The 144,179-nt window shown below is 36.5% G+C and overlaps 1 long non-coding RNA gene across 2 annotated transcripts; it reads right to left on the bottom strand.

Annotated features, from left to right (window-relative positions):
- Positions 1-58,326: 58,326 nt before the first annotated feature.
- On the bottom strand, positions 58,327-143,749 carry LOC128858463 (uncharacterized). 2 transcript variants are annotated; one of them, XR_008454007.1, is made up of 3 exons: positions 140,130-143,749; positions 127,626-128,193; positions 58,327-62,189 (listed from the first exon to the last, which is right to left on the bottom strand). It is a non-coding gene; the product is annotated as an uncharacterized LOC128858463 (long non-coding RNA). The 2 variants fall into 2 exon arrangements; XR_008454008.1 differs by having other exon boundaries at positions 140,218-143,748.
- Between the last annotated feature and the right edge of the window lie 430 nt (positions 143,750-144,179).

Below are 144,179 nucleotides of genomic sequence, written 5' to 3'. Positions count from 1 at the left end.
TAAAAACTAGCTGTAGTTCGGAGGAGAAACTCATCAACGCACCTAACAAAGAAAGCCAAAGCTGATTATTTATGCATATTTCACTCTCATTTCCTTCAATAGTGTCATAATTTAATGTTTGTTTGTTTGCAGAAATGGCAAGCTCTTCTTCTATATGGGGTACAAAATTCATGGCGATATCTATTAACTCTCTCATTATATCTCATTCCACGCAAATAATTGAAAATTTCGAAGTCATTTTTTTCGACATTTAGGTTTATTTAGGGGTTTAGGATAATCTTGCAACAAATGAGTGATATATAGAACAGATAGCTCTAACAGTGTGATTTTCGTTCGACAGAATTCCTGTAATCGATAGCGTACGTTTGTAAATTCCCGTCCCGCACAGTGGCTCCTTTCAGATTAATGAATCTGCCGACTTTCGAGTTACCCGACTTATCGCTAACACACAAGCACATACGCACCTTCCCATCCTTTCAACAAATATTTTCCATTCCCATTGTCAACTCATAACACAAAGGTACTTAAGGGGGTCCTCTAGTTTCTCGTCTGTTTTTTTTTTCGGGTTTTTCAATAATTTTTAACGGGCAAACGATCAAAATAATAAATCTCATTGTGTTCACATAATCTTTAGTAACATTTAAATGAGCTTTACAAATTTTTTGAAGACAAAATATATAATAGAATAAAAGTTATAGTGGCCGACAAGAAGACATAAAGTAAAAGAGGTGCTTGACGGTGACCAAGATTGCGGCTGTTTGGCTTATCTGAAATCGAAAAACCAAACGACATTTTAATCTTCATATTTAAGACTAGCGATTGAACTAGAATGAATTCTTAATTACAAAAATTAATTTTTGTATACACTTTTGAAAATTAAATTCTATTTTTTACTTATTTTTTCTTAATTTTTTCGCTCATAGGAAAAAAACTATCGAAGCAATCATGATAATCCTAGTTCAATCGCTGGCTTATAATATATTAAAGATGAGGTATATATTTGAACAAGATCGGTTCAGTAGTTTTTGAAATATCGTGGTCACTAGTGATTTATAGTAAAAATTTCATCTTACCGTCAATCTGCTATGCCTGGACCATACAATAGGCCTTCCTCTTCTTCTTTTAACACATGTTGTAAATGTGATTTATGAAAAAAAAGAAAAATTCGATATTTTCGACCCAAGAAACTAGAGGACCCCCTTAAGAAAACGTCTGCTGTTTACTAACCCACCGTGTGACAGTTGTTGTACGCTTTAAAAGCGTTTAACAGCAGACTTGTCAGATCTAACATTAAATGATGCAAAAAATAGGAAACACAGAATGGAATAAAACAAGTGGCCTACAACAAAAACCAATTCAATAAAAGTTAACATACAAGTAGATTCATACATATGTATATATAATATATTCGTTTGTATGTATGTCGCTGCGTGTTTGTCCAACTCAATTCTCTAAGCGGTAATTTCAGACAGTTAGACGTACTTTTTCAGCTCCGCAACTCCGATTCCAGCGGGTGCTATTGACACCGACATTGATATTGCACTATGCGTCGCTATGTGGCAAATCTCTGTGCTACAATACTCAAGCACATGTGTAACATACACACATATGCATTTGCGGCTGTTGCCATTGATATTTAGTTGGGCATTTCCGCGAATAAATCTTCCAGGCAGTTGATATGCCATAACAGGGTTAAGATTAATTAGTTACCAGCGAATAGAAGGAAAGACACAGTTTGTTGGAAATATACACATAAATAGTTGAGTTCCGAAATTGGAGCACGTATATGTATGTTTGCTCTACAAGGGAGTTGTAAGAATTTAAAATTAGTACTCACTGTTTTCTTTTTGCATAAATAAATTAATCAGCAGGAAAATTACAATACATATAAGCCGCATCGATGAATTTGTCATTAAATATATAATATAATACGGCAGGGTGGGGCTATTTTTTTTGCGTATAATGCCTGATTGTTTTAAAGTGGAACGGTTTTTACCAGAAAGCGAAAAAATTACTGTGTCAATAGATTTTCAGGCAGTATTTTAAGTAAAGTTGTAAGTTATAATTTGTAGTTAGTTGACAAAATTAGCATGGAAGAGGGCAAATATCATTTTAAAAGTCAACAGGTATGCGCAAGCACGCTCGACTGATAAAAAGAAGAAGACTCCACCATGGTTCACAATTTCGCGGGATACCGGAATGAGGCATCATTACACCGCGTTACACACATTCTGTCCTATGAACCAAATATACTTTTTCGGAAAGGGGATAAAAAATAAAAATACACGTGTATCGGCGATTTTCATGTACACGTCACAATTTTTTTTTAGGAATTTTATAACTTTAAACGAGCAATTCTTGTATGCATATCTGTATAGCCACACCATCTCAGGATTAGCTTAACGGATTTGAATGAAATTGGGCACACAGATAGTGTATCACATTTCTAGAGTTTTCACCTAGGTGTTGCCACTGACAATGTTTCACAGGGTTGCCACCTGTTCGAAATTAAAAAAACAAAAATGCATGAGATATGCCGATGTGGGTATCAAAAGAAAGGTTTTTCACTCCGCATTACAATAGATATATATTATAAAACCCCGAATTTTTTATATTAAAATTAAAAATTGTTACATTAAAAATTTTAATACTTTTAAAGAAACTTAGGCCTTTTATTTTTGCGTTTGTAAGCATTTGTGTCAGTATTGCGACAAATAGACCAACAGTATTCGCCAAGCATATGCGTAATGTCTTGTCCTTTAAAGCGCTTTCAATAGCCGCAATGTCCTGAAGGAACCTTTCGCCATGTTCATCGCTACAAGCTCCTAAATCACCAGAGAAACAATCTAAATGATTGTGAAGGAAATGGATCTTTAGCGACATTAATATGCCCATTTCGCCATATGCCGAAATCATTTCTGCAACAATATTTTTATAATTGTCAGCTCGTTTGTTGCCAAGAGGCACAGAGTGTGTTGTATGAAACAATAAATTAAAGGTTAATAAATAATAATAATAAATTAAAGGTTGGAGTTCCTTCAGGTTATGCCGAAAATTTAGAAAAAAAATTTTTTTTTTTTTTAGAAAAAAAAATTCAAGAAAATCTGAGAATTGATAAAATTTTTTTTTTTTAATTTTACATAATAAAAACATTTCCACGAGTCTGCCTGCAGAAATTCAGCGCGATTGGATCACGGAAAAAGGGTTAAAAATTGATCCAAAGTTTTTCACACAGACGGACTACGAGCTCTATATTTTATACATAAAAAAAAATTCTGACGTGTACATGAAAATCGCCGATAGACGTGTAGTTTTATTTTTTCTCCCCTTTCCGAAAAAGTATATTTGCTTCATAGGACAGAAAAAAAGTTCGTTTTTGTAACGCAGTGTTATTATTAGGGGATTTAGCACTGCGACCTGAAAGATCTATATACGGGTCGTTTCCACGACAGTCGGTTCTACGTTACCGAAACGACCCGGATTTATATCCGGCCAAGGACTGTCACTCCAGCAGCATTCTCCGTATGTAAGTATGGGGAATGTTTATGCTGTTACAACAACAACATCTATATACGAGTTGAGATTAATTCTCTGAGCCCAACTTCCTCAGTTTTGGTCTGCTCCCTACAGAATCTGCAAGTTCCATTGGAGTAATATACATTCACAGGTAAGTAAGATAATAATGCAATCTCCTATAGCCCTGTTAGAATTTCAGTGATGATTTTCAAATTATTCCATGCAATATTTCAATCGGTTTAGCTTAAATAGGTAGCATGATAGGTAGCATTGATTCTGATTGCGATGAACTCGATGGATTGTCCCAGTATGACCCGCCTTGTATTTCATCTACTTCCCGAATAAGTTCCCTTTTCCCAAACCTGGCTAATTTATTTCGCATTTAAGCCCATAGAATGACCTGATTGTTCTGGCCTAAGGTCCCGCTTACCAATACATTCTACTACCAAATTTGATCTAACCTGGAAAGAGTTGAGAGACTTGATTGCCCATCAGTAGGGATAGCTATGCTTATATTGTTTTTTGTTTTTATTGACAATTGTATTTATAATATAGTTAACTATAAAATACAAAAAGCTTATAGCTATGGCTACTGTGGGCTTAAGCTAAAATACTGGGTGTGTATAGATGTGCATGTAGGGTGTTAGCTAAATTTCATTTAAGATATTACAATATTTTAAATAGTTTACAAGTTTAATAATGTTCTCTGTAGAATTGTTTAAAAGTAGATCAGTAGGTTTTGTGTTGTTTAGTGATTTTTTGTGGTTTGTAAAATGTGTACACTCGTCTAGGATGTGTTTGATGTTTGGAGCTGAGGTACTGCAGTATTTGCAGATACTTAGGTCTTTTTTTATTAAATATTCGTGTGTTAGTCGTGTGTGCCCAAGTCGTATTCTAATTATTTTTGTTATTTCCCTTCTAGTTATGTTAGTATTATGTGTAAATGTGTGTTCATTGATTGCTTGCTTCTTTGGGTTAACAAATTTGTACCAGTTTGCTGTTTGTTCGAATGTGGAGTGTTGTTTATTTTTGAATATTTTTGTTATATGTTTTTTGATATCTTTGTGTAAGAGGTACAGAGACATAGTTAGGGGGCGGTTTTGTGCTTCTTTTGCTGCTAAATCTGCTAGTTCGTTGCCCTTGATTTTCGCGTGTCCTGGTATCCATATGAGTTCGATTTTATTTTTGAATTTTAGTAAGCAGTTTCTTATGTAGTCTGTATAATAATTATTATTGTTTATATTTTTTACCATTTCTAATGAGGCTAAGAAATCGGACCAAATTGCAAATTTTCCAGGTGTTTGGCTAGCATATTGTACTGCTTCAAATATGGCTATCGTTTCTGCAGCAAAATTTGTGCTGTAATAAGATAAGACCTTGCTAATTAATATTTTGTCATTGTATATAACGCTGAAGCTTATTTGGTTTGCGCTTTTTGAACCGTCTGTGAAGATTAGTTTGCATTTTTTTTTTATAAGTTTGTTGGTTAATTCTGAGAAGAGTTTTTGAAATATTGTTGAAGGTGTATTGTCTTTTTTCCAATGGTGGAGCGATGTATCTATGGCATTGAAAGGTAGTTGCCATCCAGGAAATCGGGTGATGGTCTTAGGTTTATAATTGATGGGAATATCTAATTCCAGAGATTTTTCTATTATGTGTTTGAGTGTTGATTGAATTTTGTATTTTCGTTTAGAAATTATTATTTTGGAAAGTGTTGACTGGTCATTAACGATTAGGTTTTTGCAAAGTTTTGTTGTGGCAAACTCCCTCATTTGTGTTAACGGAGGTATGCCTGTTTCGAACGTCATGTTGCGAATCGGTGTAGTACGGTATGCGCCTGCTTATATTGTTATAGTTGCGTTCAAGGTTAAATTGAGTGCATCTTTCTATTACGTAAACTTCCGCAAATATACTTGCATTCTTGCCTCGTACTTCCGGGTAACTTTTCCCCGAATCGAGTCATTTTGTTGTACCACGGCACACAATGAAGGTAAGGCCATGCCACGTAAATAAGTTCGTAATGTGCTCTCTGCGTTCTTTTACAAAACTATTTGTTATTTTTACAGACGCAAACGCTAAAGGTCTATATGTAATAAAAACCAATGGGGGGAAAACTGCACCCAGGTATTACATCCAAAACCTGATTTTGCAACTACATTTATTTGCCTTGAATATGAATGAAAGGTCTTTTGATTTTAGTTAGTAATTAAGCACGTTTTGCAAATTGAAGAACGCGACATTTGATTGTGTTAACAAGTTTAACACTCCCCATAAGCCAATAAATGCCAATTAAAAACAAAAGCGACTCACAGTCACACAAACATATCTAGTGTATGAAAGTGCATGCAAAACATAAACAAAATACAATGTAACTATCTATTTAGTAAGTACATATGTATGTAAATTGTGACACATTGGAAAAAAGTCTTGTCACCTAAGCAGCAGCCAAACAAAATACATTTACAATCTCAAGCTGAACAATAACTAAACAAATAATTAAATATTGTTAAGAAATACAAATACAAAACAAAAATAAAGAAATGCTGAAAATTATCTGAGATGTCGTGAAAAGCAATTAACGCGCGCTCAAGTGGCTGCTGGCAGTTATTGTACAAAAACAAACAAAAAATAAAATAATTAAAAATATACTATTGTAAAATGTTTAATCAAGTAGGTAACGAGATTTAAACCGCTAAATATGTGCATATGTATGTAAGTGTACTCGTATGTAAAGTAGTCTGTCGATCGCACAACGTCTACATACAAACGACGCTGACACAAATTCAATACGAGTTATTCATTGCGGTTGACTATGTAAAACACTTGAGACCACAGGGTGCTATCAATAAATGCTCAAGCAGCCATATTTAGTCACACGAGTATAAAGAAAATGCGAAAATGCGGCACGTCCCACCAAACAAAATTGCCGACTTTATCGAAACTATGATGGCATTGCGCACGATTTTGCATTTTTTTTCCACATTAAATGGCGTTCTCCGTTTTGTCAGATTGACTTTAGTTTGCCAGATATCGGTTTTTGAAAATGAGCCTTGGGTCGCTGAACGCTAACTTAGCGAGTCGAACTTGCTCAATTTCACTTGGGAGAATAAGGTTTAATATTCCACAAAGTAGTCCTCGAAAAGTGTACCCTTTTTTTGGGTGGGGAAAGCATCAAAACTAAATTCGCTGCAGCCCAATTTCTGAAACACTTCCGGCTGCAGCGCCTGACTGATTTGAAGTCATAAATTGAGCGACGCTGCTACGGCACTATGGTCTTAGCACAGTTCAGTTTATCTCAGTTAGTTAGTTTATAAATGTTTTTAAATTACTTGTAAAATATTTACCTATTTTGGCCGAAATCGTCTCGAGTTGCTGGTTCGCGCTCGAGTGCAAAAGTTTAATTCGAATTGTATGGATCTTAATCTCATACAGGCAATGGCAAACCTCCGAACGTATTTCTGCCATGAAAAAGATCCTCAAAAACCTATCTACCATTCGGAATAGGCTTAAAATTGTAGATCCCACCACATAAATACGCACGACACAAATAGAAGGAGGAGTACAAAATGGTGTAAGAGTATTATGTTATATGGCCTAATTGAGGGCGTATACACTTCTCTATAAAACTAACTGGGGAATATCTGGGGATATCATAAGATTACTTGTTGTAGTGTTAAATGCGATAAATTGGCAGGCCTCTAGTTTTAGTCAATTACTCCAATAGCCCGCAAAAACGCCCAGTCCTGATGCCCGTGGCTAGAGAAGGTTGAACTTAACCGTCATGCCAATAAATGGCCCCAGCCAGAAGATACCCTACCTAGGTTTATCAGCCATGGAGTCGAGTGCTTGCTTTACACTTTTTTCTTTATAAAATATTTATTTATAATTCATGTGGTATCTATAAAGGTGTTTACATTTCGCATGACTTTGCACCACGATTCCTAGTAGAGATGGACGTTCATGGTCGCGCTCACCTCTATAGGAAAGCAAAACTTTTATGCTCATTCGACGGTCGTTGCAAAAGTTTCAATTTGGGTAATTTTTATCTATTGGGTTATTAAATACTAAATAATATAGTAGGTAAAGTACAAAATAAGTAAGGTACAGAAAAAAAATGTTTATGCATACACACGAATGTCAATCTATGCGTAATTGCTGTTGCAGTTAGTTTGCTAAGCAATCTTGGCAAACACTTATACGAGTATTAATTACCGATTCGCAAATAATAAATACAATAAATGCCAATAGCCAATCGCTATTAACAAATAGCAAATTAAATAGAAGTGGTTATTGTGAACGTATAGTAATTAGAAAAAAAATGAAAAAATGCTGTGACAAGAAAATAGGCGCTAATGACAACAGACCTCAATTGGAATTGATTGCAAACGCAGGCACAGACAGACAGGCATACGTAAATACATACATATATGTATGTGTATTTGAATATGGAAGCAACTGCTTTTATAGCAACAAACTTGCATTTGAACAAAATATTGCATTTATTTATATATACACTAGCAAACCCGGCCCCCTTCGCTGGGCACACTAAAATAGAATAGATATGGTTTAGAACAGAAAATATATGGTTTTCATATTATTTATTTCTTTATTCTTTATTCAAGCGCTTTGGCATAAACAATATTTTTTGTTTTTCTATTTGTTTTTGAGTAAATATAAAATATAAATTGAAAATCAGGAAAAAAGAAGATTGTTTTTAAATTTCAAATCAACGCATATGAATAAACAATCGTCTTTTTTCCTGATCATCCATGAATTTTTCGTTTCAATTTATATGTTTTATTAAGCATTGGAGCTTTTTTAACCATTATCCATTTATATTTTTCAAAAAAAAAACAACGAAAAAAAATTTTTTTCCACGAACACATAATTTCATTCGGATTTCACATTAAATTCTCAAATTTCGTAAGAAACTATTCACTGTTCCAAAATCCACTCCAAAAAAATTCACAAACAATTTGTATGTTCACATGTTGCACTTACGTTTTTTCCTTATGGCATCCAAATCAGAAAGAAATATTGACACATTGTAACTCACACTGTCAATTTGACAGTTCAGTTCCGCCCCAAGCGTTAAAAAAGTAAGCGACATTATTTCTGGCTCAAAAGAACGCTGTACCCGTTGCCACTGCTCCGAATTACAACCAAACTTTACGAAACCCATTTTCAATACTTACTTAACAATGTGCATAAGTTTGGTTTAATTCGGTGCAAAGACACGGCGGGTCCACGTTTTGGCATATATTTCCGGACCCTAGTCATCAATAGGTATGAAAATTACCCCGTATTAAAGCACTTTTCAACAGCTTTCATTTGATACCCATATTATACATACACAACTAAAGGTTACCCGGGTCCACGTTTTGACCTATATCTCGAGACCCTAGTCACGGAGCGCCATGAAAAATACTCTGAACTAAAACATTCACCAACAGCTTCCATTTGATACCCGTATTGTACATACACATCCGAAGGTTACCCGGGTCCACGTTTTGACCTATATCTCGAGCCCTATCCACCAATAGGTATCCAAACTATACGGAAACCATCTTCAATACCTTCTTAACAATGTGTGTAAGTTTGGTTTAATTCGGTGCAGACACGGCCGGTTAGCGAACACACACAAAAAGTTTACTTTATTTTATATATAAGATTTTTTTCAGTTTGTGTCCGAAAAATCCAAATATCTTACGGAACCCTATTTTTTTCCAAAATAAAATGTAATCCATGTTACTCTTGGATAATGTAGTTTTCGAATGGTGAAAGAATTTTTAAAATCGGTCCAGTAGTTTTTGAGCCTATTCGTTACAAACAAACAAACAAAGTTTTCCTCTTTATAATATTAGTATAGATATATGTAAGTAATATAGGTAGACAAATTAGGTAGGGCTGTTTATTTGGTTGCTAAATCATGACATTTATTCGTACACAAGGAACTGCTAAAGAATAAGAGAATTATTTGGGGGTGTAGAATCTTATATCCAGTGGAATTTTAGATTTCAGATATATGAGCTTTATAATCCAAAATTGGTTTACCCATAAGTGCATTGCGGAGAATGATCTAGAGAATTTTTATATTATCTATTACAGACTTATAACATTTTCTCCCCTATAAATTGACCACCCTTAATGTACATATGTATGTCTTTATTTATAAAATTGCTTATACAATAATACTCGTATTAATAAGTAAGCAAATGCTGAATGCGGTCGAACATATCAAATTTAATTAACGGCTCCACTTGAAAAGACTTAAAAGTGGCAAGCAAGATGAAGCAGCGAGCATGGGCAAGCAGAGCAAGCGACACTAATAAGACGAATTTTAAACAAAGTGAAGAAGAAGAAAATGGCTACCATAATAATAGCTTTTCAAGTCTCCAATTTAAACTTAAAAATTTTTGCACGCGAGTATACAGAAATAAAAAGAGTTTTGCTAATTTTTGAAGTAATTTTATAAAACCACCAATACTCAAATACTAAATACTAATACAATACTTTCAGAAACCTCAAGAGACTTCATAAAAGCGTTAAGATATAAAAAAAATTTGAGTGCTCACTGCGATGAAGTATAAATTAGAGTTGGTTCTAATTTGATAAAGTTTTACTTAAAACCTAAAATACTGTCAAGCAATGAGAATCCTAATTAGCTTCAGTTGCATTCAAAGTATTTGTTTACAAAATTATTCACATTGCCCTGGCTCCTGTGTCCCGGACATTCACATAAATAGTGGAACGGACTTTCCTTCGCCCCTTCCGCTTGACAGCTTCTACAGATATGATTGAAGGGTAGATTGAGTCTAGCTGCATGATCCCCTACTTTCCAATGTCCTGTAAGGGTTGCAGTGATACGGGAAATGTTTGGCCGAGAACATCCTAGCAGGTCATTCGTCCTTTGGATTTTGTATGACGGCCATGTGTTTTTTGTTGTAATACATGTAGGTATTTGCTTCCATCTTCTTTCGGCCAAAGCATGATAGTGTGAAGCAATGGATGCTTTTAGTGTGTTCAGTGGGGTGGAGACTGCCACCGCCTCTGCTATGTCTAGTGTCGAGCCCTTTCTTGCTAGCTCATCCGCTATCTCATTGCCCCGTATGTTCCTATGACCGAGAACCCATATTAGGGTAATTTCAATCCAATGGCTGAGCAGTTTCAGCTCCTTTCTACACTGTAGGACCAGTTTGGATGAAATGTAGTTGGAGTCTAAGGCCTTAATAGCTGCTTGACTGTCTGACTCTTGCATCAACTTCCTTGTAGAGTTCTAGGGATTTGCATGCTTCTCTGATCGATAAAAGTTCTGCCTGGAACACGGTGGCGTAATCAGGAAGACGAATTGATTGAGATAGGTTGAGTGGCTCCAAATGGAAGCCACCTCCCACACCACAGTTCATCTTAGAACCATCGGTATAAATTTCGATATCGTGTCTTCCAATCACCTCTCCTTTGCTCCACTCGGATCTCGATGGAAAACGTACCGTAAAGCCTTTCTTGAAGTTGAGGTCGGGGACTGTGTAGTCTGATACGTTTTTGAGCAGCGGGGGTCCCTGTAGGAGGATCTTACTGTGACCGTACGACCTTGTTGTCCAGCTTCCTATGTCTCTGAGTCTCACCGCGCTGCAAGTAGCTATTGTTTTGATGTGTAAATCTAATGGCAATAGTTTTGTTGTATTTCCTTTCTGTTGCAGGCCACCAAACTAGTGCCGCATATGTTAGTATTGGCCTTACAATGGCTGTGTAGGACCAGTTGGATAATTTTGGTTGGAGATCCCATTTTTTCCCTGTACTCTACGTTGGACTTCCAGCTGAGTTTGGGGTCCAGGATAACCCCTAGGTATTTTGCCTGTTTGGTTAGCGTGAGGCTGACGCCGTTTAGTTTTGGGAGTAGTTAGGATTACTTTTTATTTTAATACACTTTCAACTGTGTAGAGCTGAAGCGATGGCTGCACCAATTTCGTTCTTGTTAGCGCCAATCGTAGCTGAATGATTCGCCCAACATTAATCTTTAATGGCTCCTCATAAATATTAATCTAACAGAGTCAAATCACAGCTGAGAAAAGAATTTAAAGACAAACTTGATCTGATTGTTGACCAACCGAAACCTGGTTCGGCAAGCAGCAATCACTAAAGTTGGCAAACATTTAATTAAAAAGCTGCAGTCACAATACTTTTAGTTGTTTCTAGTGGCCACGATGTTAAGGTAGAAAAGTTTCGCGACTGCGCTTTGAAAACAGCAAAATATTTTGTTGACTGTCATCTTTGGTATAATATGCCTCCAACACCTCGCAAATATTTCATCCATGGATCAGAGATCTCACGCTTTGTTACCAATTGGACAATTTCTCAAGTAGCTCAGGAAGCTCGAAACAACGATTTTAAGAACTTCAGAGAGCAACAGACTTTTAATTACTCAGACCCCTTTACCTATATCAAACAGAAGAAAATTGCCACAAAAAAGCATAGCATTTACCGGAAGAAGCATTAGAGTTGATCGTGAAAGGAATTATTTCTACAATGATGAATTATGTGTTGATGATGACGAAGGCGATGATAATAATTCTAGTGACTGTAATTCTGATCATGAACGTGATCCTAATGAAGGAAAAATTGCTTTTAAAAGTAATTTAGATCAACTTGAGATCAAATAGAACTTTAATACACTCAAAATTGTGTATTGTGATGTTAACAGCAAACCCGCAGTTGGTGCAATATTCTATAGCTCCTCCTTTTGATTTGAAAATTTACTTTGCTTTTTCAAAATGAGGTTAGGTTATTTAACCTACTAAATGCACTGTAATTTTCTCTTCTTCGTACAATTCATTTCATTTCGCGGAAACGTGTTTAGCGATTTAATGAGCAAATGTAACTGTAGCACTACGAGATAAATTGCAGTATAAAATAAATGTTGGTCAAACACTTAGGGCAATAAATTAAAAACAAATAGGCATACATAGTACGAAGAAAATGCTACGGAAAAATATAATTAAATAAAACTTTTTGTACGTAGTTTGTATGTATATGTCTATGCACACATATGTATGTACGTATGTGGATATCTCTTTCGAGTATATATTTTGCACTAATTAGTGTGTTTTTCAAGTGAGAGGATGTCGGCTTGATTTGATATGAATGCAGAGCAAAATAAAAATGGTCTGCCAGTTCTGATGCTGGCGGACATAGCAAACGTCTAATCGCCGCTACTGACCAACCGGTTGCATGTCGCTTGCATTTCGGTATTGCTGCTGCCAATCACCATTGCCACACATTGCCGTTCACTACTAACTTGACCGTAAGCACACAATTAATTAAGCCTCTACTGCTATCTTTCAATTAAAAACCAAATAGAATCACCACTATTAGTACTGCTGGCGATTGTGGCCGATACCGAGTTGGTCATAATGTGGCCAACGCCGCAATGCTACCAATTTGTGAGCGTGGAGCCGTTAATGTGCATAGCGATAAGCAGTTGCAAAAGAAAGCGGCAACAACTGAAATGGTCATGCTCGATCATCAGTGAGTTAGGTCCGTCAGTCTTTCAACCAACCAACCAACCAACCAACCAGCCAGCTGAGCCACGCCTAGTGCAATTTGCACCGGTCACTTCCATATTTCCCTACACGTTGATTGACAGCTAACCATAACTAGTAGCATTCGAATGCAACGAATAGGTTTTCATCATGCTCCCCATATACATTCCAGCGATGCGCACTTTAATTAGTAACTAGTGCATATCCTGCACCCACCCATCTGCACTGCTGGTGAGTTCAAGGCAAATCATAGCTATGCGCCAAGCCGCCGTCAAGTGCCTGCAATCGACATTTGTTGCTGGTGCTAATAATGATTGTATTTACATGCCACTTGAGGCACAATTCAGCTTCATATGTGCAGTCACCCCTTCAACCGATCCCTCTCCAATGTACAAGTAAGAAAATTTGTAAATCTGAATTGCTGCTCAAAGCCTGTTATCAACCACGCAAACTTGCCGTCAATTAGATCGATCAGCTTAGTGCACTGCTTTTAATTATTATTATAGTTGTTGCTGCTGCTGTTACGAGCATAAGCGTTGTAATTGGGTGCGTATCGGTATGCATTGATTGTCTAGTGCCACATGCCATATCCTTATAGAAACTAAATCAACACTTATTTATACAAAAGTTAGAGGTGCAGCCTGCCCATTTTGGTGTTCGAGCGAAGAAATTAGCTGTAATCGCCACCAATTAGTGCGTCTGGTTTTCATTCAATACTCCATTTTAGAAACATAAAATTCTTCAACAAATGTTTCACCTCCACGACAACAGCGAATAAAACGTAAAATCACTTAATTATATTTATACAGATTTTTCATAAATATAAATGGCTATCGGATTCATAAGCGACCAAACAAGCGGAAAATGAGTATATTTCCATATATTTATAACATTTATTGAATGAAAGTTGATTGGCTTGAACATTAATGCATTAGGCAGGCAAAGTGAGCTCATTGAGCGAAATATTTTTACTAATCCAACAACTCAAATGCACTGCAGATAATATTGTATAGGGCAACGGACGAATCTTTGAAAGCTGTTTAGACCAAGATTTGCCTAACAGTAGTGAGGTGTATTTTGAAGTTTTGCGGCTTTCAAACAACAGATGGTTTCTTTAATGCTTTCCACAAGTAATGGCAAATCGGAAAATCAGTTGGAAGTGAGCGCCAAGAGGCTACCGCTGGGAATTTCTTAAATCTTATAAAATCTTATAGAAATGTAGTTCAATTCATGATCCGATCCGTTCGTGTGGTTTCTCGTCGTTAGTTTGGCAGCACAGCCTTGATAATTGGTAGCAATGACAAGTGAAATACATTCACATAAACACGAAGTTATATGATTTAAATTTCATGTCGAATGAGGTATTTTGCACAAATTTTTAATGTTGTGCCATTCGGCATAAACTATTACGGCAAACTTTCACCCCATTTACACACGGAGACATCTGGAATGGAGACACTGGAAATTCTCTTTTCATGTCTCATTCGCGGACACACGGGCAAAATTGTTTTCGGCGACATTTTGACATTTAATACTTTAGCATCGTCTGGTTCGGATGTATTCTAGCACGCGCTTACATGTAAAGCAGAGAGCGTTCGACAACAGTTTCTTAAATATATGAATGAAAAATGCAAACTGGTTAAATAATAAATAATTTGTTGTTTTTTTTATTGAAATATATTTATAAATTCTTATACTTGAATAAAAAAAATTAAATAAAAAATACTTCATATGTAAATAATTAACTTAAAATTAAACTGAGTATCTAGAAATGCAGGGAAAAATTAGAAATCAACATAAACATGTCCCATAACTATTTTAAATTATACTTTGAATTTGAATTTGAAAAGGTCGAGCCAAGGAGCACCAGGAGATTTGGTGGCTCCTAAAACACTCAGGCTAAAAAAGCCCATTGTATTTAAAGCTCTGGAAAGGGGGTAGATAGTCAAGGAGGGAGGGAGAAAAGTATCATAGAAAGAGATAGGAAAGAATAGAGACAGAGATAGAGATAGTTAGTCCTGTGAGAATTTTCCAGATTCTTTGACAAATTTGTAAATATCCTCCAGTTTTAGAGAACGAATAATACTCATTCTCATGACATCGGAACCCAATACTCGTAGTCGCGCTCTAGCAAAGGCAGGACACTCACAGAGAAAGTGCTCAGTGCTATCCGCCTCCTCCAAGCACGACAGGCATACCGGGTCCTCGATGATTCCAATGGTGGCCATATGCTGACCCCATGGGTTGTGTCCTGTAATGATGCCGACCATCAACCGAATGTCTTTCCTTCTAAGTTTTAGTAGAAAGTTTGACAGTTTTCTGTTCGGACTCATCACAAAACACTTTGCAGTTCTGCAGCGTTCTAGACCGGACCATCGCTCTTTATGTAGATTGCCTACATAATCGTTGATCCAGTTCTTGATTCCTGCGGGACTGATTCCGATTATTGGCTCTGGCCCCTGTGGAGGCACCGCTGATCCACGGTTGGCCAATTCGTCGTTAATTTCGTTTCCTTGAACACCGGAGTGTCCTGGAACCCATATAAGTACAAGCCTGTTCTGTTTTGCGACAGAATTAAGCTTCTTCTTACATTCTTGAACAATCTTTGAGGTTTGCTTCGCGTTCTCCAGGGCCTTCAATGCAGCCTGACTGTCACTGAAGACTCCAATCTGTTTCCCGCTCCATCTCCTCTCGATTATCCATTCGGCTACTTTTAGGATGGCAAAAACTTCTGTTTGGAAGACAGTTGCCATTCCCCCCATAGCGTAGTGATACTTATTACTATCGTTTAAGTACCATCCGGCTCCAGACCCTATTTCAGTCTTGGACCCATCGGTAAAGAAAATATCCGTCAAACCTCCCTGCATGCCTCCTGGATTGCTCCATTGCTCACGCAATGGAAATCTGACATCAAATTTCCTTCCGAATGAAACTGTGGGTATCAGGTCATCTTTAGGTGCCAAAAACAGTGGATACTGCTCCGACAGCAACTTAAAGATTTCTCTGTGTCCCGAAGCTCCATCTTCGTGCCAGAAACCATATTTATGGAGTCTACACATAGCTTTTATTGCTTCCTGTTGTATCTTAAGATCCAGGGGGAGCAAATCAAGCATAGCATTTAGGGCATCTCCAGAGGTTGTACTCATGGCACCCGTGATGCATAAACATACACTTCTTTGCCGCCTATATAGTTCCCGGATTGTGGACTTAACCATGCTCCGTCGCCACCAGACCACAGAAGCGTAAGTGATGATTGGTCTGATAAGTGCCGTGTATATCCATAGGACCACAGCAGGTTTCAGACCCCAAGTTTTGCCAAAGGCTCTACGGCATTGCTGAAAAATCTTCAATGCACGATTCACCTTCAGTGAAACGTGTGTCTCCCAAGTCAGCTTCTTATCCAAGATTACTCCTAGATATTTAACTTCGTTGGAAAGACCAAGTGTCACACCTTTCAGTGTTGGAAGACTGAGTCCATCCAATTTCCGTTTTCTCGTAAACAAGACTATAGTTGTTTTGTTCGGATTAACGGAAAGACCTTGTCTCATGCACCAATCATCGATTTTGTCAAGAATCCTCTGCACTTTCGTGCAAAGCCTCCTTAAGGATTTATCCGATGTTAGCGCACAGACGTCGTCCGCATATGCTTGGACGTGAAAGCCGAGTTCCTGCATCTCCACTAATAGGGAGTCTACGACGAAGCACCACAGCAGCGGAGAAAGAACACCCCCTTGGGGACATCCTTGCTTGGCCCTGACTGTGATTTGCTCGTCATCGCTCCCACCAGCGGTTAACAGCCTCTCAGAGAGCATGGAGTATATCCATTTTATAATGGCTTGATTAACTCCGTGTCGTTCGGCAGAAGAACATATCGAGTCGAAAGTGGCATTATCAAAAGCCCCCTCAATGTCCACGAACACGCCCATTGTGTATTCGTCAGCTTCCAGCCCAGCTTCAATCTTGCTAACAAGATCGTGTAAGGCTGATTCACATGATTTTCCACTCTGGTAAGCGTGTTGATTTCTACTAAGTGGACTTCTCGGCAATACCCCCACTCGAATATGTTTCTCCACCACTCGTTCCAGACTTTTCAACATGAACGATGTCAAACTGATTGGTCTGAAACTTTTTGCTAGGGAATAGTCATCTTTTCCTGGTTTCGGAATAAATACTACTCTTACGCGTCGCCATTGGGATGGTATATAACCAAATGCAAGACAGGCTGTGAAGATCCTTTTCAGGGCCTCAATCAGCCTGTCTCCTCCTTTTTTAAGCATTGCTGGATATATTCCGTCAGGTCCAGGGGACTTAAAGTTCTCAAAGGAAGATAAGGAAAACCTTATCGATTCCCTTGTCACTACCGACTAGCAATATACCAGCTGTACCTAGAGGTTCCACCGTTGCCACCGTTGTTGTTCATGCCACTCTCAACTTCAGAGATAGTTCTACTACCCGGAAAGTGAGTTTCGAGTAGAGCATTAAACGTTTCCGATTTGGAAATGGTGTATGAACCATCAGGTTTTCGAATGGAATCCAGCCTTACTGAGCGGTCTAAATGAAGGACCTTACAAAGTCTCGCTGTTAAATTATACTACTTTACTAGCAAAAATAATTGTGCATTTCCCAAGCAGCGTTCGTATGTTTGTCATCGTTGTTATCTTCCGTTTGCTTGAAAACCAACACATAACTTAGAACTTTCTTCCACGAAAGAAGAAAACGAATGAAGCAACTGTCAAAAATTGCTTTAAGATTGGAAATACGAATAAGAAGCACAAAGCGTGTCGCCAGTACAGGAGACAAATTCCCTTCTCTCTTCCGCGGCCGTCCTTCACCACCGAACAAAATGTTTCCCTTCCAGAGGAGACATCGTGTAAATGGGCACTTTGATGAACTCTTCAAAAATGCGCTTTTCTGCTACTTGAAGAGTACCAGACCGGCATTTCAACCATTTCACTTTGATGAATTCTTGAAAAATTATGTGTAGGTATTACACCGATTTGCAGTTCAAATGTTATTCTCTTCTGCTACATATTAATATTTCATCTTCAATGCTATCATATTCCAAACAGCAAATGTTGTAAAGAATACATCCTCATATAATTACATTTATTATTACTACCAAACGAGAAGTTTTACATCAGTACTGCCAAAGCCTATGTATTTAAATGATTCAGATCGTTCCCAGTAGAAATTGATCGGAATACTGATCTTGATAACCCAACACGCTAATAGAGTACTTAGCATACTCCTTAGTGCCAAATTCGTTGTTACATTTCAAAAATTTCTTTGGTATCAAACCGAATGTTAATTGTGACCCGAGCATTGATTTCTTTCGCTGTACTCTGGGTTAAGACACATCTCTTAAAATCCATTTCCAACGTTAAGTATAACCAAGTATAAAATGAGGTTACAAATGATAACATCTGGGGCAAAGTGGACAAAAACTATAGCTTAGAGAAGTTAATACCGCCTAACGGAATAAATCAAAACAATAGTTAGACCTTCATGGCTCAATCATAGAAAGGGCAACCAAAAGGATATGCTGGCTAATACGTAATCGCGAGCTGATCGACTATGCGGAATTAGAAATATATTTATTAAGAGAAGTATTTTCCGAATGAAATATTAAAAATACCTTCAATGAGAAGTGCTTCAGATGGTGGCTTAATTTCTAATTTTAAAAGTACACAGCTTAAACGATTTTGGGCGAGTTCAACAAGGCACGCCTATCGTTAAACAGCGCGCTAAAAAGCGCCAATTGGACAAGCCAAGTGCAGACGAGTCCTTCTCCATCTAATCTTTCCGAAGTGAAGGGGGTATTCGTTTTCCTCTGCTACCACCAGCTGGTACCGCAGTGAATACCATTTTCTGAGCCAGAGCGTTTGCATCCATTCGGTCGGCATGACTTAGGCAACGAGGCGCCTGCGATAATCCAAAAAATCTGCCGCAGTATTGCACTTAAATGGTAGAAGGATGTTTTGTCTACCCTGCCGAAAGCTTGATTAGCTATAAGATGTAAGTAACTTTTATAGCTTAAGAATTGACGGACACGTGCGCTATGCAAATGAAATAAAATGGGTTAAGCAGTCAATTCAGAGAAAGACGTATGCTCTTTGGGTAATTTTGTTCACAGACTTTTCAAAAATACACATTTTTAATTCGCTTGCTCATAGCTGTTTATCTTCCAGATTTACAATTACTGCAGTAATAAACTCAAAGCGAAGTAAATATTGGAGCTATTTGGTTGCCATTTAGGTTAGGTACTGCTAGCATTAAGTTACTTACTGGTTACTTAACCGCTAACAATACACTGCTGCAATTCACATGCAGCTCACTCTATGGTAGGACTCACTAAAGAACTTTTAGGTTTATTTATTTCGATTTTAGTCTGACAGACATTGAAGGGCTTTAGCAGAGTAGCCCTGCAGATTAACCCACTATCGCTTACCTAACCCCTCTAAACATTAAAGGAAAGCCGAATATCTCTTGGGCAACGATCGTTAAGATTGGATGCAGTTGTCACAGACTCTCTTCGTTCTTTTGCGCCCAACATTTTATCGATATACATAGCTATCTACCGAAATTACTTTCTCTTCCAGTAGATCAAACTTAACAAATTATGCACACTGTGACTTTAAACACGCTTCCGACAAGTTTTACATTCTCACACTTGTCGAAATTGGGGTAAATGTGAGTATCAGAATTATTGACTTTGCGGTTTCGTTTGTGCAACGCAATGAAAATGCAGTTAAATGCAAAAATACTGTAGTTCACATTATGCATACATGCATGTAAGTGTATACACTTGTGTTCACAATAATAGCAGCGCAAGATATTGAAAAGTGTTGACTATTTTTATTTTTTATTTTATTTTTTTAATTTTTCCATGCCACAAAATAAAACTATATGACTGAAAGTTTCTAACTTTGTATACAATCTAAAAAAATAGTCTGAGTATGTAGTTTCGCAGCCCATTAAATTTGGTAAAAGGTGGCGCAAAATTAGTCATCGAATTTTATGTTTTAATATTTTGTTTACTAAATAAAAAAAAATATTTTGAGTGATGCAAATCTTTATTTTAGCTTTTACGCACTCCAGTGCTTGTCTGTTTCGGGTCGATTTTTGAAAATTGTTTTTTGTTTTTGTTTTTTGTCAAAAATCAACGCAATTTTTGCGACACTTCAAACTTACTATTTATTATACCAAAGTTTCATGGGCTATAAAACGAATACGAGAATTTTTTTAAAAGTGATTGAGAAGTTTCAAATTTTGATGAAAAGTTTCAAATTTTTATGAAAATTTGTTACATTTTTTTTTTTTTTTTTAATTTTGTGCAAAGCTTAGGGTTTTTGTTGTAATATAAACTGTATTTTTATAAAAAAAATTCAAAATAAAACGCAAAAAAAGAAAAATAAATAATCAACACTTTGCAGTACATATGTCACGCTGCTATTATTGTGAACGCAGGTGTACGTGTGTATGTGGACACGGAGAATTTCATACTTTTGCAGCTATACTCATTGCAGCTATTTGAATATTAAATAATGAGAATTAAGTGAAATCAGACCAAAGGGTTCGAGTACCGAATATCCTTTGCTTGCTTGAAGAATTGGAAAGTGGCGCCGCCAACTGTCACTATGAACTTTTTCATAGCACTTTTCTTATGTGCCGCGCAAATATTGCAGCAATGCGCAGGCAATCCACAACGAAGAACGGTTTCAAATCATAACTGTCCAAGCACATACATATGTACCTACACGTACGTACACATACTCATATGCAGAGGAAGCACGGCACAGATTGCAGTCTATTGGATTGCAATGCATGCATCGGTATGGATCAGATGCTGTCGGAGCGCTGCAACCGCTGTTTGCATGGAATTCATTTAACGAACATTTATTATCAGCACTTTACACTGTATTTACTTCATTTTAATAAAATTGCATGTGATTTTCCCGGACATGGATGTGAATGTTGAGATGGTTCGCCAACGGCCAGCCAACGAGTAGAGTGAATTCGAGCGCGAATGCTACAAAAAGTGCATTCAACAATGTTGCAACATGAACGAGTCGCCGGCCTGGCCAACTGGACAACCCGCGTACGGAGCGTTTGCATGCAGTCGCCAGTGAGTCCAAAGCGGGAAAGTGCGTTTGTGTGGAGGGGGCGTTAATGGGGTCCTTCGAAATGCACAATTGCTCATTCGAATGGAAATTATTTACCTACAGTCGTGTTGCATGTTGATTTACAGTGTATCCGACACTTGCTCACCGCCACAGACACACAGCCACACAAACATGCAAGCCAGTTTAGTAGCTGCAATAAGGTTACAAATTTATATTTGTATTTACATATATTTGCGTGTGCGTGCATGCGGTTTATGCCAGTTTATTAATATCCTTTCGGAATACAAACACTCAGATGTACACACATACATATTCAGGTGCGCTCAAGTGTACACTGACTGGCGCGCTTGTATTTTGTTGTTGCTGTTTGTGTTCTTTTTTTATAATTCAAGCCACCATTGTCATATGTCGTGTGCTGTGTTGACTTTGTTTATATTTTTTTTTTAATTTTTCGCAAATTTTTTCTTATTAACTTATTTATAATTTTTGCAAATTTAATTTTACAGTTGTTTATTTGGTAATTTTTTCGTTCACCTTTTTGCGTTGATCGAATTTTTTCTCGTCACTCTATGTAAATGAGTTACCTGCTTGTGGGCTAATATACGAGATTTCGCTTGACGCGTGTGCGTATGTGTGCGTGTATTTGTACTATATTTGCATGACCACAAGTGCTTAATAATTTCCACTTAAGTAAGCATAAAATCTGTTGTTTGCAAATGAAGCAAAACAAAAAGTTAATTTCACTCCGAATTCGCCGGACAATGATTAAATAGCAAACAAAGAACAGCGACATAACACATGGGCTGAAAAGTCCCGGGGCTAACACATAGACACTAGTGTTATTGGATTCACCTCTTTTTCAGTTAGTACTAACTTTAAAAAGACAGCTGATATTCCATCCATTAGTTCGTGAGTTATTGTGCTAAGAGTGACGCTACTTTTGTTATTCTCAAAGCAATGGATGAAAACAAAATTTCGTGTTTGTGTTTTAATTTTACACTGATTCTTGATGGGGATAAACGCCGTTCAAGCAAAGCAATGGCTTGAAAAGTGTCATGGGGACTCTGTTCCATCATAAACCACAACAAAATTATGGTTTCCTAATTTCAAATGTGCTCGTAGAGGCACCGATGATGCACAATGCAGTGGACGGCAACACCAGAAAAGATAAAAAATCCACAAAGTCATTTTGAATGTTCGAGAAATGAAGTTGCGTGAGTTAGCTGTCATCGTAAAGATATCAAAAGAGCGTGTCGACTTTATATTGCACGAGCTTTTGACTATGAGAAGCTTCTGTTTAAAGTGGGTGCTGCTTTTGCTCACGTTTTTTTTTGTTTTTTCATCAAGACAACGCACCGTGTCACAAGTCATTCAAAACAATGGCAAAACTATATGAATTGAACTTCGAATGGCTCCCACATCCATCGTATTCGCCAGGTTTGGCTCCCAGCGACTACTGTCTGTAAAAAAAATGCTCGCCGGTAAGAAATTTCCCTCGAATGAAGAGGTTATCGCTGAGACTGAGAACTATTTTGAGCCAAAAGATAAATCGTGGTATTGTAAAGTTAGAGCTGCACTGGAATGATTGTGTTGTTCTTGATGGAAATTACGCTGATGAATAGCTAAGTTTGAACAAAAAACACGTATATTCTTTGTTAGGTCCGAGACTTTTCAACGCATGTGTTACAAAAGTATTCATACATTTGCGAATACGATACATCTTCGAAAATTCATTTGGGATGTCAATTCAGAAGAACTAACAAAACAATAAAGTTATTTATCTTTAATGTTAGATATTTTAATGTAATAAATATCAAAAACGCATTCGTAATTACTTTAGTAATATTTGAAGAATATACATACATACATGCAATTTACAATTTACTTTGAAAAAAAAAAATCTGTTCGCGAAGTTCTTAGAGTCAACAAGGTGACACAACTTGGAGAATGCATTGAACTACTTCAAGCAAAAGAGCCGAACTACGCCGTTCGCAGATCAAAGTCACCTTGTAAAACAATAAAATAAGCGCATGCGAATATGAAAACTGCCCATTGCATAACTTCGACTGATATTAATCGATTAAAATATTGAATGAGAGCGCAGTTTCCAATATCCAATCGAACAATCCGGCCACTTCAATCCAAGTGCAATTTTTTGGAACCGCGAAATAGCCCCCTTTTACTTCAGCCTAAAGAAAAAAGTGAGTTGACCTTATTCCTCACGAACTCAAATCAGCTCAAAACCAGTTCATCGAAATTTGAGCTAAGGATCAATGAAACCAAGATTAACAGGATAGCAAATTCATGGGTTCTTTTTAGTTGCTCACACCTGTATACGAATGTATTGCATATACTTCTACCTACGTATTATATTTACTTATATATGGAGTAGAGCTCCAGATACCCGTGTATCGAGCGAGTATCGAACTCATTCATTGCTCAACTGCTCAAATGTTTGTTCGAATAATTTTGTACAATTTGATCAACTAAACAAATTATGCCAATTCTATTTGTCCACATTTCTTTCGTTTCCTAACGACGTCAGCACTGTGTATAAAAAAGTACTAAGAAAACACACAAAACATTCAAAACTATTGCACGAATTACTTGAAAAATCTCAATACAGGGTTTGATTGAAAAGTAATGGGCCTTATTTTTTTTAAGCAATTTTATTAAACCTTTTGGCTTATACAATTAATATTCTTCAAAATAGGACCCTTGAGCGTCAATACAATGCTGGTAGCGGTCCTTCCACTGCAGGAAACATTTTTTAAACTCATCTGCCGGAATCGCGTTCAATTCGGCTGTCACAGTTTTTTGAATAGCCTCGATGGAGTCGAAACGCCTCCCCTTCAGCTTTCTTTTCAGGCGCGGAAACAAGAAGAAGTCCGGAGGGGACAGGTCTGGGCTGTAGGGAGGGTGAGGAAGCACCAACCCCCATCTTGGCCAATGCAGAGGTGCAGAGGAAGGCGGTGTGCGCCGGCGCATTGTCGTGATGAAGGGCCCAATTTGGCACACACATTGCGCGTTTAAAGTTTTCCGGTCACGATTTCCCGCACATTGTAATAAGTTAAATTTAACTCTTCACTGATCTCACGTAGACTAGCACGACGGTCAATGTTCAAAAATTCACGAACCCGGTTCATATCTTCGTCTGTTTGCGTCGTCGAAGGCCTTCCAGATCGCTGTTCGTCTTCGACGTCCTCCCGGCCTTCCTTGAACGACTTGTGCCACCGTTTTACCTGGGCACTGGACAGAGATTGGTCCCCGTAAGCCTCCTTGAGTAGCCCAATGGTTTCGGTACTCGTTTTGTTTAGCTTTACGCAAAATTTGATCGAGTAACGTTGCTCCAACGATCGCTGCATTTTCGCCACTGCAAAATCCTAACACACTTTTAAAATAGCTTTCACGCGCGGAGCTATGTTGACTGCACCGCTGTTGCCAGCGAAGAGGAAGATCCAACGATCATTTTCGCCCCACCAGCCGATTCGGTTGATCGCTTGGCAGACGCTCCGCGCGGGAAGGCTCATTACTTTTCAATCAAACCCTGTATAATCGAGTGTAGGCTCGAAAATTTGCGGGCAATGAGCATCGGAAACGGGGTTCGAACGGACTATTCGAAAATATGCGAGCAAAATCAAGAGCCTATTAAAAACAAATTTGAAAATATTGATATCTCATCATTGTTTCGAAGTTTTACGACATTCAGTTTCTTTCCTTCATTTACTTAACCCATAACGACTGAAGATAGGCAATGCTTACCTGCAAAGAGAAAAATACATACAAATGTGTTAGAAATAAAAAATAAGAGTATTTAACAGCTTTAGAATAATATGGAATTAAATTTACACAGATGTTTGCAAATGAAAAAAGTATTTGTTTCTTTTAAATATTTGCTTAAAAAGTTTGTTTTGTTGCATTCCCTGCATTCCTCTTAAAATTGAATACAATTTGTTAATAAGCCGTAACCGTGAATTTCAAAAAGTGATGCTAGGCATTATTTTAATGTAAACAAAAAATTTAGTTATTAAGAAAACACGAAGGTGCGAGTCACTATTCAGAGTTACCCGGAAAGGTGTCCTAGATACTTAAAGTCATTATTATCATATCTAATGAGTTTGGCAAACTGGCATTATTTCTGAAAGTTTACCGTTTCCGAGATATTCGATTTTATATATGTATTATTTAAAAAATATATTTTTTTTTTGCTTGTGCGTTCACTTTTTTACAAATGTTAGTTAAGGGTATGTTTTTGTTGAAGGTTATGTATGTTAATTAATAAAAATCATCAATCATATTTTACCTATTACAGGGTGGGCCATATAGCGTTTGCTTTTTGAACCACCTATTTTTTCGAGGATGCTAACACAAATGACATGTCAAATGTGTTCATAATTTACTTAAAGGTTTGACATTTACGAAATGGGACGCTATACGCTTGAACAAAATTGGGAAATATTGAAAACCTATTTCCAAAGTGGTGAGTCTTCTTCTTCTTTTCTGATTTTCACATGGGTGGCTACGTCAATAAGCAAAATTGTCGGATTTGGAGCTCAGAAAATCCACACGGTACTGTAGAGAAGCAAATGCATCCACAACGAGTCACTGTTTGGTGCGGTTTTTGGTCTGGCGGCATGATCGGGCCATTTTTTTTCGAAAATGAGCGAGGAGCCGCGGTTACAGTGTCACACTGTCGAAGTTACACTCGAACTTTTGGCTACCAATTTTTAAAAACCGAATAATCAGCCGATATTCCGATATCAATTGGCCGCCTCGGAGCTATGATTTAAGCCCTTTGGACTATTTTTTGTGGGGAGCCGGTAAGGACAAATGCTATGCGAACCATCCAGAGACGATTGATGCTTTAAACACGAAATCGAAGGTGCCATTCATGAAATTGGAGCCCAAACAATCGAAAATGGGCTTAAAAATTGGGTTGATGATATTATTTTTCATTCATAAATGACAATGTTCAATCTTCAAAATAAAATAAAAAGTTTGAAAAAATATTGATTACTTTTTTTTTTATAGCCGATTCAAAAAGCAAATTTTACATGACCCACCCTGTAGAAGTGTGAAATGGACACACTAGCCACCTTGGTGAGGCTCGAGGCCTATCTAAACCTCTGCCGTGCTTTAGATCCGGCGCACGGTTGCAATGCAACTCCACATCTAACCAAAGAGACTCTACCCGCATTTAGATATAAAACTACAACCACCAGGATCCTCTCCGAGGGGTCGTCCTTACGAACTGGTCGCAGAAGTCCAGCGGTTCCTGTTCCCGGTGGTACAGCGTTTAAATCTTCAGTGAAACCCCGTACCCGAAGACTATTAACAGTTGCGCTTCCACACAGCTACGGACAAGTGGCACCTGTTTGGATTTTAGTCGCCTCTTAAAACTAACCCGCTGGGGGATTCAATTAATTACAATAAAAACTATATTTTTAACAGCATAAACGATCCCGATGCTAAAACCCACTATCCAGGTAATTGGATATGTTCACGAATGGGCAGGGGTGCACACTTATAGTATACTAGTTTTTTTCACGGCAAGAAGGAAAACTTTGTATTTTGTATTAATATAGTTTTTTGCTTATATTTTATTCTAAGCTGTTCCGGGATTTTCGGTACTTAGAAAGCACTGAATACCGGAATTCCGGGATTTACATCGCTTGCAACTTCTGTATTTTCAGACCCTGAATGCTTTTTTATGTACCTGCAGCCAACCCGCTCGATTATAACCTTCGCATTCAAACAAAGAGCTCAAACAAATATTTTCAGAAAACTCAGTACCATAAACCAAACAAAATTGAATATCGGTGTATTATATCTAAAATATAAAAGATGATAACGTCTCTGAAAATATTTTCAAAGGGGATACTAAGCCACAATGGCTCATCAAACCAACATATCATAAAATAAAGTGAATAATTTATTTTTTACAAAAGGAAATGCAAATTTTTACAAAGTTTATTTAATGGACTTTTATACATTTTGTTAAAACCTTACAATTACAAAAGCATTAAAAATGATCGACAATTGCGGCTACAATGATAATTGGTCATTAAACAAAGTGGCTGCTGGAATTCAATAAGCAAATAATCAATACATTAAATTACTAGAAGTGGTAATTAAAATTATAATACTTTTTATTCATAAAGTTTACGTACTCGTAAATAAAAGTAAGTATTTAGGAACACACAGACCTACAGACTCACTTGTACGTATTATAAAATGCTTTGAAATAAAAATTTGTGCTGGCTACACCATCAATTACTTGAGAAATTACATCAGACTTTTTAATTGAAAATATGGAAATTATGGTACGTACGTGGTTTATTACTCTGCCACACACAGCGCACGCCTATTATATAGTTTATGACATACATATGTATGTATTATTTACACATATATCACATAAACTACTAATATGCAAATACTGTTCTATGTGCAGTAGAAGCCAAAAAAATTAAAAGTTGATTAAACATTTCAAATCCGCCGAAAGCAGAGCTACATAAAAAACACAGCACTAGAATGTAAGAATGGGCGATGCAAAGATAATCGAATAAACTAGAAATATCATACTACCAAAATCATTTAAATCAAATTAAGGGGTTTCTTACATCTTCTAAAAGTTAGGTTAGCTTAACTTGGATGATTAGCAGCGACCTCACTGAAGCCAGATGCATAGGTACATTTTAGTTAATTGCTGATGCTGGCACCAGCAATATCCCCCCAAAAATCATGATTTGCAAAATGCTGGGCAGTTCATTACATACTAGTATGCCTAACTTTGTACCACTTTAGTGTAAAATCTTAATTAGAGAAATCTACCCTCGCTAAACTGTGGGGACTGGTACTTGAGACTTAATGTATCTCAAATGGTCCGCTGAAATCAAGTAGTGAATTCCAAGACTTGAGTGTCTATTTCGATTTCAAGCCTAGTTTTACTACTAGCATCAATTTTATTATTTTTGAATTTTTTGCGATGATGGCATTTATGTGTTGAAATTTCTTTTGTTTTACGATCCTTGTACTTTCAAACTTTTGTACTCGACTCTTGTTGAGTTCTGACTGGAATACGCTGGAAGTTGGAGAGCCTTTTCTGCAACTTGTGCTAATGCTTTTGTATACTATAGTATAGAATATATAGAAGGTCTTTTTCCCCCTTTGCTTTTAGCTCACTGAAATTTGCAGACTCTGTCCCATCCTACCATTGCCGCTGCCCATTCAGCAACCTTGTCATTAGATGCTGGACGTAACCTTTGACGAATTAAAATTTTTTTTACACAATACTCTTTGAGTGTACGAATATTTTGGTCTTATTAGCTTGCAAATGTATGTTTATTCCCGCACCTCCCATCCAATGGGTCCAATTTTATATCACTTTTTCTTAAATCGGTAATGGGTTGCCGAATTTCGGCTTTGTAGCTGGTTTCTCAACGTACACTACATAAGACTACTTGGCGTACCCGCACTATTTAAGCGAGTTCCACTTCATTTCCTGCTGTTAAAACTAACTTTCTAGTTAGTGGGGCTGAACATAAATCCAGCAAAAACGATAATCGTAACATTCTCAAGGAAATATAAGCTCAAACATCTTAACCAATTTGATGGTATTAGATTGGACGGATTTAAGTAAAAATGCAAAGAGAAGTAAAATTATTCGAGACAACATTTTACCAAAAATCAATATTAAAGATACATCTAGAAACGATGCACGAATTGTACGGCGAGACAATCACTAATACCAGAAACGGTAAAGCGCCATGGAGAGGGTAACTTCTCCTCTCTTATTCAGAAAGTACAGGAAAGACAAGAAGAACACAACCAAAATCAGGTATACGTAGCTTTAACCTAAACGCTTTTAAATATTGATCACTACTGCAACTCTCAAATAGCTTATGAAATGGTAAATTAAAATTAGCGTGCATACTACAGCTATGATTTAGTGCTCCGTAATCGAGCTCACTCAGAAGCGCAGATAATACTCTCCCTTCTCTCTATCTAAGCTATTCACTCGCAAAACGAAGTTCAAAGTCACCAAAGCCCATAACCTAAGCGATTAGTTGACAGACCTCAATGGCCTTGATGGTGGTAACTAAAAAGTTGCAGTGTATTTCCATGTAGCGCTTATCATTGAGGGTAAAATTAACTTCATCTTCAGTTTTGTAAAAGTATAGACCCATGATATCTCCATGCAAACCACACTATGCGCTGACTTTTTGGAAATATAACATGATCTTGAGAATATAGAGATCACATTTCAAAGACAAAAATTATTTATATTCACATACCCATTCAACCGCTTATACTGAATGCACGTTGTTTATAAGAAAAAACGAAACTTAAACATGAACCGATTAATTATATTTTACATAAGAGGACACGGTGATAGCATTTTGTTCGTTTGTGGTCAATAGTAGACCAAAATTTCTATATTTTTGAATAGTTGCACAACGTTATTTACTTTTGACCGCAATACAATTACACCGCGTTCCGACTGAGCAAAGTTTGTTACTTCAACTTTGCTAATATTCTTTTTGTGTTGCCCGTAGTGTTCATATACCTTGCAGTTGTTAGTTTTTGGTGTACAGTCCATAACTATATTGAGAAGTACGAGAACACAAAAAGTGCTTGCAGAACATGAGCATCAGAAGTAACGAGTCGAAGCAACAAAGGTTTCCCTGTATGGATATGGACTTACTAATACTCATTAAGAGCTTTCAATGAAATGCAAATTCTGTTTTCCAGCGCTACCACCTTATATTTGTTTATACCAGCTGCCTCATCTAGTTGCCCCTTGAGAGCGCTGGACGGTTTGAAGGCGCCTAACATAGTCGGTGAACTTAGTAAAGAAAAGATCAGCCAAGACGAAAGAAGTTCTTCGTCTTATATACTTTATGAAGCATCGAATCTGACAACACTAGCCAGCAGCTTAGTAGTGCTACAAATAGATTCATGGCCAAACCACATTTGAATAAAGCAACATAGCAGAAATCAAAGGTAAGCCACCCAAATTACCAAATTACTGTAACATCAATAATAGATTTTCTCATATTTCTTTTGTAATGTATAATGTAATTTTTCACTTTGTTCTCAACGCCACTGTTAAGGCAAGTTTGCGCGAATATGTGTTATGTTATGAATCAAGAATTCACGAAGAATGACCGTCGGAATGTACTTCTGAGTTATATAAATAAGCTGTGTATTATACTAGCAAAACAATGAAAGAACTGTAATTTATTAAGATTATGATATTGCCTTCTGTTTAATACACAGTTATATAAAGATATATAAAGTGCTGCTTCTCGAAAGCAAGATTATCAACTTAGGCGGTTATTCATTGTGGTCATAGAATTATTACTTTTATCATTATAATTTTTTTTTTTTTTTTTTTTTTTTTTCAATTTATGAGAAAACCAATTTATTGAAGTGAGTAGCAGCAAGTGAAAAGTTATTGGTTGCCATAAGACACTTACATCCAATTAATAAAAATAATATTCACAGCTTCACAACAAACTGCCAACAAAGTAAAACTCACAACAAAAGCAAGGTTCGAGGAGGTTAGTAAAACACACAATTATGGTGCGCAGACTCAATCAAGTTTCAATTAAGAACGCATGCTGTGTTTTTGATCTTAACAACCACTGCCTTTCAATGTTGTACTTATTTTTTAGATTTATTATATATCATTATTTTTACTGTTATATGAGTCAATAGCACATTTTGAGGCATAGCCATGACGAGAAATCATATAAACGAGATTTTTATACTCGAATCGGTTTTATTCTTAATTTGCATAGCAATAAATGTCAATTATTCGAATGACAAATGAGTTGACCAATGACAAGGAATCAGTGCAACAGCCCACAAGAAAAAATAAAATAAAAACAAGATAAAATAGGCTGAATAGTAACGAAAGCATAATTTATATACCCGGCACACAATGTAACTTCTAATATTCATATTTACTCTCAAAGTAGCCCATTTTTCTAAAATTGTTATGGAGTTGTATTTCCACGATAATCCGCGTCAGTCCACGTGCAAGAGCGCGACTGGCCTGAGACTTCCAAACATGGTGAAAACATTCAGAGAAGATCGACCGTTAAACGGCCCTCAGCAAATTTGAAGGAATCAGCTGATAGGCTGACGTAACCGGAGTCATGACAACAGTTTGTTTGCGAAAAAATATACGCAAAACAATCAACAAAGCCACCACTCAGGTTAGTTCGTTGCCGTCTGCGCAACGACGAGTGTGTGAATACATGTGAAATGAGCGGGTACAAATCTTCTGTAAAGTTCCCGTTGAAAGCAAAAATTGTACGCACAATTTTGTTTTTCACTATAGCGCATGGCTAAATCTGGCAATCCCGGGGAAGGACCGTAGACTTCACCCGTTCAAAATTGAAATCATGCAAGCGCTCAAGACTAACAATTATAATTTGCGAAAAAAATTATGCGAGACAATGCTAGAGCGATTTCGGTAAACATTATCTTATCTGTCAGTGATGACACCCATTTCCATTTAAATGGAAATGTAAATAACCAACATTGCCATTACCAAAGTGATAGTTGGTATGCATTGTCAGGCGGTGGAATAATTGGACTATATTTTTTTTTAAACCGTCGCGGGCAAGCAATTTCTGTGGGCGATGCCATTTATCGGCGATTATTGAACTATTATGAACTGTGTCAACAATGAGATAAACTTTCTTTTCTCAGTATACACAAATGATTTCAGCAAGATGGCGCAACGCCGCGTACGACCAATAAGGCCATGATGAAACTGCATGACAAACTGATAGGCCGGTTCGGTGACACATCGTGGCTACCCAGGTTCCCCCCAGGTCTTACCCCTAAGGAACTTTCTGTGGGGGTAGCTCAAAAGTAAAGTCTGTGAAAAAACCCAGTGACCATCTCAACACTAACAGAAGATAACGTTCGCGAGGTTAATCGCATCCCGACAGAGTGTATGTACCGGGTTGCGATACCTATATACCGGGTATAGATACTATGTAGCTCAATTGCTTAAACAACCGTTATATGAACAAGGAATAATATCATAATGTTATTGTGACCTCGTGCGCTCGGGTATGAAAAATCAGTTCAATTGTTTTCAGAATAAAAATGTATCCGACTGAGAGAAGGAACCAATCAATGAAAGGGCAGCAAACGTGAAAAATACGAAGGCTGGCCCTCAACGATTTTGCCTTATGGTTCTTTTATTATGGCTATGAGTAAAACCTGTAGTACACATTTGTTTTTAGTGATTTCTTCATTGATTTCTGAATTCAATTTCTTATGTGCCTTAAAAGTGTTAACTTTTGACGTGATAACGTCTTATAATTCGATTTCACAGGCTGCACGCACGAAAAAATGTGTCGTTACCTTGCTCATTAGTGTTACCTTGCTCATATGTCGTTACCTTGCTCATTGCCGTTACCTTGAATGAACTGCAAGCGAAAGCGCGGAACGAACGACAAAGCAAACAAAGCAAACGAACGGCAACGTTCCACATCTTGCTCTCTCCTACTTAAGTGAGCGTATATGTGTATGTATATGCGCATATGTACATATATAAATTCACTTATTTGTATTTGCATATGCCTTCTTATTGATTATTATTAATTTGATTTACTTGAAGAATTTAAAATAAAACCAAGTTTGTTAATAATACCTGTTGTTTTAATGTTATTATTATTTTTTGACGTGATAACGTCTTATAATTCTAGGTAGCCAGCTGCACGCACCAAAAAATGCGTCGTTATCTTGCTCATGCGTCGTTACTTTGCTTGAACAGCATGTTATGTTATGTTATGTTATGTTATGTTATGTTATGTTATGTTATGTTATGTTATGTTATGCTATGTTATGTTATGCTATGTTATGTTATGTGATGTTATGTTATGTTATGTTATGTTATGTTATGTTAAAGTAATATATATTATGTTATGTTAATGTTAACTCATTCTCTATATCCATACAAAATATCTATCAAACAAATAAAATTAAAATTTTCTTTTGAAAAATGCAACCATTCAATTAGTATTTTCTTATGACGTTATCACGTTAAACTGTCGTCAGTAAACCGACTTTACAGACAACCTCTTTTTTTTCTTAATTTTTTTGTGTCTTTAATAATTTTTGATAATTGTTTACCCCATGCCCCAAACGACCTAAGTAGAAAATTATGTTTTAACATCATCGGCAGGAATAACATCCATAAAAAATACCCAAAGAGTCGCAAGAAATCTTACAAATGTGCGAATGATGAAAAGCAAATCAGACAAACACGAAAATGATGAAAAAATTTGAACAGCACACAAGGGCGCTATAATATAAGAAAATCAGAGCAAAATGTAAAACAGAACAAAAACCAAACATAACAAAATAATTGTAAAGAAATCTGTGGGCAACGCAACATGACTCAATTTATTTTTAAATGCCAATTAAGCGCACTTTAACTCGAAATGACAAACAGTTGGGGGGCTCACAATGTGAAGGCATACAAAAACTATCACATACACACACACACATATTATACATAATGTGCATATGTATGTAAATAAACAGCAGCAAATCAGTGGCCACTTAAAGCGACCGACCGACCAGCCGACCGGCTGCCCAACCGAGAAGACAGCGCTTTAGAAAAAGTCAATCAGTTGCCTTCAGCTGAGCCTTAAAACACTTTTCTCGCCGAAAGATGGAGGGATACCAAAGCCAAGCATACACTGTCAGACACACACATATGCACCCATATATTCACATATGACGAATGACGGGAAGTTAGTGGATAGTGAAGTGATTGCCTTAATTCAAATTTGCCCAACAGTCGGACAAATGTCAAGTCAACAAAGCAACAGCATACAAAAAATATAGAGTAAAATATAAGTAAAAAAATATAACATAAAAATTAAATCTGAAATAGTAAACGATAATTAAAAGGACATTTTTAATTGCACGACTCTTATGTGACTTGACAGTTTAATTAGACTGACAGTGCCAATCAGCAACGAACATGAGTAGGCAGTCTGGTCTTGGAAGGCGTAACGCGGTAATGATCTGAAGAAAAAAGGTGGTACTATTTATAGAAGAAATTGAAATTTTAATCTATTTGGTGTGAGCTACATGCATATGTATGTACAAATGTATGTAAAGTGATAATGAGGTTATGAGTGGGGCGGTTGATATTGTGAAGGCCTGATAAAATAGGTTAAAAATAAACTGGTTTATTAATGGTTGGAAATCGAAGTGAATTTAACAAAAACGGGAATGAAATGTGTAAAATAAAATAAAATAAACTGAAATGGTATACAGTACATTAAAAGGTTGAGGTGAGAAAAGATAAAATGGAATCGGATGAGCTGAAATGAGATGATATGAGGTAACATTTGATGAAATACACATTAAGAGGAATGGGATTAGATAGTATTAAATGAGATAAAATAAAATAATATATCATGAAATCAGATGAGGAAAGAATGAAATGTGATAATGAGAATGGATTAGATCAAATAAGTTGGATGATATGCTATGAGAAGTGAAATAAATGGGAGTAAATAAAATAGGTAAGGATGGGGTGAGATGAAATGATGTAAGATAAGAAAACATGAAAAGTTATTAGATTTGATGAAATGCCAGGAGATTAAGAGAAATAGGATGAGTTAATATTAGATGAGAGAACATTTAATTAGTGAAATGAGATGGGATACAATAAAATATGATGAGATGAGCTGAAGGGAATCGAAATGAACTTCGATGAGATATGATGAGATGAAAATAGATTACATAAAATAGGATAATATTAGACCAGATAAAAAAGATGAGAGGAGGTAAAGTGAAGAACATGAAAATGTGTGAGCTTTGACGAGATGTGAAAGTAATAAGTGAAATGGAACGAGATAAAATGCAATTAGCAAAGCAAATGAAACAGATCAAATAAGATGAAACGAGAGAAGATGAGGATAGGAATTAGCAGATCAAATTAAACAGATCAAACAAGGTGGAACAAAAGAAGATGAGCTTAAGAGAATTGAGAAACGATAAAACGAATTTCAAAAGGTAAGATGAGGGAAAACTTCACGAAATGGGAAGAGATGAAATTTAAACGAATTCAAATGGTTTCAATTTGTTAAAAATTCAGCAACTGTTGCACACAAAATCTTTAAATCGGCATTAAAAAAATGTCGATTGCACCATTGCCTGATACGTAATAAATTACCGTGAATATTGAAATTATCAAGGAAATTTTTTATAGAAAACTCGGTTATTGTTATTTACATATTCACCTTCACCTATCTATGCAAACTAATTGCCGAACGTCAGAAAAGTATCAGCTTAGCATATAGGTACAACAGGGTTGCAAATGCTTTTACTACGTGCTTCGAACAAGCCCATTTTCTCTGTTATAGAAGTTCTCTGAGAGACACGATATGATTCTAATGAAATCGGCTTTAGCAGACCAAATAAAATAGCAAGGGATGGGGTGAAATTAAATTAAATGAGAAAAGAAAGGTGTTCATCAACAAAGGAAATGGATGAAATGGGATCAGATTAAATTACATTAAATATAATATATCTGAAAGACAAGATTACGTGAGTGTGAGAAAGAAGTAGATTGTAACTGTAATGAAAAGAACTATTAAACCAGTAAATAAGCGAATAATAAGCAAGAATGATAGATTACAAGATTGCGACATCCGTGAGAGTATTTATGGCTGTGAAGTCACAGTCGCATAAACAAGAAAAAAGAAGGACGTTACACCGGAAATTCGCTCATGAATAACAATAAAAATAGAAAGCAGCAATACAATGAATGCAAATATTCAATTATTACGTTAGCAAATCAACTAATTCTGTTAAATTTATGAAGAGCTGCTTAGCGGCTCACGGATGTCGCCACCTTTTGTATCCCTCCGCTGTGAATAATAAGAATATTATACCAATGTAAGGAGCTGTGAGATGCAAATTCAAAATCTGATTTAGATATGGTATAGGAAAACACTAAGCGAAAAATAAATGAATTAAAAAAATTTAAATGGAAAACGTATTTATCACGCAAGGAATATCCTTCAAATACTGCTTGCTTGAGCAAAAAAATCTGGAATATTTCAATTAAATCATGAATAAGAAAAAGCACCTAAGCGAGTGCAATGGATCAAAACTGTCAAAGGTAATAGACAATCAGTTTAAAATATGACTCAGTGAGTTGAGATGCAAAGGTTTACAATATAATGGAACGGTAGAAAAACATTTTTTTTTTCAGTAGCGCTTAGACACTCAGACAAACTACGCAAGGAATAGAACTGAGTTGTTTGAATAGAATAGCAAAGGATTAAATAACAAATAATAAAAGCTGCAATCCTCGGTCGGATACTGTAATAAAATCCATAACATTCACCCTTGGGTCGATTCCAGAAGTCTCGAATGGTTCACATATAGTTCAAAAATAATTGCACGCATAAGTCAGCGGTCGCCATAATTGCCATCACAAAACAGCGTGCTGACCGAACTGAAGCTTTGTACGAAAGTTTGTTATCACCTGTAAATTAACTTCTCCCCAGTTAAATTTGAGAAATTAAAGAACTAAAAGTATTTATAGCAAACACTTAGCAGCCGATTACTGTAGATAAGATTATCTTAGTAAAAAGCGTAAATTAAAAATAAGTTCCAAGTAATATTAGCCACTCAATTTGTCGTCGAAAGTTATAAACTATTTATGAAAGCAATGAGAACGCCATTCAACTATCTTGTAATACATGAGTGGCGCTTATCAAAGTCATTACTTGTGCGCAAGAGTTTCAACCAACAAATACCAGCTAACAAATCAATTATTACCTAGAAAAAAATGTATATACTTATATATATTGATCTAATTTTATGACATCATTAAGCGCCTAATGATCCACTTCCCACAACATTTACGCTACCTGTGGCTACTTTTTTCGTGTCCCCTTACCTCTTTCTCACCAGCGTAAAAGAGTGTAAGCTGTATTTTGCTGTTGTTGCTGTTCTGCAATAATAAAGCAGGCTTAATTGTTACACTCTGCCTAAAAGCCGGCAGTCCATGTAAGGGTATGTGGCAACAAAATACGTTTAGAAATAACAATCAAACATAATTGGCAACTATTCACGAAGCTCTATGGGCGCTCAGTCTAAGCAATATAGCTTAACTCAACCACAGAGCTCCACTCAACCTCAGCTCTGGTCTCACCAATAAACCAACTCAGCCACAATCACAGCAAACAAGGCTCATTCTCAACTTCAACACAGCTTTGCCACAAAACTGTATGTTGCACCTACATGCATACATACATACATATGTATGTAGTATTTCCTGCCTATGCCATTTACTCTATTTATTAGCGAAGTACTTCTTCCTGCTATATTATTATTGTTTTTTTTTCAGTGGATGCTTCTGCGGTTGCCCACTGTTGTTAACAACATTCTTTTCCACCATTCAATTGATGCGCTTTTGCTGCTACTGTGTTACTTAATTGTTGTCGTATACTTGTATAAGGGGTCCCTTGCAGTATTTTTTGCTTGTTTGTTTATTTAGTTACTTTCCTCATTTGTCTGTAATTGCAACTTGCAACATATATGTAGTAAGAAATTGACTTTGAAAATGGCAACAAGCTGGGAACGCTTGAACTCGAAAGGCAATACAAAGCCAGTGAATTGAGAATTTTCTAAGTAAATCAGAGGGGGATCAAGAAATATACTATGTAATGTCAAATAAAAGAAATAACACCAAATTATGTGAAAAATTAATTAGCTTACATCATTGTGCTGAAATAATTGTAACACCTTTATTTTTAAAATAAAATTTTATACTGACGAAAACTTATAAAAACAAGATTTAAATAATTTATGTTGGTATGGCTCAGGTTATAGAATCATCAAATGTTACTTTGAAATTAAAAAAAAAAAAAAATATTAAAAAATGTACTAAAATGGAGTACTAAAAAGTGTACTATAACAATTTCTAAACATATTTAACACAAAAATTGTTTAGTTATATTACAAAAATTCAAAAATTATTTTTACTTGAAGCTTTACGGTTTTTTTTTTTCATTTCCAAAGTATTCCTTTTCATTTCCAAAATATTTCGTCTGCTTTCTTTCGAACGAGTATTCGAGGTGTACCTATTAAATACAAGATAGACTAAAGCTGCTACAGAAGTAAGCAGGCTTTAATCGCCGGTGTCCATCAACTGTTAAACGCTAAACTTTGCCTTCCGAAAACAGTATCTCTCGCTTCTGTAAACAAATTAGTATAACCTTCTTTTGTATTAGAGTTGTTTGTGTTTAGTTTCGTCGAAAAAATTCCATGTGCACCAATAGAGCGAGACAATGCGCCTTCTTAATTCGCTTGTCGGTCAGTAGACTTCTCGTCAAGCACAGGTGTTCGACAACTTGTATCGAGCATCAGCTATGTGTTTTCTAAGATGAAATCTGCTTTAAAAGGACTAAGATTTGCTTCCGTTCAAGCTTCGCAAGAGCAAGCTGCAGGCGTCCAGAAGAAGCTGGCCGAAAAGGACTTCCAAGACTGTTTCGAATCTTTTTTGTTTCTTTTGAAAGAACTAAGATCATATTCTCTGCTATGATGACATTTTAGCGAACTCGTTCCCAGGCTCTGTGAAGGCGATCAATGGGGATTTCTTTGAGAAAGCCCAGCCTCAATCTCTCTTATCTCAAATAACGTTATGGAGCTACTCAACACAAGAATATTCGAAAGCATACCATGGATCTTTCAGCAAGACTCCTCTCCGCTAGTACTAGGTATACCTATCAAAATCTGCATAAAAACATTATACAAAACAAAAGTTTAAAGCTTATTTGGAGGTTAAGAAAAGATGCGATATGAAACATGCCAAATAGTGTACCAAGAAATTAAACTACTGTATTTAAGAAACAAAAAAAAAAATAATTACAGCTCAAGTACATAGAAATCTAATTTTGCTGGCAGACTATTACTTTTCGACCCCCCTACAATAGCTACAAAAGATCACCTTACTTCTTTATAAACTCTCTTGTACTGTGTATGGTTGTTGCTATTGTTTTTGTCATTCGCTTGTTGTCAATAATTAGCTTAAATGGCTTTTCGTAATTGTTTTTTCCCCCTCATTTTTGTTTTTTTTTTCTTCATTTGCCCTCAGTTGGGTGATTTTTTAATGACGTTGCCCGCCCGTCGCAAATACTCTTGTGTTTTTTCGCGATCTTTCTCAGCGACTTCGTTGGATTTCATCAACATTTTTCGAAGTTGTTAATTAAGTAAAATTATGTTGCATGGGCAGCACGTAGGGAAATAACAAGGAATTACATGAATTACGTACATAAGTTAAAAAATTGCAACAACTAAAGTGGGGAAGAAACAATTAAAAAAAAAAAGTAATAAATAAAGTATATAAAGGGTTCTCCAATAAGCGGTGTTATTTTGATATGCAAAGAAAAATGCAATTTTTTAATATAAATGATCGGATGTTTATTTCATTATAAAGAGGAAGGTATGCCGTTAATAGTGGAAAAATAACATCAGACAAATTACCGCCACCACCACGCTTAAAGGACAATATGCTTTTCATGAAATTTTCCATAACCGAATTGCAAAGTGGCTTGCCTATGTTCTCGATAGCCTCACGAATTCCTTCTTTGAGATCTTGAATCGACACTGGGCTGTTGGCGTAGACCTTCTCTTTCACTTGGCCCCAAAGAAAGAAGTCACAAGATGTTAGATCACAATTGTGATCACCTCTTCGAGAGATAACACGGTCCGGAAAACTTTTCCCGTAAAAGATTTCGTTGCTTGTGTGGCACGTAACGCCGTCTTGTTGAAAATAAACGTTGTCCAGATCAATACCATCCAATTCCGGCCATAAAAAATTGTTAATCATCTCTCGATAGCGCAATCCTATTCAAAATAACACCTGTTATAGGAAAACCCTTTACTACAATAAAAAAAAAATAAAAATTGTCGGCAAAGTTGAAAAATTTGCCCATCAAAGCCAGCATACCTATAAAACGACTAAATAAGCTCCTTTTGCTCTTTTACGTTTTCATCTCTTTCACTCTCTTTCTCTATATCACGCTGCCTTAATGCCATTCCGTTCATCAGCTTGTAACACAAAATCTTTCATTACCACATATTTTCCCTTTATGACGAATCTTAAGTGGATGTTATTGTAATGTCGACTTTCAGTGGTTTTGGTTGCTTTGTCGTTATTCTAGTATGCGGTGTTGTTATTGCTGTTGTCCACCTTGTCATCGGACATCATTAAAATAACTTAACTGGCATTCTTTCTTTACGTCGTACGAATATTTGCCAGAATTCAATGTTTGCTATGCTGTTTTACTCTTAATTAATTCGACTTGATTATTGTTTTTTTTTTTCCTTTGTAAATTTTTTGAAAGATAAAAATAAAAATCTCGCAAATATTGCATACACTAATTGCACAACAATTATGCTTATCGGCCAAGTGTACTTAATGGGGCGAGAGCACAAGAGGCTGTGAAATTAATATTTATGAAAATATATATGTGTATGCCTATAAATAATTCACAGAGAGGTCGTTGGTTCGAATCTCGGTGAAAGCAAAATTAATAAAAACATTTTCTAATAGCGGTCGCCCCTCGGCAGGCAATGGCAAACCTCCGAGTGTATTTCTGCCATGAAAAAAATCTCCTCATAAAAATATCTGCCGTTCGGAGTCGGCTTGAAACTGTAGGTCCCTCCATTTGTGGAACAACATCAAGACGCACACCACAAATAGGAGGAGGAGCTCGGCCAAACACCTAACAGAAGTGTACGCGCCAATTATTTATTTTTTTTATGCCTATAAATATGTATAAGTATATACCACTTTGATTAAAAAGTTCTGGGAATATACTCAGAAAATTCAAAATACCATTTTACTCCTCAAAGGTGGTAGCATCGCCTTCGAAGTACTCCCCAGCACTATGCAACTGCAGCAGCACTATACCAGCGGTCATAAGCGGTATCAGGTGAATTCGACGACTGTTGCATGGTATTCGTTTCGAGCTTGGTCAAAATTCACGGGTAATGATGGCACTTTGCGGCAGCGCGTTATCATGGTGCAAAATCCACAAGTTGCTTTTAAACAAACTGTTTTTTTTCCGAATTTCTTCACGCACACGACTCATAGCACCGAAAATGTTGTCCTATCTGAAATTCTAACGCAAAATTTAATACAAACTCGTTGTTGAAAATTCAAATCCATTTTTAAAACCATAGAAAATCGAAAACACGTGCAGAGGTAGATTTACTCAAGACGGTGTAACTTTTACAAATGTCAAGCAATGGCGATCAAATTTTGGTAGGAATGTTATTCACAGATGTAGCATCCGAATAAAATAAATATTATGTTCGTCATTTCACTACTATCTAAATCGCAACCAAGTTAATACCCTTCCACTTTGTTCGACTATCTTCTTGCAAGTTATTGGAACAAGGGAAGTTGAAGCCATCATAGGCACGCCAACAATCTTCAGGCCTTTTTCGGACTGCGTAATTATTTGTAGAAGAATAATCGGAAAAGCATTCGGACAGTGCGAAATGGGCCAAATCTTTCATGGCATGTTATTTTGAAGGCTTATTTGAAATATGTGTTTATTATTCAGTCATTAATGCTAAATCACCATGGTAAGTTTCGTGATTGAGCAGCTCGTGCAAATAATAAGATTTTAATTTGAACGTTTTGAAGGTTATTTGTTGTTTACCTTCCGTGCAGATCACGTGAAAGATTCTGCGATTTGATCCTACTAGACTGTTTTCTTTTGTCAATGTTTGGCAATCGATCGGTGTCCGCAAAATCAACATAACATGTGTCATAACCCAAATTCAGTCGGTTTTACATAACAGTCATTGAAAATTGGACCTCGGATCAGGATCACTGTCACCATGCAAAGCCGCAATTGATATTTGAACGAAGTCGTATTTCATACATTATGGCACACATCGGACAAAAACAAAAATATAAAAAACACAAATTTCTCTAATAGTCCTGCAGCGAAAACCAATGAAAACTAGTGAAAATGAACAACTTGAATTGAATTTTTTATGGGTTTTTGTTTTAATATTTTTAGAATTTACTTATAGTTTAGGTTAGGTTAGGTTAGACTGGTTGGCAATAAGCGACTCATAGACCTTTTGGTCCCTAGCGATACCAGATGGAGACCGACCTCTATGAATACCTAAAGTAGACATCATGTAGGATGTCAGCGCTTTTGGCGAATCTAAGTAGAGCTGGGAGCTCCGCTTTTGAGACGTCCTTCAGACCCTCAAACAGTGGGGCTCCCAGGCATCTTAGTCGCGATAATGCCGGACAAACGCACAGAAGATGTTCTAAAGTTTCCTCAACATCCTCTCTGCATTTCCTGCATTATAGTTTAAGTTTGAACCAATTTCTATATGTTTAACCAATTACTGCGCCTGAAAGAGGTTTCATTCTAAGAAAAATCACACGCTTTTAATATGAAATATTAAATTTATGAAAATTTAAATTATTATGAAATAAAATGTATACGCTTTTAATAGGAAATAGAACAGAAATACATAGAATAGAAATATATGTTTTTATTAAGACTAGTATAAAAATGGTTATTTTAATGGTCAAACATTTTTTTGGTTAGTATGAACTGGATTTTGCTGATTTATGGCCAGACAATTACGATTTGGTAAGGCATCGTCGTGTTAAAAATACCTCTTGCTACCATGGAAAAAAGGTAGAAATCGAGAGGTTGAGCTGGTAGTATTCTAGTTTTTTTCTCATTTCAAATCAGTCCTTAACTTTAGATGAAATGATGACAAAAGCACATTTCCTTTCTAACCTCATTTCTCAAATATGGATACGGAATATTTTTTTATCTTCTGTTTATTTCATTTTATAATTAAACTATTTAATAAAAGCTATGTCGAGATGAACATAAAATAATCTATCAGTTTCTGGCTCATACTAGGACAGAAATCGCTTTACTTCAAAACAATTAACACAACTGGCGATCGACAAAGGATCAAGATCGCAGTGATTGCCAATTTCTATCATAGAAGTTTACATATGCAACGATGATATTTCTCTTAATGTAAGAACAAGCATGTTATGGGTTTCCTGTTTCTGCTTTACAATTCAAAGCCATTTCAGGTTTCAACTGCTCAATTTTTTGTGGCTTCAATTTCCTACTTGTTTGCACCTTTTCTTCTGAAGTATTTACTTTGTAGATTTTTTCATGAAGGTTTTTTTCATAACATGTTAATTAACTCAATTGCTGTTCTTTAACGATTTCCGTTCAACCATTTAAATGCTTGTACCTACACCAGCTCAACTTACAAACACTTAATTGATACTTGTATGCATACATTTTTATTTATTATTTTTTGTTATTTTTAACGTTGCTGCTGATGTTTTGCGTAATTAACTGCAAGTTTTTTAAATAAACTGAACGGCCGAGTCGAAAATGGTACACTACCGTCGATAAGTATCATATTTGAGCTTCTCCTCACTTTCACTTCTAATACCCTTTGTAGATAAAAACACATACAATTTATGAATTAGTTTACGTTAGCATCAAAATAAACAAAACCAATTTCTTATTATATGAAAAGAATTTTGCGTTATGCTAAATGTTTTATGAAAGTGACCATCGCTTTTTTTTATAATTTGCACTGGCAGCCTTTCGAGAAAGTTTCTTACAGCATCTGAATTGAGAGCTTCTCCTACCTCATAAAATTCGGTTCGTTGGCCTTCCTTCGAAGCTGAACATATAATTCTACTTTTCCTATCCAGCTCAATCCTGAGCGCATCTATGGGACTCAGATCGGGTAGTGGAGGTAGCCAATCTATAGCTTGATATATTAGATTGTATGCTCTAATGGTATGTATATAAACATCAGACAGGTTTTTTTTTGTCAACATTTGGATGGATATTGGAGGCGAGAGATTTCTAGGCTCTCTTGTTTTACCAAACCGATTAACAGGCGCTGTTTACTTAAACTTTCTTTCATCACATTACACAATAGATGATCTTTCGGACGGCATTACAAAGGCAATAAATGTCGTTCGAACATGACAGCGGTCTAGCTCATTTTCCGATTAGCTCTAGAGAGCATTTAGACGAAACATTTCCACATAGCTGGGTAAAAAATAGCTATATGGCTGGATTAGACCCTCCAGATTTTTTTATTTTTTTTTTTTTTTTTTTTTTGATGTTTGAAAACATTTATCTTTGGTATTTCTGTAAATAATAAAACTCTTTAACTGCAGTTACGAAATAATCAAAAATGCCACCAAGTCTGAGCCACTGAGGCGGTTTTAGAAATAGAATATACGAATATACGTCAGACAAAGATGTCGTGACTGCTTGGAAATGGAATGAAGGCAGTTGGAACATCCTATGTATCTAGTTTTGGTTTTTGCTTTGCTTTGTTTGTTTGTACTTAATAAATAAACAGGTGATCGGAAATAAAGGTTTCTGAAGAGAATAACTTTACATATCTCCAAAACCATTAGGTTGCGAACCCATTTTTATTAAGTTTCAAATCTCTTTTTAGCACCATTTATATGTATATTGTATTTCAGGACAAGACATAAAGAAGCAAGGCAGATAGGTAGGTAGAAGTGGCTGTCGATCCCTAAACCAACTCACTTAGACCGTTGCCGATTCATTGGCACACCAGAGTAGGAGTTTATCTGCTACTGCTCGTTAAGCAATTTTGTTCTATGTGCAAACCCAATGATCTGGCTGGCACTTATATCTCTAAGGTCATCATTATCATTCAAGAACGATGAGCCAAAAAAGCAAAGAAATAAAAAAAAAAATTCTCAAAATAGATGGAAAGGCAATGGGTAAACAAAGTGATTATAATTCGTACCGGAACGATACTCAGGAAATATTGACAAAAGTAAATCCAAATTAAAATTTTCGAATTCTTCATACCTTCATCATAATAAATATAAGTACATACATACACATGCACTCAAGTTACAGTTATGAAAATCTAAATTGTGTGGCGCGAGAATTTAATGTTTTATAAATTATGCTCAGAAGGAAAATTTATAATCCGGCTTTGAAATAATGCTTGAAAAAGGAAAAGGCGTAAACAAATGCTAATGGGCGAGTGCTTGCATTATTTATGAATCTATGGATGTGTGTCAAAAATTGTCTATGTTTTCGTAAATCGTGTTAGCCAGCTGTGGCACGAACAACCACCAGATATCGTTGTACGCACATAATTTTGGAATTTTCGTAATGACTAAAACCAGCCACGAGGCGTATTCAGAAAGGCATGAAATACAAATTTTAAATGAAACAAAAGCAATCCGTGATACGCAGCCACACATTTAAATTTGGGGTAATATTTTTCACAAAGGCCACCACACATGGAAATCCAAAAGTAACAAAGTACGCGCATAGTTTGGGAAAAGCCAGCGAGTGCGGGAGCGATTATAGCACAACACGAAGCTATTTAAAACTAACAATAATAAGAATTAAGGAAAAAGATAAATCGGAAAAGCGATAACAACAAACAGATGAGCTGTGCGCCGTGAAAAGACAAGAGGTTTGGGTCTCCATATTTTGAAAAATATGTCCTTTGCACAAGCGAATGTCAAATTACAAGTCACTCTTCTTTTCAACCCTTCACTCGTTATTTGGTTAAGATTTCCTGCAGCCATAACACTGAGATTATATACTTACAGTATCTGACACTTGCTCTGTACTGTCATACACAGAGGAGAATACAAAATGTTAGATTTTCCTTAATTCAAAGTCAGTAAGCGTTTTTTATATTTACTTCCATTTTGTTTTTGTAGCTTTCATTGATATTGCATTGTGGGTGTAAGAATTTTCCGTGGCATTTCAAAACTGTCAACATTAAAGCAATTGTCAAATTCACCATTGTAAATTTTCCAGCATACATTCACATAATCACACACATGGCACAAAGTGCCTGTCACTTTTAGTCAAAATCGTCAGATAATTTGAGTTTTAATTGAATTATTCTACTACTAATGCAAGTGAAGTTGCTTTTCGTACTCGTATGAGTTTTATTTAATCTGATTTTCTTTGCTTATTGTTTTCGAATGCTGCACTATCCGCGCAGGCGAGTTAAGAGTTTATGTGACTGCTGATAAGAGACATTTAAAATGCTTTATTCTAAAGTTTACCCAAAGTATTTAAATAAAATAAATAAGGTTTATAAATAACTACATAAATATTTCATTTAATAACAACTTAGAGTTATATTTTGTTAAAGAAAAATCAATTTCACAAGAATTTGAGGCCAATAATTAGAATTGGAGAGTTAGAAACATTTGCTGTTACTCGCTCCAGGAAAAAAGTATTGTGATTCCGAAGGCCCCAAATGGGGATGAATGCTCTCAAGTAAATAAGAATTAATCCAACCTCTTATGAGGTCAAACAAAAATGTGAACGCAAGAATAGTTGTCCTACTACAAGGTGAATAACCTTTGAATAACATAGAAACAATTATTTTGAGTGATGGAAATCTTTACGAGTAAATTGACCTTGAATATACGGTGCCATTTGCACAAATTATACATCTTCCGATAGGGTGATTAATTTTGCGCCACCTTGCATTTAGCGATTTTAAGTTTATCAGTAGGTGCACAAACAGTCGACGCACTCGCGTATCGGTACTCACGTCGTTGTTCACAATTATGATTTTGAGGTTGTAAGAGACTATCTACATAGGAACCAGCACTAACACCGATAACAATGTTAACCTTGAAATCCAACAGAGAGCTGTTTTGCCAACAAGAGCTATTTTGAACTAAGTAGTAGTTAAGCCCTCTCTCGCTCTCATCATGTTCGTCCTAACATATGGCGCGGAAACTTGGACGATGACAACTTCCGATCAGGCGTCCCTTAGAGTGCTTGAGAGAAATATTAGCAAGATTTTTGGACATTTGCAGGTTGGCGACGGCGATTATCGCAGACAATGCAACAGTAAGTTGAATGAGCTTTACGACAACATAGAGATAGTGCAGTGAATAAAGATCCAGCGGCTACGCTGGCGGGGTCAAGTAGTCCAAATGGATAAAAATGATCCGGCTCTAAAAGTAGTCGATGCGGTATCAGCTGGTGGTAGCAGAGGAAGAGGAAGGCTTGCTCTACGTTGGAAAGAACAGGTGGAGAAGGTCTTGGATTCACTTGGTGAGTCCAACTGGGGCTAGTTAGCACGAGAAAGAAACGACTGGCGCGCTTTTTTAAACTCGACCAAAATCGCGTGAGCGGCTAACGCGCCAATCAAGAAAAAGACGAAGCTTATCAGTAGATACCCAGAACTATAGGGTGGAATTAGATCTGGCTCTTCCACTCTTTATTGGGTGTTTGGCCGAGCTTCTCCTGCTATTTGTGGTGTGCGTCTTAATGTTGTTCCACAAATGACGGGGCCTACAGTTTTAAGTTGACTCCGGAGGGCAAGTGGTTTTTTATGAGGAGTTTTATCATGGCAAAAATACCCTCGGAGGTTTGCCATTGCCTGTTGCGGGGCGAGCGCTAATAGAAAAATCCGTTTTTATCATTTAGTGTTCTATCATTTAGTACAGAGATTCGAACCTGCGCACTTCCGAATGGTGGACACACACCAATCCATTCGGCTACGGCGGCCGCGTTTCAAGTACCACAGGGATATTTGTAACGAGTCGGCATTTACTTTATCTATAGCAATTACAAACATGGAAAAGTTAGATTCCTCACTTCATGGGCGAAAAATGAGACATAACTGCGTCCATTTGTGGTATTAATAGTTTAAAAATCAATTCATTGTGGGAGGCGTGAATTCCTTAAAGATCATCCATCGCAGGAAGATAATCGCATTTCGACTTAACATTTATACTACCGAAAAGTGTGACATGAGTTAGCTGACGACAATAAGGAAAAATGTACCAAATTTTACCAACTTATTCCGAATTTACCCAAATATGTTCAACATAGGTATGTCCAGCATATGCAGGTACCTCGCACGACACTAACCACCTCTTCACATGATCACTTAAACGCTCTCATCTAGCACCACTTTTCCTCTGGTTCCTCACAGTGGAAACAGCTTATTTTCTGGGCCTACCGTTCGATGATATAACGACGGCGACCGATGGCTTCACTGCCCAGGACAGGGTTTTGTGACACACACACAAATAAACATAACAAGAACAATAACTAAATGTTCGCCTATAGCATAATTTTTGATGATGAAACATGGTGATTTATGGTCCAACACCCGAATATGTAAAAAGTCAAGTCTAGGTTGTTTTAATTTTACGCTTCCACGTACATTACATACAAAGAGTTACTTTCAACGGAAAAAACGCCATCGTGTCCAGAAAAACTATTAAATACCCCACCATTCGCCAAGTGACTTTTACTCTTTGCGAGAAACATGGAATCCTCTCCCGGTATCTAAAACTCTCATTCGGCAGCCTTTTAGACCGTCCAAATCGCTACCTTTAGCTGGTCACGCACTCCTCAACTTCAAAACAGCAAAGCAACCAATGTATGGAGTGGTAATTTAGAAGCGTAATCTGCGTGCAAGATCAATTAAAAGAGCACGTAGAGCCGTAAAGAAGTTCACCCAAAAGTCCGGTTCCCCATCTATCCAAGCTATTCAGTATACATTTCTTTAATTTTGAGAGGGCCTAGCTACTCAAATTTAGTCTGACTGCCATCATGGGCCTTCCGCAATCAGCTATGAAAGCTCCTGTCATACAAAGAATGAAAGCTTCCATTTGCCAAACTCTACACCAACTTGGAAACTCAAAGACGGTAGTCACTACTTCAGCAACTCTTACTCCAATTTTATTAGTTTTATTATTATGTGTTTTTTTTTTCCTCAGTAAATTGAAGTCAAGTTAAAATATTATACTTTAATAGTTCTGCATATTAGTTTTGTAATTAAATTACTGTCGAAAAAATCTTATCGAAAATACAAGTCGATACAATACACGTAGATGTGGAAGAATAGAAATATAACATAAAATCGTCTCGGATATAGTTTCAAAAGATCAGGTATTATCTGTTATGTCTTTTACTCCGATCACCTGGTTTCGACAAAACAATTTTTGGATGATTATTTCTTTAGAAAAATACGTAGGCCTTTTTTTTTGTTTGTTCTTGTTTTTCAAGCTATTGAAACACACTTTGTAAGCTTGTCCTCACTCTCAGCATAACTATTATAGTATAAACGATATGAAGTGTTACCAACTTCACACTACTTGTATCTGTAAAACAGCTCATGACATCAACGTCAAAATTGTTCTAATGACAGTTCAATATATTATTTATAAGCCATCAAAAGCATTTGCGTCTCAGTTTTGTTGAATTTTTTTTTTTCTGTGATGGCATTCAAACGTAATAGTGTGATTGCGTTATATTTGGCTGGAAAATCACAACCAGCCATTGTTCGTGAGCTCAGTCACCTCAAAGTGAATAAAATGTTTGTGTATCGCACTATAAAACGTTACAATTCAAACGTTGGTAGCATTGCAAAACGCTATGGAAGTGAACCAAAACGAACCGCAACAACGCCAGAAATGGTTCGGAAAGTGAAAGCTCGACTTGAACGAAATCCACGTCGAAGTGGAAGAAAAATGGCCAAAGAACTGAAAATATCGCAAGACAGCATTTGACGCATATTGAGAAATGAGCTCAAGGTCAAGGCTTACAAGTTCCAAAAAGCACAAGATCTTTCACCCCAGCAAAAAAAAAGTTCGGTGCGAAAGAGCAAAGGAGTTGTTGTGCTTGCACGAAAGTGGCGAATTTCCTAACATTGTGTTTTCTGATGAAAAAAATTTCCCAATTGAGCAGTTCATAAACACTCAAAACGATCGTGTTTACTTGACCGAACGCTCATACGAGAATTTGAGCCTAGGTATGGCCAATTTCCCATCGCAAGTAATGGTTAGGGCCGCAGTGACCGCTGATGGCCGCTCTCCTATCGTTTTTATCGTGCCTGGTGTCAAAGTGAATGCGACTTATTAGCGGGAAAATGTTTTAGAAACTGCTTTAGAGCCGTGGGCACGCATACATTTCGGTGGTAGACCATGGACATTCCAGCAGGACTCGGCACCGTCTCATAAAGTTCGTGTGAACCAAGAATGGTTAAAAAATTATGTTCCACACTGCATTTCGTCCACACAATGGTTTTCGAATTCGCCAGACGTAAATCCGATGGACTATTCCATCTGATCCATTTTGGAGAGCAAGGTGAGGACTAAAAAATATGCCAGTATGGCTGCGCTGAAAAAAGCGATTATACGAGAATGGGCCAAAATACCTCAAGATCACCTTCGTGCAGCATGCAACTCATTTTTTGACCTTTTGAAGGCTATAGTCAAGGTAAAAGGTGGTAATATCGAGCTAAAGTGAATATATGTTAAAATTGTAATATTTTTGAACAATTTAAAAACTAATTTCACACAAAAAAGTTATGGTGTTTTGAATAGGTAACACTTCATATCGTTCACCCTGTATAGTCACTTACAACTTCTTTAGCTTCTAAGTTATATTACAGAAAACATCTGCAAGTCTATATCAACTAATTATCTTGAAACATTATCCCTTTCATATTAAGGGCTGCTAAGGATTTCCGAAGCATCTTACACAAATTCCTTGTTAAGCTGATACCTCTTCATCAGCATCCCAGTATTCAAGCCATGAACATTTTGTTTCCCTCGAGATGCTGTAAATTATTTGAGATGCTGCATTTCAAGTTTAACGGCAGTGCAGTCTGAAGTGCCACCAGGTCAAATTATTGCAAGGTTGACACAAAACTAGTTGTTTCAACAGAACAGAATATACCTGTCGATACTAAAGTGTAATTTTTTGGGGGATGGTGAAATAGTCCGCATAAACAAGTACAAATATGTATGTGAGTATATACTGGCACGTGCATTAGCAGTGAATTATTATGCCACAGCAAATGCAAATCAAATCAATTAAAAGAAACTCATTTCGATTCGGTTACGCCAACTCGATCTGATTTTGTGAAATTTTGTTTTTTTGTTTCCTGTTTTTGTTTGCTTCGAGTACCTCCACTTGGCGAGTATAAATTGCCACTTTGCATTTGGCAGTCGCACAAACAAAACTGTCAAATTCAATTAATGACAGACAGAGTGTGGCAAAGGGGCGTGGCATAGTGCAACAAAGAACAAGAAAAACAGGCATTAACAAATAATGTTGCAAAGGAGCGGATGGTAGACTCACTTTGCGCAGTGTAACGAATTAATTTCGTAAAGCAAAATTTCTCAATCAGTTCTATACGAGAAAGCGGGCTGCAGTCAAGGAAGACGAGGATGATCGGTGAAAAAGCAAAGAAAGAGAAGGCCAGAAAATTTGTAGCAACGCATTTTGAAAAGATCTAAAAATATGCGAAATCGAAAAGAGAGCAAGCGCAAGAAACTAAGTGAGGAAGCAGGCGTGCGTTGAAGCGCACAAAGTGTCAGCAGCACAACAGACGTCAGAAACAACAGCCAGAAACAGAGTAATAGGAGCAGTATACGCGTACTTTCCTGACAACAGCATAGCGTTATTGGCCTACACCAACAAATAGCAGAACAGTAGAAGCCACCAACTCACGCGTTCCTTGGCTCACTGGCTCACTGACTCACACTATATACTCGCACAGCACGGATACGTCGAGCGCGCTTTGTCGCTTGTCTGCTTGGTTGGTTGCACTATTAAATTATGCTGATGCAGCTAATCACTTTGACAGCAACGGCATTTGGAATAAGAAAATAAAAAAAAAACGAAAAAAACAACGAGAGAAAAATAAGGAGGAGCCGCGAAGCGCGACACAAAGCACACAAACACTCAAACAAATAAGCACTAGTAAATCGAGATATGTCCACAAATTGCTGTGAAAAAAAGTGTGAGTGAATGAGTGCTGATGGTTGCTTGCTTGCTTTCATTGCTTACTGGTGTTGCTGCGCATTTTCTATGTATTTATTCATAAAATTATGTCTAAGCCATGTCACAGGACAATTTAGCAAACAAACTGTCAGAAACATGACAACTCAACATGTGCTACCGTACACAGTGGACAGATTTACAAACAAACATATACAGAGAGACGGATAAGAGAGGGACGGATAAGAGATGCGTCGAGTGTGGCATACACACAGGCGCACAACAGCGTCCATGCATAGCTGATTGACGTTAGGTGGAGGGGCTTGTTTTATAAAAGAGTGAAATTGTGTAGAAAAATTTAGCAGAAGATGGCAACAATTAGTATTTGCAGAGAGTGCGGCAGAGGCACTTAAGAATTTGAATATTTTGAACAGAAACGGATATGGTTGCTTTCTCAAATTAAACGTAATCTGGACTTTTTCCATTCATTTTTTTTAATGGAAATTTGCAAAATTTTCAATAATTTTTGAAAAACTATTTATTTGGTTTTTGTTGTAAACGATTAAAGGACAAGGAATAAAAAAATTGACTTATTTTATTGTCTACGCACACCTATTTTACTGTCCATGAGTGTAGTTTCGTTGTGACAACCATTTGAATCAGACAGAGCAGTGAATTCTATCTATACGCGCATTAAAGGCGCGAAAAAATCAGCGCTTAAGTGGTAAAAGTAGGAGGATTATGGGGACGTCTTTCTGTCAATCCACTACTAGTTTACTCAATTGCTGTGGTTCGAAGTGTTTTGGTCCTAAAATTTATTTTCATTGGAAGATCAGAGAGAGAAAATCCGCGAACTTAAAGTGGCTTGACGGGTGAAATAAGTTGTGCATAAATATTTGGATATGACAAACGTATCTCTAGACCAATGCCGATGGATTTGCTACAACAATTTGCAATAAATGTAATGGATATCAAGTAATGTCGTCCCATAAGATGATGCTAATAATTTTTCTCATAGTAGGTTCCTTCTTCTCATCATGCCCGGCCTAACGTATGGCGCAGAAACTTAGACGACGACAACTTCCGATCAGGCATCCCTTGGAGTATTTGAGATGGAATAATGAGCTCTATGAGCTTTACAACGACATAGACATAAAAGACGGCAGCGAATAAAGATCCATCCACTACGTCGGCTGGGTCATGCCGTCCGAATGGACACAAACGCTACGGTTCTGAAAGTATTCGATGTGGTACCATCTGGTGGTGGCAGAGGAAGGCCTCCCCTTCTTATTTGCAAAAACATACAACCAGTTTTCGCAAGCCTCTTTTGAGGCCAACTTGGTATCACCAAGGGCGTTCTGCATGGACCGGAAGAGATGATAGTCACTTGGTGCCAGGTCCAGACTATATGGTGGGTGCGATATGACATCTCATCCAAGCTTCCGTAGCTTCTGGCGAGTCATCAAAGATGTGTGAGGACGAGCGTTGTCGTGGTGGAGCACAACATCATTCCTATTGACCAATTCTGGCCGCTTCTGGTCAATCGCCTGCTTCAAACGGTCAAGTTGCTCACAGTAGATGACCGAATTAAGGGTCTGGCCATACTTGAGCAGCTCATAGTTGATAATTCCCTTCCTATCCCACCAAACACTCAGCAAAACCTTCCTGGCGGTCGATCCGGGGTTGGCGATGATTTGGGCCGGCTCGCCGCTTCTCGACCACGATCTTTTTCGCTTGGCGTTGTCGTACGTGATCCACTTTTCATCGCCAGTCACCATCCGCTTCAAAAATGGGTCAAGTTCGTTTCGTTTTAGCAGAGAATCGCAAGCGTTGATTCGGTCCAAGAGATTTTTTTGCGTCAACACGTGTGGCACCCAAACATCCAGCTTTTTTTGGAATCTAATATTCTGCAAAGGGTTCCAAACGGTTTTGTGGTCTACACCTAGTTCCTGACTAATCGATCGAATGCTCACATGCCGGTCTCTTTCGATAATTTCAACGATTTTATCAGTCTCTACGACGATTGGCCTACCAGTACGAGGTGCATCTTCGACATCTACTACACCAGAACGAAATCGATCGAACCAACGCTGTGCTGTGCGAATCGTTACAGTATCAGGCCCGTAAACTTCACAAATTTTGCCGCCGCCTTCGTTGCATTTTTACCTCTAAGGTAGTAAAAACATAAAATATGACGCATTTCTTGCTTGGTGGGCTCCATCTTTGACGCGCTATAACTTAAGACTGAAACGTACGATCACAACACTGTCAAAGTGGCACTTGTAGTACAGATTGTCATCTTCAAACCGCCCGATGTGTGACCCGATGCAATAATTACAACGCATGATATGTTTAAATGTCGCGCTCAATTGAAAAAATACGACATTACTTTTTCCCCAACCCAATATATACTGTTTTCAATTGATCAATAAATGGCTCAACGGTAATTGTTTTAATAGTAACGCAAAAAACCTGTTTCGAAATCAAAAAATTATGAATTTTTCGCATTTGATGTTTCATGGCCGGCTTCTACCGAATGGTAGTTACAAACAAATAAACCCTTTCAATATCTAATGTGCTTGCTGCAAAAATAGATAGGTTCATGTAATATTTCAGGAAGTTCTTGGAATTAAAGAACAAACATTCGAAAACAAGGAATTCGCTTTTGCTGGTGCGAAAGTCGGATTCAACAGTATTAACTCACAATGCAACCATTTCACTATTGTTTTTGAAAACATATTCTCTAGATCGATGACATATTGAGCAGGAGAAAACCTTCGCTATAAATCGCAGTACCTCGCGTTAAAGTTGATGAGCACGCAAATAAACTAGTTAACGGAAGGAATGACCTGGAAATTAATCCGCCAAAACGAACTCAACACACTTTCCTTCTCCAAAAATATAATTGATAAAACCTGACGACTATGAGCATAGATAATTCATTGGATCTACAAGATAACAAAATTTCCAGATGCCAAACAACTCTCGCTGAGAGACACATTTGGCAAAATCGACAAGCACGATGGACATTTCGTATAGCGCCGTGTCATTTTGATTAATGACACTTCGAACCTCCGTTTTTTCTTTTCTTTCAAAAATTTCATTTCAAAAATACCGAGAGAACCAACCATCGTCGTCTGATCGCATGACATTGGTGGCCAAATCCAAGAATAAATTATTCGAATCCTCTCTTCAAATCTCTTCCCATTTCGCTAGTGGATCTTCACAATTAAAACGGCATAATTTTCGACAGATGGGCCATACCGAAGTCTCCATTATAATTCTCCGAATCACTGTCTCTAACCACTACTACCAAACAAACAAACATTATTTGTCACCTTAAGATCGACCACAGCAAGCGTTACTTCAGCAAATCCCAAATCTAATTCATTACTAAATTTCATAACAACTCTGGCTCAAATGGCTTAGTTTCAATAAGCAAATGAACAAAAAAATTGAATGCACACATTTTTTGTCAACATTCAAGTGTCGATTATTTAGTAGGAATGGCTTAGCTTATCTGTGATGTAGTGGCATTCTTGGTAATAAAAATTGTACTAGATTTGACATTTATAAATGCAATAAAAAGCATTTAATTTCGTAATTCATAACTGCCTTACAAGAAAGGAGGTAAATAAACTGATTATTTTCAATTGAATGAGTTTGCCACTTTTCATAAAAACAAAAAATTCAAAAGCTAACAAACAACAACATGTGTCATTTCAAAAGTGAGTTGTTTGTGTTAATGAAATGGCTAAATATACATGAGTGCATGTGTTTTATTGAGATTATTTAGCTGTCGTGTTGTCGTTCCTTATCAGCGATATAGTGTGGGTTTGTCTAGTATTTTGAAATTCTTAAACAATTTTCAGGGCAATAAATTTTAGTGACATTTTTAAATAGTTGAGTGGAAAACGTAATTAAAAATATCATTTATAATGAAACACATAAGAGATAGGAACTAGAAAACTGAAAGCCAGTGTACAAATAAACGAAAACAAAAATAAACAAATTATATGAAATTTAAAAACTTGAAACTTATTAAAAATATTAAAAGTGACAGCAGGTAGTTAGTAACTATTAGCATTAAATTCGAAAAATCAACAAAAAATTAAAAACAAACTAAGTAATCGGATTTTATTTCCATAAATCAAAAGGCTTAAGAATGCGCTGAGTGATCAACAATGTGCATACTTTTCTAAAATGGAAGCCTTTGAAGAAATAAAATATTTACTTTGTATATAAACTACAGATACAAATAGTGGCGATTTCTTACGTAATTTCGGGATTATGGATTTGTTATCGGGATTAAAATTGTCTTTCTTCGTGTGATCGACGAAGCACCCTACTGAACTGATTGAGAGCAGTCTAGTTTTCTCTTTTTTGCGAGGCTACAAATTAAGTACTACTTCCAAGAACGTTTATGGACTTGAACTGCTATCTTGCCCAATAGATGAAATTAACTCGTGAAAACTTTCGTGCAATGATTTATTACGATTGACGATGACGGGAAGCACCTTACTTAGATTTTTGGTGTTCAAGCATTACACTGTTAACCGCTGGTACAACGAGTTTCAGTTCTGACGTAGCGATCAATCCTTGTATGATGAATTTCGTGAAGGCCGACCAAAACCTGTTTTTGTGCCAGAAACAATCGGTGCTTTGCGTCAAGTAATAACGCATCATCGTCATGTGACATATAACGAAATAGAAGCATCCGTAGGCATTAAATGGCATATAAATTTGGTCATCTAAAATATATTTTCTTGTTAGGCACCGCAGAACTTGACAATTGCCAAAAAGGAACTCATCTCAATTGGTGTAAAAAAATGTAGAAGAAATGCAGCCGCGGTAGTTCAAAGCACATCTATGACATCGTAACAGGTGAAGAATCTTCGATCTATGCATATGAGCCTGAAACAAAGCAGCCAAACAAATTCACAGTATGGGTGTTCCAAGACGAGCTAATCCAACAAAAGTTGTTAACGCAAGGAGCATTTCAAAGCAAGTGGTTGAATGATCGCCCGTTCTTTCGAAAATCTGATCATGTTCAATTTTGAGTGGTACATAACCACTTCTTTGCCAGACGAGTTTTCGGAGAATTGAAGAAAACCAAACACCGAAGGTGAATCATTCTTCCCCTAGACAATCCGAGCTCTCACATATCGGCTCACACAAGAGAGTTTTTGAGCATTCAAAAGATCGAATTAATGAGACATCCGCATTACAACCCTGAAGAACAGGAGTCAATCTGACAAAACGGGGTATGCCATTGAAAAAAAAAATAAATAAATAATAAAATAAGTGAAAATCCTAGCACAATGATTATATTATATATATTTCCGTGCTTTATATTTTCGTGTTTTTTGACCACAGTTCTGGGCTAACAAATCATAGTAGAACACTGTTTTTTTTTTTTGTTTTCATTTAAATCTAAAAATAATGGGAAATGATCACAAAATAATGAAATTATTTTTTGTTATTTATTTATAAGTTTCGATTATTTCTGGTTATTTGTTTAAATAACAAACAGTTCTGATTATTTTTCGATTACTTCTTTAGATTTTACAAACAAATTATTATAATTTACGAAAACACCAAATCGCTTCGATTACTAAACGCAATTAACTGTATTTACGACGAAATAGGCGCCACATGGCTTTTCGCTAAAAGGTAGAGATGGTGCGGCAGGTGGGTGTGGCACAGATAAGGCATAAGGCCAGTCTAAATGTGTGAGAAAGCTCTAATCAGCCAATGACGCCACTTTAAGCAATCTAGAAAAGAAACAACAACGACAGCTTTACAAGTCAGCCTACAAGCCACTCAATTAAGCAGCCAATGGGACTGGAGGAGCAACAACAACAAAGATCGAATTGAGCTGTATGACGATCGAATTATTTTTGTTAAACAAAGTTACTAATTACACTAGTTTACAACTGAAGAAACCCCAAAAATCAGATTATTCAATTCCTAAGCAAAATAGGTCGCTGATTGAGGAAATCCATGTGACATGTCGTGTTCGAGATGTAGCCAAATGCTGCCTTTGGATTAAAGAAGAAGCGGTAAATTACAAAATTTCGATAAAAACGAATCGTATACCAAATTAAACGTATGTAATTGCATTTTCTATCTTTCGCTTACGCTTTATTTCGTGAAAGTATTTCGGAAAGCTTTTATTTATAATAATTCAAATCTATTACACTAAGTAAATTATTATTAAAATCAAAAACAACTAATTATCAACTAATTATATCACAAAAATCCATGCTTTGTTGACCACTATAAGGAGTTTTTTAAGAGCTTGAGACCATAAATTGATAATGTAAGAAAGAAATATTGTTGGAATGATTTTTTTTATTATAATCTCGTAGATAAATTCATGGCATTTTTTTTTTTAATATAATATTCGGCATATCTATGTCCGCCACGACGACGAATTAACACAGTTTGCCATTTCAGCTGTCAAAGCATAGTTATCGCTATCGATAATTCTTATGTAACTAAGAATACACCCATTTCCTCACTTAAATATGGATAATGCAAAAGATAATATTTTTATACTCATTCGAAAAACTTTTATCATACTCGTACAAGTATATCTATTGGTTTGTTTTCACCTATATCCTGAATTTTGTGTAGATGTAACTCTTAAAAAATGAGTAACAAGCAAATTTCGAAAATCGTTTTCTTAAATATTTCTTACAATATAAACCGAAAACTTTCATATCTTCCAAGACAAAAAATTTCTTTAGAAAATGTAATTTCATTTAATTTGCTATATCACCTGTTTTGATCGGTTAATGGATAGATAGGATAGGATAGATATTAGGAATTTGATATACATTTTTCCTTTAAACCAGAACCGTAATTTGGCGATATCGCGAAAATTGCATACCAAAACAAAAGAATTATGTGGATTTTCGAACTCAGCGACCGACTTTGCAGTACAATGGGTTAATCTGGTTCTAATGTGTAAACCAGTGTTATTTTTCTGTTTGAATTAAATAGATCGTGTTCCGAAACTTACAATTTATTCCACTTTTTGTTATCTCTTTAGTTTTTACTCTCATCTCATGTATGTACAAATGTTTTGACGCGTTTCAATTTGTTTATAAATTATGCTCGTTATTAAATTATTTTTATATACGGCCAGCTTTTTTGCTTAATTACTTGCACGAATGCTCAGGCGTTATTCGAAAATAAATAGATTGTTGTGATTATTAGTGTGATTACTAGTTGATTATCTTTTGGTAGTTTTATTTTTATTTTTTATTTTTGTCGTCGTCTATTTCATTGATTGCCTTTTTATTTTACGATCATAAAATTAGTGACTTTATCCGTAATTATTTTTGTTATTTTATTAATAGCGAATATATCATAATTGCCTTACCCTGCCCCATTAACGAAGCGACAAACTCGTTCTGAAACTCTCTGCTCGCTGGCGCATTCCGCAATTGATCGATTATGGCCAATCATTAGTTTACAGGATTCTTAATTAGTCGATAATTATATTTTATACTGATAAACAAGTATATGCACCTACATACATATATGTACCTATATATGTACATCTATGTTATATGTATAGAGTTCTGAGCTAATTTTTTGCACGGCAACACTCTTAACAACTAGATAATTGATATTAATTTTGATGGTGCAACTGGGTACAGTGGATCCAAGTGGATTGAAATGGCTTTTTATATAAACGCAAATGCAATAACTAATTATTTTTTTATTTTTTAAATATTTTCTTTATTTTTTATATATTTTTTATACATATATTTTTTTAATTTTTAAAAAAATTTTTTTTTTATATTTTTTTTTTTTAATTTTTTTTATATTTATTTTTTACATATGTTTTTATGTAGCTTTTTTATTATTTATTTATTTATTTTTTTTTTATATTATTATTATTATTATTTTATTATTTCATTCTTGTATTATTTTATTTTTTAATATTTAGACTAATTGTTAACATTTTATTTATATTTTTAGCTTAACCATTCCCGTGGACTTTTCACATACATATATGCATATTCACATCTGCAAGTGCCTAGTTACCGAGTTCTTTATAACTTATATTATATTTCATAATACTTTTGTTGGAAAGTTTTAATTTAGTAATTTCGATATGATATTTTTAGGTTTTAAAGAGATGGCTATCCTAAATCTAAAAGCTCGTAGTTTGACAAACACTTGGGATAACCAAAACCATACGTTTCACAAACCTTTTGGCAATCTATAACTTAAGGCCGGCGGGCCAATTAAAAGGTCAAAAAAATCAATTTTTTTTTCCTGAAATCAATAGCTTAGATATTCAAGAACATGAGACACAAATTTTCAGAGTTAAATTCCAAGTATTTGCAGAGCTACAGAGCCGAGCGTAGTGCGGCGTCGAGCAACCGTGCGCTTTTTGTTGTAGTTTGAAGCGCGTTTTCTCGGCTTTTCATTTTCACGATTTTACCTAATTTATGTACACTAAACGAGCTATGCATTTCATTCAAAATGCGTTATCTTCAGTATTGTTTTCTCTTCTATGTGAACTAAAAAAACATCCAAAAACTTTTTTTAAGCGACTTTTTTACCCAGTTGAAGAGTTTTTTTTTTCCTTGAAAAACCACTTTTGTTTTCCACCTTCCCCAAAAATTCGAATTTTACGTGTTTCTCCCAATTTTCTTAGTTCACATCGAAGATAATTACATCAAAATTAATAATCTTTTTTTTTTGTTTTCAGATGAAAATTGCAAGTTGTATCTTGTACAGAAGTTGGATACTTCAGTGGCAAGGCGCTCTGGGAATCTATTGATAACTCGGTTTACAATATATTGTTGGAGATTGTACAAATTTTTTTTTAGTTCAAATATATATTAAACTATCCCCAAAACTTCATTTGGCTAATTGTTTTTTTTCTCATCCATGTCCATGTACGAATTTTGAATGAATGTTATAGATGGGCCTTTCAACTTTTTAATCTGCCCCTCAGAAAGTATGTGACTGACGTTGGATTTGAATTTATCCAGTTTCACAAGTGGCTCCTTAAGGTGTGCTAATTCCTTTTCCAGATGCAACACACGACAATCAGTATATGATCTAAATCAAAATTCGTTTAAATAAAACTACGCTTTTTAAATAAAAAAAGGGTTTAAAATATATCGCCCTCTTCCAATCAGGCGCGGTCTCGAAATCCGTTTCCGAAAAGCGATACATGCAAACTTTTTTCCTGGTTTCAACGGAGTACCACAAGATTTTACCCAATATTTTCTCTTCTTTTCGTGTTTTGAGGCTTGAACAAACTTAGCGAAGGCCTTTTGCCCACGTTTTGTGGCACAAGTAAAACAGTATTACCTGTGAACTTTTTTGGCAAATGTTTTTATTTCTATGCCTTTGAGGATATTTTCTTTAAAATTTGCCTTAAAATAAAAAGTAGCTTTAGAAAATATCACGGATTTATTAAGTAGTTCAAGATCGCCGACAGATCAAGATCGCTTTCACACTTTAGGAGCTGAGATGGCGAATATTTAAATTGTTTTCCTATGCATTTTAGTATTCATACCAACAACTCAACTTATTAAACACAGATCGAAGATTGAGTGATTTACGATAAATGGACGAAACTTAAATTCTTCAGCTAGGGCAAGGTTTCGAAATTACTAAATATAAATATTATGCGTTAAAACCGATTAGAACAGTGGATTAAAAGATAGGGGAATCTTCAAGTGACTTCGATGTGTAGAAACGTCTGTCGTGATATCGATAATAGCTAAAAGTTATTTCCTTTCTTGCCATTTACGAGTTCAAAATCATTTTTTCCTAACTATTTTCTAACATTGCAGGTCAATTTACCATATCGATAAATACAATTGTGTTTCGCAAAACCTTGTTGAACGGTCGAACAAATTTAAGGGATACTTTAAAGCTACGAATAGTTTATTGGTGAGGTATAAAACCAGTCCTAACAATTGTATAAATCATTGAAGGATTGCAGACAAAGAAAATTCGTAAGGCTTTTATAGACTCACATGGCATAGGAACTTTACATTTATTATTTTTACACACGATTCCTGCTGAATTCCATAAAGCTTTCACGTACTTTACAGTTTAAATATTCAAGAGACCATATAAGTTTTTCTTACCTGTAAAGAAAAGAAAGAGAAGAATTATAAAGTTTTTATTAAAAATTATAAAAAAATGTATTTTTTAAATTTAAAAGTCCTAGAATTGGTACACAATTTTCCTACTTTTTGCTTATTTATTCATTAACAACTTACACTTATTGGTTTATTTACACAACAAAATATAATGCAAAAACTTTCACTGTGCGCCCACATGCACACTAACTCACGCTCTCGCTCACACCCTGTCGCACCACATCTCCGTCGCGTTTCGTAGCATTTTTAATTAATAACTTTTTGCAAAGATACCTACGCCTTTAGTGATTTCATTAGCACTACCATAACGTATGTCGTTTTTGTTGTTCCATTACTGGATATGCACCACTCTGCCATTTAATTAATAAATCAATTTCATTAGCTGCAGCAAATCGCAATAAATATTTAAATTAAACTTATAATAAAACTAAATGGGAAAAAATTATAAATATATAAAAATAAATAAAGCTTGCGAATAACTTCAATTGTAAATCACAGGTTATATGATACAACAAAGCATATGCTTAGGCGCAGAGCAAGCGGTAGGCGGCAGGCGGAGCAACATGTGTAATGAGCAGCACCAGCAGTGACGAGCAGCGCCGAACAACATCGAACAGCGGTTCACGACGGCGACGAGCAGCAACACTAATTAGTTTGTTATTCCATTTAAATTAGACAAACGGCTCGAGTTGCCTCGGCTAAGCTAGATAGTAACAATAAAACCAACAGCAGCAGCAGCTAGCTATTCAGCCGCAGTCGTAATAACCAGCGTACGCGAATTGCTGCTGTCAGTGCCACTAAGGCATTTTTATTTATGATCATTAGCGCAAAAAATATACAAAATATACAATACAAAAATAAATAAATATTTTAATTGTTTTTCTGAAATCCTTAGCTTCCACTGCTTCAGCTTTACTGTAGCTACTGCTGCTGCCGCTGTTGTTATTGTTGTTGCTATTGTTGTATGCGCATGTGTTGCTATACGAATATGTGATTTTTCGTTAATTGCATAAAATGTAGAAAAACTCATAAATTTTAATGAGGTCTCTTTAATTAAACTGCAAATTGTTGTTATTTTCCCGTAGCAGTGAAACGTTGTGACTGTGGCGTTGAATGACGTGGCTGCCCACTCGTCGCCGCGATCAAGTGGTGTAGTGAGCAAGTTAATGGAGTGGCGCAAAGTGACTGCTTGGACAAATATGTCCAATGCTGCCAGGAATCACGAATCACAAAACTCCGGTTCAGTTCTAAGCTATTTTAATGAGATGATTTTAAGTGCGGCTCAACAGAAGGGTAAAATGTACTGAGAGAAACAGGGTGTAGAAATTGGTACTTAATGGAGGGAAAGGTGGATCATGCAGTATTTGCAGTCGCTTCACAGTTCAGTTGTAAATCCACCATTCCAATGCGTGCATAGCTAAGCAGATGATTCGACTGTTATTCTGTAACTTTAAAACAGAGGTAGCATGTGAACATTGCGGTTTTTTGTTGTAATTTTATAATCAAACACGGAAACTTTTCAGTTCGGAATAAAGGCAAATACCAGAAAAATGTGTGTATTCCACTAATTCTAGCCAGGTGGAACTATCATTCGTTTTTCCCCGGATTCGATAACAGCGAATACGAAACAACACTCAATAGAAAAAACGTTTACTAACAACGATCACTGTCGTACTTTGAAAGACGTATCATAAGGAAAATATATGGTCCGGTTGCAACAATAGCTGGCAGCTACCGCATTCGATACAACAATGAAATCGAAGAAATCGTACATTAGATGGATTGGGCACGTACTGCGCATGCCGAAAGAGCGAAATGCTAGGAAAGCTTTTATTTTAACACCCACTAGAGGAAGAAAAAGAGGACGCTCACGAAAGCGATGGTTAGATGACGTCGAATCAGATCTTAAGCAAATGAACGTACACAATTGGAGAGATGTAGCCATGGATAGAATAAAGTGGAGAAAAATTGTTGATGAAGCTATGGTCCACCACGGATTGTGAAGCTAAGAGGAAGAAGATCACTGTCGTCAGGTCTTCCAGTATATTTGCGCTTCTCATAAAAACCATATGCCATTCATAGGCATCCAACTTTAATTTCCTATAGTTATTTCCTGTAGTTCTAAAGACACTTAATTATTGCATGAATCTGCTTACATGCGAATTCAACGAGTTAAACCGCCCTTATTTCTAAAATTATTAACTGTCGGTCATCAATCTTGCCAATGTAACGAATTCAATTTCTGCCCCTTCTTTCATTAGACCGCGAAACGTATTTTTTGAATCTGAGTAGCAAAAGCTTAAGTAAAACATGGGCATAATGGTGATAGAACTAGTTGAGCACTGATAGATAATGTCCCAATGAGACTCAGAGACAAGAAATGATTGTTGCCACATCGTGCGAATTCTTTAAATGAATGCCAACCAAACGCAAGTTCCTTCATCGATAGAGCATAATTCTTAAGCCCGTCTGTCACCTGCAGAAAATTAGAATTCAAAATAGCTGTTCTTCTCTTCTCTTCCAGCACGTCTTTACCACGAAATATTGCTTTTAACATTTCGAAATTACCAGCAATGGATCGTCACCCTATGGGCTACCCATTGATACCATGTACGTTTAAATAATTATTCGATCTATTTGGTGTGATAATCAAAGGTCCAAAATCTGATCAAATGAAGGTCTGAACAATCGTCGCGTGCCCATTAAACATAGGATAACATAAGTTGTGAAATGGAAATGCTTTTAATCGAATTTCAATCAGAATTTCGTTGACTCTATCGTGAAAAACGAATTCCAAGACCAATGTCTACCTGCTGTGAAAAAACTGCCTTCAGACGATTCCTCAATTTATGTAGTAAAATATTTTGAATACACTGGAAACGAACTGGAAATTAGCCAAGAAATGGGCCCATTTATAGACTCGAAACTATTTTGTGGACCCTTTCCTTTCCCTTTTCTTTCTTACTCAGGAAGTAGAGGAACGACAAAGAAGATCATACTGGAGCAATCTATCAATGATATATGGCATTAATTTATACAGATTACAAAATTGTATGGAATTAAATAATTTTAGAATCATCACAGCAATTCTAACAGGACATCGCATATTGAGTTCTCATCTCACTAATATGGGAATCGAACCTGCAGATAAAGTTTTAAAAGAAAAAAAGATAAAGATAAACAAGATAAAACTGCCAAACCTGTGTGGCATCGTGCCCAGCACTTATGCATAAGTAAACATATTTCAGCAAAAGAGGAAATAAAACTCAATAGAATAAAACAAATACTAAAGGAAGTTGGGTTCAGAGAAATACTCTGCTGCTAAATCCTCCTCATGGTTGGTTGGTTGGTTGGTTTAAGGGTGACCCCGCATCGGAGTGCCACATAGACCGCAAGTTGGGTCCGTTGAGTTGCCCTAGACCTCATTATGTTATATGATTTCCCCACCCAACCGCGATTTTTTTGTAGATTTTGGTCAAAGATATTAATTCGTTTCGAGAATTTGATGAGAGATTCGATTTTCAGGTTCGAGAGTACTGAAAGATTGTCAATTATTGGAGGACCTAGAAGAGCGAGTCGACTTCTGGCTAGACCGGGACAACTGCACAGCAAATGCCTGCTCGATACTTCCTCATCTTCGTCAACGCAGTATCTGCACAGATCGTTTTGAGAAACCCCGAGCCGACGTGCGTGAGTGCCCAAAAGGTAGTGGCCGGTGATAAGAGATATTATATGCCTTAGTTCGTGTTTCGAAAGACTTATAAGGGTTTTTGTCTGTTTCAGATTGTAGGATGGCCAGATTTGTCTGGTCGTAACGCAAGTAGTTTCCACTCGCCACCTCCGATCAGCAATGCTGTGAAATTCTCGATCAATGAGCATTTTACATGTTGAGTGCGGAATGTGGATTGTGGGTAAGTTACTAACATTTGATTGCGCAGCTCCAGCTCTTGCGAGCTCATCAGCTTTGCAGTTACCTTCGAATCCACTGTGACCCGGTATCCAGATAACTTGGACAGAATTCTGAACACTTATCTCGTTAAGAGATAAGAGACAGGATCGAACCACATCTGAGTGGGTATAAGAGGAGCTGAGTGCTCGAACGGCCGCTTGACTGTCGGTGAAAAAGCGGATATCCTCTAGTGATATTCTATTTTCTAAGAGAGTTTTCGCAGCATACCAGAAAGCACCATACAGAATCCCCCTCATAATAATAATAATATTAAGAAAAGATATGTTTACCTTGATCAATCAACAATGATTTCACGCATACATAAACATAAACGGCAGATTGCAGACCGCAAAAAGAAGCTATTACGCACACCTAAAACTACTTAAAAACAAACTCTTGCCAAGGGGGTGTAAACTACAGCTCTATAGGACCCAAATAAGGCCAATAGTAACGTCTTCGATGCAATTCGAATGCATGACAACAGAGTTACAAAACATACTTTTAATCTCGCATCTGGGCAGCAGAAAGCGTAGACGGCAACCAAGAAAGTAGGCGGATAATGTGGAAGATGACCTGCGAACCTGCGTAGCATGAACGTACGACGAAGCCAAGCAATGAACCGAAAATGAGAAATATCCAGCTTCCTCTTTATTATATGGGTGACTGTTATAACCACAGAGACTTAATTTTATCTTCCTTAAATTAAGAGCTTGTGAATTTCGTCAGAATAGGGTTCATGGAAAAGTTCTGTACGGATTTTATTACGGTGCGACCGAGCCAGAATCGAGCCTTCAAACAATATTTGCTTAACTATTACCTACTAACGGCTTAGCGTAGTACTCCCTTACCGCACCTATTAACTCATCCCAACAACAATGCACATTAGTTTGCGCACCTTAGAAAAGCACCGTGACAAAAGCAAACACTTAATTGCCACCAGGTCACCAAAAAAGGACAACAAGCCGACAACAAAGCCAACAACCGTTTAGCAGCTGGTGTTAGTTAGTGTTGCCGCCACTCCTTCATGCCAAAAAGCGTCGAATGTCATTATGAAGCGCTTAAATTTTTTCCCGCAGTGCACTCATTATTCTATGCTCACGGAATTCCACCTCTCACATACCAAAAACATACAAACACAAAAAAAACCTAAAAATAAATAAAAATCAATAATCAAGAAAGTGTATAAGCGTTACAGAAAAGGCAAACAGCGGCCAGTGGCACGCTGATTCATACGCATACTAGTACTAAATATGTGACGGTTGATGATGGCGATTGGCATAGCGTTTATTTTATAAGATCAACTAATAAGTGCATCAATTGTAATATACCCCGCCCCGCACTGCCCAACTATGCACCTTATGCTCAATGTTAGTTGGCCCACAGCCATGGTCGCGCAAAAATCACAGTTGCCGCCAACATTGGCTGGTTGCTTAACGTTGGTTGTTGCCATGGCCAAGTTCGTGGTTGTCATTCGCCACCTTAGGCAATGGCTGCGCGAAATGCGTGCGCGCATGTGCGTAGTTGTTGGCCTGTGTACAAGTGCAATTTAATGAAAATAATGAATTGCGCTGTTGATCGAAAGGAACGTTTATGAGACATGTCAGAGCGATTCCCAATTCTGTAGCTAATGTAACGAAAAATAAAACCAAACAAATATAAGTAAATGCGCGTACAGACGGCCACGGGCGAACGTGAAAAAGTGCAGCGAAGCACAAACGAGTTAGTTTGTGCATTGCCCCTTTTGATATCGAATTCCTCCACTGCAATTTATGATGAGCGAGGAGGAAGCCACAAACACGCAGCAAGCTGCTCTGTTCAAAGTTGAGCGGGAACGCCGAGGAACGCTAGTTCTGTGGCATGCCAAACTATGTGTTTGCTCGTTTGGTGACACTGATTAATCCGCATTCCGGATTTCGGTACTTTTTTGCCTTTTGCCATAAGTTCAACGTGGATGGACGATGAATAGAAAGAAGAATTGGGCCGGCGGTAAAACTCACTCGATGAAACGATTGGAATGGTTGCAGCTTAGGCGGATTTCTTTATTTTTCTGGTGTTTCATGTGTTCGCTCTGTGCGAGTGCCGATAAGCGAAGAGAAATACGAGTAATAATTGTGTGTTAAGATAAAACATAAATCAACGTGTATTTGGGGCAATGGTAAGCGTGATTTGTGTTGTTGACATTTTGGGACTTCAATTTGTTTCAAGTTTTGTTACTCTTTCAGACACCTTACAGTTCGGATTGCAGAGAGCATTTGCATATAAAGAAGAGATTAATAAGAAAAATAAGAAAACAAGTTTTTTCTTGCAACTCTTATACGAATGCTCGAGAATCCGATTTACAATAATATATAAGTACATACAGTAGTGTGCAAAACCTGCGCAACTTGCTCTGCAGACACTGATAATACTTTTTTCCAAACTACAGATGTAGCAAAAAACCCCGTTACTCATTATGCTATATATGCTTTAGTGATCTATATCCCACGTTGTTACGCCATTGGGTTACGCTAGACGGCGTTAGAAACATAAGATTAGGCACTCAACATCTTCTGTGACATTTTTGTGATTGTTTGATTCAGTGTTGTTTGAGAGCGCGGAAACGCAAAAATACGCCATACTCTCTACTTTCTCTTCGACAAAGAAGAAAAAACAAGTGTGACGGCTGAGAATGGGAACGGCTGAGATGGGAACGAAAAAGCCATGCATGCGCAACAGTGGTTTAGTCGATTCGCAAATAGTGCGCACATAGTGCCCAAACCAGCGCTGACAGACAGAAAAGTTTTTTAGCGGGTGTTTTTTTAAGAGCTTGAGGACTTAAAATGATAATGCAAAACAGAAATATTGTTTGAATGATTTTTTTTTTTGTTATAATCTGGTAGATAATTTCATGGTCCATTCGATCAGTCTAATAAATCGATTGTTAAGCGCGCTGCATGGCAAGTTGCGCCGTCTTGTTGGAACCAAATGTTGTCGGTGTTTAAGTAAAGACCGATGATGATGCCAGTGCTCTAAGAACTTCGCGAACTTATTATTATTATTATTATTATTTTTTTTTTTTTTTTTTCAAAGTAAATTGCCACAATTCGGAAGCGTTGCTCCGGCGTTGAACGATTCGTGAGGGCTTCCAAAACCTTAATGAACAGAAATATCAACACTGTTTGCCATTCTCAGCTGTCGTACCATAGTTATCGATAATGATAGTTCTCATGCAGCTAAAAAACACGCCCGATAAATAGAGATAATGCATAAGACCTTCAGAAAAAAATGTGTCGAAAATCAATGCGATATTTGAGACTCTTCAAATTGCACTTTATTATATTGTACAAAAATTCAATGGGCATATGGGCACATGGGCAGGCTACATATTCAATTGTTTCCTGAAAATGCTCATTAATGAATGAACTTGTTTGCTTTAAGTGTTTAATGTAGATAGCTTACTCAATTCCCTTTGAGCGCTGACAGTGTCAAATGAAAAAAAAAAAAATCTTTTTAGAAGTAGGATTGAAAGAGAATTTATAAACCGTTTTCGTTTGATGACAGATAGAGTGGAAACGGGGTTCGGAACAACAAACTATCGAAACACGGCCTGAAATTAAAAAGCAGGAAATAACGTCGGAGATAACAGGAATTAACAGCCATCTCATCTACCACTTTTCAGTAATTTTGCTATTGCTTTCTGTCTCATAACCGGCAATACTCAATGATGATGCGGAGCTTGAGAATATTTAGGGGCGTTCAAGAAATTCATAGTTTTAATCACATTGATTTTTGGAAAAAAATTTCTTGAGTAAGTTTTCATAAAAATACATAAAATGCTATTAAAAACGGAAATTTTTACATTCAGTTTTCAATTGCAGTGAAAAATGCATTTTTAAATGCAGCTCCTCAGCGTCCACTAAGTTCCAAATTTTCATTGAAATTTGTATTTAATTTTATTTTTGCCCACATTTCATATGGAAGAGAAGCGCTACACAACATTGTCTTTATTATGCCTTTTTATTAAGGAAGTAGTCTGGTCAAATGCTAACAAACAAAATGGCGGACTTTTGAAAAAAGGTATGTGTCAAAAGTCCGCCAGATTTTTTTTTTTTTTTTTTTTTCAAAAAAATTGTCCCATTGTAACACCTGCCCGAATGACAAGCCTGCAGAATAATAATCAGTTTAACTTTGTCGTTTCAGATGTCCTGAAGAGCCAAAATCCTGTTGACAAGCCAACTATCTTTTTTTTAAGACGCTTACTTTGGTGCCACCCTACTACAAAAAAATATCAAACAAAAAAAATTGTTTTTATATAAATACTATTTGATGTCAATAATAACATACTATAAAATCAAAACGATCGCATTTTATTTTCTTCACGACGGCGATAGCAATGCTATAAATGAGATCCCTCCGGCTTCACAAGACGAAATAATAGAAGAAATTTCATATCTAAAGATAAAATAATCGTCAGGCTACGACCTCATTACTGCTGAAATATTGAAACAGCTCCCGAACAATATTATTGCTGTATTGACGAATATCGTCAACACCACATTTAAGCTAAAATATTTTCCAATATATTGGAAAACAGCGGAAGTCGTTATGTTCAATAAGCCAGGTAAAGATACTCACGATGTAACATCATACAGGCCTATCTCCCTTCTTCCAATACTATCGAAAATGGTGGAAAAATTGTTAATCAAAAGGATGAACATAATAATAGAAAACAAAAAAATTATACCGACGTACCAATTTGGATTCCGCACGAAGCATTCGACTATCGATCGAGTACATAGGATAGTGCGAATAATAGAAAATGCTTTTGAAGAAAGAAAAACCTGCTCTGCGGTATTCCTTGATATATCCAAGGCGTTCGACAAAGTATGCCACTATGGGCCACAGAAGAAAATAAATGCGTTGCTACCCAAGCAGTACTCCACCATCCTACATTCGTATTTATCCGACCGTTACTTCAGAGTAAAACAAGATGATTCATATTCATGTATCAAACCAATCAAAGCAGGGGTTCCCCAGGGAAGCGTACTTGGCCCTTTATTGTATTTGCTCTTTACATGCGATCTGCCATGCAATTCAAACTGCGTAACAGCTACTTTTGCCGACGATACAGCTATTCTTTCGATAGGAAACACGGAAAACACATCGACCTCACAATTACAATTAGACATAAATGAAATATATGACTGAACCAATAAATGGCATATTAAATTAAATGAAAGCAAGTCTGTGCATATAAATTTCACCCAAAACAAAATCAAATATGTTCCAATATATTTAAATGGTAGACAGGTTCCATACTCAAATACTGCAAAGTATCCGGGCATGACTCTAGACGCCAAGCTAAGATGGAAAGCCCATGTAAAGAAAAAGAAAGAAGTCCGTAGCTCCGATCTTGAACGCGGCCTAAAATATTGACTCGGTGGCAGACACAATAAAAAAGATGGCAAAAGCCCACGTCAATACGGAGGCCACTATTCTCGCTAATCCAGCTAATTGGAGAAGAAGACTGAAACGCAGAAAGCCCAAAGACTTAATGTACTAACCACACCTTAGCGTTAATTGTTGTATATACCTTATTTTCTAAATTCTAAAGAAATTGCTCGTTAGTTAATAAAATTTTTCTTTGTAACTAGTCGCAATGTAAAATAATAAAAAAAAAAATGTTTATTTTCTTAAAAAAAAATTCCTAAAAAATATAACAGGTGGCGCAAAATTAATCAGTTATGGAAAGATTTATAATATTTGCAAATATCGTCCTACGGCAATCATATTTGACACTTGTGAGCTAGACAGCTGCAGCATACAAACAGACAAGCAATGGAGCACGTAAGGGTCAAAATAAAGATGTCCGTCATTCAAAATAATTTTTTTTTTAGTAAAAAGTTGAATGGTTAACTTTGCGCCACCCTTTATATCTATAAAACATGAGTATTTGACCAGACTACTACTTAAAAAAAAAAAAACTATCATGCTGCTATTGAGAACCCGCATATTTGTAAAGACTTGCTGGAGAGACCATAAATGCCACAAAAGGTGACTTCCGCCAATTTGTATCCGCATTGGCATGGCATATTCAAAATCAATAGGTCGGCTGTGTTGCAGGGTGTCATTGGGTTACTATAGATTTTGCATGCTTGTTTACACTCTGACCTGATTCTTTTATATGAAACCAAAAATATGTATGTACATGTATCTCAGATTAGTGTTTCATTACTCATAACTCAACGCCATACAAAATTGTCTAAACTGTGACAAAATTGTTCATTTTTCTTCCACATACAAGACACCTAATGGCTAAAAGTAGTCATCATTAAAATTCCAGCAAATGACATTCACGCATTCGTACTAACACATTGGCACGCAAACATAAATATATAATATAAATATGTACATATGTAGGTTTGTATGTATACGAGAACGGCAACGAGCTGCGGACAGACGTGCAAGCAGTGGAATTCCGTGATCGCACACAAAAACAAAAGTCACAGCATATTGAAAGGCGCTGCCGAAGAAAGAGAACAGAACAATGTATCTACGTTAATTATGTTTAAAATGCTCATTATAAGATTGAGCTTTGTAGCAAATTGGATGCGTATTTTTTGTTTGTACTCTACATACATATATTGGCGTGTTTGTGTGATTTTTATTTGTTTTTGCAATTCATAGCGTTGCAACCGTACGAAAGAAGCAAGCAAAGTAAGACAGAAGCTGTGATCGTGCGAGAAAACTGAAAAAGTGGAGAGAAACGGTGGCGCACAGATCGGTTGCCAGTATGAGCGGAGGCAGTAACTGCAATTGAATTTCTTATGCACATGTGTATATGACCGCAATCCAGCTGCGCATTCGAGACTCCACCGCCCCAGCGGTGAAGGGAAACGCGGAAGAGATCGTAGAAGCAAAGGAAAAATAAAAGCAAAGAGAAATAAAAAGAAATAGGGAAGTGATTTCAAACGCAAAATCGAGACCTAAAATTTATTTGCGAACAACTTTAATTAACTTAATAGGGTCCAGTCGCAATGTGTGTTCAGTCACACGTCAGACATGCAAAGACGAAAGGAGGGGAAAATAGTAGATAACACACCGTACTAGAGATTTAGGCACAACTAAAGAAACAACAGCAATAGAAAGCAAATAAAATAATAAAATGCGGTATGTTGCAAGTTGCAAATTGCTGAACAAACAACAAAAAGGAAAACAATAGCGCACTTGGGAATGGTAAAAAAGGAGGTGTGATTTTTTGCTTTCAATCCAGTACAATAATTCTGGATCCAGAGAGTTCTGGTAAGAGACTCGCAAGGGCTACCATACTTAATGAAGACATGTAATCGATTATATTGTAAAGGGTTTTTCAATAAGGGCGGGTAGATGTTGAAATGGAATAAAATGGCGTTTGCTGTGTGGCACGTAGCGCCGTCCTGCTGGAACCACATGTCGTCTAGGTCCATATGGTTCAATATGGGTCATAAGAAATTGGAAGGGCCACCACGTCTACCGAAAAATGGGCGCAATCTGCAACACTCATTTTGATAATAAAGTTTTATCATTTGAACGGGCTGTTCAATCGTGTAACTTGCGATGATGATTTGGCAAAAACAACTGAATAATAAACAAAAGATTGGACAGATGTCACTAAAACAAAATGGCTGCCACAGGGCGCCAAAATCGGCCCGCGCCAATTGAAAACCCCTTTAGATGCCTGAGTGACTTGCGCCCTCCTCTGAGTCTAATTTACTCTAAGGTTAGTGATTTTAATGTTGATAAGTATTTCATGCAAGTATTTAATAATACTTTGAGAAAAACGATAATTGTTAGCAACAAATCACTATGCGCCAAACCTTAAATCTATTTAGTCCGATGCCGGCCGAGGACGACCGATGTTAGGAAAATATTTTCAAAAACGTTGGTATATTTCGTGCCAAAAACCTCCTCTAAACAAAAGACTGTATACGGCCTATATTTCAATATCGTTAAAGCCGAATCGCGCAAATAACAAGCAAAGCCAATTTGGTTATGAAGAGAGACAGAGGCAGATAAGATCAAGTGACCTTAAGGCACATCATTAGGAGTTTGGTTGTATTTTTTATTCCCTTGCTTTTTACTCTCTTCTTGTTGTTGTTACTTATTTTACCGCTCAACCCAGAGCTAAACTAATCGCGTAGCGCAAATGAACAGCAGCCAACACAGTGGCAATGCGTGACAGATTTATGGCAACACTGACAAATGTCAACATTGCAGCGGCAAACGGGGCAACAACAACAGCGATTACATACAGTAATAATGACAACAGCAGAGCACACTTTAGTGACAATTGTTGCATGCGTGGGCTTTTTCGGTTTTTGCCGCAAACATGCAAGATCTTTAGCGGAGCCCCGCACGTCTAGAGACTGTGGTCGCGATGATGGAAGAGGTAGAGAGAGAAGTGAGCGAAGAAGAGGTCGATGGCTTGTTGTTGCGCGGCATTCTAATTAGCAAATATTTAGTTAAAGAGCAGCAACGACAACGACAACAACAATAGCAGCGCAGCTGTAGTAAATCTTTTGAAACGCATGGCGAGCACGATTAAATATTGTAAATGGCAAAAATGTGGGCGCAGCAAGCGAAGTTGCAAAGCGCTCAAGCTCATTAAAAATAGCGTTGGCCGTCGGTTGATGGCGGAAAGGTGTTGCGCGCACAGGCACGTAGTTAATATATATTTGAAAAATGTAAATATAGGCTGCAAAAAAATAAAAATAAAATAAAACTAAACAAGCGTTAATGCCGTTGAATTGTGGAAATTGTTGTTAGTACAAAAAAAAAAATTTTTTACTGCTCATTGACGCTAATTGCGCAGCGAATACGATTTTTAATAAATTAACAACTTGCAAATGTGTCATTGCCTCCTATCATGCCCCCAACCAGCTAGCGCCCACTTTCGCCCATTCACTCGCCTTTTACGATTTGTTTGTTTAATTTTTGATTTTAAAATGCATTTATCTTTCCATTAGAAATAAGTTGCAATAACGACAAGAACAGAGGGTGCACTAACGGTGCTAATGACAGCAACAGTTGCTTGGTGCAGCGCTGCTGCTGCTGTTTCTGCTTAATAAGGGCGCAACAAGCTTGTTAACAACGAACACAACTAATGATCGATCGCGCTCGCAGCCGCCTTGCACCGCAACAAGCAGTCGGCATCACCTTCCATACTCATACACTCACATAAAAACATTAGCGTGCGTGTATGTGTTGGGTTGTTTGATTTTTAATTAAATGTGATTAATATTAAAAGGCAAGCAAACCAACGAGTACAGCGCGCAAAGCAAATAGCAAGCGCTCAAGCGAACGATCGTGGTGTGAGGTGCGAGGTAAGACGCGAGACGCGAGACGACGTCAGCAACGTCAGCTATCGCATAGACAAGCAAGCATTCGTAAGTGGCAATTAAGAAATGCTTTTGCTACTTTTCTGCGTTAGTCGCTTAATTAAGTTGGAAAAATCGCATTACAATGCAACACATATACACATACACATATACATATGTCTACCACAAGGCATGCAAACATGCCGTTCACTTGGCACTACACACTCATACACATTCTGCATTTATATCACCCCACTACACCCAGTTCGACCCACCCGAGATCTCCTTGCGCCTTTTCGACCACTTGCTTGCCAGCTAGTCCGAGCCGAGTCTATGTAGTGCTCCCCTTCACTGCTCCACTTAATTGATGCATTTTGGCGATAAGTTAAAATGTTGCAGTTGTTACAACAAAAACGCATACACCAGCATTCACCGATCGTTAGTCGGCATTTGGCGCGAATAATTGCAATATTTGCACGTTCTAATCATAAATTTTGTGATACAATAATCAGCGCGATTGGAGTAGGAAAACAAGCGCGAAGCAAATGCCCAGCAACAACTAATTAGAAAAAAAACCATAACTAATTAATAAATGTACACAATAAAATTAACAATACATACATACATTAGCGATAAAAATAATAGTAAAAACCAAATAGAGCCAAACTAAAAATTTAATCAATTAAAACCGCTTAAAAGATTCACGCAAGCAACTCAGCGCACCTAAAACGTAATGGCGCATACATCCTTTAAGAGGATGTATTGGTGGTATTGTTGTTGTGCCACAAATATTGTATACTGCCTACCAAAAAAAAGAAGATTTCCATGGTATGCAAAATTGCCATATATGTAACTCGAAAGTTTAGGCATTGCTTTTCACCATTTAATGATTCTGACCGCTGCAGCAAATGGACGCAGAACCGAAGGGTAGTCTCGCAGAAACCTACTCGTTAGCAGCAGCCGATATATGGCCATTATTATTTTTGTGCAGAACCATTCATGATATTATTTTTTTAAAGATAGTCCCTTTCATTTGTTGGCCGCAACTGCGCCAGAATTTGCCCACCCGTAAACACGAATTTTAAATGACCCACTAGAGGACTACGGTTGGTATCTCGTCAATAATTTTGGTAATGTATGCTTACAATGTGTCATGGAAGCTGGTTTATCAACAAAGCTTTTAGACTTTACATACCCCACAAATAAAAGTCCGAAGCTGTAATAGCACACGACTTTGGTGGCCAATCCACTGGTCTGAGACGAGCGAAAAATTGCTCACCGAAACGACAACGCAGTAAATCTATTATTTCACGGGATGTATAGCAAGTAGCGCCGTCTTGTTGAAACTAAATGTTGTGGAGATCACGAGCTTCAATTTGTGGCATCAAAAAGTCGTTTCTCGTGGCGCCTCGTTTATCATGGTCTCGTATTTGAAGAATTGTGATTCCTCCATCACTTTTCACACAGCGTCGATTTTCGTGAGACAATTGTACGATTTGTAAGCATTGTTGAGGCGTCAGTCTTTCCATGATGAAATGTCAATGAATACTGTCAAAAATTATGTATTTAGTTTGACAGTAGTCACGCGCGATCTATCAAAAAAAAGGCTTTTGGAAAAAGAACTTCCAAATTGATCACCCTTTGTATAGCTCTTGCTATTATAAGAATCAATAGAAATATGGACTATAAAGCCAGAGGAAGTACACAATCCAAATAATGAAAATGTGTTTGGTCGCATTTTATGTATTTGGTCGATAATATTTTCAATGGTGTTCACTGAAGGTCCAAAGCACATCATTTGCTACCCCAAGCATCTTATTTCGACTTTTCGTGAAATAACCATACAGTGATACCTCGATATCAGCGATTCATTTCCCGATTACTTTAAATTTTGGCAAAAGAAGCAATTTGTCTATTAACATCATGTTTCTTTCTCATCGAGGAGACATTACTGTTTATTTCTTCATTGATGATATGCCATGATAGTCGTGGAAAGATACATTACCAAATGCTAGCTGGTACAAAGCTCCTCTTACAACCCGTTCGAGTTTTTCGTCTTCGGTAACCGCCTGTAAAATAGTCTGCTTAAAATTTCGCTGGAACAATTTAAACTTTTCTAATGAAATTTCATTATACATATTTTGAGAATGGGTTCAAAATACCTACTTATATATATATATATATAACTGGCGCGTACACCCTTTTTGGGTGTTTGGCCGAGCTCCTCCTCCTATTTGTGGTGTTCGTCTTGATGTTGTTCCACAAATGGAGGGGCCTACAGTTATTTTTATGAGGAGCTTTTTCATGGCAAAAATACACTCGGAGGTTTGCCAATGCCTCCCGAGCGGCGACCGCGATTAGAAAATTTTTTTTATTCATTTTGGTTTCACCGAGACTCGAACCAACGTTCTGTGAATTCCGAAAGGTCATCACGCACCAACCCATTCGGCTACGGTGGCCTACTTAGGTAGGAGAAAAATGTCCCGTTAAATTCTACCACAGAAGTCTGAGGACAAAAATTTATAATTGAAGTCCTATCGTATGTAATATTTTCGAGAGCCACTCGCACTTCCGCCTAAAATTCAAAAACTCTAATTATTCGTAAAAAAACACCAAACGCCACGGACTAGTACCTGATCTGGGAGACATCCATTAGGGTTTGCTCGTGTTGCTTAACATTTTTGTAAAATTGTTGGACACTGTCCAATCATCAATTTTGTTTTTGAATAACTTTTTCCCGAAATAAAAAAATGATTATTGAGTGATGAAAATCTTTATTTTGACCTTCACGCGCTCCATAGCCAGCCTATTTGTATACTGCAGCTATCTAGTTAAGAAGTGCCAAATATGAGTGACGTACGACACAGTTTCCAAAAATTATAAATTTTCTAATAGGGTGATTAATTTTGCGCCACCTTGTACATGGATACTCCTATAAAAACTTCTAACGAAATTGCGTCAAAGCAGATTATAATTCAAAAACATGAACGTTTCCAAAGGGAAATAACAAGAAATCAGAAATAAAAACATGAATCAACACTGTGCGACAAAAATCAATAGATAATTCCTCCAGCAAACGAACAACAAAGCGACATTAGCAAAGCAGTTTGTTTTCGCAATCAAAAATCACATCATATACGTAATCGTAATTCTCTGCCTCTAAACTGCGTCAATATATTTGTGGCATTCATTTAATTTGCTTTTCCCAACCAAAGTGCTGAGTTATCTTTTGAATATTTTTCGCTTTTCCTTTTTTTTGTGTTAATCACTTTTGTGTTTTATTTTTATTTTCTGCCAATTGCATGTGCATACTTACAAATAAACATACTTTGCACAGCAATTACTTTTTATTTAATGAATGAATTAATTGCAAGTGTTAAAAATGATGCAAATTAAGTCAACGTACTCATTATCTAATGTGTTTGTAAGTATTTGATTAGTGTTTTGGTTGTTGTCGTTTTTTTTTTTTATTTTTATTTTTATTTACAGTGCTCACGTTTTAATTGAAGGTGACAACTGATTAGTTAGTACAAGTATATGGAATTAACATTTTCGCTCCTGGGATTTGCATTTATGTATGGGTGTGTGAGCAAAGATATTTATGAGAGGCTAAATAAATTTAATTAGCTAATGAAATGTCAATATTTATGTTTATAATTAAGATAGGCATTTTATACATGTCTTTATTTAAGTAAATTATTACAAATGTGGCGGCCGCCGTAGATACCTGCGCTTGTGAGTTACATATTGATAGTAGGTCCTGGGTTGTAAGCCGATATTAAAAAGAATTTTTTCTAACTAAGGTTACCCTTCAAATGCACTATCGAATCTCATATCATAAAAAATATAATACGAGGATTGCCATTTATATTTTGCGCCTTTGCAACACTACGTGTGATGAGCTGCAATTCGATATGTTTATCAAACCTTTGGTACGAGTATTTTTTAGCATAACCATTTCACTTACGGGCTTCATTTGTTCTTTTTTCTATCAGTTGAAAAATTCATTTCACCCAAAAGATGGAATTATATCGTAAAAAAGTTCGTGCCATGATTTATTGCGAGTTTCGACCTGGACTATCGATACAGGAGTGCATTGATCAACTTAAAATACTTCGACTTTTGGCGGTAATTGTGCCAGAAATTATCGAAGCTATGCGTCAATTGATAACGCAAGATCGTCATGTGACATACACAGTATGTTCAATAAATAACATAACTTTTCAAATGAAGAATAAAACACGTATCGTACTGTATTTGAAAGTTATTTTTTATTCAAAATAGTCTCCATTTAACTCGATACAACGTTCAGAACGATCAACCAATTTCTGCATGGACTTTTTGATGTGATCTAAGGGAATGTTTTTTAACACCTGTGTCACGGCTGCTTGAATGGCTGGAATATCATCATAAAACGCACCTTTCATGGGACTTTTCAATTTAAGGAACAGAAAATAGTCACATGGTGATAGATCAGGAGAATACGGAGGGAGGTCGATGACACAAATATGTTTTTGCATAAAAATTCACGAACATTTTTGGTTTTATGAGGTGGTGCATTATCATGCAATAAAAACAGCTGTTTCCCCTCTGGATATTCAGGTCTTACACGAACAATTCTTGACCACAAACGATGTAAAACTTTTAAAAATAGTATTCTCCATTAATAGTTTGATTTTCTGCAACAAATTAATTGAGTATAATACCCTTGGAATCGTAGAACGTGATCAACATTATTTTGATTCTTGACTTCTGAAAACGCAATTTCTTTGCTTTTGGCTACCCTTTCGTCTTCCATTCTACAGATTGACGCTTAGTTTCAGGCTCATATTTGAAGTACCATGTTTCGTCACCAGTTATGATCGAATCAAGAAAATCTGGATCGTTTTCAGCTGTTGAAATGATGTCTTTACAATGCTCTACACGAGCGATTTTTTGATCTTCATTTTATTGGTGTGGAACAAACCGTGCACAAACCTTTCTTTTACCCAAATCGTTAGTTAAAATTTTCCAAATAGTACCAGTAGATGAATTTAATTCTTCAGCCAACATTCTTACAGTGAAATTACCGTCAACAGCAATGATTTCGCAGACTTTTTCCACCAATTCAGCACGATTACTTGCTTCTGGACGACCAGGTCTTTCATCATCATTCAAATCTTCACGACCATTTTTAAATCGTTTAAACCAATTATATACATTTGAACGAGCTAAACAATCATCACCATAAACTTTTTGCATCAATTCGCACGTCTCACTAAATGTTTTTCCAAGTTTAACACAGAATTTAATATTTGCTCTTTGCTCCATTGTATTTTTACGACACAAGCACGAAACATACTGTCAATAAAAGGTGCGTAACTTTTTAACCTGTCAAACGATTTACATGAAGTTGGCTGCGGTTGAAAGCTGACGCTTGTACCTTTTCAATATGATTAAAGTTTAATAGATAGCTCTACGTGTTCCATGATTTAAATAAAAAATTCTGTTATTTATGAACATACTGTGTATCGCAAGAGAGAGGCATTCTTAGGCATTAGCGAGCATAATTTGACAATTTTCCAAAAGGACTCGTATCTCTTGATGTAAAGAAATGTTGAAAAACTTCAGTCGCGGTGGTTCAAAGCAGATCTATGACATCGTAAGATGTGGCGAAAATTGGATCTATGAATATGAGTGGGAAAAAAGCAACCAAAACAAATGGACAGGTATGGGTCTTCCAAGTCGAGCTTAATCCAACAAAAGTTGTTCGCGGAAGACGCACCCCAAAGCCAATGGTCCCCTGTTTTTTTCAGAAACTAAAAACGATACCAGACGTCTTCAGAAAATTGAAGTTTCCGCAGGAAACAAATCATACTTCACCAAGGCAAAGTGAGCTGCAACAAAATTCAGTGCATACAAAAAGGTTATTATCACTCGATACCACGAAGGAGTAAGGACTTTTAAAATTACTCAAATGGATGATTTAATTCATTAGGAATAACAAATTTTATTCGCTCAATGAAGCGTAGATATTATGAGAAATTAGATTAGAACGAATTTGCAATGGTACTAAAATTGTAAAAAGATAAAGGCTTTTTAATAAGGGCGGGTAGATGTTGAAATGGAATAAAACAGCTGTGTGTGAGTTATTGACAAAATTATTTTTGTATTTGAAAGGCGCATATATGCCATTAAGTGTGGAATATGACATCATTCAAATGCCCGCCTCGGCTTCTTACGGTGGAACGGATCCGAGTGGTCCAATTTTCAATGACTCTTCCGCATAGATCCGGCTGAATTTGAGCGATGGCCTGTGTTATGTTCACCTTTAGAGCATCGGTCGATTATGGTTTATTTGCATAGACCTGAGACTTCAGAAACTCAAATCGTTCATGCAGAGTGTCAATCGTGGCGTTTGCTGTGTGGCACGTAGCGCCGTCCTGCTGGAGCCACATGTCGTCTAGGTGCATATGGTTCAATATGGGCCATAAGAAATTGGTTATCATCGTTGTGTAGCGCTCGCTGTTGACGGTGGCCGCCTCACCAACGTCGTTTTCAAAAAAGTACGGACCAATGACGCCCCTGGCCAAACTTCACACCAAACGGTTAAAGCGTTAATGAACACTCATTTTGATAAAAAATGTTATCATTTGAACGTGCTGTTTAGTCGTGTAACTTGCCATGATGATTTGGCATAAACAACTGAAATGAAAAACCCTTTATATGAAGTTCACTTTTCTCCCCCTATTTTTTTGAGTACCTGCAAATGATTTTCCACGCTCTTATAGAACCATATAATTATTTTTTTCTATATTTTAATAATTTGAAGGAAAATAAATAAAATTACCTTCGACCATAAAATTCTTTTCAATTTTAATTAAAGAATAACTATATTATGTATACATGTATGTGTATGTACATTTCACAACAGATGCTGATGATGAGCTAATGAAGGGGGAAAGATTTATTGCAAATTATCGGCAAAAGATTAATTTTACGTTTTATTTAATTTTCGAAATAAAGAAACATGTACATACATATAATATAATATGTTGTTGTTTATAATAAATATTTAGTAGAACACCATTACATATCTTTGTTTGGATGTGTATAGACGAACAGTGCATATCATGAGAAACCGAGCCAAAGACGTATATATTGTAGATTGATGAAGTTGACCGATGGCGATTGACATCAACGTTTCTATTATAAATTGGATTTTTGTATTCTCTGCAAAACAACCTAAAACTAATTTTTAGCACAAGTGCTGGGCATATACACACATAATTACAATGGCAGGTTCGTAGTTAGTGATGGGGGGATTTGATTTGGCATTTAATTTAATTTAAATTGAGAAATTTTTTTTTCTGTAATTTTTTGTGATCAAATTTTGTACGATATAATTGGGTAAAGTTTTTCTATTTTCCTCATTTTGGTTGAAAACATTCGCACACTGTTCGTAATTAGTAAAGCGCAAATTTCAGTTTTCGAGACCTCTTAGAAAATTCATTTAAGACTTAGGCTGCTCTGATTCTAACATATCGAAGATGCATTGCGAGAAAAGTCAAACCATTTAAGCGGTCCGAGAATTACAAAAGTGCGAGATAAATATGAGTTATAAATTTCTTAATGTGATGCAGATTATACTTAAGGAGCCATCACGAATTTACCACGCTACCGATATAGCGTTTGCTTTTACGAAATAGGACGCTATACGCTTGAACAAAATTGGGAAATATTGAAAACCTATTTCCAAAGTGGTGAGTCTTCTTCTTCTTTTCTGATTTTCACATCGGTGGCTACGTCAATAAGCAGAATTGTCGGATTTGGGGCTCAGAAAATCCACACTTTGCTGTAGAGAAGCAAATGCATCCACAACGAGTCACTGTTTGGTGCGGTTTTTGGTCTGGCGGCATCATCGGGCCATTTTTTTTTTTCGAAAATGAGCGAGGAGCCGCGGTTACAGTAAATGGCGAGCGTTACCGTGACATGCTCAACGAGTTTTTGTTTCCAAAAATTGAAGAGGATGACATGAACGACATTGGGTTTCAACAGGACGGTGCAACTTGTCACACTGCCAAAGTTACACTCGAACTTTTGGCTACCGTTTTTGAAAACCGAATAATCAGCCGCAATTCCGATATTCATTGGCCGCCTCGGAGCTGTGATTTAAGGCCGGCGGGCCAATTAAAAGGTAAAAAAATCGATTTTTTTTTTCCTGAAATCAATAGCTTAGATATTCAAGAACATGAGACACAAATTTTCAGAGTTAAATTCCAAGTATTTGCAGAGCTACAGAGCCGAGCGTAGTGCGGCGTCGAGCAACCGTGCGCTTATTGTTGTAACTTTGAAGCGCGTTTTCTCGGCTTTTCATTTTCACGATTTTACCTAATTTATGTACACGATTGCAAAAAAAACTAAACGAGCTATCCATTTCATTCAAAATGCGTTATCTTCAGTATTGTTTTCTCTTCTATGTGAACTAAAAAAAACATCCAAAAACTTTTTTTAAGCGACTTTTTTACCCAGTTGAAGAGTTTTTTTTTCCTTGAAAAAACACTTTTGTTTTCTACCTTCCCCAAAAATTCGAATTTTACGTGTTTCTCCCAATTTTCTTAGTTCACATCGAAGATAATTACATCAAAATTAATAATCTTTTTTTTTTGTTTTCAGATGAAAGTTGCAAGTTGTATCTTGTACCAGTGGCAAGGCGCTCTAGGAATCTATTGATAACTCGGCTTACAATATATTGTTGGAGATTGTACAATTTTTTTTTTTTTAGTTCAAATATATATTAAACTATCCCCAAAACTTCATTTGGCTCATTGTTTTTTTTCTCAACCTACAACGCTTCGCGAAAACTACTGAATTTAGGACATCTAATTGGCCCGCCGGCCTTAAGCCCGTTGGACTATTTTTTGTGGGGAGCCGTTAAGGACAAATGCTATGCGAACCATCCAGAGACGATTGATGCTTCAAAACACGAAATCGAAGTTGCCATTCATGAAATTGGAGCCCAAACAATCGAAAATGTGCTTAAAAATTGGGTTGATCGAATGACCTACTGTAAAGCCAGTCGTGGCAGTCATTTGAACGATATTATTTTTAATTCTTAAATGACAATGTTCAACCTTCAAAAAAAAAAAAAAGTTTGAAAAAATATTGATTAGTTTTTTTTTATAGCCGATTCAAAAAGCAAATTTTACATGACCCTCCCTATATAATGTCCCTTGGGTAATTTTTGTTAATCAAGAAATGAGATGTGTTATAACAGCGCTTCCAGCCAGTTACAACAGCAAGTCCAGGCTTGATAACCCTTTTTCAAATTGAATATTTCCTCCATATATTTAACTTTACTACAACAGTAGGAGGTTGCACTTCGAAAAATTTCCATCTGTTTCGTAAATTACAAATTTGGAACTTGGATTTCTATTTACTTATCGACTTAGGTTCAAGCAATATCTGTTAGTTCGTCCCTTTAATGTTTTACAAATCTCGATATTTCTAATTAATACAGAGCCATTCGATATTATCGACTTTAACTTTCGGTCACTCTGAGCTTAAAACTACTTAACAATTGTTTTAGACTGCAAATACCTCAGACCGAGAGACGCTCGTTTTTAGTTCTCGCAGATTGTTGAGCAGACTCAGATTGATTTTCTATGAATTTTCAGGTCATTCATTAAAATACGTCCACTATTTCTAAAGTCATAGTTTTCTTAGCTTCACATCACTTCAGCAAGCACATCATCCTCCCAGTGATCGCAACGAAAGACCGATAGTTGCAGGCTACCCACAACTGTAAAGCCATAGTTCATTTTAGTGGCTTTCCAACAAACCTGCAGGCGGTATAAAGTATTCGGATAGATCGCTGCATACTCTCGAGCCTCATATTTAATTCCAGATTAACTTAAGTATCAGTATGACCCCCGCAAGCTGTACATTTTGAATTAAATTCAATCATCCAGTCGTTATTCGCCGTCGTTTATACAACAATTCCATTATACTTTATTTTTTCGTGAACTCATGGCAGATCGTTTCCCCCTCATGTCGCCCCTTCAGCCCTATCTATGCTACTGCTCTTAAGTAGATCACATGCAGTGCCTAGCTGGTTGCCTGAAAATGTTAAAGCGACCGGCCTAAAGGCAGAGAATGCGCTGAAATTGAAAGCGCAAAAGAAGTCGAGCAATAAGACTAATTAAAAATGTCAAACGTGGCCAAACTGCAGCTAATTAAAAAAATACAAAAAGAGCAGATCGAAACCATGAGCAACAACAAAATGGTAAGACATACATACACACGTATAGACATTTTATGTAATGCTCTCAGTAATTGCATGCAGTCAACGGCGATCGTCGCTTTGTTCGAGCGCGGCGGCGACAGTTTCTTTAATTAATGCAATCAAATTTCGTAGCAACAATAACAACAGCAACAGTAGCCACTGCAACAAACATCAGCACTACCAATGAGAAGGCTAAACGAATTTGCAACATACAACGGACGACAAGCAGCATACAACTCTTTTGCACCGCCATTGAGTGACTGACAGACGGCTAGTTGGCTGATCGCGCAACCGCCGAAACCCCCCACACCACACCGCGCCAATATGTGGGCCTCAACGTAAATGCTGGCAAATTGCAATTGGCAATTGGCAACTGACAGCGCACCAAAGCAGCAAAAGCAGAAGCAATAACAACAACATCAGCAATGATGGGTAGCAGGCAGTAGCAGCAGTAGCGGCACCACCACCATCGGCAACAAAAGCACGCGGTGGCAACGATCGACAACAATGGCGCAAGCAATTATGGTGAATAAAATTAAATTATGCGCTTGGTTTACTGCATTTTCGCTAATTTAGTTTAATTTCCTTTTGGCATTGTCATTTGTTGTGTTGTTGACTGTAATTTGATGTTGCCTTCATCTGTGATGTTGCTTTTGTTGTCATTCTAAATTGATAGATATGCTTGCATGCATACACACACACACATGCATGGCCTTAAATACGTGCGCAAGCCGCAGCCAACTTTAATAATTAATTTGATTTAAATTAACAAAATTGTTTCTCTATAAATTATTTTATGATTTATTCTCTTGATTTCAATCAAAATGCACATAATACATAAAATTCTGTTGGGTGCCCTAAGACTGATCAACGAAAATTTTTTGTGCACCATAGAAGCACTCCCTAATGTTGGCAAAATATTGAAGGTGAATTTTGGCTGTTGGTCGCTCAATGAGAAGCGCGACACAGAAGTTACGGCAAGGTGCCACTTGAATTGCCTTCCTTTCCTTATCAATTTTGCACATGAGGCATGATGAGGCACATTTCACTCTCCGCGAAGCGCTAAATAAAGGCAATGTCGGAGTGTGCGTTAGGAACATAATCGGTCTATGCTTTTTCGAGGATAACAGAGGCCGTGCGGTAACTGTGAAAAATGGTAAACGATATCGGTCCATGATCACCGTATTCTTGCTGCAATTCATCAGTTGAAGACTTATGAATTTACTCAAAACAATTTACCTTCAGCGGCTCCACGGCGATATCGACTGGCATTTGAAGAGGAAGCCACTTCTAAAATGACATCACAGAAATATCGATTTAAATCTTTTAGTTCAGACGATCGCAAATAGTTTCCTTCAAATTTATTTCCTTGCAGATCAACAGCTGAACTAAAAAAACTGGAAATACTAAACTCTTTCTATGGAGCAGCGGAGAAGGATGGATGAGGTAACAGACCTAATGAACAATGTTACATACAGACATACATATAAATGACGAAAATATCATTAAAACGAGACGTTTATTTCAGGAATCGATTTTTCCGCAGCAGCTTAAAAGAAAAGAAAATTTTGAATGTTAGCGAAGAAATGGAAAATGGTCGTACTTTCGTTCAAGTATTTTTTCATAGTACAACATGTTTGGGCTTCCATATGCTTTAATATTTCTTCTTGAAATAATATATATATAATTGGCGCGTACACCCTTTTTGGGTGTTTGGCCAAGCTCCTCCTCCTATTTGTGGTGTGCGTCTTGATGTTGTTCCACAAATGGAGGGACCTACAGTTTGAAGCCGACTCGGAACGGCAGATATTTTTATGAGGAGCTTTTTCATGGCAGAAATACAATCGGAGGTTTGCCATTGCCTGCCGAGGGGCGACCGCTATTAGAAAAATGTTTTTATTAATTTTGGTGTTTCACCGAGATTCGAACCTACGTTCTCTCTGTGAATTCCGAATGGTAATTACGCACCAACCCATTCGGCTACGGCGGCCGCCGTCTTCAAATAGTAATTGCCACAAATCAAAGAATAAGTGTCTGCCAATAGATAGTTTCCATCAAAAATATTAAGTAGGACTACCTTCAAAACAGTTATAATCGTAAAAGAAAAGCAGGACGCTTGTGTCCGTTCTGTGATACACTTGACCAGCAGAAGTGTGTAAGGAAGAAATGAAATAGCCGAAGAGAAAAGGAATAGAAACGTTCCATGGAGGGCAAAGTCGTAAAAAAGAAACAATTAAGTCGAAGGAGGTGCTGTGAGTCCAAGGAAGGGCGTAAAATTACGTGAACGCATAGGCGAGTTTTATGCTTTTGCGCCTAATTGGCGAATACCGCCCGCGGCCAAGTGGCACGGAAAACATGAAACACATCAACAAACAAATTATAAAGAGAACAATAAGAACGCCAGCAACAACATCAAGCGGTTACAACTGACTGCTTTGAGAGTGTAAAATAGCATTGCGCTGCACTTGCCACACAGCTGGTGGTGATGGCAGCTGATGAACGGTTGTTGCAACATGCAGGTAGCACGTATACAAGCTCGTACTTGTGCTTCAAAAGTACCAAATGAAATATGTGTACATGCATAGGTATGAGTTTGCATGTAATTAATTACAATAACGCAAGAAATTAATTTAAGAAAATAACAACAAGCAAACAGCGTGGTAATAGTTGCGCCTACAACAAAACCAACCACAACAAAACAAATGCAATCATATCGACAACAATATGTAACAAGAACGTAATTAAAACGAAAAGTGCTTGGCAATTATGCAGGCGGCGGTAAGAAAAAACGCAAAAAAAAACACAAAACCATACAATTATAACAAAAATAATAGCAACAACGTGGGCAACAATACACACATTCTTATACCAAATGCGTGGAAAGTGTACGATGCAAACGCAATGCAACTTATGACCAACACTATGAAGGCATCGCAATGCAACTTCAACAACAACAACAACACTAGTGGCCATATTAAAGGGGCAACATTTCAGCGCCTACACCAGCACAAACCACCAAAGCAGTTGGGCGAATTTGTTACAGTTGCCACAAAGCGTTGCAAGTTGCACATTGCATGCTGCCCGCATTTTCATTACACTGCTGTTATTGCTGTTGCACTTGAGCGCCATTGCTGGATGCCGTTGTTGTTGTAAGCACATGAACGCATCAAATTAAGTTGCAAAAATGGCAACAATGGAAATTACACAGCGAACTCATTAGAATTAATTGACTTGCCATAATTGAAACAAAAAAAGAACAATAACAACAATTGTGGATGACAGCAACATTAAAGAGCCAGCAACAAATGTAACTTGCATTTATTAGCGTATTAATTGTGGCTAAAATACAAGCCAAGCTGCCACAATTGCTACTCTTATTTAAATGCTTATATGCTTCTTGTGTGTAGTTGTTGTTGCTACACATCCATTGCCATAAAATTGAGGCAACAATGCAAATAAATTACATTCGAGCATGCAACAAACGTATTTAAAACTTTTACACACACATACTTACAACAACAACAATTGCAATTGCAGTTGAAAATTTAGCTGACAGCAACCACATTAGCATTAGTTGCAACTGACAAAGTTGCCGCCAATAAAACTCAAATTAGACATTGGGAAAACGCGTTCCTTTCTTCATTCACTCATTTATTCGCTTTGTGGTTGGAAATCCAAATGTTGCACGCATGAGAAAAGACTGGCACACGCACACCTTCACATGATGATCAACAACACAAGAAATAAACAAAACAATCCCAGCGGGAAAAACTTGAACTACCGCTATTTCAACAAAACCCAATTTGTCCGGTTGTGACAAATTTTGATTCGTTGTAGCGAGACCGGAATGGGATTGCAATACATAATAATAAATACATTGACACCTTTCCAAGTTTCTCAATGAAAATTAATTGCAATCCATTAAAACCGCTGTATTGCAGTTGTTATTTCTTTTAATGTAAAAATAACTTCTCCTAAGTGTTCTCTACAATCCGAGAGTTGCTCTTATAATTTGCGCCTTTGCGCTGTACGTGTGATGAGCTGTAATTCAATATTTGTATCAAAAAGTTTGTTATCTTTTAGCCTATACTTACAAATAACGTTTTCACTTACGAGCTTTACTTGTTGTTTTTTCAGTGAGTTGAAAAATTCATCTCGCCCAAAAGAAGGAATTATGTTAAATCGTGAAAATTTTCGTACGATGATTTATTACGATTTTCGAAGTGAATTATCACGACAGGAGGCATTGATCAACTTACTCCGACTTTTGCCGTTCAAGCACCACACTTAGCCACTGCGAAATGCTGGTACAACCAGCTTCAACGAGTTCCAACGTGGCCGTCGATCCTTGAAATTGAAAATTGAAATATGAAAAGGTCGAGCCAAGGAGCACCAGGAGATTTGGTGACTCCTAAAACACTCAGGCTAAAGAACCCATTGTATTTAAAGCTCTGGAAAGGGGGTAGATAGTCAAGGAGGGAAGGAGAAAAGTATCAGAGAAAGAGATAGGAAAGAATAGAGACAGAGATAGAGATAGTTAGTCCTGTGAGAATTTTCCATATTCTTTGGCAAATCTGTAAATATCCTCCAGTTTTAGAGAACGAGTATTACACATTCTCATGACATCGGAACCCAATTCTCGTAGCCGTGTTCTAGCAAAGGCAGAACACTCACAGAGAAAGTGCTCAGTGCTATCCGCCTCCTCCAAGCATGACAGGCATACCGGGTCCTCGATGATTCCAATGGTGGTCATATGCTGACCCCATGGGTTGTGTGCTGTAATGATGCCGACCATCAACCGAATGTCTTTCCTTCTAAGTTTTAGTAGAAAGTTTGTCAATTTTCTGTTCGGACTTGTCACAAAACACTTTGCAGCTCTGCAGCGTTCTAGACCGGACCATCGCTCTTTATGTAGATTGCCTACATAATCGCTGATCCAATTCTTGATTGCTGCGGAACTGATTCCGATTATTGGCTCTGCTCCCTCCCTGTGGGGGCACCGCTGATCCCCGGTTGGCCAATTCGTCGGCAATTTCGTTTCCTTGAACCTCGGAGTGTCCCGGAACCCATATAAGTCGATCCTTGCATAACGAATTTTCTGAAGGGCTACCAAAAACAGTTGTTGGGTCCGAAACATTCGACGCTGTACATCAATTGATAACGCAAGATCGCCAGTGACAAATAGGAAGAAAGATACCCTTGGGCATTAGAGGGACCAGCGCACATTTCATTTTGCATGTACATTTGGTCATCAAGAAGTTTTCTTCTCGTTGGATACCGCATAATAAAAATTTGCCCAAAAAAGAACTCGTGTCTATTGGTGCATAGAAATGTTGAAGAAATTCAGCCGCAGTGGTCGACCGTACGTCTATGACATCGAACCAGCTTATGAATCTTGAATTTATGCATATATTCCGGAAACAAAACAGCAATCGACAGTATGGGGGTTCGAAGGTGAGCTTAAAAATCTGTTCGTAGAAGAAACACCTCAAAGTAAAATGACGTATGTCGCAACCATACCACTAGAGAAACTTAAGAAACTACAGTCAATTCTGAATAGTACACAGCCATTTGTTTATCAGAAGTTTTCGGAAAATTAAGGCAAGCCAACCACCGAAGACGAATCTTCCTTCACAAAGGCAATGCACGCTCTCACGTATCGGCTTAAACAAAAAAATTTTCGAGCACTCAAAAGATTGAATAAGACTTTGAAAATTGGTTTAAGCGAATGCAAGAGTGTATTACTGACTTCCAAGGAGTATATTTTGAAAAAAAAAATTCACTTTCAATCTTATTTTACTGTCTTATAATTATTGGACGCAAATTATAAAACCCCACCCTCGTACACTTAGTTCAACCGAGAAAATTTTAACATAACTAGTGCGACACTGACGAAAAGGATGTAGGAGACACAAAATCGAATCAACTAATTCTAAATATACACTTGAGATGATGTTCGTAGAAGATCACAGCGTAAAATTAACTTTTCGCTGATATGGAAAAAGAAAGAAGCGCGACTTGGTTGTGATTCCTAACTCACTAGAATTGCAACTGCTTGGAAGCAAATTTCTTGTATGGAAAACAACCACCATTGCAAGAATTGCGTAATAAACAAGAGTTTGCCTCAGATCAAAACATTTATGCCGAGAAGAACTCTACAAATCACATTAATTAATGCTATCGCGGAGCCTAGGAAGACTTATTAATATCAGATAGATATGGAAAATGATCGCTATGATGAGCAGCTTTGCAAGCTCTCAACTCGAAATAAATTAAAAATTTACCGATATCAGATTCTCGCTCGAACTTCTCCTCTAACCTATGGTGCGCGTCTTGATTAGGCCTGCAACGGGAGGGTCCTACACTTTTATGCAGCCTACGAACGGCAGAAAGTTTTCCATGGCAGAGAATACTCAGAGGTTTGCTCTTTAGACGACACTTTTCCTTTCAATTGATGGTTAATGTGCACAGTGAGCTTCGAAACCGGGCCGCTCTGAATGTTATCCATACACAAATCCTCTGTGGGCACCCATTGCGCCCGTAAATAGCCAAAAGGAGAGACAATTTTTGATAATTTACGCTCATTTTTTTATCCACATCGCTCAGATCACAATCAGATAACTGAACTACCAGAAAGTCCTAGCCCCTCTAGCTGGTAGCACCTGGACAAAGAGAAACATTATTTGATCGGCCAGTCGACCTTAAACTTTGCAACTCATCTCTCGAAATCTGCGTCATCGTGAATCGAAATCAAAATTGGCTCCCTATTTTAAAATTTTGACCTTTGATTATTTTTAAAAATTCGATCTCCAATATTGCACTTCCTTAAAATTTGATTTATTTACAATTTCTGGCATTCTATACCAATATTGCCAAACTACACTTCTTTTTTTTTTCAAAAAAACAACAACAACAAAAACAAAGTAAATTCAACGATACTTCAACGAAGTATTTCAAAACAATTACTTTTATTTGGATTTTAGTTTTCCGATTTGTTTGCATATCAGTACCGCATTCTAAAAGATAAAAACAAAAAATTGAGAAAAAATAATTTTCATTACACATTTTTACGAAATCTCAAAAAATTGTGCGCGTTTAAAATTATTTCGCGCACTGTATACTAAACTACATCTCTCCAAGTCACAAATAACTACTTCATGTCTAATACAAAAAAAATTTAATACAAAGCGCTTTTATTATTATTGTTGTTCTTGAGGAAATTTGCGGCCGAAAAATGAACATTATTTTCTGTGTTCGGAAATTTGCCACATGGTTTTTATCTTATACCCCTTTAACTTTAACATAGGTTTCTTAGCTTTAACTCTTCAAATAAGAAATCTAGAATAATATTATATTTTACAAAGTTCCCATGAAAAAAGAAACAAAAGTTTATGTAAAAAACGCTTAAGTGATTCGCATAAATTTTTGCATAATTTCTGCTGCGTTCACCAAGAATTTTAACAAGTACGAAAATATTTCTTATACGCCCAAACGCAATGGCAACGAGCCGCTAAAAAGGCAATGCAGCAAGGCGCGAAGGAAAGGCAGAAGGAGAGTGGTGACAAGTGTATATCCAAGTACAGGGTTGTCAAATAGGGACGCCTCGATGTTGACAGACTGTGGTAGTCTTTCACATCGGTTCTTTATTATTCAGGGATAGACGATAAATCACCACGTAAGTCACAAGATTGAGCAACATCGGTAAATGATAAAAAACTTTATGAAGAACCATTTGAGGTTATGGTTGCCTTCGAGGAGGTAATGTGAATTGATCACCAAGATCTTGCCATTTGGCGCCGCTGGAATTTCTTATGGAGTTTTTTGAAATCTGAAGCCAATGAGTCGCCATGGAACTCTGGTATCCATATTCCGCACATATTCCATACTAGAAAGTATACTAAAAAACGAAAAGAAAAAAAATTACCTCACATTCAAATCGAACTTTTTTCAAATGAAATTAAACTATTCCCAAATCAGTGAAACTTGATTCAAAGTAATGGACCAGTTTTATAATTAATTGGATAAGACTTAAAGTTAATAAGAAGAGTTGCAGAATTTGTTTCAATTACGGATAATACCAAAATCCATAAATCCCAATAAATACAATACTTGGCGGACAATGGTGGATATGTATTAAAACTTTTACCAGCTCACTCTCCTATGCTGAAACCGATAAAGAAAGCATTTTCTAAGTTGGAATTCCATGCCCAACCATTATTCGATTCGACCATATCTTATGGACACGCGATCTTCGAAGTTCCTAAAACAGTGAGTGGACAAGTTTGTCATTAACTTCATGAACTATGATTTCTGGCAGTTTTTTTTTTTTTGTGGACTGTGCTATGCTTTTTCTTCCACATAGAAAATTCGAGCATATGTATGCAAAAAAAGGCGTGACCCTCAGCGAAATGTTTTTTTTTTAAATTAACAGTATTTTGTAGTCACTTGAAATCACCGAAGTCACCAAAATCCAATGGACTATCAAACTGCATGTCAGAAAAATTCTGGCTAAAAATTTGAAAGTTTTAATGAACTTATTGAAATTTAAAAATTTTTACAAAATTGTGAAAATTTGTATTCTCTGGTATTTGTTGTAGTAGGAACTATATTTTTATAAAGAATAATGCTGCAATATTTTATAAGAGCGTACAATTGTTGGCGTATGCCGATGATATTGACATCATCGGCCTTAACAACCGCGCTGTTAGTTCTGCCTTTTCCAAACTGGATAAAGAAGCAAAGCGAATGGGTCTGGTAGTGAACGAGGACAAAACGAAGTACTTCCTGTCTTCAAACAAACAGTCGGCACCCACGTCACTGTTGACAGTTATAATTTCGAGGTTGTAAAAGACTTCGTTTATTTAGGAACCAGCATTAACACCGATAACAATGTCAGCCTTGAAATCCAACGTAGAATCTCTTTTGCCAACAAGTGCTACTTTGGACTAAGTAGGCAACTGAGCAGTAAAGTCCTCTCTCGACGAACAAAACTAACGCTCTACAAGACTCTCATCATGCCCGTCCTAACGTATAGCGCAGAAGCGTGGACGATGACAACATCCGATGAAGCGACGCTTGGAGTGTTCGAGAGAAAGATTCTACGTAAGATTTTTGGACCTTTCCACGTTGGCAACGGTGAATATCGCAGACGATGGAACGATGAGCTGTATGAGCTTTAGGCATAGACATAGCGCAGCGAATAAAGATCCAGCGGCTACGTTGGCTGGGTCATGTCGTCCGAATGGATACAAACGCTCCGGCTTTGAAAGTATTTAATGCGGTACCAGCTGGTGGTAGCAGAGGAAGAGGAAGGCCTCCCCTGCGTTGGAAGATCAGGTGGAGAAGGACTTGGCTTCACTTGATGTGTCCAATTGGCGCCGGTTAGCACGAGAAAGAAACGACTGGCGCGCTTTGTTAAACTCAGCCAAAATCGCGTAAGCGGTTATCGCGCCAATTAAGAAGAAGAAGAACATTAGTTAGTTTTCTGCTATTTAATTGGAAAGTTTCACTGGTTTTGAAAATAATTTAATTTAATTTGAAAAATATTTCGTTTAAATTTGTAAACAGTTTAATTTACTTTGGAAAAATGTTCGCTTCATTTGAAAACGATTTCAATTAACTTAAACTGAAAATTCTGTATTCACGTCCTTATTGGAAGACCCTATATGTGTATGCGTACAGGCCGAACATTTATGCGACAACGCATCAACACTAAAATTTCAATTAAAATCAACAAATCGCGCTTGGAGACACAAAATACTAAACATTTTTTCTTTATAAAAAAGAAAATCTACAATTTTTTCACTTGAAAAAATTAAGAATTCTGCAAATGCGCGCAACTACATAAACATAAACACAAATGAAGAATTTAACCAGTGAATTTTAACGAATTAATATCACAGCGAATAAGAGCGGTATGCAGGAGAGCAAGCATGGCGGGACGCAGAAAATGGGTGGCGTGGCGTAGGCCATAATGAGGCGGATCGTGTATGCGCTCGTCATCAACAGCCTGAATCCCGAGTGAGAACGGGCGAGCGAGCGAGCTCATTAAAAAATTCCAAAATCTCAACTCAATGAATGTGACAAAATTTTTAAATCACCTACTCGACGACTTCAATACATAGCAACTGACTGATGAACAGCAGAGAATATAGAATGTGGTGCTCGAATTGGCTGGCTTTCGAGGATGGATGGCTGGATCGATGGAAGGCAGCTAAGCAACAACAAATGGGTGCTGCTGCTGGGCTAAGAATGTGACGCGCATACACATATTTGGTCGGCAGCGGTGTGGCGGCAAAAAAAAACGTACATAAATGCTTATATACATATCCATCCATTCAGTGAATAACGAAACGTATAACAATGACAACAAAAATAGTGGTGGCTCAAACAAAAACTTAGGTAAAGCATAAATAAGTAAGTACTGGCGGCAGTATCGACGAAATCGAAACACCAAAATGGTTATGTACAATATAGGGAAAAAGTGCAAGTGATGCGCGTACAGCGGCTTGGCGGCGACGCGCTGACAGAAAGGCGTGCAACATTTTTAGAACGCTATAACTTGGTGGGCTACATGCAGAGGCCCGACTGTCTCTAGCAGACAGCGAGAACTGTATGGAGCTAAGTTGAGGCAATGCTGCTGCTGCCTTTATCTCTGGCTGATTGCTTCCTCCACAGACTAGTTGCTGCACCGACCGCTGATTGGTTGGTATCGCTCAAGCGCGCTTATAGATATTTTTAATGAGGCTCTAATTGACATCTGCATTTATTTGCACTGCAACAAACTGTCAGTCGGCAATGGAGGCAGCAGGCAGGAAGAAGCGAACTGACGGACAGACAAACGGACGTATGCTTCCACGGCGGCACAGAGAGCTCATCGATCACCGAAATGACGGAGACTGCGCAAAGTTGTGCAGCAAGAAGAGCCGCAAGGCAAAGAGGAGGACCAACAATTGTAGCCTTCTAAACAAAAAAGAAAACAGGCAAAAGTACCCTTTGCCGCTGGCAAGTTGGCCTGAAAGGCGAGTGAATGAGCGAGGAAGCGCAACGAAGATATTTTAATTGGCATTTTAACTAAAAGTGTTTAGGCTTTAGTTAAAATTGTTCACTGCCGCTGCGGCTGTTGCCTCGATAGCTATTTACTGCCAGGCAAGCAGGCAGGGAATTGGCAGTCGTCTCAACGCGTCCCGTCTCATCTCGTCGCCCGTCCGCTCGTTCGCTGCGCCTCATTATACAATAACAATGCACAGATACGTTCAACCCAATTAACAGATTTTTTGCTTGTTTGCCGCTACAAACTGCAAACAGCAGCAGTCAGCAGTCAGCAAACAGCAGCGCACAGCCAGCTCAGCACAAGCAGCATATTCCGAAGAAGCCGCCAACTAAACTATCAACCAAGTAGTCAACCAACAAACAAAGCAAAGCACAGCAAGCCAACAACTCAAGAAAGCAACAAAATCAGGCAAGACGGCCAGCGGTTGCTGCTTGGCGGCTCACTAGCGTTGCATTCACATTTATTGGTGGTGCTATTTGCTTTTTTGTTGTTATTTTTGGTGATCATACTCATATGTTGCTACTGTTTTACTGTTACTGTTGCTGTTGCTCATTTTTTGCGCTCTCGCCTGCTTTTGGGCTTGTCACGGCAACTAAAAATCACAAAAATAATGATGAAACACGCAAAAATCTAAAAAAACACAATGCGGGCGGCAAACAACTTGTATGTGGCAAGTAAGTAGCAGTAACATTGGCATCGGCATCGCCAACAGCATCACCATCACCATCGTCATCAGCGACATCAAAGCTAAATGGAACCATAGATATCACACTGATGGTTTGTGATGTTTGTATGACACTTTTGTCACAACCTCGCTTCATTGCAGCACAGATTTACTAGAACAACACAAAGCTGGATATTTCAAGAAGTTGAGTATTGCCGGTACTACTCTTGCTTAGGACAAGACTCCCTTATCACCTAAGACTAACCAATGTGCATAATGAAGCAAAGATAGGCAAGAACGCCTATAGAACCACGGTAAGCAAAGTTTTCCATATAGAAGGCCATGATGTCGCGTTCTGGCAAAAGTGGAAGATTTATAGAGATGTGGTTAATACTTTCAGAATCACACGAGTAGTAGCAAAAGTAATTAGAATTTGCACCTCCTTTTTGACACCCACCTTTGGACTCTATAAAAAAGAATGAAAAGCACGCCTATTCAAAAAAATCATCAGAAGCAACCTTCAATATCATAAATTATCTGTTTCCTTCACGTATTAACATCCTAAGCAGTAGTATAAGTTTCATTATGACTCTCCTTTAATCTCGGTATAGCAGGTAATAACAGAGAAACATAAAAAGAATAACTCAAAATTGCTCAAAAGGGAGCCTCCACTTTCACATAATACCTATACCCTTAATTATATACAAAATGCATCATCTTTTTTGTCGGTATGAAAACATTGAATAACTTTGAAAAAAGACAATTGATTTGTATAAGTGAGGTATTTTTATTTGGTTTGTTTATTTACAATTTATTAAAACTATTTTTTGAATACAATATCGATCAAGTGGCCAACTTTATTAGCAATCACAAACTGCGATCTTTTTTCTGCGTTTGTCATCACCTTGTCAAGCATTTCGGGTTCTATAGCGTCGATTTCGCGCTGTTTCGGTGTAAAGCGACCCAGATGTATGTTGAAGTCGATCGGTTGGTAAATAACAAAGTTGTTCGGCGTGGAAAAATTGTATTGAGATATATGACGTCCACTTATATCTTTACTGACAGGCTCAGCAATCATTTCAATCAGACCGTTGTTTCTCACTTATTACGTCAATAAATCAGTTGATTCCTTCAAATTCGGTGAGAGCCGATTAGTGGTTGGATGGTTGGCGACATCTTTGCATTCTATACATCATGCAACGACAGCCATGAAGCCATTTGTAGGACACATTCCTATCAGAAAACTTTTACATTAACTGGGGTCCAATGCAATAAATTTTGAAGCTAATAGGTATAATGAGAAAAAGGCATCTTCAAAAAATCCTCAGGCATCTACTGTGTGCCTGTACTCCACTATGCTAGAGAAGAAACATACAGGGTTTTCCAATAACAGGTGTGCGGTGTTAAACAGGAGAGACGACTAACGATTTTTTATGGCCGAAATTGGATGGTACTGATCTGGGCAACGTTTATTTTCAACAAGATGGCGCTACGTGCCACACAAGCAACGCAACCATGGATCTTTTACAGGAAAAGTTTCCGGACCGTGGTATCTCTGGAAGAGGTGATCACAATTGGCCACCGAGATCCTGTGATTTAACACCTTTGGGGCCACGTGAAAGAGAAGGTCTACGCCAACAGCCCAGGCTCGATTCAAGACCTTAAAGAGGGAATTCGTGAGGCTATCGAGGACTAGGGCAGCCACTTTGCAATTTGGTTATGGAAAATTTCATGAAAATGATATTATCCTGTAAGCGTGGTCGTGGTGGCCATTTGCCTGATTTGAATATCAAAATAACAACTCTTATTTGAATACCCTTCATTTTGTAAAGCTGAAGATACGACATCTGCTCATGATCTTTGGCAAAAAGAACTGGTATAAAGAGCTTTTGAGGCAGGGTCTAATAATAATATTAACAGAAACCCTCTCAACATAACCCGATTATTACCTGATTTACAAACAGCTTTACGAAGTTAATAGAGTCAGTTTGAGTCCTCATTTTACGATTGGAGATAAGTCTTTTATTCTGCTACCGAAAGTCCGTCCTTTATTCGTTAATTCATGTCTTCCAGTATATGAGAATCGATTTTTTCACGAAGTGTATACTTTAATTGCATATCTCACTACGAATATACCCAGAATCGATCTATAACTAAAGCTCTAGAAGCGCAACGAAAAACCAATTAGTCTACGCAAGAAAATCTTCAAATAATTTTAAGCCGCTTAATAGGCGTAACCGACACTACAATTTTTGATCATAAAGATTTGTTATTACCTTCATTTAATCACGCACGAAATGCCAATCAAATAGCAACACTAGGCCGGTTAACAACATCAGCGGCAACAGCAGCAGCAGCCGCAATTTGCGCGACAAGTGCAACAAAAATGACACGTGTGGAGTGGAAATTCAAAGAGACAAACAGACAGCCCTACGACAAAATGTTGCCACATTATTAAATTTCTATAACGATGCAATCAGTGCGGCATTACGAACAGAATGCACAAAAAATAGCAATAACAACAAAATGATAAGGACAATGATACTGGGGAAAAATAAGCAGCAACAAGAAATTTTATGCGTACCAATAAAATAAACAGGACACCTTCAAGAGGCGAGTTGCAGCCTGCCGCACCACCACTGACCACCAGCGACTTGAGTAGCATACAGCAACAGCAACAACAAGAATAAATAAATGCAGAGTGCTTGGTACTTCAGATACTGCGTGCATTTACGCATGCCAACAACTACGGGCATAGAAAAAATAACTCTTGAAGGAAGACCAGCAACAGTGAGCGCACACTGAGATCGCGATCGTATGGCTTGATGATCGCGTAATGATGTGCCGACGATTGGCTGTGGTGGCAGTGGCAGCATCATCGCTGATGATGCGAATTGCTGCTGTTTCTGTGACAACAACAAAAACAAACATCAGCCCAGCAGCGCTTGGCATTAACAACACTATTCTACTTTGCTGTCTACACTCCTTGACCGGCCACCTTTTGAGTTTTGAGTTGGCGTCGCAACAACAAACACAGCAATGTTTGCTCGATGTGCGTATTTTACCTTTTGCTTTTTCCTACCTTTTCCTTTTTACCACTCATTCTAGGCCGGTTTTGTGCGTCCCGCCAAATTGCCGACACATGAAATCTCGCATGAAACGCAGCAAACGAGTAGCGCGCCCCAATTAAATGTGAGATCGTGTAATTGGCAAATTAATTTCAAACCAATTATCGTGTGTGCAAAGCGAATGCGCAAATTCATTGTTGCCGAAGGGAGTCGACAGAGAGCAGATGCAATGAGGGAATGGAGTAAAATTTATAAAATTGTAGCTCTTTGTGGGGCGCGGTGAAAATGAGATCAGTTTCATATACCAAATATGTGCGTATCGTCGGTAAGTAAAATATATTTGTACAATGTTGCTATTAAACGAGTGATGGCTTATACGAAAATGTGCGAAATAGAGATGAAATTAGTAACCTTAGTGTCGTTTAGTGCCTCTCTGTATCCTCAAGAAGGCTTGGCTTATACGAAATGTATTTTTTTATAGATAATATATGTATATGGCTGAGGTGTGATAGCGTTTCGTAGAGTTCCGGAACCCTGTAAAAGATGAGAGGTAATATTTTATCACTATGCGCAGCTTTTTGACAAGAACAGGCAAGAGCTTGACGTTTTATGATCTTGCGGTCATAAAAAAACGATATAATTACTGGCACGTGAGCTACGAGTATGAGTAACCAGCGTTAAATTATGAGTAATAAATCATATAACAAATCCCCGTAAAGACCAATTTTTTTGTTAAAAGTTTATTTACACTATTTAGGAGTATACTAAAGTATCTCTCCTTTATACACACACTCTGGTTGTGACTTTGCAATGGGCTACCTTAAAAGCTTCTAGACGTGGCATGACTCAAAGGAATATCTTGTCCATCGAAAATCTATTACATATACCAAAATGTTATCGCCATTGCTTGACATTTATAAAAGTTACTCCGTCTTGAGTAAATCAACCACTGGATTCAATATTGCAAAAACCTTAGAACTGTTGCGAAAATGTTTCGATATTGACACTCTAAAGAAAACAGCCGTGGCGTGAACGCTTCAGAAGAGATCGTGAGACCATCGAAGATGACGAACATAGTGGCAGGCCGTCGACATGGAAACTGAAGAAAACATCAATAAAGTGAAAGTTGATCTATAACAAATTAACCATCGATTGATTATGGATCGGTTCAGAATCAAGAAACAGAAAAGGCAGCGCGTTAATGTCGAATATCGCCAAAGACATGATTTCCAAGTCTGAATCCGATCCAACATTCATCACAGACATCATTACTGGAGATGAGACGTGGGTTTATGAGTACGGCACGCAATCCGGACATTAGGCGAGTGAGCGAAGAGCTCCGAATGAAGCAAGACCAAAAAAATCACGTCGTTTTCAGTCCAAAAAAACTGATGGTTACGGTTTTTACGGATTTCAACGGTATTGTACACCACAAATTTTCGCCAGAAGGTCAGACAGTTAATAAGGACTATGGTATTATTTGGGCGTTATGAGACGTTTATGTGCAACAATTCCCCAAAAAAGAAAAGAGTTGTAAGAAAACAACTCATGGATTTTGCACAATGATAACGCACCAGCGGACAGTGCCATTATCCGTGAATTTTTGGCCAAGATCGAAACGAATACCAGCTATCGAATTTACCTGATATGTATGCCGCTTTGCGATTTTTTCTGTTTGATCGAGTCAGAAAACCAATACGGAGCGTTTTAGCAGCTGAAAGGAAGTAATGGAAAACTCGAAGACGGCTCTAAAGGCTATACCAACAAAAGACTTGCAGAAATAACAGGATATTATAGGCATAGTGCCGGAAGGAACGAAAGAACACATTGAATTTACCACCAATTTCTTTTTTTGTTCATTATTAGAAGATTCATGTAGAGTTGAGGCATTCTGTACTCTGTCGCACATTGAGCTGCCCCGCACATTTCGAAGCTCAAAAGTCTATAAGCGGTAAATTATAAAATACTTTTTCTATCACTCAGCCGGGAACCTGCCGAATGTTTCAGCATTATTCATGCTGTTTAAGAAGTAATTCAAAAAAGTAACTGAAGTGCTTATAGAAAATTAAAATAAAATAACAGTTGAAAGTTATACATAATTGACAAAAAAATATTTATGAGAATAGTAGAATATGGTTGAAAATACTTTTTTATTTTGATTGTTTTTCAGCTAAATTTTCGGATATTTTCCCCCATCTTATTCGAAATGTGGCTTTGCTTTCACCGTTTCTCGACGGAGGATTGGTAAGGGTTAGTTTAAATAGGCAGATCTAAAATATAGCGCAATAACCTTTGACATCTGTGAAAAATTATAATTAAATTTATTTCTAATAATTCAGTTTTTGTGGCAAATTCTCTTCATTTGTGGAAGGCTTTGATTTACCACTTACATTCAATGAAAACAGCGGCTAAGACTCAAAGAATCAACTTGAAAACTTACAGTGAGACATTAATTAAGGGGTTACATGGGTTTCGTCGGGTAAAAAAAGGCTTATTTTCAATATTGTTTTTCTATGTAAAAAAATATTTATTTAATTCAAACTTTTTTCTGTCTTATAGATACATATTTAAAGAGTCATTTCTGAAATTTAAAAAAAAAAAAATTTAAACTCCTCCATTGTGACGTCATTTCCGGTGAAAAAAGAAAAATAAGTTCTTTAGTTAAGACCATAAACTCGTGCTTGAATGAAGGAAAGAAAAAAAAGTAAAAATTGGAATTTTGGCAGACATTTTTCAAAAAAATTAAAATTTCGGTCAAATTTGCTTGACATTTTGTTTTTTTTAAATAGTTGTAATTGAAAAAAAAAAAAACAAATCCTTCGTTCAAGCATGAGTAAATTGTATTTCGAACACTTGTGTAAAATTTCATCAAGATCGGTTGAGTAGTTTTCGAGAACATTTGACAACCGACTTTGAAAACAAGGTTCCGAGAAAAACGCGTTTAAAGTTTTGAGTAACAATAAAAGTGGCTTGGAGCGCACACATTCCAAAGGCTGTATCTCCGAATTTATTATTCGGATCGACTTGAAAATTTAGGATAATATTCCTGAGATGTTGTAGAAATTAATAAGCCCAAAAAAAATAAATCGATTTTTTGAACCAACGAAACCCAGGTAACCCCTTAATGAGAGAACGTATCGTAGAATGATTCGTAAGAATGATTCAAAAGCGGTGCTTTTGATGTCGAATGCCCGATCTATAGTTAGACCAACACGGTGTGATATAGATATATGTAATATGCGGACTAATAAAATTGAGTGAAAGCAATGATTAAAAATTACCAGGTTTGGTCATCTACTGAAAAACGAAATTGTGAGAGTATCTTCAGCTGCAACGTTATCGGGTACTCGGCACCAGAATTTTGCCCGCGTTTTCACACACTTCCAACGAAGTAACATGATTGGAGGTTGCGTTGATTTTTTTCGTATATCACCAACACAATCTCAGGTTTTTAGTAAACAAACCACTGTTATGACCCATGTGACGTCAGCCAATCAGCTGATTTTTTCAAATTCGTTGAGAACCGGTTGACGGTCTAATGTCGGTCACATCTTTGAAATCTTTTCACCACGGAGAGAAACTATCACAAGGATCCCAACCATGATAGATTACAAGATAGTTGCATCCGTGAGTATATTTCTAACTCTGACGTAACGCATAGCATAGTACGATAAATTCGCAGAATAGCTTTTTCCTTCTCTCCACCTAAACAAGCATGTTAAGAAAATAGAAATTTACCATAACTGAGGAAGGAATGAGTTACAGCGCTGAAGGCGTAAGTGCGTATGTCGTAACTTCAAGAGCCCAGATGCTAACCAGGAGGTTAAAGATGGGTACAAAGCACACACTGGAGAAAAATATAACCGGTATTTGTATGTACTATGTACTGGATTCCGGGACATGAAGGACATGAGGGAAATAAAATGGCTGATGATCTTGCAAAACAAGAAGCAAATATGTAACTTACTGGTCCTGAGCCTTTCTGTGGACTGACAAAAGGCCACATTAATGAATTCCTTAGGAAATGGGAAGAAAGAAAACTTGCCGCACAGTGGCTAAACTGTGCCGGTCAGCGTCAAGCCAAACTATTCCTAAGTCTCAACAAAGGAATATCTGACAAATTTCTCTCACTAAACAGAGTAGATCTGCGTCTTTTAACCGGATACCTTACAGGTCACTGCAGCCTGAGGTACCATCTAAACAATATTGGTCTATCCGAGACCAATGTCTGCCGCTTTTGCGAAATGGACATAGAAAGCTCAGAACATGTGCTTTGTGAATGTCCTGCGTTGGGCAAACAGAGACTTCATCACCTTGGTGGTATCGTAGTATCTCCATGCAATCTTTGGAACAACAAACCCAAAATTGTGCTAAAATTTTTAAAAAGCCTAAAACTCTAAGGTTACAAAATAGGCCTTTCACAATAGATCAGCTCTGGTCGCAGTGCGTAATGGCCTTCTAATAATAATAATGTACATTGCGAAAAGCTATAAACAAGAAAGGCAATCGATCTAGTTTTGCTAATACAGCATTGCATTCCATGGAGAAATATTTTTAATGCGTCTTTACACATTTTTTTATGCAATTTGATATAGGATCACCAGCAATAAAGTTCCATTTCATGTTCAACGCAGCTAAGTGCAAAGAATTTAGCGCGACGGGTGGGAGATACACGAAATTTCAATTCAAACAACACATTAGCGTACTGAACACAGCCAGCCACAGGCAGGCAGCGAGTGACACAGCAACTTGGTTGATTTCGAAAGAAATTCCAAATCTAAATGAAACATAATATAAAGCACACAACACATACCTGCAAAATCAACTCAAAAGACAGAAAACAAATGCGATTCATATACAACACAAACAACAAACGCAACTCGTTGCATTTGTTATTTAAATGCAGTTGTTCTTATTGTCGCTGCTGCTGCTGCTGCTGCTTGAGTCACAGTGCAATGTGGTTGTGGTTATTTTTGCTACTAGTGTTATACATATATTTCCTGCGACGTTGTTATTGCATTTACGAAGTATAATTTTAATAATAATTAATAAAAATGTAATGTGCGTGCACTTCATTATTCATTTTCGCCCCTGTCGGTCGATAGCTGTCCAGCGCAAACACAGCAGACGTCGGATGCACGAGCGGACAGACAGGCTGCCTACATATGTAGGTGCCAATGTGTAGAGCCGTCCACCACCAAGCGTCACATACGTACTAATTTCATATAAATGGCTTTTATGGTTATATGTTGCTTACTTGCTTGGACGGACAAGTGATTGCTTGGCTGGCTGGTTGCAGCTTTGCGCGGTCTTTGCAGCATTTCGCGCATTTACGCGTGTAACAGCCGCAATGCTGTCCGCCTTCCAGTCAGCGAACCAGCCAACAGTCAACCAACCATTCAAACCACCGACAGGTCGGCCGGCCAGTTGAGTTGTTCTCAGCTTCAGTACCTGCATCCACTAACATTGCCTTTGCCTTTGCCTGTGCCTTTGCCATTGCATTTACTGGTTTCCCCCGTCCTTTTGTCGCTCACTTTTACACAATTTTATTATGATTTTATATATATTTTTTATTTTTGCATTTAGCCTACGCTCTTAATTATTAATAAAACGAACTGCAATGTGCGCAACAGCGCTTGCCACACTGCGTCACTGGCGACACTCTCCACCCGGCTACAAGTCAAAGTAAAGACAAGGCGCTCTACACGGGCGGTAGAGTGTGGCTTCGCCGCTCAACCCTCGATCGCAGCACTGAAGTGTGTGTTAACTTTTTAATTAACGAGTTTTCTTTTCGATTTCAATTTGCCCAGTAACGTATGCACATACATATGTACCTACTCACACACACACACGTTCACATATATTTTTATAACAATACTTACATAGGCAGTTATTCGATATACACAATCGCTGCGGCAACCCTCATATATTTATGACTTTTTGTAACTCCCCTCCACTCACCTCTCACCCCTCTCGCACTCTCTATATCCTATATTAAGTAATTCTTCCCTTTTAACACCGATTTATTGCTTTGTAGCGCAAATCTCGTTTTTTTACTGCAGCATATTTGTTCTTGTACGAGTAGTCCAGTCCTCTTGCTGCGCTGCGTAAATCTTTTTTATAATCCCCTCTAGTATTTTGCCTTTTTTGTAGCTGCTGTCTTTTTTATGACTAATTCAATTAAATATGGGCGAATCCCAATGTCGCCGCTTATTGCACCATCACAACAAACTTGCCGCTTATTGTTGTTGCTTTCCAATCTTAATTGTTGTTGCTGCTAATTAATTTTGTGCAATGCACGTAAAGAAAAAAGAAGCAGAGTGCGAACGAGAGAGAGATAGATATAGAGAAATAAAAGGACTAAAAAAAATAAAACTCACATCAAATAAAATTGCAACAACTTTGCGCTCCACAGCAGCTGTCGCACCGCCGCGCCTCAATGCTGCAATTTATTAATAGTATATGCAATTTGTTGCCGCCTGCTTGCAATTGCTGCTTCTGTCTGCCCCGAGCAGCAAGTGCGCCTTGCGAATTTCGTTCAGTCTCTCGATCGACCGGATCAGCATGGCATTTCTTTTTTTTTGCCTAGCCGGGAGGTAACTACTACTCGTAGTTATTACTGTTGCATGCAACACGAGGTATCGAGTAGTACACACCAAATACGCATATCATTGCGCCCGATACTCCGATACTTTGCATTCCACTTCGCAATGTGCATGCACTTACATATGCACCCATATATCTGTGTGTGTCTGATGGTGAAGTTGGTTACAGTTTTCTAGTTTTCGTAACACTATGCAACAAGACTGCGAAAACATTCTGAAAACCAAACCAGACCAACTTCATATATTTAAAATTAAATGGGCGGGATTATGGGCTGAATTTAGGGCCAACCGGTAAGCGTGCATTTTATAAGAAACATCATTTAGGCGAATAAGCACGGCTCGACATTCCAGAGCTAACGCCTTAAACGCCTTAATGTTTCTGTATTTTTATTTAATGAGCTCAATGCCAGTTTAGTTCTATAGAACCCCGATTTTGCTGTAAAAGAATGGTGAAGTCATACAAAATGCAGGCAAAAGGCAAAATTATGAATTTATATTTTATTGAAAATCATTTTTGCTTTATCGCTGCTGCACAGCGCATTTGCATTGGCATTACTAAACCTCTACAACGTTCAAGGAATGGATTCCCATGCTGCCTTAGCTTTACAAGTAACTAATCTAAATTTGTGATATTCTGCGTACAGAGTGCATTTTTTATGTCGTTTCGAAAATGTTTTATTGTATTTAAGTCGGCACTCGAATATGTCCAATCCATATCAGTGATCAAATTGTGTTCGAAAAACTTGTTTGCCACACGAGAAGTGTGTTTCGGATCATTGTCTTGTTGAAATTTCCAAATCATCGGTAAAATCTCGTCCGCATAAGGTAACATTACATTTTGAAGTATCTGAACGTACTTGACCGCATCCATATTACCTTCAATATGACGAATTAGCACGACACGATTCCACGAAAAGCAGCCCCACACCATTATTATGATTTATGATTAGTGAGACGAACTTGGGATCGAATGCTGCACGTTTTGGCCACCGCACGTACTTGCTACCATCTGGACTAACTCTATTTATTTTCGTTTCATCGCTGTCTTAAATATAACGTCACTGAGTCCGCGGGCAAACTAAAATTCGGGGTAAAAAAGACCTTGAGGCCGAAGTACAAACCTCATAAAGAATTTGATATAATCTAAAATCAATTCGGTGTTGTCGTAACGATGTTGTTACCAATGACTTTTTCCGTGCCAATCGACCGAGAAGATCTACTTCTGCCAATCGAAGCGCAACTGTTCTTTTCGTTATTGGCAACCCAAAATACACCCGCCCTACGCTTAAGCACGGTGGTGGTAACATAATGGTATGGGGCGCTATGTCATGGCGTGGAGTTGGTCCTATTACTAAAATTGAGGGTGGTATGGACCAGCATCAATATATTTCTATATTAAATGAAGTAATGCTCCCATTTTGCGATGACAACATGCCCGCTACATGGATCTTTCAACAGGACAACGATCCGAAGCACACCGCACGAGCAACAAAACGGTGGATGGAAGAAAAGATGATAAAATTGCTAGACTGGCCTTCTTGTAATCCCGACCTGAACCCTATCGAGAATCTCTGGGAGCACTTGAAGAGGAAAGTTCGCTTACATAAAATAGGAAATTTTGCAGATCTGGTAGCAAAAGTCAAGATGGAGTGGGAAGCTATTCCAAATGATGTCTGCAAAAAGCAAATTGAGTCAATGCCACGTAGATGTGAAGCAGTTATTATAAATAATTGATTTTCAACCAAATATTAACTCTTCCTTAATAAAAATATACTTTTTGGACATTAAACCCGAAGCGTTGTTAATTACGTGAACGATAGATTAGAACAATTTGATTTTATTTCTAAAAAAACGGAACATATTCGAAGTATGCTTCAAAATCAAGTTGGGTTTAATTAACATTACTCACAATAAGGTTCCTACTGGGGAATAGTCAATAATGTTCGGGCTGTTTCTAGTTATTAATAAAACAAATACCGGTACCGACGCGTTGCTAATTAGTTGACCGAAGCTGTATGTATATGGTTTCCAACGCATCGTTCTGAAGAATTTTTCAACAGATCTAACTATTATAAATGTGTCCTTTATTTTGTGAAGAGTTGCATCCAATTGGCGCACCAATCCCATATAATATAACGACATTCCTGTCGACTAGCCTCAAAAAATATTTTTTGGAATCGATATAACGACAAAGCCTAAATTGGAAATTCAGTTGCTCTATACCATCCTACGAGCAGAGGAACTTGAAGTGATCCATTTCGGACAGTGAAATAAAATATGGGATGGAAAATCATTGAGATTTAACTAAATAGTGCCAGGGTATACTTATAATGTATGTAGTTAGGCCGTTTTAGTAGCATTATCACTTTAAGAACTAGACCGAAAAGCTGTATTTATTCTATAAGATCAACGAATTGCTCCTAAAGCTTATTTGTCCGCCCTAAGTTCTTCTGATATCGAGCTGGAATTAGAGATACGATTTTTTAGTTCCATTGATTGGTATAGCAACATGAACAACGCACCTCTTTTGTTTCTTGTTTCTTAATATTACACAACAACACAAAAATTATTATTTTTCGTATGCAAAGCCAAAAACGCATGTATGCATATGAGTCGGCCATGATACTGACCGATTTTGGGACAATAGAAACTTCTCTGGCACGTGTTTTCTTAGGGACCTTTCTCTTTCTGTTCCGACTGCACTGAGCGTGGTTGCTTAAATCTATAATTTCATTGAGCTCAAGGAGACAATGGTCTGAGAATGCGCTCGTCGTTAAGTACTCTTAGAGACAGAAAATAATTAGAGAGCATTTCTTATTCAACTCTATTTTGCAGCTTTTTCCGCCACCACAGTTTAGTTTCCTAAAAAAAACACAAAAGTATGTAGGTGTGAAACTGTGTAAAACAGTGTAATTTCAATCAAGTGACGACAACAGCACCTATTTGACTTGATTTCGAGCCGCCGATGATTTAAGTGTGACTGTTGCAATCTGTCCAATTAGCAATAATGTGCGGAGGACGAACACTTTGAAGTTTACCGACGATACTTACTTCACATTTGAAGTGACTGAGTGACTGAGGAGGCGGAAAACTGTGTTGTAAATTGGATGTATGTATGTACTAACGGAAACGTTGTTTTGTAAGCTAAAATTGCACAATTACTGAATTATTAATTGTGCAAGTTTCATTATTTTTTAGATAATTTTTCGTTGCAAACCTTCAGGTTACGAAGGTTTTCTAAGTTTTCCCACTCCGTTAGACGAATAAAAGTTTTAATGTGGAATACGTTGTTCGACCGATAAACATTTCTTTGAACTGCATGTTGAAGCAGGTGTAAATATGTATACCATACTCCAAGAAATTATAAATTCCATTAGCTCCCTGCGCAATTTCCAAAATTATTTTATTTTAGGCAGAACATCGAAAAAGACCACACCAGGAGCAGCTAAAACGGAATGTGACAGACTACGTCATATCACTTCTACGCTTTAAAAAATTAGGTAGGTACGAAATAATTGATTATCTAAATGCCCAAAAACTTGTTTGATTAAGAAACTTAACACAAAAAAATATAAATGCTTCAACTTTCAATGACCACCCCCGATATTTCCATAACTAGCTCTCTTGATACTTTCATGAAGGATATTTTTAGCTTTTTATTGAAAAATAAAACATTTTTCTTTAATAAATACATATCATTTTTTATCGCAAGCAACAAAAACGTTTATAACCCTTTTATTGTCGAAATGAATACTTCTTACCCAATATCTAATATTTTTTTTAATGCCCGCGGTCTGCACAAATTGGTGGTAACAAATGTTGGCGGCACACGTTTAATTAGCGTTCGAATAGGCATGCTCAAGGAATCGCCAATCGGCAGCTAAATAAAACAACGACAACCACAATAACAACTAAAGCAGCAGCCCGGGTATTGTGTACAGTAACAGTAGCAAAAGCAACAAACAAACGCGTAGCCAGTGAAAATCAGTAGCAATAACAGGGGTAACAACAAAAGCAAAGCAACAAGAAGGAGATATCTATACATACAAATGTGCGAGGAAAAAGAAAGACGCACCAGCAGAAACCGCGAGGAGTAGTACAACAAAAAAAGCAACATGCAGGGCTGAGTGTCTAGTGAAGGTGTCAAAAGCAACCGTACAGTAGCCGTTTGACTTTAACTACAAAACAAAATCACTAACAATCATCATACGCAGCTAAAGCAACAGGCAGAGGAGCAGTAACAACAACATTGATAGCAACAGTAAAGTTCTTGTTTAAGAGTAAGTAAGCTAAGCAGGCAACGTCTTTGTATATGGCAAAGAGTAATATTTTAGACTTCAGAGGCAATCGTGTGCAGCAACAACAACAGCAATGGCCCCGTGGCACTGCACACACTTTATGGCTTTCTGCTGAGTACAGCGGCTATATCTGAATCTCCACTTATTAGGTACTCATTACTTACACGCGCATTTACATTGTTATTGCTGTTGTTTAAATTATGTGCTATGTACATATTTTCGCTTTTTTTTCGTTATACACAACCTATTATTATTCTCAACTGCATTATCAGCAACTCATGAATTTCAATTTTTTTTTTTTTTTTTTTATCAAACCTTTGGGGATTTGCAATAACAAACAATACATGCCACTTCATTACAAAGTACATACATACATACATAAAATTTTTATGAATAATTAAATTATTGTTTAAATGTTAATTAATACAAGTTGCAATCAAACTGCTACGACTACTGTGGACTTGTTGTTGTTTTTCCATCTTTAAATGCACTCGCGTTCGATGGCAGCATTCACCAGAATAGCAATGAAAACAATGAAAGTGGCAAATACAAACGTGTGTACATACATACTTATATTGAAATACAACTGCAGCAATGACACAGCAACAAAAATATTCCAACGCGAGTTTAATAACTTAAGAGACTAGCGTTCGCATTATTACAAATATAAATGTACATATGTACATACATATATATAAACGTACGGTAGGGGAAATGAAACAAAAGGTGAAAATTAAAAGAAAATGTTAAAAAAAAATCTAAAAAACACACCCACAAAATAAGCAATGCACTTAAATATTTTTAATTAGCAGAAGTTGTAGGTCCGAGGTTTCGTCAAAGACAGTAAGAAAACTATATTATGTAAGCGCATATATTTAAAAAATCTAATTTTTCGGATCAGACCTCGTCAATATTTACATTATGACTGATTTGAGTAAGCAATTCATCAGAGCAGTACATGTACATGCACATTTGAGTACCTAAAAAAACAGGATGCAAAATCACATGCACACAATATTAGAGATCTGTCAAAAGATGTAATGGATTGATGAAATAGTCAACTCTTTTTAAACCCAGCAGTACTTAAATGGGCACCTGAAGACTCTCTGTAGTTCTTTGCCTGCCACAAACAAAGTGGTAACTCTAGACAAAATAGTCTAAAGCATCTGAATAATATTAGACGAATGGGGAGCCCTCTATTTTAACATACAATAAAACAGGTGATCTCACCAGAGTTCATAACGGATTAGTTAGCACAATAGTTGTATAGTAAAAAATATTATATTTATTTACTTACATATGTATATATATAAATAAATATAAATATAAATATAAATATAAATATAAATATAAATATAAATATAAATATAAATATAAATATAAATATAAATATAAATATAAATATAAATATAAACATAAATACAGGGTGGCTGATGAAAGCCGCTACCAAAAAAAACTTTAATAACTTTTTTTCTTTTTAAGTTATCTGTTCCATTTTTGTTTTAATTTGCAGATTGATCTTTAAAATTTATTAAAATGGATAACTGGGACACGCAAACAAGAATTTGGATAGTCCGCCGCTATCACGCACTGGAGTCCGTAGTTTTGGTACAGAGAGAGTACAGGCGGATGTTTGGCGGCGATCCCCCGAGCAGATGGACCATAATGAGACTGGTGAATAATTTTGCTGAGCAAGGAACAGTCGCAAGAAGGCCTTATCATCGAAACCCACCAGTTCGGACGGAGGAAACGATCGCTGCTGTAGCTGCAGCTATACAAAGCAATCCAAGGGTTTCAACAAGAAGCTTATCTGCTCAACTTGGTGTCAGCCGACAGTCTTTGCAAACAATAATGCACAAAGATTTAGACTTATTTCCCTACAAAATTCAAATGGTTGACTAACTGAATGCAGCAGACTTGCCGATTCGCTTGAAATTTTGCCAGAAGATCTTGCAAATGGTGGAAGAAGACCAAAACATGTTAAACTGTCTTTTCATGTCTGATGAGGCCCATTTCGATTTAAACGGCAATGTGAACAAACAAAATTGTCGAATATGGAGTACTTCTAACCCACAGATACTCCACGAGACGGAATTGCATCCTCTTCGCGTGACAGTGTGGTGTGCGGTTTCTTCACGCTGTATTGTCGGGCCTTATTTTTTTGAAGAAAATGGTCACACCGTTACGGTTACTGGAGACCGTTATTTGAAAATGCTGAAAGAATTTTTCTATCCAGAACTACGCCGAAAGAGAATTCCTTTCAACTCTGTGTGGTTTCAACAAGATGGGGCAACGTCTCACATAGCCCAGACTGTTATGACAGAGTTGCGACGAAAATTTCCCAATAAACTGATTTCAAGAAACTCCGAATTTCGTTGGCCCCCCAGGTCGCCTGACCTTACTGCACCTGACTTTTTCTTGTGGGGTTTATGTAAACAAGAAGTTTATAAAACAAAGCCAACAAATTTGGATGAACTAAAACAATCCATTCGGGCAACAATTGCGGCTATTCCTGTCGCAACTCTCAAAGCAGCAATGAACAACTTTTTACTAAGATGCCGCACTTGTGTCAACGAGCATGGGGGGCATTTAAATTCAATTATTTTTAAAACTAGTTAAGCTACATTTAATAAAATTTAATGACCTTCAACTTGAAAAAAAAAATAAATGAATTCCATACACTAAAAAAAAAGTTATTTGAGTTTCTTAATGTAGCAAAATTCATCAGCCACCCTGTATAAATATAAATATAAAAATAAATATCAACATAAATAAAAAATTATAATTTTATCTTTTTATTTATTGTTTACTATTCTTCAGCGAAAAATTAAATGAATTTATAATTATAATTTTTATTTAAAAATGAGATAGTCATCATTATAGTTTAAAAAATTGATTTACATACAGAAATACCTATGTATATATAAATATGTATTAAATATTGATGCCCACATTCGCATATTAAAGTTTTACTCTTTAATTGTATATTAATTATATACTATTATTTGATTTGATTGTATACCCTCGTATGTGCATACTGAAAATTTTTATTTTGAGCTCTTAAATTGTTTTATGTGTCAAAAATGATATGGTAACCCTCTTCAAATTTTTTTTTGTTTACTAAAATATACCAAAATTTGCCGTTTCCCTATCATATAACTTATTTTTTAAGGATATACGGCAACTAATTCCGCAGCTCTTTTAAACTAAAACGTTTCGAATAATTCTATTTTTATTTTCATTATATAATATGTAATAAAATTTCTATGCAAATGTGGACATACATAAAAATGTGTGTAAGCTACATCCAACGACAAAACTATAGCACATCAATATTTTGGCCGGTTTCGATTATTTGTCTTTTTTTCAAATGTTAATTATTTTCTTATAAAAGTTTGACAAAAAATTACTAAATACTATACAAAAAACATAGGGAATGTGCCCTACACCGTCAAGAAAAAATTATAAAATCAACGAGAACTTTCAGCCACTTCGAAATTGCACTTTACATTATGCTAAAATTTAATTAGCTATAAATTCTAATTAAAACCCGAAATTGAAAGTTTGTGAAATGGAAATTTTGTAGAATTTTTATATATTTTGTATAAAGTATGCAACTCGTATTTGTATACTATAAAAAAATTAATCAAGCAAAAACTGAATTTTTTTTTTATACGATTTTTTTGTTCAGTACTGTACAATTATTTACATGTAATATAATCCATGAGTAGAAGTCAAAAACTATAAAACAAAAGATATTTTGATCATACTAATATGTATGGGTGTGTGATTATATATTCTTGGAGGCACGTAAAACACTGAAAATTTTATACCAAATCGAAATTAACAGACACACCATTTTTTTATGTATTTTACAGATTATTGTTGCCGTTGCACTGTAAGCAAGCAACTGCTTGTTGTTGTCTCGTTGCTGATTGGATGCCTGCTTACAATCGCTTTCCACTGCAATTATACAATATTAATATGTAAAGCAACAAAAAAATACTAGCATGTGTAGTTGCCTCTTTGGTTGTTTTCGTTTTGGCAAGAAAATATGTATTTAAAGAAAAAATCGTTAATTAGTGGAAATAACTTGGTTTAAGTGTTAATTAAGTTTAGTTTAAATGAGCTCGTTAAGAAGAAAAATATTACAACAATATGCATGAGCACATACTACAGGGTATACATACATACATACGTACATATACACATGCATATGTACATGTAAACGTAAATGCATACATACATCCAAGCAAGCGAATGTATAACCAATACGTATTTTGTTGTTGTTGCAGGCAGCAACATGTGTGCGCACTTAATCGGCAGACTGGTTCACATCGAGTGTTTGAAAGGCAAAGCAACTGCGGCAGTGGCAGCAACATTTTTAGTCATACATACATAAATAAATTGGTGGGTTGAAAAGGCAGCAAAGACACACAGTGAGAAATCTCTTAGACAAAGAAATTTTAAAACGAATCGTGCATCGATTACCAAGAAACCGGGAATTCTCCGTGCAACCAATATAACCTTAAAATCTTCGTACAGAATTTTATTTTTGGAATTTTGGTTATAATTTCTGCGGGTCTTTATGCCATCAACCCTTCGTAACTTTCGTCACTTGTCTCTCTTTTTTTTTTGTTTAAAAAAAGCTACATTTTTCATTTTTCAGCCGCATCTCTCATGATTTGCAAGTTTAACCCATTAAATCCCAACCTTATATAAAACAAGTTTTTTTTAAATGCGTTTATAAAACGTTTATTGAAATAGTGTAATTAAGCTCTTTAAAAAAAACACGAAAAAAAGTCAAAGAAATGTATTTTTTGGGCTGTACCCAATCGAGTACAATGGGATAATATGTATATACATTGCCTGTATATGAAAATTTGGAGTATTAAATAAAAAGACACTTTCAAAGACTTCCCTGGTTATTAGTCCGGTTAACAGTATGGAAGTTTTTGAAACATTCTCTCTCCACGCAAAGGGCTACATTGCATAACTCGCAAATCCATCGAATTCTTTGGTGACACTCCCTGCACCTCAGCTGATTCGATATCCTTTTGGGAAAATGGTTATATGAGGAACCAGCTATTGACGCCGTTGTCGATCGTTTTGAAGATATGTCCCGGATATTATAATTGCGTAAATAAAATCGCACAATTTCACGTTGGTATTGCAACAAGTCGCATTGACTCTTACTTGCCATTTTATAAAGCTTCCATGCGTTTACTACGCACGAGCTTATCATTGTGGTGAAAAGAGGCCACCACCATTTCTTTCCTCTAAACTTTATATTGTAAGTATTCAAAGCTTGGTCGTGAAGGTCAACTCCTCCCATTCCTGAGTTGTATTCCGCTATCAACTTCGGCTGATGGGTATTCACCTTGCGCCTCTCTTGTCTTGACCATCGTTTGACGGTATGTAAAGGTTCAATTCTATCAAAGTTTGTTCCCACTGTCACAACGCTATTGTCATTCCACTTCACAAAAAGTATTCCTGAGTCAGAACACCTATAAAATTTGATACAAAACAACTATTCAAATAAATCATTATGATAAACTTACAAAAAATCAAACTCTCCCCGTTGCTTCTTTTGTAGTTCTTTGTTCGTTTTCAGAGGACATTTTTTGGTCCGCCGTTCACGAACAGTCCCAGTAGCCTTAAATCCTTGTTCTTTCAAAATTCTAAGAAGGTCATATGACGTAAAGAAGTTGTCGAAAAATACGATTCCAAGGTTGGAATATCATCACGCAATATATTATCCTCTTCAATGTCCTCCTCATCTGTGTCACAGTGGGTATTTGGCGGTATAATAGCGAAGTCGAAGTGACGCTTGATTCAATATAGTCGGTGGCCGCAGAAAGGTTGTGAAACCTCTTTCCGTAAAATTTGTTTACATCCATTACCAAATCTACATGAAACATGCACACAAAATATATATTAATGTTCCCACTATACCCATGCGAGTACACTAGAATTTAAACCTACCGAAATGCACTTTTCCAGAACTTTTTTCGTATTTTTGTTATAAAGTATACAAATTATATATATTATGAATATTTCAACACTGAACTTTTTCCGTGATAACTTAGATTTTGTCAAACAGAGAGCTTATTGCAAACTAAACCATGAAAAGAAGAAAAATAGCAAACGTGCACGCAAAGACAAGTGAATAACGGATAACGGGACTCAAAAAAAGAAGGAGAAACACGTGTATTCCTTTTCGACATTGCTCTGTATTATAAAGTGGCGAGTACATTTAAAAATTTGTAAGCGTTGGCTTTTGGCGTCGTTTCGAAAATGATGCTTCTTCTGTACTCAAGCGAGTACAATGGGATCAAATGGGTTAATTAAGATACGGGTACGGTTGAAAGAATAATAAGAAGGTTGCGTATATTGTGCTGCCGCTATTCGGTTTTTAGTGAATTTGACAAAATCAGTGGCGCAAATTTAATCACAATTTTGTCTTCGAATAACTTTTTTAGGTTTTTAAAGGTTTCGCAATGAATCCTTTAACGTCAGAACAACGCTTCCAAACTGAGAAATTTGATTAAACAAAAAAAAAACTCTGTTCGCGAAATTCTTCATAGTTGAAGAAGACGCCGGAATGTCCATTTGTCGTGGTTCACAACTTTTTGGGTCCTTTTCCTTCGACTACGTGGAATATTTTACAGAAAGATCTTGGCTTACGTGCCTAGAATTGAAGCTAAATGATCATCATTTGCGACGCATTTTTGCTGATTGGGCTGAGTTAGATCTATTATTCAGATTTACTGGAAAAAGAAGACGAAAACTGGACTGATTGAATGGGCCATGCTTTATTTTTCAAATGATTTATTATTTGTATTGAGTGTACAAATGCCTTTTCACTCACTTCATTGTAGACCAGAACATATTTTACTTTGCTTAAAAGAATTAAAGAACACTGAATTAAATTCATTCAAACTATTCCATTCATTTAAAGCATTTAATTGAGTACTTCTTATATTTTCTCATCACATGCCCACCTGCTCAGCGGTTCACCGAAGCCTACATGTCCTTTTTGTGGCTCCAACGAATTTACTACACTTCATCTGATAGATACTTGTCCTCCCCTACAAAATATCAGAACATCCTTTTTCTCAAGCATCAAACCATCGGAACTCCTCAAACAGACAACGGTATGCAATTTAAATAAGATTTGTGATTATGTATCTAGATGTAAGTTAAGGCTATAAGACACGCTGTCATTTTTATTATACTAATAGCCGAAGGCCATAATAGCCAGTGCTTTTGCTCTTTAAGTGCAATAATTATTTATAATTGTTACTCTTTTAATAAATAATATAAATAAATATATTTTCTCATCAACCTTCAGCAGAACACAAACAAAAGTGAAAATTAAAGTACAGATGACGGAGAAAAGTCAGCTGCTTTTACAAATGGCAATCGCAAAGATTTAACAATTCGTTCAAGCTCCTAATATGCCAAGAACAATACAATGCAAGATTGCACACATCAGAGAGGCGTGCAAATGCGAATAAGAATGCTAGAATAAAAACAAATTACACAAACAACACACAAATAAATTGCATTAGTGTGGCGTCACACACACAGGGATTTTGCCAAATGCTCTGAGAGCGAAATAGCGGTACGAGCTGGGCGCCACCATTGTATTCTGTGCATCCTCTATATACATTATATTATTACATTACGCCATCCAAAGATCTAAAAAGAAGATGGGATACAAACTAAAGAAGCATCCAGCATATTTGGCTATTTACGCACAGAAAAATAAGCATATGAGTACCAGAAGTAAAGTCCGTATCTACAAAACATGCGTCAGACCCATTATGACATATGGTGTGGAGACGCGATCAGATTATGAACACAGGACAACACACAACGCAGCTTATTATAAACACAACAGAATTGCAGACTTTACGATGTATGAGTATAGTGGTCCTGACCAGCACAGGAACGACGATATAAGACGCATATGAAAAATTGACGATGTAACGCCAACAGAACGACTCCTGAAATCAGCCATGTTGGAAAGACCCACCGCAACTAAGCCGAAAGGAAGACCTCCTAGCAGATGGCATGTATGTTGGACATCAGGCGCAAGATCCGATTAATAATATTGGCTACATATATTACAAAACTTATTTATATTTATGCATAGTAAATTTGTTTTATTGTAAGATTTATTTATAGTCAAACGTTTATTGTTAAATGTTAATTTCAAACCGGTCATAGTCCTAAATGAAAGATGACGAAGAAGAAGAAAAAGTGTATACGTTCTATATGCTATTATGCTCTTATCAATTCAGTGGTGCATAAGAAGTAAAATGAAGAAATGTTGTTTTGAGATTAAAAAATAAACATTTTAACGCTGAAGCAAAATTATTGACCAATTTGTGGCTAATTAAAAATGGGAAGTACAATCACAAAAAACAATTATGAATTTATTTTTAAGACATAAACGCTAAAGTATGAATGATTTTTAAACTTTCGATGAAGAAAATCCAAAATGTATTTTAATAACAAGGAGTGGAGTAAAGTTCGAAGCGATAACCTTCACTCAATAAAACAATTTATTTTTAATTCAAAAATTCGACTTCTATTTTAATAACACTTGACTCTTAACATAAATTTTGAATTATTTTTTCTTTAATGAGGACTCGTTTACCACCACAATAGTGAAGCAGTTTGTGAGGCAGCCTTATCTCTGGTTGTTAAGTGAATACTGCGTATGTTTGATGTTCGTCGATGTTAAGACACAACATCGATCAAGAATGATAGAAAGAAGATTGCGCCCATCAGAGAGTGCGTGACGTCACGTTTTTCCGAGTTGTGCAGTATTGCCAACCATTTGCTCTTCGCAATAAATTTAGTGCTTTTTTATACCGAAAATGCGAAAATTTTGAAGTTTCGTGTTTGTTTCTTTTTTTTTACTTTAACCCTTTCAATACGGATTTTTTTTAAGGGGGAAAAATATTTAACCATGAAAAGTTATTACTAGTGATCTAAGTAGTATGCCCTCTTCTATAAATAAAGAAATTATTTCTAGGAATTGAGAAAATGTCCTGGGAAAACATTGTCCCACCCGTAATGAACACTCAGTAGATCTATAATTGTCGTTTTTCCACTTACTGACCTAGCACGTGCTACGATTTAACTACGACTGCAAAACATGTGTAGAGAAAAATACAAAGTATTGTATAACGGGTCATACGGAGCATAATTGATGGTATATCTCGTAAAAAACTGATGGGAAGAAAATACACAGCGATGCAAAGAAATATTTGGCATTTAGTAAAACGAAAACACTCATTGGGAAGTATGTGTCCCGTTAGTATTGAAACGGTTAAAGCTACCGAAACTTTAAGTTAAAAAAAACTGTATTATTATACAAAAGAAGGTTAAAAAAGGCCACTCTGAGAAGATTTTAGTGCTAATGAAAATTAGTTGGTTCTTATAAAATTTGATATTTTGAAAGTGTGAATTTAATTTTTTGGTCCTTTTAAGGTTATGCAAGAATATTAAATGTCCTTCTCTCAGCTCTTCTTAAAATTGAAAACCTTTTTACACATTTTAAAAGGCGTTTGAATTTACTGAATGCGGATTAAAACCATAGTTTCTTCCGGCCATCAATCCTTAGCGGGACTTATGGCATCAAGAGGTGTATTCATTGTAAAACTAAGCCACAAAATGCCAGAAAATACTAAAGAAACCATACTGACATTTTTACAAAAAGAGTACTTTACATAACCTCAAATATAACAAATAAGTCGTTCCCTTAACAAAAAAATCTCGCTTAACAAAAAAAAAACTCATAAATTAACACATTTATTTAAAAAAACGCACATTCTAAAGACAATTTGTCACGCATACAAAGTTCTTTAAGTGATTCAAAAAAAAATTTGGTGTTTTATTTTCTTTAAATGGGCATTTTAGTGCGTTTTTATATGCAAAGCTAGGCAACATGGAATCGATATATTGCACGTATAATTGTAATTGGGTAAAATTTGGCAGCGTTTCAAGGTGGATGCCATCAACAGATAGTTTCTGTAATGTCCTCTGATTTTATTATCGCGAACTATAATTTTCTTTCGCGACTTCCTATGAGTTTTTAATGTGGCTCTGTGTGAATGACATTATAAATGATTTCCTACTTTCCCACAGCCCTAGTGTATACACCCTGTTTTACAGCTGCCACCAATTAGAGCGAGTGGAATGACATTCATACAAAGTTATAGTTGAATATGACAACTAATCTTATTTAAAATTTACCAGATTGTTTTGAAAAGCTCAACACGCTCGAAAGCTTTTAACTGCACAAGTTATTAACATTTTGCTTTGCTTTTTTCTCAATTCTACCGTTTTTAATATTTTTTAATAATAAGTAAAAATAGATGTTAATTAAGAATATGTAAGAATTATAAAATGAAACAATTTGTTTAAATAAAAATTAAATGGCTATTTCATGCACAGTTTTTATTATTAAATCATACCGGAAGGGATTAATTTTGTCTATCTTCCAACCATCTCGAAGGAAAAGCTCCGAAGTATTACGCGAAATTGTGGATGAGGGAGCGAAGGCTAAAAGGCAGCTACAGAAGTGTTTACCAAAACAAAATTCACTGGGAATGCAAAGGACCGGAATGCTTATCGTCTGATTGAATACATTCAAAAAGAGATAAGGATTAATAAAAGGGCTGGCCCAAAATTTATAAAGATCTCGAAAAGAACTCAGAAAGACTACTACTGACGAGATGATTTTTCTCCAATTTTTTTGAAAGCCTCCTGAAGAGGTTACAAAGAGATAAGCCTTAAAGCACTGGAATTTCCAAGAGGCGTCCATTGTCCTGCATGGAGCAATATGAATAAACAACCAACTCTAAAGCATACTCCACTTACAGGCGAGGCATATCAATCGACGAAAATATCACAGAAGACCAAGTAGCTTAAGCTATTAGATCCTTCGCACTATGTAAATCACCGGGCTGGTGCGGTACCATACCAGTCATGCTCCAAGGAACAGTAGCCACAGTAGTACCTTAGATAACGACAACTGGCAGGCTCAATATCTTCCTCAGTTATAAGCAAAAGGTATGGGGAGAAGTAAAAATAATCTTAATACTCAAAGACGTGAAGGTTGGTCACAATACTGCGAAAGATTTTCGAGGGATTTTTTACCTCAAAAGTAAAGGGACTCTCAAAAGCGACGACTAGATGTTGTAGTAGATACTAATTGACTAGACGGCAGCTTTTTTATGTCATATTTGAAACTTGTCAAGTAGACAGATGCACAATTTTACACAATAGAACAACGAGTTAAAATTATTGAAACTTATTATGAAAATGGTTGATCATTAAGAACAACATATCTCAAAATTGATGATTGTTTGTATATATATTAGGGAGAGTCGATTTAAAAATCGCTCATTGCTCTGTGAAAATCGTGTTCTAGGGATCAAAATAAGAAACTTTGCCGAAGGAACCATACCTCTAAAACGAATTCTGATGTCCCCCAATGTGGGTCGAACGAAAAATCCCACTTTGACCCATTTAGAATGATCCAATCGAGTTCAAATGTATAACCGACCCGCACTAACTTTGGACGGCCGATTCACCCATGCCAGTGGCACACCCCCTGGAACTCCCCTGGGGGGTTCTCCATACAATCACTTCAAAATATCACCATTTTTGGCCTTTACATGAGAAAAGAAACTAAAAAGTTAGACCCAAATGGGGGGACATCAGAATTCGTTTTAGAGGTATGGTTCCTTCGGCAAAGTTTCTTATTTTGATTCCTAGAATATGATTTTCACAGAGCAATGGGCGATTTTTTGCCTCCCCACAAATCGGCACGGCCTAATATATACATATGTATGCGCGTGCATTATACATTTTCCAAATTGTCTAGACGCCATATTTTTTGCTTATATGTTCAATGTCATCTCCGAACGGCAGCTGATTTGTATGACCAAGTCTTTCATGGCACAAATGCTCTCGAAGGTTTTCCATATGGCTACCGTTATTAGAAAAATCTATTTTATCATCATTTGGTCATTCAAAGTGTACTTCGAACTCGGGACCTACCAAACAGTAGACACGCACAAATTCATTAAGCAATGAAAGCTGATTAGCGTAGGTAGATAATTTTACCATGGCTTCCTGCAATTACACGGTTTTTTTCGCAGTGTACCCAGACGTCTTTATGCGAGTATATTGTACCTACGTAAGGTAATATGTATGAGCGTATGGGACTTTATTTGCTATGCTTATTTTTTCCACCACTTCTGTGCGCACACAACGATTGCCCAGCAATTATTTAAATCTTTACAATATTATTAATTATTTTTAATTAGTGCGCAAATTTATTGATAGCAAATGCCAGGCCGCTAGAAACAGAGGGGAGAAAAAATAATTGACACAAAGAAAACATACACATATGTATGTATGTATGTGTACATATGTAGTCGTAAACATTTATACTTTTATAAGTTTCCAAGGAGGATGAAGAAACTGCAACCGCAAAAAAACGTAGAAGGCAAAGCGCCAATCAATGAGATGACTTGGAGCGGCTAACGGCTGCAACTGCAAAAATGCAACAGCAAGCGGCGGAGCTCTGCAAAGACTGCATGTATTCTCTTAATATAACGAGAGGAAACCAACAGTACAGAGTTTTCTCCTACTGTTTTTTCTCCTCCCCACCAGCCGTAAGCATTGGAAGGTGCGATGTGCGGGTGGCATATTTAGGAAGCAATTAACGAAGAAAACGGCCAATTGTATGCGAATTTAACAGTGCATAATTGGTATTGTTGTTGTTGACGCCAAAGCACAACCAACAACAGCAGACGCAATCATTCACATTCGCGTTTGTATGGTGCCAGTTTTAGTTCGTTGGTGTGAGAGTCGCTGGTGCCAGCGAAGCTTCTCCGCGTACCGCCCACCAACTACCGTCCATCGCTCGTACTACTGTCTGTTTGTGAATAATTGCCGGTGGTGCGTGGCACTGTCGAAAAGAAGGAGAGCGTAAGCTAGAGGGGCGACACTTGGCAGAAAGCGGAAATTTTAGCTAAAGAAAAACATTAATTGGCAATTATTGTTGCTGTCGACTGAACAAACATACTTCTGCTCAGAGGTTGGTAGATAGGTGCATGTGAATGTTTGTATAGTCATATGTGCACTTATATGTACATTTGTATGAGTGCCTACTGATTTTGCATGCAACAGAAAAGTCAAAGAGTTAGCGGTGTAGAGATGGGTGGGCGGGAGGTAAAAAGAGTGAGAGACTCATACAAAAGCGCAAAATATAGTGAAGCCGAAGCAAAAAAAGCTGCAAAGCTGATCGTGGAAAAATCGCAGAGATCGGTAGCTGAGCAAAACAAGAGGAGCTGAGGGGTGAGAGCAGTTGATGCTGTGTTGTTGCTTAAAGTGGAAGGTAATAACTTGCTATTTGTATGTTGTTTACTTTTATGTTTACATAGCCTGTTTGCAGAGCAACGGTAAGTGAATACGAGTGTTGGTGAGTGGTGTAAAAATGTGTAATACATGCAAACATATGCATACATATTGCCATACACATGGATGTATTTGTGAGCAGCTGTTTATGCGCTATGCAATTATTGTTGCTGCCACGACAACCCCGTCTCGGCTGCTTGCGCTGCCACTGCAACAATTCAATTAACTCGCTGAGTAATGCAGATTGATTAAAATCTGTTTCACGGCACAGAAAAACAAAGCATATGTATGTACGTACGTACATCCGTATGTGCATTCGTGTACCTATACGCGCCACTAATGGCTAAGAATCTTTAAGACATATTTGTGTTAAAAGCATTGCAGTGACTTGAATTTATTTTGAATTTGATAAATTTTATATTTTTTCTCAATAGTTTAGTTTTAATGCTTAAACATTATTTTTTGTGAACTGCCACTTATTGCAAAATATTGCCTAAAAACACGCAATAAAATGTGCTATAGTAGGGCACCTCCACTGGTATTTCAATTTGTAAAATGTTTTTTTCTCAATTAAGGCCAAAGTATTGGAAAATATGAAAGCTATATTAAAACCTTAATTTGATTTATTTTTAAATTTAAGGCTTATAGCCAGCCTCTGTTGCTAGTTATTTTAATAATAAATAAGATACATAAATTATTTAAGATTTATGAAAAAAGCTTGTTTTAAAGAGGGTATATATGTAGGTCGTATGTATAAATGCTCTAACATTCATGAGTATCTCAAGCTTAGTCGAATGAGGTGTACATAGGTATAAGAAAAGTAATCAAATTTTAAGGCAATTTTCATCTAAAATATGAAAAAATCAATTATTTTTATATTACAATTTCTAGTTTCACCCACACCAATTTTATGGACCTGTCATCCAAACAATAGTAAAATTAAAATTTGTTTTTAATTAAATTTTTTTTTTGCGTCAAATAGAAATAACACATGGGCTGGAATGTCCCCGGTATAACAAAGAAAACTCCTTTTTTTTAAATTAGATTTACTCATCAACGTAATTTCTATTAAGAACAACGAGATCATTCCGAAAGTAGCGTCACTCTTAGCACAATAACTCTCGAACTAATGAATAGAATATCCTGAAATTTTAACAGCTATCTTTTTAAGGTTATTACTAATTGAAAAAGAGGTGAATGCAATAAAACTAGTGCCATCTACATATATGTTAGGGCCGGGACTTTTCAGCCTATGAGTTATGTATAATATTTCCTTCTTTTTTCGGATAATGCAAAGTCATAGCAACTTTGGAGTGGATTCACAGGCGTTGTTTCTTCTTCTATTTACTCTAACTTTGTCTAACTAAAAAACATTATTCAAATAACAATAACTTTTCAATATTTCAGTGTATTCCAGTGTTCAAATACGCTGATTATTTAATTAAAAAATAAAACGCCAAATAATACAAAAATAATATTAAATAAAAGCCGAGAAATTGAAACCACGTTGTGGCAGTTACTGCAAATATCGGCACGTTTGTCTGCAAAAAGACCAAAGAAGAACCTAAAATGCAATACGAATATGACAATTTTCTATATCTCAAATGAGAGGTATGTGGCAGGTGTAGAACCTATTTCTGCTGTATTAAGATACTTGGTAGCAATAGGTACCGATGAGGCTGATGGGGGACGGTTGCTGCGGCCTGCTTGTAATTGTCTTGCCTAACTCGCTTTAAAGTTTTTATCTATGTGCATTCAAAGTGAGTTAAGCAATTTGCATATTTTAATCAAAAGAAAAGAAAATCAGATCTGAACTGAAGCTCATTTTTCAAGCATAAGGCCTATTAGTTAAATTCTTTAAAAATTTATTTCAGCAATCAAGACGGAAATGCCCAAAATTTCATCACAATGTCAACTATCACATTTTTACGAGCGGCCAGTGATCTATGATCTATTCGCGAATAGATTCAATTTTTTTTTTTTTTTTTCAAAATAAATCTGCACTATTTGTTCTGGCATTAAACGATTCAGCTGTCACACCACTGGTATCGATATCCATATTTCTGATGCAGCTCAAAAGACGAAATAAAATTTTTAAAACCATTTATAAATTTCCATTTTTTATATCAGCCATTTAGATTTGTTATGAATATTTATTTCTCAGTCGTGAAATATGAAAATTATGGAAAAGTTTTATTTAAAAAAACCTTATTAATAATAAAGATTTACACAAAACTTAGGTAACATAAGTTGATCTACATTTGTGGGAAAAATTCTGTCTAACAGACCGTAAACATTTACTTTAAAATGAATAAAAAAAGAGGCAAGCAAGACCTTAAGATCAACTACTGTGCGCAAACAACGACTTTAAAAATTTATGAAATAAAATTTAAAAAAAAAATATTTTGCGAATCAGAACATCAATTCAATATAAGATTAAAACAATAACAATACAATTAAATGATTAAAAAATATCCAATCCCCATAGAACAATTAATTAGTAAAAATAACTCAGAGTGGTTATTAAAAATATCACTTCTATTACTTTTAAACTTATTGTAAATTACGTAAAACTTAGGGAGAGTCGAATTTTTTAAATTTTTGCATCATCCCAACATCTGTTACCTCATAGAAAGGCGGTACTAAAGGCAACGCTTGAAATTTGAGTTAACGCTTTAAAGAAAAAACTAAGGCAAATGCGATTTTTCTTGTTTTTATTATTACGAAAAAACTTACATATGCGGATTTGTCCGTTATAACGGTTGTACGCCTCCCTGGGACTGCAGTAGCAAAGCTGCAACACGTAAAACGTCAGGTTATGAACTATTGGAGCAAGCTGCTGTAAAATGTTGCTATTAAATTAAATTTACTGGGATGAATATTTGAACACTGAAACTTTATGGCGCTTTCAGTGCGCCGTTCCAAGTTGTTTATAATAAATATTGCGCAGAATGTGTGCATACAATTTATTATAGTCTTCTTTAAGTAAATTTTTTTTTCTGAATTTCCGTTTGCAACGTCGTTAAAGCTGATGACTCTTTTGTATTTTCCAGTAATAAATTTGTTTCACTAAAATAATTTTACGCGACGATGAATTTTTTGCTTTTTTATTTTTTTCCACGCGAATGTAAATTAAAAACTATTTATTGCCATAGCAAATTTGTGTTGATTAGTAAGTGAAATGTGCGTTTTTTGATTACAATAGTTTTTTTTATGTATTTGTTTTTATATAATTAAAATGTTATTTGAACAGTTGGCTTGTGCACTCTCCTTCTTCGCTGAATTGTCACTTTTATATGGACCGCTACATTTTAAAAGGAAAATTAATTATTTTCTACTACATTTTTACTTCTCCAACAACTTCGGCAACAAACTATCGAAACGCGGCAGGCTATATGGTTGGTCAAGTGTTTCCTTCGCCGCCCGCCGCCTGCTTAGTTTCAGGTGCAATAAATTCCGACACACAAAGAATAAATTACAGAGTATGTATGTAACTATATACATATATACATATGTATGATTTTTATAAATATTTGAAGATTTGTTTGCCAGCTTTTGGAAATAGTGAGGAGCTCATTCGCCACTAGTCTAAATATGTATGTGGCTGTAAGAACCGTTTATACATACATATGTACATATGTATGTGCTTTTTTGTGTTTACTTACAAAATAATTGCATGTAGATTTATATATAAGTATTTACTTTTTAATTTTACGTAATTGCGAAAGAATTCGCAGCTGTGGGTGGAATATCGGCCAACAGGTGATGAGAAAATAAGCAAATAAACATGTCATGCATTATAAAGAAAAGAAGAATAAACGAAAAGAGTAATTAAATTAAACAAAACTTAAAGAAAAATCATTTGTTCATTTGTCGGGTGTTTTTTTAGTTGTATGAGAACTATCGATATCGATACCTAGTGTTTAACAGCTAAGAATGGCAAACTATGTTAATATTTCTATGTAAAGAATCGTTTAACGAAACAACAACGCTTCCAAATTGTGGAAATTTATGGTACATTGAAAAAAAAAACATTAAATTGTTCATTAAGTTCATAGAGAACTGGCGTCATTATCGGTTCTTACTTCTTTCGAAATAAGGAAGGAACTGTCATTGCGGTGAATGGCAAGCGCTATCGAGCCATGCTGACGAAATTTTTGTTTTCAAAAATTAATCAGACGACATTTGGTTCAGCAAGACTACGGAACCTGCCATACAGCGCGCTTTAAAATCGATTTATAGCAAAATCAGTTTGGCAACAACTTTCTTTCCAGAAGTGGTATTGTGTTTATGCCGTTAGACCAGCCACTCTTGTAGCATTGGAAGTCAATATTCAAGTCACCATTGACGCCATACGGCCAGATTTATTGAAAAAAGTAGTCAAAAATTGGACAGATCGAATTGACCGAGTAACTCATAGCAGCGGCGGGCATATGCCGGATGGATATCATATTCAAAAAATAAATGCCATGAAATTATCTACCAGACTATAATAAAAAAAATTTATTTCAACAATATTTCTGTTTTATATTATCATTTTAAGTTTTCAAGCATTTACACCCGATACAAACTACTTTTTGTGCCTACCTAAACTAATGGGAATATTTATATCTTTGGAGTGGGTGTTGAGAGAAAGAAATAGAGAATAACCTGGAAGACCAGATAAAAGACAATTTAGAAGACATGCAAATTTCATAAGTCAACCGAGAACTAAATTCCATCACTGTGAAGTTCTCTACTATTAAATCAGTCGTCTAGTGACTGTGGTGATGGGCGAAACCGAGATGTTTAAACAATCCAGAGAATATCCATTGTTGCAAATGTACAACCGAGTTAACAATCGGTGAGCTTCCCGACAGTAACAACGACATGCTTTTACATTGCTTCGAGTCGACTGACTATTATATTATACAATATTATTTATACTAATTGAGTTAATGGTTGGCCATACGGGTAAAGTATAATTTAATTAAAAATATCGCTTCTCTGCCAAAGCGAATGTTTTTAATGCCGTTGAATATTCGGTCCGTAGAACCTTAGCTAATTTAAGGAGAGTAGAGCAACCGATGAGAGCGGTACACTTGCCTGAACTCATCGGTGGTTTATGGAGTTCAGCTTGATAGCTCATGGGCCTGTTAGCGCACACTCTAAGTACCTTTTATAAAATTTATTGAGCTTGGTAATTCGAGGAACCTGTACAATATAAGCTTTTCAATTTTGAAGAAACTTGTTTTAATTTACTTATATTGTGCAATATGGTGTAAATTGAATTGAATTAAATTGAAAACTTCATCATCAATATTTACAAATAAATCAACTCATTCAATCGACCTGAGTACGCTTTTGTTGTTTACAAATTTTTATAAATCAAGCTAAAGTATTTGTTAGTTAGTGAGTTTAACTATACACATATGTACATATATATCTATATACAATATTTCTACAAATAGCGTAAGTGAATCGGCTTTATGGCTAACATTTACTCGAATATAAAATTTACCATTGCCTTTGCATTCTCATTTGCGCTATATGCGTATCTAACACATGGTTCCGTAAGTGGATTTGAGTGTAAGATTAAGATTTATTTATCCTAAATGTTCAATGATTTTATTTCGGTATATGTTTGAATACTAATTGGCGCCTTCGAATTGCCACTTCCCTGCTCGCTTGACGAAAACTTTGCATGCGAAAGCAAAATCAAAGTTATCGGTCGAAATTCGCCGCTAGTGAGTACGGGTATACCTCATACAACTGTGAGTACGGCTATACCTCATACAACCAGTGATGGTAAATGGTTTTTTGAAAAATCCCTACACAGCCCAAAAAAATTCCCTACTTTTCCCTACGCTTACAACAAATTTTCCCTACGAAATTCCCTACAATTTTTTCTCCTGTGTTTACACTATAATGCAACGTCAAAATTGAATTGTTTGCTTAAAATTTTTAAAAATTCCGTACAGAGCTTCTGCAGTGCAATCAGTTCTTATTGGAATTAGATCCATCAGCTTAACCACAAGCCGCTCGCTTTCCTCGTCGAAAAATCTCACCATGAGACACATACGCTTATTGAGTGCGATGTCTGTGCTCTCTTCGATCATTATGGAAAATTTGTTTACTTTTAATTTTTTAACTAAATTGTATTTTTCTTCTTTTGCCAATTCATTTTTTATTATGCTGGTGCACTTCTTTCTTCCAAGCTCAGATTTTTTTATTATTTCAGAATCGGGCACGATTTCTTTTAAGAGTGGGATTAAATGGTCCACCACTTGCAGCGCAACATTATGCTCAGCGAAGAACATACTAAGTCTTATTTCGAAATTTCTATTTTAGATGTCTTTTTAATTGCCTTAGTATTTTTTGGTGCATTTTTGTTTCGGCGTGCTTCTGTAAATCAGACTTGCCACAGCTCAAAACTTTGTCGCACGCAGTGCATTTGCATTTGAATGGATCGTTAGCCACAGCTTCAAACTAGCCACTAAAATTTCGTCCTCAAGCCACTTATTATTGAACTTTTGTTTCCGATACTTGCATTGTTTTTCCTGGTGTTCCTCCGAAGAGTCAGTCGAAGAGCTCATTTCTGTAAAATATATGCATTTTAAATATAAAAAAAGCTAAAACTAAAATAATTGCAAACTTACTTCAAAAGTGAAAATCACCAGAAAACGTGGGACAACTAACAATTTTCGCGCAAAGAAAAAATCGTGCTAGCGTTAACGAAGTAAAAAAAGGCAATGTATTAACGCTTTTAAAAGTATGCAGCCAAGAGGAAAATAAGTCTGGCATGAAATCTTACTGCGGATTTTTATTTTAAATGAACTTTTTTAATTTTACCCCGCTATTTTAAAATTTTTTCTGTCCTTCTTGGAAATTCCCTACATTTACAGAATTTAAAAAAATCTGTCCTTCCTTTCAATACACCCACATTTTTCGACAAAAATCCCTACATGTAGGGAATTTTCCCTACATTTACCATCACTGCATACAACTCACTATTTTTAATACTATTAACTCTCTTTATAGAGTTTCATTAGACCGACCGCGTTCATACAGAGAGAATTCTCTTTTGATGTTCCCGTCATGTTCACACACCTTGCTCCACAACATTGAGAAGAACGGGAACACAAAGGGTGTTGGCAGAGCATGAGCAACACAAGTAACGAATTGAAGCAACAAATGTTTCCCTATATGAATGCCTTACTAATGCTAATTAAGCGCTTTTGTAACTTTTGGCAGTGATTTTTGAATAGGCCTCATACTGAAACAGCTGTGTCCGAAGGTGAATCCCTTTAAAAATATCCAAAAATCCGTGGAACTAAAATTTTACGCTAACATTGGCATCCCTAGCATACAAGCAGTGCATGTTTGCAAATCAGCATTTCATAACGCAACACCTCAACGCTCAATTGTTCATTTTATAACAGCTGTCAAATTTGATTTAATGCGATAGCAATTCTTTAAGTGTGGACATTGTCATTTATGTTATCGTCATTTTGAAAATGTCTTCAAGTAAGCCAGTACGTTGTGACCGTGCTGAAAGAAGGACGCCGAGATTCTGGATGATTTTTTTTTCAACATAGGAAATGCACTGTCTAGTCTGGAAAACTAAAATGGTCAAACATGCTGCCAATGTGAGCGCAACAAAAAATACTAATTGGTTCTGAAACATGAAAAATTGCAGCCCATTGCTTCACAGATGTTGGCAATATATGACTTAAAATAGGCCTCTTCTATTCGCCACTTCTTTGCTCGCTGTCTTTATGCTCGATTAACTTGGCGAAAAATCACTGCCTTACAAACACATGTAATTTAAAGCAGCTCTATTCCAGCGTTGCCAATACATAAGTTTGTTCATTTATACCAGTTGCTTCATCTATTCGGCGCTTGCTAACGCTTGGCCAAAAGAAGAGGCCTAATATTTCACGACATGAATTGCCAACTTCATTCATTTTGCGGTTTCGATTGGCAATTTGTCTGGCAAAGCAACCAAAAAATGTGTGTTGTGGTGCCTGATAAGCGATTTAAGAGATGCTGTTTTGCTCGGCAAATGAACAGATGAACAAAAAACTGAATTTGCTGCATACTTACAGACGAGAAGATACGATCAAAGATATGTAGTTATTCTACAGGGTTATACGGATTTACCATACAGAATTTGATAATCGATATTAAAGGTTATTTAAAAAAAAACCTCTAAGGGTCTGATTTATTCTTTTTTTAGTTAACGGGTATGTCGGTTAATAAAAATCATCAATAAAATTTTAACCAAACCCTAATATTAAAAATGGCTACTTAATAAAGTTTTGATTTTACGATTTATGACAAAGTGTTTCCTACTTTACATCATTAAAAAACAAAAATTTTCTATGAAAACTATTCTGCCAATTAATAAAAACTATTATAGGGTCTTCCAAAAGACGCGCATAGATGTTGTTTTAAAATTCGTTTCTTAGATTCTTTCATGTTTCACTATTTTTATTCAAAGGCGGCTCTTAACATTTATATGTTTTATAAAAAATTACAACATTTGAATGCCCACCATGAGAACGTTTACGTCAGGTAAAGTCCGCCAAATAGTCGATTTATGAATGCGTAATTGTGGAGAACTTCGAGATATCGATGTTGAAGGTTGTTTCGCAACACTTTGTGCTACCGCAGCAATATTCTCGAGAGCATGTCCAGTTTTTTGGTCTGCCAGTCCTTTTTCTATCTTTGACAGAAACAGTTTCTTGAAATTTTTTCACCAACCTTTGAATTGTCGATCATTCGGCCGATTATTTCCTCTAAAACAAATCACGAATTTCATAATAAATTTCACTAATTTTAACGCGTTTGTCTGTCGTGTAAAATTGTCTACTTGACAAATGTCAAAGATGACATAAAAAAGGTAACGTCTAGGAATTATTCACTACTGAGATCTAGGCGCCACTTTTTAAAGACCCCTTATCCAAAAAGGTATAATACTCAATTAATTAGGAATAGCTTAAATAATAATGTCCCTAAGTATCTAGAATGACTTTCCGGTAACCCTGTACACATACGCTTCAACATAAAACAAGCTGCAGTTTTTTGATCTGTTAATTCATTCAACTCATTCAGATTCAATGAATAATTTATCATCCCACTTTTTTACAATTATAAACACTGCTCTGCCGCAATCTATTTGAAAATTAATTGTAGCGAAAAAAGCTGATGTCATCAACTATCGTTGATGTTACCGACTAGAGTACCGGATTGAAAATGTTGTGGAAAGTGCAATTAGCCTCAAGTATAATTTGGAAAGATTAATTTTTTTGTTTAAATATTCAGAAACGTAATAGAGGGATTCACGAAGTGGATAACTTCTTCAACGCGTTAAAAAATTATTTGTTTATTAAAAAAAAAACCAAAATTTGTAATCAACACATGATTTTTGTCAACCTAAACTTATCACAAAACCTGAGGGCTCATATCTTCAGTAAGAGGGGAAATATATAGTATAAGCGTATGCAACGCTAAATATAGAAAGTAGTTTCACGACACAAAAGTATGTAGTATTACTTTTGTGTCGTGAAACTACTTTCTACAGAATACCAAGAATGAGTTTTGACAAAGAAAAAAAATTAAATTTTTCGACCGCAATAGCAAAAAAATAGCACTCTTTATATACCTATGACTTTTTTTTTATACTGGTTCATATATATTCACAGCATTTAAAGGGAATTAATAAAAAAACCTTCAAATTCTTTAGGAAAACAACAACTAAAGCAACAAAAACAAATAACACGCTACTTCGACACTGTCAATAAACTGTTTTTACAAACTTTATTAAAATTATAATAACTGCCACATTATCTGTCCAAAATTGTTATCAAGAAAGAAGTCTTCTGGATTAGAGATTTAAAGAACTTGTTTAGTAAAAACGATGTCATTTGGCGAATAGATAACATACAATCAGAATTCTGGATAGAAGATTCAAAATTGATTTTAACAAACCACAACCAGGCTAGGATGAATGTGTACATACAAAGAGGAATTAGATTGGTTTATTTAAAAAAATGATATAGGATCAAGCATGTGGATAGTGAGGACTAGAAGTGACATGGTAATTTTAAATAAAAACAGATTTGACACAGAAAATAAAACTAGCGCAATGTATAATTAGGCGAGCTTGAAAACATAGCACATTTTCTGGCGCGCTGCCCAATATTAAGAGAATATGGAAACGTCTTTTTCGGAAAATTTATCTTAAATGATTCACAACTGATTGAGATTCTCAATACTAGATACAGAGATTACTTAATAAAAGAGTTTAACTGGTTTTAAAAACCGTAAGCCGAATAATTGGTTTGCGCGAAAAATAAATCGACAGACGGTTCATGCCATTGTCATTAAATTGTTGTAAATATATTATATATGTTTTTTTTTTCTTAACACAATAAGTAAATTTCAAATTTTGTATATTTTACTTATATTGGCAATAAATACTACTACTGCTATTAAGTACATAATATGAGTACGTAATTTTTATTGAGTAATTAATTTAATATTTGGTGGGATAACTGTTAGCTTCAATAATATTTTGCAGGCGCTTTTTCATGGAATGGACCACTTTGATTAAATCGTATACGATCTGTATATTCTGCCATTCCTCCATTAGTGCAATTTTTATGGTGCTGCATCCTTTGGATGACTTTTAGCGACTCTTTCTTCAAAAAGTCTCACAAATTTTCTATCTGTTCAAATCGAAATACAGTGCACTCGCGGTAACTCGAATAGCCGCTAAGTCGAACGACGTGCTAACTCGAACACATTTTTTTCCCTATTGACTAGTTTGTAACTCGAACAATATTAAAGCGCTATAACTCGAACAAAAAAACAAATTTATTTGTACACACATTCTTTTCAAACATGTACATTTTGTACATACATACATATGTAATAGTATATGTATATAAATTATATGTATACTAGTGTATTGTCCATATGAATATTTCGACGTTAATATCCCGTTAGTTTTCTGGGAACAACATCTTGCATTGACCAAATTGCTTTAAATTTGTCATTTGTAGTGTATCAGTGCATGTGAGTAATGGATCGTAAAAGGTTGAAGTGTTTAACATTAAAAGAGAGGGCTGAAGTCCTTAACAAAATTAAACGTGGATGTAGTGTTACTTCTCTAGCGAAGGAATATGGGGTAGCCAAGTCCACCATAAGTCTTATAAAAAAGAAAGACAAGGCAATTTTAAAAGCAGTAAACAACACGTTTTTGGGTCCTGGGAAGAGGAGAACTTTAAAAGCTTCTGAGTTTCCTAAAATGAAAGCCGCTTTATACAAATGGTTTCTGTCCCAAAGAAAAAAGAATTACCCAATAAATGGACTCATCTTGAAAAACATAATTTACAGGTCGAATTTACGCTTTATGATGTTAACAAATGGAATGATGGTGCCGAATTTACCGACACAGAAGTAATAATTGAATCTAGTGATTCTGAGTCTGAGTTAAACAACACAACTGAGACATGTGAGCGGATATCATCTGAGGAGGCAGTTAGCTCTAAACAAAAACTCCATGGCTTCACAAGATATGGCCATGACTCTAAGCGGACTCACATTTAAACTCTTTATGTCCGCACATGAAGTTTCAAGTTTTCCTAATAGGACTATGAATAAGTTCGTGCGGTTTTTTTTCGAAATTTGAAACTTTATTGACGTAAAATGGTTACAAATTTAATATTCAAAATATTGTCCATCGCTTACTACTACTTTTTCCCATCTTTCTGGCAATTCACGGATTCCCTTTGTGAAAAATTCGGTCGGTTTTGCCGCAATCCACGAATCGATCCATTTTTTGACTTCATCGTAATTACGGAAGTGCTGGTCAGCCAGGCCATGTTGCATCGATCGGAAGAGATAGTAATCGGATGGCGCAAGGTCTGGACTATACGGCGGGTGGGGTAGGACATCCCATTTGAGCGTTTCTAAGTATGTTTTGATCACTTGTGCAACATGTGGCCGAGCATTGTCATGTTGCAAAATAACTTTGTCGTGTCTATCGGCGTATTGCGGCCGTTTTTCTCGCAGTGCTCGACTCAAACGCATCAATTGTCGTCGGTAGACATCCCCCGTAATCGTTTCATTCGGTTTCAGTAGCTCATAATACACAACACCCAGCTGGTCCCACCAGATACACAGCATAACCTTCAGGCCATGAATATTCTGCGCCGACGTCGATGTTGAAGCATGGCCAGGGTATCCATACGTTGCCCGACGTTTTGGATTGTCGTAATGGACCCACTTTTCATCGCCAGTCACAATTCGATGCAAAAAACCCTTTCTTTTGTGCCGTTGAAGCAGTTGTTCGCATGCCATAAAACGGCGTTCAACGTCTCTTGGCTTCAATTCATACGGCACCCAATGGCCTACCTTTCGGATCATTCCCATGGCTTTTAAACGTTTGGAAATGGTTGATTGATCAACTCCCAAAGTTTTTGCAACCTCTTCTTGCGTTTGAGCCGGATCTTGATCGAGCAATTCCTCCAATTCGGTATCCATGAACTTTGGCGGCGCACCCTCGCGTTCTTCGTCTTCCAAGCCAAAATCACCACTTTTAAAGCGTGCAAACCACTTCTGGCACGTTCGCTCAGATAGAGCATGCTCACCATAAACTTCCACCAAGATACGATGACTTTCGGCTGCTTTTTTCTTCATATTAAAATAATGAAGAAGAATTCCCCGCAAAAACACATTATTTGGCACGAAATTCGACATTTTCAAGTGTGGTAAAAATATTGTTGTTTACGCTTCAAATAAAAAACTTATACTGACGTTTGTGCCTTACGACAGTAGCTCTCCAATGAATGTTTGGAAATGTGGATCGATGGAATAATAATCAAGTTACGCCATCTGTTGTAAAACCGCACGAACTTATAAATAGACCTATTAGTTTAACCGTTTGAGTCCCAGGGGATATTGCAGAAGAAAACCAAACCCCAGCAGCGCGATAGCACTTGTTTTATTTTACGTCGGGGGTTTTCTCTACATTAAATCTGAACAGAGTAGTCGCGCTGCTGGGGTCTCAAACGATTAAGTTCAATCAAATAAAATTTGGTGAAATGTTTATATTAAATTTTATTTAAATAAAATCATTATCAAGAAATAATACATAATAATTATTAAAAATGCGAAAAATAAAAACAATGAATTTAAAATACCACCAACAAAACAAAAAAATTATGAAATTAAATTAAGTATAAGAATAGTAGCATCATATCGAAAACGAGAAAGCGAAAGACCCCACGTAAATTCGCGTTTTTTTTCATACATATTTATTTGAAAGAACTGTTGGGCCGTCTAATACCACACTACATTTTTCTTTATTATTTTATTTATTGACTATTTTAATAAAAAATAACGTAATACCACGTACACGAGCCACGAACATCACGTATTATGAAAAAAAAATCATCCAAAAGCCTCTGCTTTTCGTAGTATTTTTTACGTATTATAATTAATTTTTTTATTTTGTTGCAAGAAAATTCCAAAGGCATAAAAAACAAATGAAATATTTAAATGTTTTCTTTAATAATCATAAACACTGCATTCGCAAGATTTCCGGCCACATTTTTGCTACTACTGTCGCAAATCCCTTTAGCAGTCAAGAATATTTATTTTTTGTACGCCAATTTAGCCGCCGAAGATTAGTGAATTGTGCTAGCATATCGACGATCATGTTGGCGATGGCGCTGTGACAACACACACCGAGTACCGTTGTGATTATGTTGTTGACATTTCAAGGCGTGCAAGTACATTTGTTTGTGTGCAAATATGCGCGTTTACTTGGCGCGTACACTTGACAAATGTTTAGCGCGTGCTTTGCCCACTAAACCAATCAGCCAAGAAGTCGTAGAGGTAGGCGAGCAGGCAGACAGGCGGACAGGCGGCCAAGCAAAGCAAGCAACAATCTAACGGCCAAACAATTCGAACTAAGTGGTAAAACACGCCATTTGTCAGCGATAAAAACGAGCCATAGCAACATATTAACTACTTGTACATTATTATTAGCAGCAACAACAGCAACAACAACAAAGTAACAAACAATCGTAGCGTTGATGTTTTGGAGAGGTTTTGAAGAGGCGCTAAATATGTTTATAAACAAATGTCAAGCGCCTAACGTTAATGCATACATATACATATGTATGCGAAAAAAGCAATTTTATATTTTTTTCCAAACGCACTTTTTTCTAACCCGTAACAAACAAATAGACGAGACTGCATTCGCTGATCCAGCACTGTGCTTGATTAGCCGACAGCCGCTATCGGTCACACTTGCTGTCGTCCAGTGATTGTTGCAAACAATTATTGCTGTCTGCGCGCATTAACGGTGTCTTATTGTATGCCTACGTACATACATATTTGCTTCCCCTTTTCTTACTCAGGTGTCTAGCGGATGACATGGCTTGTCAAGCAGTCAGTTCGTCAGTCATGCAGCCAGTTTTCTACTTCTTCAGCTTCTTTGAAAAAGTGACACTTAAGTGCCGGTGACTTATATTGCTATTGTTGTTGTTGCATGTCAGTTATGTCGTTGCTGCTACTGTCATTGTCGCTACTATTTATGCTGCTCCTGTTGTTGGTGCTGCTGTTGTCGACGTCAATGTTGCTGATAGCGTCAGCTTTAGTAGCAGTGTTGATTGCGATCGCGGCGTCACGTCGCTTAACAGTCTGATCACATTTCACACGATTGTTGTTGTTTTGTTCCTGTTGTTGTTGCTTATAATATGAGTGTATGTGTGTGTGTATTTGTTTTTTATTTTTATTTGCTGTTGATGCTTTTGCCGCCGACAGTTTGTTAATGAAGTTGTTAAAGTTGTAATGTGTTGCTGACACTTGTTGTCCGCTGACATTTTAGCTACAACATTTAGAGTTTTTCACTTAGTTTCTGAGTTTATTGCATTAGGACTGATTTGAAAGTAGTTGTAATATTTCTGCTTTATTTTATTCTTTATTTTTTTATTTTAAATTATTTTATTTACTTTTATTGTTTTAATTTTCATTGTTTTTGTTTGATTAAATTTTAAACTAATTAAAGTTTTTATCTTATTTTTTTATCTTTTTTATTTTATATTTTTATTTTGTTTATTTTATTTCATTTAATTTATTTTTTCCAATGGTGTTTATTTATTTTTTTCATTCTTTCATTGTAAATGCATAGACATATTTTATTTTGTTTCATGGCTCTTGCTTATTTGCTACTTTTATGTTTACCAGGACCATTTCCACTAGCTAGAAACTTGAGTTTCTACTCCTTTCAATTTGTTTCACTTCATTTTTTCTGAAATTTTGAAGTCTCTACCTTTTTTCTAAACAATATTCGCTGCTAGCACTTCTCCGCACTTCTTGAGTTACTCAGCGTGTTATTGCGATTAATTTGTTGTTTTCTTCACTTTCCACTCTTTTTGATGTGTTAATTTTTTGCATGAAATATATATATATATGTATTTTTTTGAAAATGATATTTTCTTCACACTGATTTTCTTGTATATTCTTACTTTTGTTGTGATTTAATTAACGCGTAGTCGCAACTGTGATTTCTCAATTATTCGTTATTTGCTTTTAATTTGCGCTCTTTCGCTTTTGTGCTAGTGCCGTTGCCACCACTGCTATGCTTCGGCCACTTTTGTTGGTTATTGTTGTTGTTATGTTGGCGCTGCCACAATTCGATTTTAATTAACTTTGATTTTTGTATGTATGTATATATATCTACATATGTGCACTCTGATACAACAAACAATTTTTTGCCATGTAATTTTTTAATAAAATTTTTGATTGAAAACGCACTTTTGTGTCGTAAAATCACAAAATAAACAACAAATCGTACCCACAACAAGAAAACCGGCTTAGTGTCGCATACTTCACGCTCCAAAAGCACTTTGAAACGAATTTATTTTTATTAATTTTGTTTCCACGATTACAAAGATAATTGCCAAATTTGCAATTAACGCTTCGCCAAAACCGCAAATTTTTTATTTATTTTTCTAATTTGTATCGAATATTGTAATTATGATATCGCACGCGCACGTTATTGTTGTTGCTGCTTAAGATTGTTTGAGCTCGCTGAACTATCTAACAGATAAAATTCTTTTTTGTTTTTGTATACAACGATACGAAAATCACCGTTCACACAAACCGAAAGCGTCGACGTTTATTCGACGAATGAATGAAAAATCTGAGAAATTCAAAAATGAATCGCGCGCCCGGCCGCCAACCACTAGGAATTTGTCGCTGTCTCTGTTGTTGATATGCTTGCTTGCTGTTGTTGTTGTTTTAGTTGTTACATGTACTCATATATGCATAGTCGCTTGGTGGTTGCTGACTCTTGTTGATGCCTCTGTTATTGTTGTACATTTGGTCCACCCCTTTGCCTTGCGCACTTTTCAAATTTCCAGCGAACAACACACAAATGTGCAAGAGAGAATTTGATATCGCTACCGTATTGTTTGGCCAGCCCAACTGGGACTTTCCATATCTGTTGTTCTCTCGCCCGGAGGTTATTGTTGTGGTGGCGGTGAGACCGGCTTTTTCATTACACTCTTTAACTTCACCTACATACATAAATACACGCAAACATATCCATTCAAGTTCTCTCCACTGTTGCTCCACCAAACCATTTCTAGGCACCTACTGTTGGCGCCCGCTTGCTCACATGCTCTCTCCTTCACTTGCTAGCTTTTACATACCTATATGATTTCTATTCTCAGCTCCACTCAACTACTTGCCACGCTCTTCAGTGGGGTTGTTTTCGGGACAGCTATCGTTGTTGTTAGTGTAGGTAGCTTTTGCGCACATTCCGGTGTGTGGTTTTTTTGTGTGCTTTTTTTCTGTTTTGTCCTTGGATTTTCTATGTTATTGCTTTTATTTTGATTTTGTTGTTTTTATTTTTATAAGTGTTCTTTTTTGTTTGTGGACATATTCGTATCTGATACGCTATTGGACAGTGTCGTCCTTGATGAGCACAGGTATACAAGCACACTCAACTATTTACATACAAAGATATATATTGCAGTAGTTGGGGATACACAGGTAGATGATTTTAAGAGGAGTTATTTTAGTGGAAATGGGATGTACGGATTCATTTTCTAATTTAGAATTTTTTGCTTATTTCAACAAAATAAATTGTCAATTTCTCGGCATTACATTTTAGTCCTAGTTAGATTGATTCTCATAAGCGATTTCATTATAAAAATTTAGAGGGCGTATTCAATCAATATTCGTATAATAAAAGCCCTTCGAACGCTGGCTTTGCTGGCTGCAACATTTGCCATCTCTGTAATTTGTGCTGTTGAAAGGACGGAATTTGCTGCAATTCCAAGGATCTTACGGGTTTTTTTCGGTGTCCAAACAATCGCAGTTCTGCCTTTGTAGTTCTTACCATAGCAGACATCTTGTTTCCACATCCACATCCACATCATTAGGAGTTCGACCAATCTTTTTCGTCACTTGGCGATTCGAAAGTCCCTCTGTAGCCAAGATAGCGGTTGATCCTTTCACGCGATCTATTAAACCTTTCAGCGTTCCTATTTTATTAGATCTAAGAAGTTTTCGACCAAACACAGTGAATGCTTAAAAAACGCAACGTAAGTGTCTCTATTCAAGTGAACCCAGTGAAGTGAAATCAAGCTCAAAATTACAGCTGTTGAAGTTTTACTGCTGCGAAATATTTATTTTCGAGGAAAGTACTTGAAGTATCAGAAAACCTTGGGATACTAGATCAAATACGGTTGCTTCTGTTCTATAAAAATTCTTGTCTTTAATCAAGTGAACTAGACTGTATCTAGATCTCAAGTAAAATAAATAACACAACAGTGAAATCCAAATAAACCTTCCGGTTTCGTACTTGTAACTTCGAAATGCGAATAGAAAGATGGCATTATAACTTCCCTTTGAGTTTTTTAAGGGCTCTTAAATCCCGGCAACTTTGCAAAAGAATTAAAAGAACATCAAGATCGCGAAAAAAATGTTCTTCAATCAAAGAAGAAGGTGTATAAAATTCAATAAGTAAAGACAGCATTTCGCCACGCCTCCTGACTTTTGAGCACTGAGACTTAAGTTACTTAGAAAGTTTAATATGGTAACACCAGACAGGAACCAATGGCTTGCGCCATCAGAACTAAGTGAGCAATGCTGCAGAATCTTTCAAGCAGGGATATTCGTTGAGTCGTCAAACTTTGGTATTCCCTAGAGAGGTGTGGAAATGTTTGCAATAATTAGGGTCATGGGTTATGTCATTAAGAACATCTGCGTGAGCAAAAAAATTTACATGTGCAGTGGTAGCCAAGCGGAACTGAAGGCTCTCCCCAGCCCTAAACGAGTATTATAAGCTGGTATTGCCAATGAATGTAAAGACAACATTAGGTTAGGTTAGGTTAGCCAAAGACAAGACACTCGGTGGCCCTAAGGCACATTGTGACACCTGCATTTGATTTCCATCGCCCAACTAAGGTGCTTAAACCACTTAGATCTTTTTAAGAAGGTAACTAGTCCCTCCAGTGAGACATTCTGCAAATTTCCCAGGCCTTCAAAGAAATAGTCGCCAAGATATTTGGTGTGTTGTGTTCGGTAGGATTGGCTCTAAAACTCTGCATCTGCTGTTTCGCTAACTGCTTTCGCTTCTTAAGATGCCAATTGTTAAGTGATAAATACTTATAGGAGTATAAACACACTTTTCTATAATTTTATGTTTCTTGTTACAATTGGAATCGAATCCAGGATCAAAGATAAACGTTCGGCTGCGAAGGTGCAGCAGCATTTGCAGAGAAATTATAAAAAAACTTAACAATGAGATAATTGCTAGGAACAAACACTCATGCATATGTACATATTATTACAACCACTAATAATAATTAAACATTGTAATTAATTTTTAAAAGTTAAAATTTTTTTATTTTTACTTTTCTTAATTTTTAATTTAATACGCATAAATGGTGCAAAATTAATCATCATCAATTTTGCTTTTTTACTAAATAAAAAAATATATTGAGTGATGGAAATCTTTATATGACGAATTATAAATCTTCTTTTAATCTAATTAAAGATACTTAAAAACTCATTTAAAGGATTTCACAATAAAAAAATGAAACATAAAATCAATAGAGTTATTGTTTCCTACTATTTAAGTTATTTTTAGATTCTGCACTTCAAAATTAGAAAATTCTTCGTAGAAAGCATCCCCTCCAGTAAAGTTTTGTTTTCGAACCCAACTATCACTCTACATGCTAGCTATGAATTGTTTATGGAAATACAATCTCATACAGAACA

The sequence above is a fragment of the Anastrepha ludens genome, chromosome 3 (assembly GCF_028408465.1).
Source record: "Anastrepha ludens isolate Willacy chromosome 3, idAnaLude1.1, whole genome shotgun sequence".
Taxonomy (NCBI): Eukaryota; Metazoa; Arthropoda; class Insecta; order Diptera; family Tephritidae; genus Anastrepha; species Anastrepha ludens.
This window is presented reverse-complemented; position numbering and strand designations above follow the sequence as displayed.